General features: G+C 45.0%; 3 protein-coding genes across 8 annotated transcripts; all 3 read left to right on the forward strand.

Annotated features, from left to right (window-relative positions):
* The first annotated feature begins 447 nt into the window (after positions 1 to 447).
* On the forward strand, positions 448 to 6,418 carry RAB29 (RAB29, member RAS oncogene family). 5 transcript variants are annotated; one of them, XM_060091043.1, is made up of 6 exons: positions 448 to 542; positions 953 to 1,078; positions 2,993 to 3,064; positions 3,741 to 3,922; positions 4,197 to 4,318; positions 4,602 to 6,418. In XM_060091043.1, exons 2-6 carry the CDS (start codon positions 955 to 957, stop codon positions 4,711 to 4,713), a joined length of 612 nt encoding a protein of 203 aa, XP_059947026.1. In that variant the 5' UTR covers positions 448 to 542; positions 953 to 954; the 3' UTR covers positions 4,714 to 6,418. The 5 variants fall into 5 exon arrangements, with proteins under 5 accessions (XP_059947026.1, XP_059947028.1, XP_059947025.1 ...); XM_060091042.1 differs by having other exon boundaries at positions 456 to 542; positions 829 to 1,078; XM_060091045.1 differs by lacking the exon at positions 953 to 1,078.
* Positions 6,419 to 16,357: 9,939 nt separating this feature from the next.
* Positions 16,358 to 41,559, forward strand: NUCKS1 (nuclear casein kinase and cyclin dependent kinase substrate 1). Of its 2 annotated transcripts, none has more exons than XM_060091047.1 (7): positions 16,358 to 16,600; positions 31,370 to 31,419; positions 32,958 to 33,063; positions 35,803 to 35,858; positions 39,031 to 39,183; positions 39,956 to 40,102; positions 41,042 to 41,559. In XM_060091047.1, exons 1-7 carry the CDS (start codon positions 16,584 to 16,586, stop codon positions 41,239 to 41,241), a joined length of 729 nt encoding a protein of 242 aa, XP_059947030.1. In that variant the 5' UTR covers positions 16,358 to 16,583; the 3' UTR covers positions 41,242 to 41,559. The 2 variants fall into 2 exon arrangements, with proteins under 2 accessions (XP_059947030.1, XP_059947029.1); XM_060091046.1 differs by having other exon boundaries at positions 16,360 to 16,600; positions 39,953 to 40,102.
* Positions 41,560 to 83,709: 42,150 nt separating this feature from the next.
* SLC45A3 (solute carrier family 45 member 3) lies at positions 83,710 to 89,506 on the forward strand. The gene is made up of 4 exons (XM_060088434.1): positions 83,710 to 83,903; positions 84,671 to 85,456; positions 86,165 to 86,430; positions 88,558 to 89,506. The coding sequence occupies exons 1-4, from the start codon at positions 83,732 to 83,734 to the stop codon at positions 88,993 to 88,995; spliced, it is 1,662 nt and encodes a 553-aa protein (XP_059944417.1). The 5' UTR covers positions 83,710 to 83,731; the 3' UTR covers positions 88,996 to 89,506.
* Positions 89,507 to 116,692: the final 27,186 nt, after the last annotated feature.

Consider the following 116,692-nt stretch of genomic DNA (forward strand, 5'->3'; position numbering starts at 1 on the left):
TTGAATTTGACTGATATTGGGTCTTTTGGGAAAAATATAAGAGCTAGCCTTCATCATGTTCACAAGATCCTGGATATGTCCATCCAACTGAAAGAATAGGAAATAGATTTGGAGCATGAGGGATGAGGCTTGAGCTTTTATTAGTGGAATAATGTATGGCATCTATGGAATAATTTTTAATCTTAGCTCCATAAAAATTTTAAAGATAGTGAGAAATCTATCTGGGGACGGATTTAGGCAGGTGAAATCATGTCGAACAAATCGCTTCTGAAGGATCTCTTCTATTCCAGAATTATTTAAAAATAAGATTCCAAACGGTTGAAAGGATTTGAAACTTTGCGTAGTTTTTTTAAAAAGAAAAATAGTGCATTAACTACACTTCCCAGGAGGCCAGGCGGGAGAGTCTCCTCACTCGCCTACTTCTCTTCACCGCGAGGTAAGCTGGGAAATGTAGTGCTCCAAGCAACGCTGCACGTGACGCACGCGGAGGAAGGCCAGAGGGACTGCGCCGCCTGGTGCGGTACAGGGTCCGGAGAGTCTAGGTGTGAACCTCTTTTTCCCCAGAATTTGGTTTGCGCAGTGCGGGGAGGGCCCCCATCTTCTCCCTGACCGTGAAATGAGCTGGCCCGGGTTCATTTGCCCGCCGGAGCAGCTCCGGGGAAGTCCCGGTCCTCATCTCGTTTCTCGGTAGCCGGGCGGGGAGGGGGAGATGGTGAGAACAGCCGGGGGCTCGCAGCTTGCGCCCTGCGCCCCACCCAGACTGTGGCCGCCCGGGGAGGAAGCGCGTATAGGTTGAGTGCGAAGTTTCCTTTTTTGCTTTCTCGTCAGAGAAGGCCCAACGGGCGGTTCGGCGGGAATGCCAAACTTCAGTTTGAGCGGGGTCCCGAGCCAAAGGGTTTAAAATAAGTTACTCCCCCCACTTCCCGCCGCCGTATAACGTCCATCCCGCTAGCCATGGGCAGCCGCGATCACCTGTTCAAAGTGCTGGTGGTGGGGGACGCCGCAGTGGGCAAGACGTCCTTGGTGCAGCGATATTCCCAGGACAGCTTCAGCAAACACTACAAGTCCACGGTGGGAGGTGAGACGTCGCTGCGGGGGCGGGGTAGACGAGAGACCGGGATCACGGGACTTGAGCCGTGGACTCAAGTGGGGTGGGGAACGGGGGATTTGGTGTCTTTGGGTCCTTCCCCGGGACTGGAAATAGGTGTCTGGGATCCTGAAGGGAGGCATGCTGGTGTTTGATGTGCATGCCTCTCTTGGGTTCCCCCCAATTAAGTTTTCCCAGCCTGAGCTGATTGTCTGGAAAGAGAGCAAAGCTGTGACGATGGGAAATGGGGGCGGGTGGATGAGAAAATGAGCAATTGCTGCGTTTCGCTAGGGAACTCAAGTCTCCTCCTGCAGCCTTCCTAGCGGTCACAGGCACATCTCTGCGATCAGCAGAAGCAGCTGAGACCCTCTGGAGCGCCTGGTTAGGTACCAGCTGGGGATGTTGTCCTACCTCTCACGGGAGTTACAGACAGCTGTTGAAGGAACAGAAAGGTGTTTAACCTGGCCTCATGGAGCCTAGCTTTGTTATGGAAATACCTGCATGGGAGGGCTCCTTGGCCACACAATCAGATGCTTATCAGGGCTGACGAGCTGTGTGTTTTTTGTCCATCGATTGCTTCAATAAAGACTAGGAATTCTTCCTAGTGTAAAATATACCACTTTTCTGACCTATCTTCCCCCCCACACACACCTTTTTCTCTCAGACTGGGGAGATGAAGGAGGCAGGGAAGACCAAGAGTTAATTCATTTCTTTCCAGGTTTGACCTTTGGACTCAACTGTCTTTTCAGAAGTAGAAAAATGCCTTATAATTAGAAGTTTTGATGGGAAGAGCTGGTGAAGAGGGAAAGTAACAAACATTTATTTATCTCCATTAAAAGAACTTTTTTAAGGAAAAAAAATTGCAGTAATGTAAATTTTGAAAATGTGTGCTAGTGTTCATTCTGGAATTTTTTAAAATTAACATGCATTTACATTGCAGTTAAAACACCTTCCTTAGGAACATTCATCAAAATTAAGGGTTTAAAGTTTCAAACAAACAAACAAACAAAAGTTTCAAAGATTGTTTCCTGACCATTCTGCCCCACACTGCTCAATAATATGAGGGTCCCTATTTCATGGAAGTATCCCACTAATTTTTAGCAATTGTTGTAGTTTTCCTTTAGTAGAGAATATAATTGACTGGCTAATTTTTGTTCAGTGTTTACTCTTAATTTCCCCTAGCTTTTATTTCTGTCGTAGACGTGGAGAAATGTATTTCCAAATCTCAGAAATTATCCTGTTGCTGTCCTTATCTAAAACTCTCCCCCACAGCCTTAACTCATGGACTGCTTCCAGCAGATTCCAGCACTGCTCTTAAGCATCATCCATGGAGTATCTTCTTCCTGGTGAATCCTCTGGGACCTTTTCACTTTATCCCATTCCTGCCCAAGATAATTCCTACAGCCTTATGGAGAATGTAGAATTCCCTGAGGGTGTGTTTTTCTCATAATACAATTGGACTAGAAACCAACACTGAAATGTGGAAGATGCAAAAGCCAACCCACTTACCTCATTTCCCTCTTCTACCCCATCATCCCTTCCCTGAGAAAACCCCCTAAATCTCCCAGAAACCGTTTAACCTGAGATTAGGAGTTGTTTTTATAATTACTCCCATCCTCCTATCCCCAGCCTTAGAGACAAGTAGGATCAAATACATTGGTTTGACGAGAGAGTAAAAGCTGGAGATGCCTTCGGAGATGTGGATTACTTGTCCCACACTTAATACATGAGTGTGGGCTCATCTCAGTCCATTGAGGGCTTAAAAATAACCAAACAAATAAATAATGAATGAATGAATGAATGGGATTGGAGTTGTATGTCTCTAGGGTTGTAATTGCATATTTGATATGACTGTGGATTTTTTAAGGTAAATTTAATTCAAGTATATTATACATATATTTTCAGTGGATTTTGCTCTGAAGGTTCTCCGGTGGTCTGACTCAGAGATGGTGCGCCTCCAGCTGTGGGATATTGCAGGTAGGATGGACAAGACTGGACAAGAACAAGGGAGACATTTTGGTTTAACCAACAATCTCTCAGAGAAAAAGTGGGACAGGGAAACCAGAAGTTTTTTCCTGAAGCTGGAATGATTGAACTGCTCTGAGGACATATAAGCTGAATAGATGTAGAGCTTTTGTAGATGTTTTGCCCTGAATAAATGTAGAGCAGTCTCTTTGTGGGTGGAGGGGCTGGCAAAGTAGTGAACTGTCCAGACCTTAGGTAGATGCTCCCACAGCAGGGGGAGGGCGTGCTCTTTGTGGGTTTTCAGCTGACCTTGGTGAGAAACAAGAGAAGACAATAATAATAATAGCTAGTCCTTATTTATTATGTGCCAAGCACTTTTCTGAGCATTTTAGATTCACTGACTCATTAATCCTTACAACTATCCTATGATAAAAAGCTACTGCTTGTTTCCCCACTTTACAGATGCGCAATCTGAAGCACCGAAAGCTTGACTTGTCTAAAGTCACACAGATAGTAAATGACAGAGCAGGGATTTGGAATTGGGTGATCTGGGCGCAGAATCTGGACTCACCCACTACGCATACTTCCCTCTTTCCCACAATGAAGATGGAGAGGGCAGGGTGTCAGGGAGGGTTCCAAGGCTGGCTCTCAGGATCACCTTCTCAAGAACCGTCTCCTTTCTTCCCAGGGCAGGAGCGCTTCACCTCTATGACCCGACTTTACTATCGGGATGCCTCTGCCTGTGTTATTATGTTTGATGTTACCAACGCCACTACCTTCAGCAACAGCCAAAGATGGAAACAGGACCTGGACAGCAAGCTCACACTGCCTAATGGAGAGCCGGTGCCCTGCCTGCTCTTAGCCAACAAGGTATGTGGTCGATCTTGGAAAATGGCCCCTGGCCTCAATCCGTGGTCAGAGAGTAAGCGTGTCTAAAATGCACTCTGATTGTGGGTATCCACTTGCCCTTCTCTACCTCCTTTCAAGAGATGTTGAGACTTTCTTTGGGAAGAATGTTGGCTGTAGATTTCAGATGCTGCTGTTTTAGCCATGGGTGGAACTGTTTTAAATCCACACGTATCTGAGCAATGTTTCTACTCCCAGGAAGTTTATGGTGTTGCCGTTTATTGATTTTCTTTGCCAGTGTGATCTGTCTCCTTGGGCAGTGAGCCGAGACCAGGTTGACCGGTTCAGTAAAGAGAATGGTTTCACAGGTTGGACAGAAACATCAGTCAAGGAGAACAAAAATATTAATGAGGCCATGAGGTGAGTAGCTCATGCTGTTCTAGGGATAGGCACGCAGATTTACCCATCTTCCACTGCAGCCCCTTGGACCTTCTTTCCTTGTTTCTGAGCAAACAAGAACAGACTGAGTCACTGGAATGCCAGCTCCTGAAGGTCAGGGATGCTGTCTTCTCTCCTGAGATAATTGGGGACAAAGGGGCATTTAAACCTCGTGGCTTTACTGAATGCCATCTGGTAACAAGACAGACAATATCTGCCGTTTCTCCATCCAGCTTCTCAGGCTTGTTTTTTATTTGTTTTTTAGAGTCCTCATTGAAAAGATGATGAGCAATTCCAGAGAAGATATGTCTTTGTCCACCCAAGGGAACTACATCAACCTGCAGACCAAGCCCTCTTCCAGCTGGGCCTGCTGCTAGTAGCGTTTGGCTTGTTTTCCCTCCCAGTTCTAGGAGATCCTTCTCTTCCCTTTGGTTGCCCACCGAGCAGTTTTACTAAGTACATTCGAACTGTCTGCTGCTGACTGTCCAGTAAGGAGGGCCATCGTCACTAAGAAGAGACACGTGGGACCCATGGGCGTTTCTGGTGCCTCTCCTGCAAGTTGCCTGTCACTCACTGCTGGCTCACGGGGCCCAGTCAGTGCCTTCTGTCCAAAAAAAGATCATCTCGTCTCTCAATTTGTGATCTGGGATTTTGTGGGAAGGATTAGAAATCAGCATCTGTGTTTTACAGATCATAATTCTCACCTACTTTTGAGCATATGTTTCCATTTGATGTATACTGATATCTCTATCTGATAGGACTTCAGATTGCAAGGAAAATGAGATCAAAGGTCATTTCCCAAATTCCTTGTTGATCATTGCTTTCAGATTCTTTCTGTCTTGGACTCTGAATTTAAACACCTGATTCTGAGATACAGGAGAAGTGAGGCTGGATATCTATGGGTTTAGGGCTACTGGAGGTAAACCAAAAATCACTATTTTTTTAAGCTTCTCAAGTCGTATTAGCTTTCTTTTGTCTTGGTTTTTAAAATAGTTAAGCTTTTAAATGATCTGTCTTTGGTTAGAGCGATTCTTTCCCCCCAAAATTAATTCTCACTTTAAGGTTTTCTAGTGTCTCTCTCCCAGCGGGATGGGGACAGGGTTTGCAGGTTGATGTCTTGCCACGTAATGCTGCAAGTGACATCAGTTGGCCGTGGTACCCTGAACTAGGTCTATTCCTCACAGCTCTGGGAGTCTGAATGGAAGAAGAGGGTCAGGTTAACAGAACAAAATCCTATGGGGCAACTTGCTTAGGAGCACTCTGGGTGGCTAGCAGTTAACAGCCATAGAAAATAAATATTATGTATAGACCTTTGCCTGGGGGTGGAGAGTAGATAGACAGAAAATCATTAGGTAATTTAAGTGCTAAATTGGGTAGAGTTTTTAGTATCAAATCACTTCTAGACAGTTTAATTTGTTAAATTCTCACAGGATGGTGATTTATAACCTGCCCAAAGTTACGAATATTCTTAGCTCAGGCTTAGAGCTCTTTGAGAGACACTTACCTAAATAAGTGTTCTAAGTCAGTGGTTCCCAAATCTGACTAATGAGAACCACCTGGGAAGTTTGTTTAACGATTTTAAAATAAAATGTTTTAAGATTTCTGTTTCCCAACCTCAAACCTACTGAACCAAAATGTCCAGGGATGAAGCTTGGGGATTTGTTGTTGTTTTTCAGAGTTTCCCAGGCAATTCTGATCAGCCCGGTTTGGAAAACCCTTGCTGGAGAACGTGGTAAAGATGCAGAGACCCTGGGCTTCTGTAGGCTCCGTTAATTTTCCAGGTGATTTTGACACACACCAGACTTTGAAAAACACTGTCCTAAGAGAGATCAGAGGCCAAATATCAGAGCCTTCGGTGGTTGGTTTGTTTTAAATGCCAGTTGTTATAAATTTTGCACAGTCTTCTGAGACCTTCAGGTTCTCCTTTGTATTACCCTTTCCGGGTAGGGTTTTTATTACAATGATTCTGAAAATAATAGTGGAATAACAAGTTCTCTGTGAAAATAAAATTGATTTTTATTCACTGGTTTGAACCCCTGAAAAATCACAAATAAATGGGAAATAAGTATTGTATTGATGGTAGTTATTGGCCTTCAGTGTGACTTTGTTATTTTATGCTGATAGAGTATTGTGGAAATGGAGACTTTATTTTTTAAATACCTTCTTTAAAAATGAAGGTAAATGTTATTCTGTTTATCTGTTAATTTACCAGTACTGATTGCCTCATTCCAATTCAGTACTTGATGTAACTTCTCAAATACTGCATTGGTGACCATTTAAAAAACTTGAATATGCTTTCTTTTCCCACTTGCTGACTCAGGATATTTCTGCCTTTTCAAGCATTGCTAGAGGCTGGCCTGCCAGCCCTTCTGGATTTTCTGTCCCAGTTGGTCAACGTTATGGCCCTGAAACTAATTAAAGAAGAAAGTGAAATATTTCTCTTTATGTCCCTATCTATAAATAAAAGGGAAAGCAATTAAGATAAGGAAGAAGAAAATATTTACATGGTTAGAAATGTGATTATACTAAAAATAATTAGATCCTATCATTTGGATGCTACCGCTTGGGTAAAAATTGTTTGGAACATCGATATCATTGTAGCCCTTTCCTAGAGAAATTTACATATTTGAGACAATATACCCCTTCAACCATCCAGCTGGTCTGTGGCCAAAGAGAAAACATAAGCATTCCCTGCAGACTGTTCTAAGAGACCCAAGGAAGGGCTGAGAACAGAGCTGTGGGTTTGTGACTGCCCTGGCTTTCAACTTTGAACAGAATAGCTGAGTGATCAAACAAGCCAGGAAAGGAACCCTAAGTCAAGGAGGGCCCCTCAGCATAAGTGATGGTTTGCTGTTTTGTACTTCTAATGAGCCGGAATTGCTCCAAGATGCTGTTACTTTCCTTTCCTATTGCTAGGGAATATTTGGTTCCTTATTTTTCCCTCTTATCTCCAGATTTAACTGTTTTCTTTAGGTGGTCTGTCTTCTGTCCTCAGGACACTGTCCCATCTAACAGGAGGCTCTTCCTGCCTGTCGTCCTTTTGTAGGCAGTGGCCTGCTTTTGACATGATCTAAGGCCATGGTTAGAAGATGTAAAAATCTCCATAGTAGGTATTCTGTAAAATCTAGTGACTAGATTGCTCAGGGAAATAAAACTCAGTGCCCTTTTCTCCTTCACCCCGCTTGGTTCACTATGTATAAGAAGAGGCCTCAGCTGTGTACATGACTCATTTATTAAAACCAAATAACCCCCAAGTTGGGATGGATAGGAAGCCACTAGAAAATGTGCACTGGGGACTTCCCTGGTGGTACAGTGGTTAAGAATCCGCCTGCCAGTGCAGGGGACACGGGTTCAATCCCTGGTCTGGGAAGATCCCACATGCCGCGGAGCAACTAAGCCCGTACGCCACAACTACTGAGCCTGCGCTCTAGAGCCCACAAGCCACAACTACTGAAGCCCGCACGCCCTAGGGCCTGCATGTCGCAACTACTGAGCCTGTGTGCTGCAACTACTGAAGCTCGCGTGCCTAGAGCCTGTGCTCTGCAACAAGAGAAGCCACTGCAATGAGAATTCCATGCACCACAACGAAGATTAGCCCCCACTCGCCGCAACTAGAGAAAGCCCGCGCACAGCAATGAAGACCCAACGCAGCCAAAAACAATGATAAAAAAAATGCATTGGGGCCTCCCTGGTGGCGCAAGTGGTTGAGAGTCCGCCTGCCGATGCAGGGGATACGGGTTCGTGCCCCGGTCTGGGAGGATCCCATATGCCACGGAGCGGCTGGGCCCGTGAGCCATGGCCGCTGAGCCTGCGCGTCCGGAGCCTGTGCTCCGCAACGGGGGAGGCCACAACAGTGAGAGGCCCGCATAAAGCAAAAAAAAAAAAAAAAAAAAAAAAAAAAAAAAAATGCATTGGAAAGAACTCTACATGTATTTTTGATTCAGCCATAAATACCAGAGACTTGAGAGTATATCTACATATGACCTTTGTTGTTGTTAGAAAACCCTGCCTTCTCTTTGGCTTTCAAGCATAATCTGAATTCTGTTCAGTTTTATCTGCAGAGTTTCAGTATAATACTGGTATTGCTCTGTTTAGGGCTCTCCAGGGAAACAGAACTAATAAGATATATGTATGTGTGTGTGTGTGTGTGTGTGTGTGTGTGTGTGTGTGTAAAGGGATTTATTACAAGAATTTGACTCGTGATTATGGAGGCTGGCAAATCTAAAACTTATGGAGCTGCTGTCCCAGTTAAAGTCCCAAGGCTGGCAGACTGGAAGAGCTGATATTCCAGTTCAAAGGCCACCAGGCAGGAGAATTCTCTCTTACTCAGGACAGGGTCAACCTTTTGTTCTGTTTGGTCTTTCAATGATTGGATGAGGCCCACGTTAGGGAGAGGAAACTACTTTACTACATCTACCAATTTAAGTGTTAATCTCATCCAAAAACACCCTCACAGAAACACCCAGAATAATGTTTGACCAAGTATCTGGGCACCCCATGGCCCAGTTCAATTGATACACAAAATTAACCATTACTTGCACTTAACAGTACTTTACTATGTGATGGTGCTGTTTTGATAACTTTTCTTCACACTCAACTTTAATTTGATTCATACTCCTCTGATTAGGAACTAACTACATATTAATGGGAGTAAAGAAGAGAAAGCAGATAGGAAAGGAAGACGATAAGATAGACATTTTATGATTGATCATGATATGAGAAGGGCAGCCCAGTAGCACTGGATACCAATATCTGACTTGGTATAAACTCTTCCCTCAGCTCTGTGAGTTGTGTATGCTTCTTACACTATCTTGGAAATAAGAAAGCAGATAGTTCTCATTTTATGTTTGAGGGAACAAATATCTCAAAATTTGACTAACTGAAAGGCAGCCGGTTGAATTCGTAATAAAGCCAAGACATAACTGCAAATCTTCAAATTCCCCATCTCCATTCTGTCATTTAGGTTTCTGTGAAGAATTTGACCTGAAAAACCTATTTTAGAAAATAAGCCCAGACATTTAGAGAAACAGAACTGGCCCCTTTTAGGTTTGAAACTCTTAGTTTGTGTTATATAGACTTTGAGACCATGTTCATGTGTGGAATAGAGACGTGTGTAATTAAATTTGGAGCCAGATTAAGCGCAGGTTGAATAGCATGCAGCACAGATATGTCCTGAGATGTTTGACAAGTTCCAGTTACTAAGATATGTCACCCAAGTGCAGTGACTGTCATTTAATTTTGAACATAAGCTTTCTTGTTTGGAAATACAGGGATTAAAATTTTTTTATTCTTTTCCATTGTAGTTTATTACAAGATATTGAGTATAGTTCCCTGTGCTACACAGTAGAACCTTGTTTTTTATTTTTTATATACAAGTACAAGGATTTTAACAGCCATTCCATTTTCGACTATTGTTGCCAGTAGCTGACATCTGAGTGTTTCTGTAAGCCAAATACATATTCTTCTAAGCACTTCACATGGATTATTTTTATTTTCACAATGACCCTATGATTCTACATATATAGACATTTAAGGCACAAAAATTAAAACTGCTCAAGGTTAGACAGATAGGGAGTGGCAAACTGATAGTTTTTTAATATTGCTTCTGTTTTTTTAAAATATAAATGTGTTTATTTTTGGCTGCGTGGGTCTTTGTTGCTGCGTGTGGGCTTTCTCTAGTTGCGGCGAGCAGGGGCTACTCTTCGTTGTGTGCGGGCTTCTCATTGTGGTGGCTTCTCTTGTTGCAGAGCACGGGCTCTAGGCACGCGGGCTTCAGTAGTTGCAGCACACACGCTCAGTTGTTGTGGCACACAGGCCCTAAGGTGCGCGGGCTTCAGTAGTTGTGGCCCGCGGGCCCTAGAGCTCAGGTTCAGTAGTTGTGGCGCACGGGCTTAGTTGCTCCGCGGCACGTGGGATCTTCCCGGACCAGGGCACGAACCCGTGTCCCCTGCATTGGCAGGCGGATTCTTAACCACTGCGCCACCAGGGAAGTCCCTGGCAAACTGATTTTTAACCTTAAGCAGTGTGACTCCAGAAACTCCCTTTACTATAATACACTGCCTACCATTTTGTATGTGTATGTTTTGATGGTGGCATCCTTGAAGTTTTCCCACATAAATATTCAGTAAGATGGGAACAAAGAGTAATTTATTAAATGGATATTCAGGTTTTCAAATACTTTTATGATGAAAAATTTAAATCTACTCATTAAGGAAAATGGAGAAAAGAAAGAAAATCCAAACCACTACAGACCCACAACCCAAACAAAACCTCTATTTACATTTTGATAAATTTGTGTTCAGTCCATTGTTTTTAATGCAGAGATTTTTTTTGTCATGTATTTGTATTTACACTTAAATCATTTCTGATTACATACCTTTTATGTATCCAGTATTGCAGTAGGAGTTGTGGGGGATATAGAGATCTATGCCATAGAACTTCAAAGTAAGAGGGCAAGAAAGGTTTCTTAAAGGGAAGTAGGACAGGAGATGGACACCAGTTGAGAAGGAGGTGGGATAGGATTTCAGGTTGGGAAGAAAGGGGGTTTCGAATTTTTACACAGGTTTTAGAAGTAGCCAGTAGACCAAAGGGCTCATGTTGTAGAGCAGTGGGAAATAAGGTTAGAAAAACTGTGGACAGATAATATAGGTTATTAATTAAGCAATAGTGGCACACCTACCATGTGCCAGGTACTTTATTAGAAGCGCGGGATGAGGCCTGGGGAAGAGCATTCAGACTTTATCATGGGAGCTGTAAGGACGTATTGAAAATTTGAGTATAGGAATGCCATGAGTGCTGTGCTTCAGGAAGGTAGCATTGTCTGTTGTATCTACCACATATTCCAAAAAGAGAAGAGAAGCTGTCGCAGTAGTTTAAGCGTGAACTGGTGACAAGGGACATGGCGAGTGAAAAGTGAATTTGAGAAATGCAATGAAGAAAGAATCAAGAGGTCTCTACACTGAAGACAATGAGGGCTTGGGGTGGAGTCAGTGGCACCAAGGGGTTGAGCTCAGGTGATTAAGAAGAAGGTGCTGCTGGCAGAGGTGCAAGAGTCAGGAAAAGAATGTGGGTAGGGGAGATAATTTGTTTTAGATAAATTGAGCTTGTGGGTATTCAAGTGGAAATGTCTGTTAGGCAGTCAGGATACTCGCTGGAACTCAGAAGCAGAGGGGCTGGCAGTAGTTGGTAGAATGATGCCTATACTGGGCATGGTCGGAATACATCAGTTCTCCTAGGAATGGTTAAGAGAGAGTGGAGAAAGAGCGACAACGCCTTGGACATTCACCGTGGGCAAAGATGACTGTCATCACTTCTCACTGTCACCTTTTCTCCATCTGTATGCTGCGGGCGGTGTTCGTTAACTCTGTTCCCAGGGCTCAGGGATTGTTATGTTCTAGTGGAGGAACAAACCAGCTGTTGGATTGGGGGTTTTTCCTTCAGTGAAGACAGTGTGATCCATGCTGCCTCCCAGAGTGCTTCACAGTGTCCAAACTATTATACCTTCACAAGGGAGCCCTTTTGGTTGTTACTGTTATGCCAATCTTGTGAAGGCTGTGAGGACCAATATAATTATCCCCATTTTACAGGTGAAGGAGCAGAGGCACAGGAGTTTAAACTTTGCTGAAGGTCACCTAGGTAGTAAATCACAGTGCTCAAGGCCAGTAGTTTTCATTACAAGTTCAGTGCTCTTTTTTGTTATACCTTGGGGTCTCCCCTTTCAGTGCTGTTCACTTAAAAGTATTTGTTGGGGGTTTAGATGGATAAGGCTCTGTCTTCTTCAATGTTACAAGGGCAAGTTTTCTATGGATTTTATTGGTGTTGAGCAAAGCAACAAGTGTTAGTCTTCTGGGGTTTCTTCTTCAATTTATACTGGATGTCAAGTTGTACATCCTTTTTATTTCAGTGGTAGAAACCCATCTAAACTTAGCTCTTAACATTCTAAAAGTAGAGAGGAAGATGGAAGTCTGGAGCAGAAGAAATATACACTTGAGAAAATGAATGTAAAAGTTAAAACTGGGGACTTCCCTGGTGGCGCAGCGGTTAAGACTCCGCGCTCCCAACGCAGGGGGCCCGGGTTTGATCCCTCTTCAGGGAACTAGATCCCACATGCATGCCGCAACTAAGAGTTCACATGCCACAACTAAGGAGCCCATGTGACGCAACTGAGGAGCCCGCCTGCCACAACTAACAAGCCCGCCTGCCACAACTAAGACCCAGCACAACCAAATAAATAAATAATTGTTTTAATAAAATGAAAATAAATAACTAAAAGTTAAAATTGACTTTGGCCCAGTTTTTTTCTGGCTGTGACCTGAGGCAAGGGAGCATCCTCTTTAACCACGCACCTATCTCCAAGCAGGTTTTTGGCCTCTGGGGTTACAGAAAGACTAACCAGACACACAGCTCTTCTATCCCACCCTTTCTTGTGAGTGTTGTGATGGGGCAGAGAGTCAGCAGGTTGGAGATAGAAGAGTAAAAAAGAAAAAAAGCCTGGAGAATCTTTAACTTCCTGGCAGAGTCTTCAAAGACAGGTCCCTTTCTGAGCTCCTGTGGTCAGTAGAAGCAGTGTCTATCTTTAGACCTGGTTGGCTGTTTTTCATGAGGCCACAGAACTGGAAATGCCCAGCACAGAGTAAGTGCTCGAAAAGTTTTACGAAGCTCCTGGCAACTATAGTATAGCCTTGAAGGAAGTGGGTCCTTTTTTTTTTATTTTTGTGCGGTACGCGGGCCTCTCACTGTTGTGGCCTCTCTCGTTGCAGAGCACAGGCTCTGGATGCGCAGGCTCAGCGGCCATGGCTCACGGGCCCAGGCGCTCCGTGGCATGTGAGATCCTCCCAGACCAGGGCACGAACCCGCGTCGCCTGCATTGGCAGGCGGGCTCTCAACCACTGCGCCACCAGAGAAGCCCAGAAGTGAGTCTTCGATAGGGATAGGGAAGAGCCATCAGGCCCATCACCCATACGCTGCCAGGTTTTTTTTTGTTTTTATTTATTTATTTGGTTGTGCCAGGTCTTATTTGCAGCAGGCGGGCTCCTTAGTTGCGGCATGCATGTAGGATCTAGCTCCCTGACCAGGGATTGAACCCGGCTCCCTGCACTGGGAGCTCAGAGTCTTAACCACTGCGCCACCAGGGAAGTCCCTGCCACTTCTTACTGTCTTTAACATATGCAGGGGAGAAGGAAAAGGCTACTTCTCAAAATATAACTAAAATCATAGGAGAAATTAAGCATTGGGTTTCAAAGCCCATTAAATCTCATTTCCAGGGAGAAAGAATAACTGTCTTTTCTGTCTCCTGAGCCTGTTTCGTTTTCACAGTTTCTCATAGTTTTATTACATGTATTGTCTCTTCAAGGTTAACCGACATGCATCTAAGATATAACCTGTCATATGATCAGTGTCTTTCTTCAGTTTCCTACACACTGGCTGTGCTTGAGACGTGTCCATTGAAGATTCTCTGGGGATGCACTGGAAGGATCTGACCTTGGAGGTTGCACTCCAGGTTCTCCTGACAGGCAGGGAAACAGTGCCAGGGCTCTTGTAGGCGTAACTCTGTACTTGCCCACTAAAAAGCAAACTAGAAGTTGAAGTCTTACGTTACTTCCTTCCTAAGAGACAGTGTTTGTTGAAATACTGAGCGAATAAACAAGCAAATAGAGGGAAGACGTTAGCCAGAGCTGAGATGAGGAGAGAGATAGGATATGACCCTCACCTTGGAAGAGGAAGAGCCTTCCTTCAGTGGCCATCTATATATAGGCCTTGAAGTAAACTACAATGCCAAGGCCTGGAAGACCTGTTCTGAACTTTCCACCTGCCTGGACATGTAGACTATGGCCAGTTCCTTTCATTACCTAATAAGTAAGTAACAAGAATTCCTCTGCCTCATCTCACGATAACAAATATTGGTATTTGCTAAATAATGGCAATCTGACCTAATAAAAGAGCCTCCAACAAAGTCACTCATGATCACTGCACCACTCCAGCCTCTGCACTGGCATTTTGACAATAATATGGATGACAATACACTTAGTCAAAACAGATTCCAGCACCCATTATGCTCCATCAAAAAAAGCAAAATAAATGTTGACAAGATATGGAGAAACTGGAACACTTGTGCACTGCTGGTGGGAATGTTAAATGGTGCACCTGCTATGGAAAATAGTATGGAGATTCCTCAAAAAATTAAAAATACAATTACTATATGATCTAGCAAATCCACTTCTGGGTATATGCTCCAAAGAATTGAAATCAGGGGCTGGAAGAGAGATTTATACACCACATTCATAGCAGAAATTATTCACAATAGCCAAAATCTGGAAATGACCCAAGTATCCACTGACAGTTGAATGGATAAACCAAATGTGGTATATACATACAATGATATATTATTCAGTCTTTAAAAGGTAGAAAATTTTGATACATACTACAACATGAATGAACTTGGAGGACATTGTGCTGAGTGAAATAAGCCAACCACAAAAGGACAAATACTGTATGATTCCACTTATATGTGGTTCCTTGAGTAGTCAAATTCATGTAGACAGGAAGTAGAATGGTGGGTACCAGGGGCTGGGGAGAGAGGGAATGGGGAATTAGTGTTTAATGAGTATAGAGTTCAGCTGGGGAAGACGAAAAAGTTCTGGAGATGTGAATGTACTTAATGCCACTGAACTACACATGTAAAAATGGTGAATTCTGTGTTATGCATTTCTTTTTTGCTATTCTTTTTTGCTATTCAGGGGCGAAAGGGTGGAGTGACATGGAAGAGGAGATATATAACTTGTTTAATGCTTTACTGGTGGACTGTGCTATTCTCTTCCCTTAGGGAAGCCAGATTTTACAAGGGGAGACTTTCAGGAGGCAATAGTGATGGGTTGGTTTGTTTGTTTATGGAGTGTAGCTTCAGTTGGTTATTAACAGGCTGCCTGTGATAGGGATTGAAGTCTATTTTACAATGGTCAGGTAAACCTTGGCCGTTCCCATAGGGATCCTGAGCTCTGCCTCTGAGAGTTTTATGCATCCAACAAATGTTCATGGATTTAAATGGAATGATCTGAGTTACCCTCAGTTATTTGACTTGAGTCTTGAGGCAGCCCCTCCCCCATCCCCACCCAGGGATGAGGGATTGAATTTAACAAATACTTACATTGCACTTACTGTCTGCCAGAGACTGTCCAAAAGCCTTTTCATATATCAACTCATTTAATACTAATAATCCTATGAATTAAGTACTATTGTTCCCCATTTTACACATGAGAAAACTGAGGCAGGTACAGAGAGGTAAAGCTATACAACTGTTAAGTGGTGGGCCTAAGGTTCAAACTGAAAAACCTTCTGGCCCAGCGCTCATGCTCCTAATCATTAGGCCCCGAAGGTCCATGTCTGGGGCTTTAATGACCCTGAAGTGATCTCAAGGTCCAGAATGGAGAATGGAAATTGGTGGTTAAGTTATTCCTTGACTGTCTGTGACCCTGCCTCCCTGCTCCAGCAGCGGTTGGGCTCCTGAGGTCTAATGCTTAAGCAAGGAGAAGGGGTTTGTGGGTTTAAGGTCAAAATTTTTGAACCTATGGAATTTCCCTCCAATTCAGAAGCAGTCCCTTGCTGACGAATCAGCTGCCTATCCCACGGGTTTTGCTATCAGTGGAGTTTCTAGATGATCAAGGCAGGCGAAATGATACATCATTAAGCTAACATTAAATGACATTAAACTCTTAATAAATCTTTTTTCCTAGTCATCCTAAGACGCAACCCAAGACGAATCTGCAACTCTGGAGTGGAAACCAGGGGGCGGGCCGAGCAGCGACCATTTTTGTTTTGCGGCCGTGCGCTCTCAGAGCACCTTGACTAACAGGACCTCACGGAGGAGGCGGAGCCTATCAGTGAGTGGGGCGGAACCTGGGAGACGTGATGATTCAAACGGACGAATGAGCTCTGCGCATCTGGCAGAAGCCGCCAATGACCGGTCGTGTTGGGGCGGAGCCCACAGGCCCTAGTGGCTTTGGTTGTACGGCGGCTTTGGCGCATTTTCGGCTGGTTTGATTCATCCATTTTGAAGAGACAGGGGAGCGGGGGGCTCGTCTGATTAAGGGGCCCTGAACCTAGGAGCGGCGGAGTTTGAGAAGCCAGCAGCTTGGGGCTCGGCGGCAGCGGCCCCCTCGGCCGAAGTTGGGGGGGGTGGGGCGCCGAGCGCGCGGGGTGGGGGGGGTCCTGGTCTTTGGCTTCTCGACTCGGTCCTGTTTCGACAGCGAACATGTCTCGGCCTGTCAGGTCAGTGCGGAGTCCGAGGCCTGGAACGGGTTGGAGGGGGTTGGGGTGAGTGGTGAAGGAGTGGGGGACAGAAGCCTAGAGTCGGCCCTCTCCTGTGCCACGCGCGGCCTCCTCCCTTTCGGGGCCCGCGCGCGCCCTTGAGCGTGGGGGGCCTTGCTGGCCCGCGGGGCTGCGCGGGGGTAGCGGCCGCGCGCCCATGCGCGCGCTCTTCCCCGCCCCGCGCCGTTGCAGGGCTTTGGGCTGCTTTGCTGCCTCCCCCACTCGCCGCACTGGAGCGGGCGGGGTGTTCCCTGAACCGCCAGCGGTCGGAGGGGGAGGGGTGTGAAGTCAGCGCCCCCACCCAGGCCCCACCTCCTCCGGCCCGGCCCCTTGGAGCCGGCCGCGGGGACCAGCGGACTGGGTCTCGGACCCCACCTTAATTGGGGGGGGGGAGGGCGGAGACGCCGTATTGCCCCTTCCCCCCTCGGCTTGCGTGGGGGTGGGGGGGGACTCAGCCCTTTTTCTCTAGCGGACGGGGGTGTTCCATGCAAAGCAGGAGGGGCAGCTCTGCCGCCGGGCCCCGCCTCCGTCCTCCGGGTCGCTGCAGAGCCCCGCCTCTCGGATCGGGCCGGGCGTGGGCGGGACGCGTTCTTTTTCCCTCCGCAGCAGAGAGAGTTCGGGACTAGGCCCTGGAAAATGACTGCTGTGTCTCCCCCAACTCGGAATTTTGAGCTGGTTAACCCCCGCTCTCCCCGCCTCGAGTTCGTTCTTTGCCTCCGACTAGAAATGTCCTTCCTCGGAAATGTCCCTACTCAGGGAGGTGTGGGTTAACTGCACGACCTAAATCCCGTGTGGTTCTCGTTCCCGCTACCTCTCTCTCCTCTTCCTCGGCGTACACGTCTCGGATGTTTTTGTAATCTTATTTTTACCTCGAATAAGTTTAATAATAAACGGGCTAGATTCGGTTAATCGTTAGACTTTATTCTGAGAATTTCAACAAGTTTGCTGTTCCCCAGCGGACGGTGGAATCGCCCTTGGCCGTCCTCCCGGCTATCGTATGGAATGTGCCATTTATGGAGGGGTGTGGCTTAATCCAATCTGTTGAGGCCTTACGAAGGAAAGCTGTTGCAAATAAATATTACTTTTAATATAATGTCCTTGGCGCTTTCAATGTAAGGAATTGGCTACTTTGCATAGTGGTTTATGGATAAATAGGTTTCGTTTCTAAATGTTTTTAATAGTTGTTGCTTCCCCTTCATTCCAAGTTTTGTGAGGAACGGAAGTATTTTGAGCTAGAGCTCTAAAGGGAGGTTTGGAACTCCGGAAAGGGTTTTGTGCTACACCGTTCTGTCTGCAGACTAGAACAGCAGTCTCCAGCTGGTGGGGGTATGGGGCTGCATGCTCCTACGCTCGGGGTGGGCGTGAGAAGAGTGCTAACTAACTACCTGACAGCTTTTCTGCCTAATTTAAACCCGCATCTCCGATAACTCACCATCGCCACCGGGAAGAGTTTTGCCTACATTTTGGCACGGAGTCTGAATAGATATTTCAAATTATAGTTTGCATACTTTTTTGGCATAATAAATGACCAGTGTATCCCATCAGTTTATGTAGAGTATTTTCTTTAGGATCAGGGGAAATAGACAGTATCATAATAAAGATTTGTTTCATCTGGATTGGATCTTCTGTCTTCTGGGAGTAAATTACTGTGTGGTGAAATTGGACTATTACTTTTCTTTACCTTTTAACTGCAGTTCACTAGGTTTTGATGACTTAATTTTATTATTGTAATTTTACTCATTTGCCTGAGTTTGTACTCCCAAATTTAGATGCTGGAACACGAACAGAACTTTTTTTTTCTTGAAAACTTGCATTTTTAATGTCACCGGGTAGGGGTAAATATATTAAGCACGTTCTAATCAGTTTTTTGAAGGCATTGGGATTTGTGCACAACTTTTTTCTTGCTCAGTCTGTTAAAAGTAATTTTGACTGTATATTTACCCCTAATTGAAGAATGAAGTTAATATATTATGGGCTTTTTTTGGGTCACTTTCAAGTTATTAATTTTAAAGCAACTTGGTTTTTGATTATATATTTTAGTGAAGAAATCTCTTTGTAACTTTTTTGAAAGCCTTTAACATACTCTTGACCAATAATAAAGCAGAAATAATTAAACTTGACTTTGGTGGTTTGTTAAATTTTGCAATAAAAAAGTTCTGCCTTAGGGAAGTGCTTTTGTAATTGAAGAGTCTGTGTACTTGAGGGAATGTAACAAAAAAAAGATAGATGTTGACCCAATATCAGAATGATCAACCTTGTTTAAAAACAAACCAAAAACAAGAAAAACATGTGTTGGAAAATGTGTCCCTGCAGCTTCTTTTGGGATATGTTTCTACCCTTAGGCCTGTATATAATTTTGAGGATTTTCTGCTTTTCATTTTTTACTGTGACTGTTATTTTCATTTTAATATTAACCTAAGCATTTAAGGAAGATTTAGAAATGTACTAATGGCTGCTTGACACCAGTTTCCAAATGGATGGAATGATGAACTGACCGGCTACAGCAGGGTTTTCCATAGACATGTGTGCAACACATATCTAAGTAGTTTTGTTCACACTGTATTGCTGTCACCTTTTACAGTATCTGACTCATATATAAATGAGAGCTGAAATATTTTAGGCCTTGGATTCAAATTTATAGCGTAAAATTGCAGTCTTAGAGCCAGAAAGAAATTTAGGCAAATTCATTTTACGAGTGACTTAATGTGGGGACCTGGACAAGTGAAGTGCCTTGCATCACACACTAGTAGATGCCAAGATTGGGCCTAGAACCTAGATTCTTAATTTACAGCCCTGCTTATCCTCATCCTACCCGCTTTCTACATAACCGCTTGTCTCTTCTACCAGATAAGTGTTGATGTTATTTTAGTGTATGGCACTTTTAACTTTTCAAAATGCTTTCATGACTCTTACCCTTATGAGGTAGGGAAGAAAATGCTGTTACTTTTGAAAGAAAGCTCAGAGATTTACTAACTTGCCCAGCCTAGAAACCAGGTTTTTTGAAATTTACCTTTGTATATTCATTAGAGGTCTTCCTCCCTTATTGAAAATGGTCCAAATCACTCAGATCAGTCTGTTTGCTCCTTTCTTTATAATGTAAGTGTACCTGATGTCTTGTCTTCTTTTGTTTAGTACTTGAGACTGCAAGGAACCTTTAACATTGAAAGTTTAGATGTGAAAGCATAGGCTTTTACAGATTGATATAAAAATTTTTTGGTCATTTTTTATTTATGTTGAGAATCAGCTTCCCCAAGATTCCAGATTGCTTTCTTTTCAAAGAGAATTCGGTTGGAATGTGTCTGGATTTCTAAAAAAAAAAATTGATATTCTCTCTTACCAGAAAATTAGTTTCAAAAAGCCCTCGGTTAAAGGGAAAAACTTGGAAACCTGAAAATTCAAGGTAGCTTGGAATTAATGATACCAAGTGTACACAGGAAGACACTTAAGAGTTTAGTATACTAGTAAATGTAGTTTTAGATGAGCCTGGTTCCTTGTATCTGATCTTATTCTCTATGTCCAGGTCGTGTGTGTGTGTGTGAAAGAAGTGTGCTTTTATTAACCTTTGATCTGTACATTTATTGTTACTTACATGTCACTTTCTTCTAAAAAGACAAACTCTTCTGTAGACTTTACCTTCAAGATATCTCACATAATAACTTGGAAAGCCTGAATAATGGAGGAGTTAATTTTATAACAACACTTAAGTATTCAACATTTCCCAACATATATGTATTTAATCTGAAAATTACAAGAAGACAATGTTGGGAATTCCCTGGCGGGCCAGTGGTTAGGACTCAGCACTTTCACTGCTGGGGCCCAGGGTTCAATCCCTGGTTGGGAAACTAAGATCCAGTGTGCGGCGAGGCCAAAAAATAAATAAAGTGCCAAAAAAAAAAAAAAAAAGACTTTAAAGTTTGATTTTTTTTTTTTTAGAGTAATTACCAAATAAACATTTACTAAGAGTAAGTGCAGAGTCAGGTACTGAGGATTTCACTTTATCTTGTTTTATCCTTATTACAACCCTGTAATAGAGGATTTTTAAAAAAAATTCCCATATAGTAGATGACGAAATAAGCTTAAATAATATGTTACTCAAGGTCACAGAACTGTGAAACAGCCAAGATTTGAACCTAGATTTTCTGAATACAGTGCTGGCATTCTTTCTGTGGTAACACTCTTCCCTTCCTAGTGTTTGGCATGAAGATGGTCAAATGCTATTTTATTTTGTAAATAATGGTGAGTGCATTCTGTATGCACTGGTTTTTAAGCTCTATGTAGAAAATATTTGAGGGGAAATATATGGCCAAAATATTTTAAATAGCAGTTCTTTCAACTTACTCTTCAAAACAATTCTCAGAATAAGTTTTAATTAAAAGCATTTTTTTTTTTTAACTAGGAAGAACTTCTGAGATTAAGTCCAGTTCCTTCAATTTACTACTGATGACTTAAGTCTAGGAGCTAAGGCGTAGAAATAATAGTAAAGCTGGATTTAGACTGCATGAGTCTTACCTATTTAACTCTCCATTAGATTTACATTTATTGTATACATTTGATTCCACGTAGAATGTTTTACAGGTCTACAATCCTTAGTTTGAAACCATTGGGGACTATATGTGTTCAGAAGTTCAAATTTTTTCAAAAATTTAAAAAAGATAACAGGGCGCCTATACTGTATATATAATGTACCATCACCAGTCTGGGGTAGTGCTCCTATAACCAAACACATTAATCTCTGTGGTAAAACCTAGGAGTTTTCACACTAAAAGAAAATCCTAAAAAGCCCCTCTTGTTTGCCCCACATATGTTTACCACCATATAAATTATGAAAAGACTTGGTTGTCAGAACTTTTTGAATTTCTAAATTGTAGATAAGAAGACTAGACCTTTAACAGCACAGTTCCTTTCTCAATCTTCAATTTTAGAAAAAATAAAATTACTCGAAACTCAATAGAGCCATCACTTAATGAGCAACACTTTTTGTGCCAATTGTGCCGGATACTTCTCATGTTTTTCAAAATCTTGAACAACTCTGAGCAAGGTATATATTATCCCTTATTTCATATGTGAGAGGGCTGAGGCTTAAGTAAATTAAGTAACTGATCCAGTTCACCTAACCATTAAAAAGGAAACAGGAATTCAAATAGAAGTTGTGGCCAGTGTGATCTTTCCAGTCAGACAGTGCCACGGGGTGTTAACTCTTTCTCATGGTAGTAGCACATTTGGGGGTTATGGTTCATAGCAGGACTTTGGTGGGGAAGACCAACTTTAAAGTGAGCTGGGGGGGTGGGGGGTGGAGGAAAGGAACATTTTTTCGAAGGAATAAGAATATGTGAAGGGGTTAATTAAAGGAAAAGACACCTGAATGTAGAGGAAAAAGCACTGAAGTAGTGTGAGGCTTGTGTGGGAGGAAACATGAATGTTAGATAAGTGGCATTTAAGTGTATACATAATTCAGGGACATTTCCCCCTGACCAAAATAAGTGAATAGATTCCAAAGCCACCTAAAGGACACCACAGAAAATTAATGGGCTCATTTTACTTATATGTATAGATGCAAGAATGCCAAACAGTATTAGCTAACTGAATCCAGTATGTATTAAAAATACATATGATCAAGTAACATTTGTGCCGGGAATAAAACTTAAAATCTGTCACTGATTTATATTAAAAGACCAAAGGAGAAAAACCATAGCATTTGAAAAGGTTCAGCACCTATTATAAAGCTCATCAGTATATTACAATTAGAAGGAAATTAAGATTAATAAATTGGGATTGATTTTAACTTGACAAAAGTTACCAAGGTAAGTGGTTGAGTTTTAGTGTTTGAAATCATTGCAATACAACTAGTTAATAAGGAGAAAGTAGTTTTGAATAAAGAAAGGGAGATTGATTTTATTTATGTTTTTGGTCTGTTTTCCCCAGAAATATAAAAACAAGGCCACCATTCTGTGTAACTCTGGGACACCATCCACATTATAGTCCATGTGAATAGTGCCCCTCTGGCATTTAGAGACTGCAGTGTTGTGGACAATAAGAGAAAACATTTCATTTAGTATATGACCACTTTGGTCAAAATGGGGCATCCCTTTGTTTTGTTTCAAAAAATACTACTATCTAGGTTCTAGGAAGTGGAACTGATTGTTAGAGAATTGCATTGCCATATTTTAAAATAACTAGTATCTAAATAGACATAGGTCTTTGAAATATTTTTGGTGAAGAGACCACAGGTTGCCAAAGAGTGTTTCAACTGGTTATAGCATATTTTCAGGTGCTTCTTAGGGCCTATCTACTTATTGAACTGTGCACCTGTTCAGTTACCTGCAAAGCAAGGTGATCTTCAGGGAGATTTCATGTGTCAAGATAAAATGGCCCAGAAGATGAATTACTTGAGAAACTAAAACCTAGCTCCACTGAGAAGTAAAAATCCAGCCGGCTATTTATTGGGCTGGGATAACAGACTATCTTCCACAGATATGCTACAACTGGCAAGATTTATAACAATGCTTCTTTGACTACTGCTTTCCTGCTACGAAAAGATTCTCTAAAATCAGACTGTCAGAAACTTTGCTATTTGCAATTATATCAGAGTGAAACATCACACTTTTATCAGGAAAAGCTAACTCCTTTTGACACGGAGAACTATCCTCGATTTACATTTTTAGAGCTTCAAATGAGGGGTTGCTGGGCACAAAATTCACATCTACCTTAACTTCTTTGCCAAGAAATAGGACCCAAGGTCCACTTTACTGTCTAGACCTGATGTAGACCCCTTGTCACACAGTCTGCTGTGCTTTGAGCCTATCAAGACACTGCTTCATTTAAATTTCACCTGAATTGTACCCTTCCCCGAATCCTTTTTAAGTTTTCCTCTGTTTGGTGAGATGCTCCACACTTCTAATGTTCCATCACCTTTATGGTAATGAGTCAGTAAATCTTTGTCAGGCTACAGATTTGTCCCTGGTAGTTAAGACAATTGGAAAAGTCCACTGAGGGTTCCAAGACTCTTGCTGCAGACAGGACTCTACTTGGTAATGTGCTCATCTGAGACCCCTTTAATCTCACCTGCTTGAGGTTTACTCTGTTCCTAATTGCATAGTTTTTGCACTCAACTTCTGTTGGGAAAAATCTAGCCCATTTTATTTACCCAGTGCTTTGTTATACTCATTGAAATTTGTGTGTGACTTTTAAATAAAATAGTATACTATATGGAGAGAATATGGTGGAACTGAATGTATTTTGGGAATAAGGAGTGCCATATAAGAGTTCATGTTTATTCATCTGGACTGAAATATTAGCAAATTGATAAAAAAACATTTGGGAGGGCATTGTGACAACTATTTCAAACATACCTGGCTCATCATTCAGAACTCCTTTATTCCCCTTTAGTGCAGAAATTTACTTTTTCCATTTGAAAAACTTTGAAGAGCTATTTCCTGTAATGTTCTTGATTTTAAATATTTACTTTAAAATTTTTGCTTTCTTGTATCTTGTGACTGTTTTTGAATCCTGTTTAATTGTAAAAAGCAGAATGGTATAAGATACAGTCAAAGCAATATATCTTAGCCAGAAGGAACGTGAAGCTCAAAATAAGCAACTGTGAGAAATTACCCTGAATTGAGTTTAGGTATCCTGGCTTCTATGAACTAATTTTCTTATATCCTGAGAAAACTTGGCGTATGAAGAATCTTGAGGGATAGAAGAATGGAGTGAGGTAAATGTCCTAAGTTTTAAGGACATTTGATATGTAGAAACTTCAGTATTTAGCCTTGAAGAAAAAAGTGGAAACTGTCACACAAATTTTAAGGGCTGCTCTATGCAAGAGGGTTTAGATATAGACCATGGTGATCCCAGGAGCTAGACAAGACAGAATTGGTCAGTGGACTTTAGAGGCAGATTTCACCTCGCTGAGAAGAACTGTTTCATTATCCGGTTTTCTTGGAATTAGTTGCCTTGGGAGATCATGAAAGGTTCTCAGTCATGCCCTTCCAGGGACATTTGTTGATAGGATAACACGTTTTGGGTAAGATTGGGTTAGATTGTCTAAGGTCCAGTAGCTGTAATATACTTGGTGGTGTATCACCCTTCCCTCTGTCCCCCATGGGCCACCAAACTTTGATAGGTGTTATGAGTGCTTAAGTTTAAAAAAAGTGGTTTTCTTAAAACAATGAATTAAAATAGGAAGAGATGTTATACTTCTGTGGCCGTGGATTAATAACAAATCGTTTTTTGTAAAGGTGAAACTAAAAACTACTTTGGAAATCATTTTATTCTATAGCAGTGGCTCAGACTTTTTTGATGAAGTTCCTATAAGAAATACATTTTACATTACAATTTGCTACACACAAGAATACAAATACCTGAAACAAGTTTCAGGAACTTGGCAGTTATTTAGGTGTAATTTTCTCTGATATTTTCTATTTGCTTCTTTTTCTTTTAAAATGCTGGTTATAGGGAATTCCCTGGCAGTCCAGTGGTTAGGGTTCAGTGCCCTCATTGCCAGGGGCCTGGGTTCGATCCATGGTCAGGAAGTAAGATCCCACGCAAGCCGCAGCCAAGAAAATAAAGTGCTGGTTATACATCAGTAAATTGATTTCAGGACCCAATAGTGGGTTGTGACCAATAGACTGAGAAACATTGTTCTAGATGTTTATCACTTAGGTGATTAGTGAAAAGAGCTATGTTAGCTATTTTGGGTTTCTCAAAACTCAGATTTCAAGTGCACTTTAAGTGCCTAATGAGAAAATTGCTGAATTCTAGAAAATTAGCTAGGTGTTTCTTCTCCTTCCCTGCATTGATCAGAACAATAGGACTTCTTTAGGGCAAAAATGGAAGATAGCTTGATTGAGCTAAATAATGTAGTAAATTGTCTAAAAGTCTCTCTGATTTGCCTTGAGAAAATGATTTTGTGTTCTTTAAGTAATACAAAGCTTAGGGTGTCAATAATTAAATGTGGGTTTCTATTTTAAGGTTCTGCTTCCTCACCTGGAACTTAATTGTTTCTCCGTGTTTTGATGTATTCTTTGTTAAAGAGTAGCACTGAATTTTGTGGTTTTAAGTTGTTTTCTTATCTTTAAGGTTCAAAGGGTTAGATGAGATCATCTCAAAAGATGTGGTAGTTTCCATCTCTGAAATACTGTTGATCCTTGATTCTTGAGAATGTTAGTTTTACATACCTCACATTTCAGGAATTGGTCATTTCAGTGATTTGGTCTTGGATGGTTGCTGCTGTAAGAAAGAAAGGGCATTTTGGGGGTAGACTTACCAGTATTTAGTAGAAAGAAGTTGATGATTAAGAGAATGGAAGAAAAAAAATCCTATTGCTTGAGTTATCCACATTTGGTGCCAAAAATGGATTTTTAGTGTTCTTTGTCTAGCTTCCAACTTTACCTTTCATTTTTGCACTTTGATGCAAAAGTAAGGGCTTATCTCAAAGCCCTCTGGTGATCATCCAGGAATTGGTTCATTTGTGACCAAGGTACCTTTAGAATCTAAATATAGCGATTATGTCAACTTAAAGTAAGAGCAGGCACATAATTGAAGTTTTTTTTTAACTTATTTATTTTTGGCTGCATTGGGTCTTCTTCATTGCTGCGTGCGGGCTTTCTGTGAGTGGGGGCTACTCTCCGTTGTGGTGCGTGTGTGGGCTTCTCATTGCGGTGGCTTCTCTTGTTGCAGAGCATGGGCTCTAGGTGCACGGGCTTCCGTAGTTGTGGTGCACAGGCTTAGTTGCTCCGCGGCATGTGGGATCTTCCCGGACCAGGGATCGAACCTGTGTCCCCTGCATTGGCAGGCAGATTCTTATCCACTGCGCCACCAGGGAAGCCCCTTAGTTGAAGTATTTGTGTTCTTATAGTTTCTATTTTAAACATTTGTTTTCCTTACTGGGTTACAGTTCTGTTTTCTAGTGCAAACTTTTAGACTTAGATGGAACTCCAGTTGATCTGAGTGATAGAAATCGATCTAACTTAAATGGTGGACTTAAAATAGCTACTGTTGCTACTTTATCTGGCCTAAATGGCAACTGAAAACTTTATCATAAAGTTGGAATTAATATAAAAATAGGGGGGTATTTTGATATTGCATTTTAATGAAATGAGCAACAAACTCTTAAAGACAATCTTTCTAAATAGCACTAGAACCAATACTCTAAGACATAATGTTTTTATTTTATTTTAATTTTTGAGACAATGGTTTTAAAAGGAGCAGCTTAATCGTGCTGTTCTAATAAATAAGAGTGTTACTTGTGTATTCACATGGGTTCAAGATTGCAGTAATATTCTGGGTGGAACAAGTAAGTGCTTACAAGAAATAATGGCTGCTATTTATTGGATAATTGTGTACCTGGCCCTCGAAACAATCTTGAGAGATAGGTATTGTTATTCCTATTTTACAGGTGAGGGAACTGAAGTTCAGTGAGGGCAAGTAACTGGCAGAGCCAGGATTTCAACCCAATTTAAAAAATCTGTGTTTTTAACTTTTATGCTATATTGAAATTTTGTGTTGTCCTCCCAGTTCCAGTTTTTGATGCTCATTTTACACTGAAGAGTTGGTTTAGCTTTGGCATTTAATTTAAGTAATAAAAATGAGAATGTTTCTTTGTTTTCAGCTAGAGGTAGGACTTCCTATGCCTTTAGACTTAAATATTGCCTTCTTAATTTCAAGTTTGCATAGGAATAAGTTCATCAAAAATATATATCAACCCTGAATAAGGTAAATCTCTAAGTAGTGGAAAACAGTATGTTTTGAATAAGCATCTTTAGAAAGCAGAAAATGAACCAAACTATTATTATAAATCATTATAGTGAGTTTTTGTGAATGACCCTTGTTATCATAGATCTTTTAATTAATTAATTAATTTGTTTATTTATTTTTGGCTGTGTTGGGTCTTCGTTTCTGTGCGAGGGCTTTCTCTAGTTGTGGCAAGCGAGGGCCACTCTTCATCACGGTGCGCAGGCCTCTCACTGTTGCGGCCTCTTGTTGCGGAGCACAAGCTCCAGATGCACAGGCTCAGTAGTTGTGGCTCACGGGCCTAGTTGCTCCGCGGCATGTGGGATTTTCCCAGACCAGGGCTCGAACCCGTATCCCCTGCATTGGCAGGCAGATTCGCAACCACTGTGCCACCAGGGAAGCCCCTTTTATTTAAATTATGTTTTCTTTTCCCCTCTTTAGCATTTATAGATGGATTTTTTTTTGACTAGTTACCCTTAAGACAAGAGTGCTTCTATATTCATATTTTGCTTTACTCAGGTTTTACAGTTTTTGCGAGAAATAACATTTATTATGTAAGATAATTCTGGCCATTTTCACGTAATTGAAAGTTAAAATATTTTGTGTTTCAAGGGAAGCAGTAGTCTTTCAATTTAGTTTTGAAATTTTTTAATTTAATTGCTTATATAATGTCAGTATAGTCTATGTGACATTTTTGTAGTTTTCCTGTGTTGAAAACTAGGATAGAAAAAACATACTAAATAATTGCCTTTTAAATCTTTCCTTTTTTTTTTTTTTTTTTTCTTTTTTTGGCTGCACTGTGCAGCTTGCAGGATCTTAGTTCCCTAACCAAGGATTGAACCAGGCCACCGCAGTGGAAGCGCCGAGTCCTAACAACTGGACCACCAGGGAATTCCCCTTTTAAATCTCTTAGATTTTAAATAACAAGTTATTCAGTTTGGAGAGAACTAAATTTTCTTTTGTCGTTGGCAGTGGGATTAAATGTCTGATAAGTTGAAAACTCCAGTGGTACATGCATCCTCTCTACTGATTCCCTTTCCCACACTAATCCTTTGCAGGTGCCAAGTCCAAGTCCATTCACTCATCAAGCCTTCCTTGAATTTGGTGTTCCAGATGAAGGAGAGACAACCCCTGTCCTTAAGATGTTCAGATATAATAGGGAAGACAGACATTTAGTAGTTTATGTAGTATCAATAAGGGATTAAAGTTGTTGAGAGGTGAGGTTATATCTGATATGAGTGAGGGTGATATGAATAGCATTCTAAGCAAGGGAGCTGCATGACCAAGTGGTAAAAAACAACCTGATTGGTAGAATTAAGCCTCCTGGGGTTGCTTGCTTGTTAAGTGGCAAGAGATGAGATCTTAAAAGTCTTTAAGGAGATTGGATATTATCCTCTAGAGTATTTTCTAAAATTAGGTTTCTAACAGAGCTCTTAAAATTTGATCCTAAGAGCAAAAAGTTCAGAAAACATTTGAGTGCCTACTTTTTACCTTGTTCTGTACCAGGAATGTGGATATAAGACATGATTGTTACTTTCAAGAAGCTTAGATTAGTGAAGAAAACAAATGGTACAGCGGTACATGTTAAGATGTATGGTGTGCAAAAGGATAGTTGACCATTTACAATTGAAAAAGTCATCTTTTTCATTAAACTTTGATAATTTAATTTTATAGAGCAGCTTTTTAGATCTGTCAAGCAACTTAGGTCATCAGTTCCAACAGATGAGGAACTGAGGCCCAGAGAAGTAAGTGATTTGCTTGAAGTCTAGAACCCAGGATTCCTACTAACAGATTCTGTATTTTGTACTATATAATTCCTTTTTGGAGTGTTTCTAGTGATAGACTAAGGAAGTAACTATCATTAGTAAACTGTTAGGAAGTTCTTTATATTGAACCCACACTTAATCTGATCACCAAAGCTAACATGTTTTCCCTTTTGCAGGTTAAAAATCCCAGTTTATTCAATAGTTCTTCATATGATCCTTTGCCATATGGTTACCCTCCTTTATATAGTCTCGTAGGATGTATCTATTGATACCAGAAATTGATACCGGAAATTGTACCAGTATTTTAGCTGCAATTCCACCAGCTAACCTAAAATTATTATGCCCACGATTTCAGAACCTGTACATAATTGTTAGAGATAAAGATTTAAAACTCCCTCTTCTGGATCCTTTTTCCCTGGTTCCATGTCCCATTTGCCTTGATCCTAAGTAATGCAGAAAATGGTCATCTTTGCACTGTGTTCATAATACTGTTTTTCATGGTATCTGTCATTAAAAATCACTATTTCCTGCAACATGATAAGCATTTGATTACTAGCGCCCCCCAAATAGGGTTTTTTTTTAAGAAAAAATATTTTTATTTTATTCTTTTTTTTTAATTGTGGTAAAATAACATATTTACCATTTTAACCATTTTTAAATGTACAGTTCCGTAGCGTTAAATACATTCACATTTTTGGGCACTCAATTTCCAGAACTCTTCCTCTTGCAAAACTGAAACTGTACATACCATTGACTCCCCATCCTCCACTACCCCACCCCTGGCAACCACCATTTTACTTTCTATCTCTATGAATTTGATTAGGTAACTCATGTAAGTGGAACTAATAGCAATATTTTTGAAATTAACTTTTCTAATAGAATGGTATCTTTAATATATAAACTCAGTTTCTTATAACAAAATATAGTTACAACATATTTTATAGTTTTGCATCTTGCCTCGTTGAGGCAGTAAAGTCAGCAGATAATTCATTGTCGGTAGACTAAAGAAAAACAGAATACAAAATTCCTTAAGAGCCTTTCTTTTTTTCTCTCTCTCTCAAATCAAGGATGTGGCTATACCTTCCTCCACATCTAAGCCCCAAACATGTGTTCCGAATTCACCCCACCCTATCACTTTCTGCATATTATATAGAAGTTCTGCCTGCACTTGAATTCCGACTCTCCTGTTCTTGCATTTAAGTGGTGTCTTAATCTATAAAACCAGGAATAGTCCTCGACTTAGGTTTAAGTGTAGTTAGTGGCATGTTTCCCTTATAGTTCTTTCGGTTCACTTGTTCAGTTTCCATTTAGTTACAGTACATCTAAGGCTCTTTTAAGTTCCAGGCTGTTTGGATACTAACATGGAAGCTCTTATATCTCTCTAAGAGGAATTCTAAACTTTTAAGTTTAGAATATGAAGTAGGAAAATGGAAATTAAATTTGTTTGAGATATTAAAGATGCCTTACCTAGTAAGAAGTACTTAAAAATCACTGAGTCAAAAAAAAATCACTGAGTCAAGTAAATACATAAATTTGTATCTTTAATAAATGCTCTTTAGGGAGTTCCATGTAGCCTAGTGGTTAGGATTCCAGGTTTTTCACTGCTGTGGCCCGGGTTCAATCCCTGGTCAGGGAACTAAGATCCTGCAAGCTGCGTGGCATGGCCAAAAAAAAAAAAAAAGCTCTTTAATAAAGAGCATCTTTTGAATGAATCCATTTTTTTCCATCCCTTCCTATGTAAGGCTTAAATTACTGTCACCATAGTGACCATAATTAACTATTATATTTAAAAGTCACTTTGCCATGAAAAAAAACTCAGTAATAACCTTATTTATCAGGTGTACACATGTGTATAGCAGTAAGAATAAAGTAACATTTACAGTTTTGGTTTGTGTGCATATGATATCATCTCTGTATAATGAATATTTATGGTAGTTTGGCTTATTTTGCTGTTTTATGTACTTGTGGGAGGTGGGAGGTTGTTTTGTAGGAAAGGATAGTATTTGGGCTATGCCTCAGATAAGCAATATGAAAATTGTCATTTGAAATACTTTTGGTTTAAGCTATACTTTCCTATAACAAAATGTGACATTTTTTGGCTGAGGTAGGGGCTTGTTGAAAAATAAATTTCAGAGAGCTAGTTCTAATTCTGTTTGTGAAGTAGAAATGTGGGTTCTGATATCTTAGAAAAGTCCTACATTTTTGTGATCTTAATTAGAGTCTCTTCTTTCTACAGAAATAGGAAGGTCGTTGATTATTCACAATTTCAGGAATCTGATGATGCTGGTAAGTTTTGTGATTTCAGTAAGTTGTGAATTCAACTGACTAGTGGAAGAATACCCAGCTTGTGTACATTCTTATTATTCTTTTGAAATAGGTTTCATTTTTTATTTTTAGACTGTTGATAAATTATGTCAATCTGTGTCACTCAAAACAAACGTTGAACTTGCATGGATTTTAACTTTTCCTTAGTAAATCATTGAAAATAAACACTTGAATAATTTTTTTTTCTTATCTGGTTTTGGAGTCCAGAGTTTAAATGTGCGATAATTCTGATGCAGTGTTTATTAGTTTAATATATCTCCTGCTATAATCACGGTAAAACTCATACATTATAATAGGGAGTATGTAAATTTTTTGCATAATAAAGTACGATGAGAGTATTTTGTGAAATACCTTTGACTTGTGAACTAACTCAGAGTGAGTAGTGTATCTTAAATTGTAGCCATAAAAGGTCTTTTTAGAGTATGTCCTTATTCTCATTTTCCAGATGTGTTTACTATTCTTTTTCCTTTATTTTCTTAAAATCTAATTTTACTTTATAAACATAATATTATGTACCTTGGGAAAACCTAGAAAATGCAGCAATGTATAAAGAAGAATAAAAACATAATCCACCCTCCCAGAGGTAATACTAATATTTATTAAATGCTTACTAAATGTTTGCACTTACTCATTTAATCCTTAGATCATTCCTGTTAAAATGGGATTATACTATTTTTATTTCCATTTTACAGATAAGGAAACTGAAGCAGAAATATTATTCAAAGTCCTTTAGCCAGCAGGTGGCCATTTTAACCTTTTTGTCCTTTTTTTCCTTTTAAAAATATAGTTGACATCTTGCTATAGAATTGAGTTCTGTGCCCCTCCCACCCCATCCCTACTTATCTTGCTTGTGTTACTAAAAGTTTATGTTGGTTAATGGTTGTATGGTATTCCATAATTTATAATTATCCAACCATTTAATAATTGCTGAAGCTTCAGACTATTCTAGATACTCATGATTATATATGATGGTGTAGTAAACAGTTTTGGAATAGTCACTTTTTAAGGTTTTATAGGACTTTTTAAATTGGAGGTATTTTCCTCAAGTGCCAGAGTGTGCTATATATAATACTTTAGTTTAAAAGTAATTTACTTGATAACAGTAATTGTGTTAGTATTATAGAATTGTGGGTTCTTTACAGTCTAAAATGCTTGTAATATAACCATATTACTATAATAGTTTACAAATAAATATGAAGATGCGGAAACATGTACAAGTCTTTAACAAATTAAAAGGGTAGAATATAAAGTAAGATATTTGACTGGGTATATTAAAATATACACATGAGGACTAGAGAGTAATATGCAAAAATGGAAACGATTGAGTTAAGGTGGAACTGGAGTAGAAAAGATTTTTTTTTAATAAAAGAAAATTATTTAGGAAATTCTGCCCTCTCACCTTTTAAATAGCATGAGAGAATTATCAGTAAATAGAGTGGTAATTTTGACATGTAAAAATCATAATATAGTTCATTGAATTTGAAAAATACTTTGTTTAGATGAAGATTATGGAAGAGATTCGGGTCCTCCAGCTAAGAAAATTCGATCATCTCCCCGAGAAGCTAAAAATAAGAGGCGATCTGGAAAGAATTCACAGGAAGATAGGTAAGAGGCATAAGTCTGATTCTTCTTACACTGTCACCACTCAGATGAGGATAGTGTCTGGTCTCTAAATTGGTAGAATCTTCAGTTACTTTGGGAAAGTGCTTATTGTTCACTTAATATTGTTTTACATGTTTCATGTTATCTCAGACAGTGCTTCTGAGTCTAGAGGTTAGCCTCTTTAAGGTCATGGAATCCAAGGTGAGCTCCAAGTATGCCAGAATGACTTTGGTGCTACTTCAAACCTCTGAACAAAGGCAGAAAGATTGTTTAAGTATATAATTTGTTGCCCAAGGTTAGTATTGGCATTTTCATTGTAGAAATGGCAAAGAATAAGTGACCTTTCCTATTCAGTCACAAATCATTGGCAGAATCATAACTAAAGCTTATAGAATGTTGCATTGCCTGCCGAGTTTTACTGTCTATAGTCAATTCTACTTTGTTTAAATAATTTAATCATTTGGGCTGTTTCCTTTCCCTTAGTTTTATAAATGAATTCAGATGAGTTGTATTTTTAACTGTAATTGCCTCATGAGACCAGGGTATTGTAGCTTTCATCTCTGCTCTTACAGCTATACACATTCATTCACTCTCGTACTCAGTGTAGCATAACTTTAAGACCTCCTTGGTGGTGGTGGTGGTGATGATGATAGTTACCGTTTATGACTATTATGTGCCAGTATCTATTATATGCTAATTTATATTCATTATCATTTAATTCTCACAAAACCTTTATTAGGGTAAGTAATATTAACTTAGAGGGGTCAGTGATTTATCCAAGGACCAGCAAATAGACCAGTAGGTTTTGAAACCATGTCTGTTGGACTCCAAAGTCCATTTTTTTAACCATTAGGCTATACCACTTCCAAACAATACTATTAAGTATGAGCAGTTCAAAGAAATGAATTAATAGTTCTCACTAGTTCTTCTAAGTTATTTACTTTTGAGCACTAAAACCACTATAATCCCTAGGCAGAAATCTTTCCATTCTGAATTCACAGAACACTAAGTTTGTAAAAATAATACTAATTAATAAATGTACCTAAGTATTTTCTGTTTGCTTGAATTGCTAACATCTAATATTTTCTTCCCTGGAGAATTTCAGAAATGTGGAAAAATTTTGAGGAAAAAGAAGACAAAATTATACTGTAGGGAGACACATTTTCCATAGTTTCAGAATATATCTCTCTAATCCAGTTTTATATAGCAGCCCAACTTAGAACTACCTTACATTATATTTATTTTATTATATTCCTCCTAGGAATGAGCATCTTCATGGCCTGTTGTAATGTCTCATCAATATAACTGATATCCAGCCTAAATTTTTCCTTGTTGCAGTCATCTGGCTTTATTACTCTCTGTGAAGTGTCCAGGAATGGTTGAAATAAATATAGCTTTTGTTGCCATTTGTATTAAGTGCCTTGTACGTTTATTCCCTCAGACCAATATTATGTTGCTTTTTTTGTTGGTCTCTACTTAAAAGTTTAGCTTTTACTTGACTTCACTGTAACGGGGCTCAAGGATTAATGGTCTCTATAAACTCAATAATAAAAGAACTAGAGGAAATGATACCGTTCTTCATCATTGTAATAGACTTGTGAATAATTAAATGCTTACTTTGCATAAAATATTTATATAGAACAGTCACAGGTTTCAGAATTATAGTATATTTGGATCAGATTACTTAGTAAAGAAATGTGTTCGGTTTTTCTTTTTGCTTAGGAATCTTGGGTTCAGTAGGTTGTCATTTGAGTGTGGTCTAAATTACAGGAATACCAAAAGAGATTTACAGGATCTGCTGTTTGAGAAAAGAAAGCTATCAACTTTTATGTGACTCCTTTTTTTTTTTGTCAGAATTTCTCATGGAATCATAAAACTTTAGCGCTGAAGAGTACAGTGATTTGCCTAAGATCATACAACTAAATAATTCATGCCAAAGACAGAACACTAGAACCCAGATTTCCAGTTTAAGATTTGTGAAGATATAAAATGTGCATCTTTGTGACCTAAAAAGTTATTTTATAAAACTTTCCATTGAACTTTGAAGCTCCTTAACTTCTTATTTTACTCTGCAGTGACCTTTAGCTCGCTTTTATTTTCTCCATGATACAAGGCATGCCTATGTGTTGAGGTTTCTGATGTATAGAAATATTGGACTCCTAAATATTTAATATTAGGAGGTAATTAATTAATTGATTTGTTTTCATTTTGTTTTAGATAAATTTTTTAGGCGTATTGTAATTTATATAACTAAACCCCAGTTTCCTTTAGTAATTATAAAGGTGTTTTCTACATCTATATTTGGGGCTATCCATTTACTTGCCTACTTTACCACCATTGATACATTATATAATTTATTTTCAGTATATTCATACTTTGCCTCTGACAACAAAAAAATTTTCTTAGTAAATGTTCTCCTGAACCAGGTCTTATCCATAGGTGAAAAGTTTTTAGCCAGTGTTGAGATACCTTCTTTTTTTCCTTTGGGTCTTCAGAGGGAGCAGTGTTTTCTAAAAGTAGATAAAATTGTTCTTAATCACCAGCATTAAAATTGTTCTTAATCACCAGCATTCCTATGAAGTAGGGAAATAACGCAAGCAGTTCCACTCCTCAGCATCTGTTTGAATATTTTATGTGTAAATGAGGTTTTCTTCAGCGTTCTTCTCCAGTCAGATACCAGAGTTTTATGTTCACTTGGATTTTGATCTAAGATTTTTAATCTTTTCCCCCTTCCGCTTACAGTGAGGACTCAGAAGAAAAAGATGTGAAGACCAAGAAGGATGATTCTCACTCAGCAGGTAGTAAAGAATTTTTAATGTAATAGGTGTAATTCTATTTATATATTTATTTATTGGACATTTTAATAAGTGGTTTATTATAATGCCAGGCTCTGTGGTAAATGCTGCATTACAAACGTGTTTCCACCTTCAAAGAGCTCACAGTGGTTCTCAATCCTGGTGGCTTATTACAGTTTCCTGTGGAGGCAGTTCGTTTTGTTTTTTGTTTTGTTTTGTTTTTTTTGTTTGTAGGTTTTTTTTGTTTGTTTGTTTGTTTGTTTGGGGTTTTTTTGGCCGTACGCGGGCCTCTCACTGTTGTGGCCTCTCCCGTTGCGGAGCACAGGCTCCGGACGCGCAGGCTCAGCGGCCATGGCTCACGGGCCCAGCCGCTCCGCGGCATGTGGGATCCTCCCAGACCGGGGCACGAACCCGTATCCCCTGCATCGGCAGGCGGACTCTCAACCACTGCGCCACCAGGGAGGCCCTTGTTTGTAGGTTTTTAAAAAAAAATTTTGATTTATTTATTTGGCTGCGCCAGGTCTTAGTTGCGTTGCCACGTGCAGGATCTTCATTGCAGCATGCGGGATCTAGTTCCCTGACTAGGGATCGAACCCGGGCCCCCTGCATTGGGAGTGTGGAGTCTTAACCGCTGGACCACACAGGGAAGTCCCTATGAAGGTTTTTTTGGTTTTTCTAATTAATTAATTAATTTGGTTTTGGCTGCATTGGGTCTTCCTTGCTGCATGCAGGCTTTCTCTAGTTGTGGCGAGCGGGGGCAACTCTTCACTACGGTGTGCGGGCTTCTCACTGCGGTGGCTTCTCTTGTTGCGGAGCACAGGCTGTAGGCGCGCAAGCCTCAGTAGTTGTGGCACACGGGCTCAGTAGTTGTGGCGCATGGGCTTAGTTGCTCCGCGGCCTGTGGGATTTTCCCGGACCAGGGCTTGAACCCGTGTCCCCTGCATTGGCAGGCGGATTCTTAACCACTGCGCCACCAGGGAAGTCTGCTATGAAGGTTTTTATAACATACTTATATCCATCCCATCCCAGGGCTTCTCATTCAGTAAGGTCTAGGTGGGATGTTGGGGCTTTGTTTTGTATAAGTATTTACAGATTATTCTCATGCATAGTCAAAATTGAAAACCATTTACATGAACAAATAAAAGATATCAAACTAAATAGAATAATAAGAATCAGGGGGAGTGATGACTCCAGTTGAAAAGCAAACAACAATTAGTTTCAATCTGACTCTTTTTAGCTGGGAAGTAGACCTTTGAAACAGTAGCCACAGAGAAAGTTATTTTGTAAGAATTCTAACTTAAAAGAATTAATGAGGAGCTTCCCTGGTGGCGCAGTGGTTGGGAGTCTGCCTGCCAATGCACGGGACATGGATTCGTGCCCCGCTCCGGGAAGATCCCACATGCCGCGGAGCGGCTGGGCCCGTGAGCCATGGCCGCTGAGCCTGCGCGTCCGGAGCCAGTGCTCCACAACGGGAGAGGCCACAACAGTGAGAGGCCCGCGTACTGCAAAAAAAAAAAGAATTAATGAGGAACTGACTAAATTAAATGTTAAATCCTGATTACTCGTTGGTATTTATTTTTTAAAATGTAACTCTTAAAAGAGTTGAGAGTTTATTCCATCTTGCGCCCAACCATTTTAGTTGTGGTCTATATTCCCCTGCTTTTGCCTTCCTGGATCCCCCTTTAAATGAGACTGCTGGGCTTCTCTGGTGGTGCAGTGGTTGAGAACCTGCCTGCCGATGCAGGGGACATGGGTTCGAGCCCTGGTCTGGGAAGATCCCACATGCCGCGGAGCAACTAGGCCTGTGAGCCACAACTACTGAGCCTGCGCGTCTGGAGTCTCTGCTCCGCAACAAGAGAGGCCACGATAGTGAGAGGCCCGTGCACCGCGATGAAGAGTGGCCCCTGCTTGCCGCAACTGGAGAAAGCCCTCGCACAGAAATGGGGACCCAACACAGCCAAAAATAAATAAGTAAACAAACCAATGAACCGACATGAAAAAAAAAAATGAGACTGCTATTTAGCTAATATGTAGAGAGGGTAGACAGAGTTCCACTGGATTCACTCCACTGAGCTATTTTGCGTTCCGTTTTTTTTCCAAGTCTGCTAATTGTCTGAAAATAAATTATATTAACCTTTTGCGCTATCTAGTGCTGTTGTGATAATGTAACGTACACTTTTATTCATCTGCCTTGTGAATTCTAATTTGAATCTCTTACATTTGTAAGCATTTGAGCACTTCAAGATGAATAACTCTGTACTAGTGTTAAGCTACTGTGAGGTGCGTTTAGTTTTGAGTCTACCAAAGTCAGTTCCGTTCCCTGTGTCTGTTTGTCTTCAGGTGAGGTTTTGGGTAGTGAAAGTGATGACTTGAACACTGACCATGGCAAAGCTTATAAGACTCGAGTGTTTCCAGAAGAGTAACAGCTAAACCTTAACAGAATAAGGGAGCCTCAAAGTCCAGGAGAAGGGCTGTAGGTAGAGACTAATAAAAATATAACTTGGTCTAGAGCCAATAGGCTGGCATCCTGTTGTTTAACCAGATTTATGCACAACCACAACTGTGTGTTGAAAAGAACTTTTAATTAATAAACTATAGTATATGAAAGTAATTTTTTTATAAAATTGTATTGAGATCTAATTGATTTTAATATGTGTTTTAAAGATTTCCCTCAATCTCCTCTAAACTGAAATGGCCACACCTCATTCACTGAAAAGGATAGTAGTTTGGCATTATTTTAGGTTCTGTAAGTTTCGTATCTTAGAATAAAATATCATTGGAAGACAATCTTACCCTGTTCTAGAAAAATATTTTTCTAACTTTAGTTTCTAAAAACTGTGTAGGTAGGTTTGAATGTGATTGCAAATTTCAGGGCAAAGCAATGGTACAAGTTTAAAGTATGTTATAGGAAACATGTGCTCACACCTTAATTCAGCTTTATTATTACTTAGAACTACATGCCTAAGTTATTTCATATGTACTAGTGGGTGCATAGTCTTATTCAAGCTCATTCTTTGAATTTTAGCTCTTTTGTATATTTTGTAGAAATTTTTAGGGATAAAATTTACCCTTTTTGAATGAAATAAAGCTGCAGGTTATATCTCATATCGGCTTTTCTAGTCAGCTGTCAAACCCGTAACTCTTTGATCATTGCATTATAACTTGAATATTGCAGAGGACAGTGAAGATGAAAAAGAAGATCATAAAAATGTGCGCCAGCAACGGCAGGCAGCCTCTAAAGCAGCCTCTAAACAGAGGGAGATGCTCATGGAAGATGTGGGCAGTGAAGAAGAACAAGAAGAAGAGGATGAGGTGCCATTCCAGGAGAGTACGTAAAGCTGCCTTGTTACTTTGGTCATGGTTGTAGTTCGTGACCTCGATTACTTCCACGTTTTTGTGGATGCTCAGTGTTAAAATCAGTCGCTTAAATTAGATACTAGCTATTAAAAGAGATGACTGTTTTGATATCTATGTATATTTTAAAAGGTTCAGAGATTCTCATGATCATTATATCCATCATTTCTACTCAAATACTGAATGAACAATTGTTAGACTAACAGTTACATGGTGGGTGTTGTGATTAAGATTTGTATTTTGGCTTGGTGGAGAAGGGTGTAGACCTCTCCTTGCAAAAAAAGGTGTTAACTACATTTAGATGTTTCACAGGTTACTCAGATTAATTAATTACATGTCTATCTGCTTTGTATGTAGTTTTCTTACTTCATTTGTGTATACTTGGGCCAAACACACCAAATCAGTTCAGTTTCATTTCCCTAGTCTCATCAGGACTATATAGGAGTGATGGAACTACCAAAAGTTACTTGATGGCTTCAGTTTTTATCCAGGTTAAGTCTTATCTTTTCCTGTTTTCAACGTACTCTTCAAACAAGTCAGTCATGTAACCCTCATGGTGCGTGCTAAACCATTTTACAGGTGGGGCCAGTGACAGCTCCAACCAGATTGGTAGTACAGCTGCAAATAGAATCCAAGAGTGTTTGACTTCCAAATCCATTCTCCATTCTTAGCACTCTCTCCCTTTGTTCACTTGGAAGGCTGTATACATTAAGTTGGACGTTGAAATTCTTCTTTCCTCTCAGAAGATTCCGGCAGTGATGAGGATTTCCTAATGGAAGACGATGATGATAGTGACTATGGCAGTTCAAAAAAGAAAAACAAAAAGATGGTTAAGAAGTCCAAACCTGAGAGAAAAGAAAAGAAAATGCCCAAACCCAGGCTAAAGGCCACAGGTGAGCTCTGCAGAAGTCAGATTAAATTACTGCTTTGAAAAATGTGAAGAACCAATAAACCTTCTCTACAGAAGTTCTTCATTAGGGCTTGGCATTGGCCACGTACTTAACAAAAATAAAAGGATCCTGTCTTCTATACCTGGAAGTATCACTTATTTATTAATAAGGACTCCAGCGCCTCTGAAAGTCTGGTGGCTTAGCCGTGTTCTTCAACTACTGCCATATAAAAGTCAAGATTTGGGAATTACCTGTTAGTGTCAGGTACAGTGGTAGAAACACCCCACCAGCATAGTTATTCCTGCCCTTTTTTCCCATTGATATCACAATCCCAGCAGCTAGTAAAGACTTGAAATTGTGAAAATACACACCTACAGTAATACATTTAAGTTCTGTGTTCTGATCCCTACACCATCCTCTCTGCTAGCAGAATAAAATCACACTTGACAGCATAGATTCATTTTCTTTAGGCCCTTGTGGTTTCTACCAGGTATTCTCCTGGTTGAAGCTAGTTTGTGATTAAATCAGAAAGCTGGATTTGCTTTTTTTTATTCTAGCAAATAGAACTTTTACTCATCATGTCTTAGTGTTAGCAATGATGGAACTGTTAAAAGTTATTTGATGGCTTTAGTTCCTATTCAGGTTAAGGTGCATCCCCTCTTCTTCACCCGAGTTTTAAACATAAACAATTTTTAGTTTCACAAGCCACTAAGGATGATGTGCAGTTTCTATAGCATCCTGTTTCTCTATTGTAAGCATTACTGCTAACATAACATTACAGTGTTGGTTAAAAGAGTTTGGAAACCAGTACCCACCTTCATTTTTAGTAAATTAGGGTGTTGTCTTTATAGATTTTTTTCTTACAGATTATTTTCTTTAGTAGCTGACTTTTGTTAAAGATGTTTTCTTCCCTTCCCCAAATTGGTATTTTTCTTCTTTCAGTGACGCCAAGCCCTGTGAAAGGCAAAGGGAAAGTGGGTCGCCCCACAGCTTCAAAGGCATCAAAGGAAAAGACTCCTTCTCCCAAAGAAGAAGACGAGGAACCAGAAAGCCCTCCTGAAAAGAAAACATCTGCAAGCCCTCCACCTGAGAAATCTGGGGATGAAGGATCTGAAGATGAAGCCCAGTCTGGGGAGGATTAAAAGTGATGATGGTTTGGGGAGAGATTTTATTAAAAAAAGAGAAAAAAAAAAGAAAAAAGAAAAAAAGAGGGGAAAAAAAAAGAAAACCTACTTAAGATAGAATATGGTTTTGGCTATGGCTTGACTCATGGGCTTTCAATGCTTTTTTTTTTTTCCTTTTGTTGAAAATAACATTTTCTTCTTTTTCTTTCCTTTTTTTTTTTTTTTTTTTAAGAAAACCATTGTATGTTTAATTTACCTTTTTTGTCTATGGGTCTCTTTATCACGACCCCCTCTTCTCCCTCCCCCTCTTTCCCAATGAAAGCCATGTTAAATTAATCACTGGATTGACTGCTTCATCTTTTTATTTTTAATGGAGGGTATGCCACAGTTGTAAAGCAATAAGATTTGAGGTGAACACTATGGAAATTTTGCTTTTTGCTAAATGGTAGCAAGTTAAACAGTAATCAGAAAACATAGAAGGTTTTAGTTAAAAGTGATTGTTTCTCTACCTGAACTTTTTAAAAAAACCAGTTGTCATCTAATACAAGTTTATATTCTATATACAAAAATATGGATGTCTAGAAAAATCATGACTTTAAACTTCCACTGATGGGGCAGGTAGGAGATAAAGATGAATTACGAATTGTTACTAAAAGTATTCATGTTTTTTTATCCTGGGGCAGCACAGGGAATTGAGGTTACCTGACCTTGTTTGAGGGTGTGGGTTATTTTTTTTTTTTTTAATTGCATCACGTGTTATCTCTAAGAGACTCGGAGCCAGTGATCCTTTATCCTGCTACAGTCTTTAAGGAACTTTAAAAAAAAAAGTAAGGGCCGCCAAAACTTAAATCTTTCTTGATTTTCTATTTCATTCTCTAATGGTTCATGTTTTAAAATATATATATGTATCTATTCTGTTTCTTGGATAAGATTTTACCAAGGATCAAAAGAAGAAACCCTAGAATTTAAATGGGGAGATCTATATATCACAATGGATTTCTTCTCAAACTGACAATGTTTAGGTTTTAAGCAAATAAAGTACCAGTTAATGTGAAACTCAATCACAAAGACTTGACATTTTTGCTTTATGAAAACAGAGAATTGAAATTCTTGTATGCCATAAATGTGCATTCAGATCCCATGAACCATGCTCTGTTTTTATCTGGGGATAGAGTGTTTTCCTTTTCATACCCCTGTCTTCCCATTTCTTCGTAGAAACATGGTATGAAGTCATCTCTTGGATTCCTGCTAGTACATAGGACACTACTGCACAGCCCCACCACTAATGTCTACCAGCCCTGCTCTAGGACATGAGTTCTCCTGGCTCTGTTCTTCACTTACGTTGCATCCTGTGCTTGATGGGAGTATGTTAAATGCTGCTCCAGCACTATTCAGTTAGCAGTTATCTTTTTACTGGTGCCCTTGCTCACTGCTCATGTTGCTTAAAGCAGGAGTTTAAGGGGCTCTGAGGGGCTGGAGAAACCATGCATTCAGGAGGTCTGTGTGTAGTTGATAACAGCCTTGTTACATGCCTTATGAAGGCAGTCACAAGACAGATCTGTAGGTTTGCTCCTCCATATTCTGGTACCATGAGCTAATGGGAACAAGGTTTAGGGGGTCTTAGTGTGCTAATAAGTTGAAAAATTAGTGAAATTTAACCTCTGCCTTTTTATCTAGATTTGCTTCCTCAATATTTACGTACACAGTTTTCTTTTACCTGTTGAGTTACAGCATATTTTTTTCTCATACAACCTGGTTCTTACAGATGTTCATAGAACAAAGGTTATTTAAGGAATATTTTCACTCTGGTTTTTAAGACGGTGTAAGGAATATCCTTACTCTGTGATTTTTTTTTTTTTTTTTTTTAAGAAAGCTCCCAGTGGCAGAGAGTCATTTCACTGTTGCACTATGCGTGTAAAGAATGAATTTGGAGATTTTAGTACTCGGCCAAAAATGTAAAACTTGAACATAAGTAGCAATTGGATTATTGTCTTTCATGAAGGTTAACTTTATAGTTGTGAACTTTGTTATGAGGTGTTAAAGATTATTCTGTTTGCTGTATGGGTTTGTTTAGGTATTTTAACAAGAAGGTTTGTGTTCACGTACTGAAAAAACCTATCAGTGTTTCCACCGTGCACTTCTATTTTTAGGGGTTTATAACTTTGAGTCTTACATTCCTAGTAACATTTGTGCTTTCTTTAGATTATATTTCGTGAAGATTGGGGGCAAGTGTCTTTTAAAACTTTAGCCTTGGTATTTTATGTAACACAGTCTCTGTAATATATTAATCTGCACTAACATCTCTGTGATATATGCACATCCTTTAGGGGTAATCACATCTTCTAGGTTATTTGTGTGCGTTTGGTTGGGCTTTTTGTTTGGGATCCCTTTTTTAAAGATTAATTCACGAGATTGAAAAATGTATTATATATTTCTAATAGACTGGACAAAGGATCTGTGTCCCCAAGAAAGACAGGCTCTGAATGACCTTTGTTTTCTCCACTTTTTGCTAGTGATTTAAAACACTGGTCTTCCCTTCAAATCGTGCATGCCAATAGGACAGTTGTGGTGTCTCAACTGGAAACAGGTGCTCAATAGTCAGGCTTGATAGTGATGTCAGAACAGGTTACAACCGATAAGCCGATAGTGACCGGCCATTGGCACCATCCTTGACTACATGCCCTCTTTCTCTAGTGTGCCTGTGGTGAGGTGGCAGTAGCATTCACTGTCCTGTTTTGCAGCGCTCAGGAAGTGGGACATTCACTTTGAACGTGCTTGTTCGTATTATCTCAGTTCTCTATGTTAGCTCTGTTAGGTTTACCTCTGGACATGGATTTCGGCAGCTATGCTAACTGACACTACGTTCTAGTTCTTAAGATTCTTTTTTTTCAGACCTCCCCAACACGCACACGCACACGCACACGCACACACACACACACACACCACACCCCCCCAGAAATGGGTAGCTTCCATCTTCTTAAATCTACTTGTAGCCTGCTGCTGCTTTTAGCCTTCCCCACCTCAGATTATAATCAATGGAGTGGGCCCAAAGGATACATTTTAATTTCAGTAATGGTATATTTGTCCTGCTTTCTAACACATCTCTCCCTTTCATATCTCCATGCCCTATTGAGTCCATGTAGGAAAATTAATGGGTGTGTCCTCCTTTATGGAGGTAGTGAGTGAAAAATCTTTAAATCTGGAAGAATAGTAGTTGATTTCCCATGTTGGAGCTTTGATTTTTTTTTTTTTTTTTTTTTCTCACAATAACTGGTTTGCTCCAGGTTCAACCCTCAGTTCAATACTTACTCTTGGTACTGGTTCAAATAGCATTTTCTTATAGGTAACTAATCAAGAGTGGAATTTGAGGTTACAATCTAGTAGTTTTTGACATTCTTGTGGATATGATCAACTAAACTGAACTTGACACTTTTTTTAACGTTTTATTTTTTTTTAATCCATAAACATTCAATAACAAGTGGCTTTTAGAGTAGTGGTTGAGGAAAGGGAATACTGCTTTTTTCCCTTTCCCTAGGAGATGCTTTGAGAGTGTTAGAAAGGCAGGAGCAACAGGGAAAGCTTTATTAAAAGTCATGTGGCCATTGTGGCTTTTATGAAGAAAGGGAGTTTTGATTTGAGCAGTTCTTTCTGTGCCTGCATCACCAGGAGCTATGCTGAGGAGAAGAAACTACCACTTCAGGAGTTTGGAAAGGAAGAAACCTGGCCTGTGGTTTTTATGGCATAGAGACAGTTACTTAGAAGGAGTGACACTTTCTGTCACGGGATAGCTCTTGAGGTTGGAGAGTTGTCCTTTGTGCATGGAGCTGGGTTTATTTGAAAAGGGAGTTTATTTGAATATTGGGACATCAAACTACCCATAGCAAAATTTCAATGTGCAACTCATTTTCCCTTTTTGTTGAGATAAGCTTGATAAAGAATGAGTCTTTTTGAATCCCAAATCCCTAAATTTCAAAGCCTAATTCACAAAATTCACAGTGGTGCTGTGTATTAACCACTATTGGGAAAAATCCTGTAAACCTGCCTGTTGCCATGCCAATGGAGTGACTGAACTGGTGACATCTGTTTGAGCATGCTTTGTGGCTGGTGGAATGCCACCATTGTGCATACACTTTGTACATCAGGGGTGAAGGGAGGGTTTTCTAGATTATGGGGGGAGGGTAAAATTGGGATTTTTTTGTTGTTCTTTTTTGGTGGGGTGTAGGGGTATAGTATTCAGCTTATGCCCTAAATAACTTGTATAAAAACCCCTGAAGTATTGTGTGGGTGTGTGTGTGAGTGTGTGTTTGTTACATATCTGGCAGTTAAACCTTTGTCTTCTAGAAATTAGTGAATTCTTTTCTTTTTTTCTTCCAGAATTATTTGTTACAAGATTTGTAAATAAGAGCTCTACTTAGTTTGTTTACCAAGAACATGTTGCAGCAAACCTTATACACCTGATTCCCTCAAGGTTGAAGACTTAAGACTTGCCAGGTTAAGCAGCAGCCAGGTTCTCAGTAATTGTTCACCTTAATTCATCTTTCAGACTTCATTTTGCCAGCTCTAAAATTCCCAGTCTTCCTTAATTGTAGTCCTTAACCTTTTACGTTCTGAGCAGGAAGGGTAAAAGAGAAGAACCTGCTTAAATGTATTTAATTGTCCTTGGGCTGAGACCAGGGCATCCCTTCATACTGCAGTGTTGCTGGGTACATGTGATCAGACATCGAGGGTTGGGCATTCTTGCAATACCTTAACAGTGCTGAAATCTGCAGCATGGTACTAAGGAAGTTAAAGTTTGAATGTAACCACTTTATTTAAAAAAAATTTTTTTTAATTTAAATGAAAAGGGGTTGAAGTGAACATGATTTTGTTGACCATGTTCGTGAATTATAGATGCAACATGCATTGGTAGACTTGTGTGATGGTCTTTTGTGATACTTAATTTTTACATATCCCAGTCTCTGTATGTATCTACATAGACAAAGAAAAAAACAAATTCCTGCTTTCTCTTATTGAAGGGTTTCCAGGACTGCGTGTCTGTTCCTGAGCTCTGTTTTAAGTATGTGTATCCTTTGCTTGTATTTTGTATTAAAAAATAAGAAAACGAACCCTTTATTGTTGAGCATGTTGGCATTGTCCCTTTTATTTTTTTCTCTTTTTGGGACACATGAAGCAAGTTATTCTTTTTCTGTATCTTTTTTTCTTTTGTAAACTTTTTTTTGTTTTGTTTAAAAATGGCTTTATAAAAGGGCTTTTGTAACCCAGATGCGTGCTCTGTGTACTTCTTGTAATACTCTCAAGCAAATACACTGACTTACTATACAGCTGATCACCTTGGTCTGGCAGCTCCCAGTCCAGCCTGACTTTAGGGGGAACCCACTATCTGAATGAAATCTTTAGAAATTAGCAGTGACCATCACTGGTGTTGGGAACAAAAAAAGTATGCCTTGTCTTAATTAGTACTTCAGAGTAAGGAATCAAGAAAGGCAGTATATTCGTTAACTTTTGATTAATCAAGGGAGCACTGGGCTTGTTGCATGAGGATCCCTAGTTAGCGTTGTTTCTCATATTCATGTCCAGGTTATGAAGTCCTATGGAGGGAAAAATTCTTTAAATAATCATATATAATAAAGGATAGTGTTTATACTCGTAAAACAGACATTTGCGTTCATTTTCAAATACCTATAAAAACTACACTATCTTGCAGTTTATAGTTAAGTATTATCTCTTAGATGGAGAATATGGTACAAGATACTGTAGCTATTAGGGATTTTATCCTTTTCAACCTTTCCCCTTGTTCACATTCTTGCCTTGTCATCTGAATATTGTAATTAACATACAAACTCACCTTGGCTTTGAAATTAAGTGCTTTTTGCATGCTGTTACCCTTTAGTGACTAGCTAACTTGGCATTTATTTCTTACATTGTTGTTTGTCCCAGGTCAAAGTTTACTTCAGAAGAACGTTAACCAGCCACTTTTCCTCATAATCTTCAGGTGTTTTATGATTAACATTATCAAATTTCTGTTTCAGTACAATGCTGAAGAAATAGAGTCTGGTTTAAAGGACTTCAAAAACCATCAGGTAGGGCTGCCCTGGTTGGCGCAGTGGTTAAGAATCCGCCTGCCAATGCAGGAGACATGGGTTCAAGCCCTGGTATGGGAAGATCCCACATGCCGTGGAGCAACTAAGCCCATGTACCACAACTACTGAGCCTGCGTTGTAGAGCCCGTGAGCCACAACTACTGAAGCTCGCACGCCTAGAGCCCGTGCTCCGCAACAAGAGAAGCCACCGCAATGAGAGGCCCGTGCACTGCAACGAAGAGTAGCCCCCGCTCGCCGCAACTAGAGAAAGCCCGCGCTCAGCAACAAAGACCGAACTCAGCCAAAAATAAAGTAAAAAATTTTAAAGAGGAAACCATCAGGTAGACAGACTCATAGAGGTTGGGTTTGGTAAAAAACATTTGGAACTCCCTCACTCGACTCCTATCCATGAGCATTACTCTATAGTAACTTAACACTGTAGCTGTACAGCACTTTGCAGTTTATGAAGCTTTTTTATTTACATAGTACCTTATTCAGTTTTCCCAGCAACTGTGACTGCTCAGGAGTTGTTCCTCCAATTCTGTAGAAAATAAACTGGCTCAGGATGTGATTTGACGTGGCTAGTATGTGGTACAAGGCTTGAATCAGGTCGTTCTTTAAATTGTCACAGCTGTTCTAAAACCAGCTCCCATCATCTTATGTAAATGCATCCCTTGGGGCTTCCTACTGATAATAAACTTTTGAACATATTGCTGTTGTTCAGTATCACTAAGTAGCAGTGATACTTGAACCAGTCCAATGAGTTACATCAAAGATTTAATGTGAAAAATGTCTTTTCAATGAGATATGAAAATTTCTCATTAAATACTTAAATTTGCTTGAAAATCCCTGTGGTCCCTGCATACGAAGCTCCAATTTATGTAAAAGCTTTCATTTCTTTTTATTTTTGATTATGTTTTAAGGTAATGGCTATACAGAGGAAAATAGGTCATCTTGACTGCACCGCCCTTATCCTTTGCCAGTAGAGGGCGGTGTTTGCCCTCCATATACTTAGCTACTGGGGACCATTGCTTACCCCATCTCATCTTTAGATACCGACTCCTGGGCTCAGCGACCACAGGTTATCAGGACACTCTACCGCCTGCTTGGGTTAGAGATGTTCTGTGATCAGTGTGCCCACTTAACACCCTAGTGTATGCAGCAGCAATATTTTCTGATTTCAAGTGCAAAAATAGGATCTCAATTCATGCACATCTGTCTGCTTATGTTGTTCCCTTTTAACAGTTGTAAAAGATGAAAGTATATGTTGAGATTTCAAAAATGCATCTGTGGACGAAGTGAGAGAGTGGCACTGACAATATATACACTAGCAAACGTAAAATAGAGAGCTAGTGGGAAGCAGCTGCATAGCACAGGGAGATCAGCTCGGTGTTTTGTGACCACCTACAGGGGTGGGATAGGGAGGGTGGGAGGGAGATGCAAGAGGGTGGGGATATGGGGATGTATGTATACGTATAGCTGATTCACTTTGTTATACAGCAGAAACTAACACAAAATTGTAAATCAATTATACTGCAATAAAGATGTTTAAAAAAAAATGTGTCTGTGAACTCTTGGCCCCGTTTGGAAACAGGTGTTGCCTTTTGAAATTGCCCTCCAGCTCAAAAGCCTCATTTCTTGCACAAGCAGCACTGGTAACATGTTCGTGTACATCAATACTGAGACTTCTTTTCAAGGTAGCATGGTACCTTGTGTTCCTTTATCTTGCTGGCATGCTTCTCTTTCCCTCCTTTATTTTAGTAGAACGGACAGGTACCCATTCGAGATGCTTTGGCTGGGCCACCACGTGGAGAAATCAGCATTGCTCATGGGTGTAACCCCTGTTTCAATATTAAAGTCCTGGACAAATATAGTGAAATAAATGCTGTGTTGATTCTGAGGTCAGAGAATGAGAGTGCAGCCAGAGTTTACATCCTAGTAAAGAAAGTAATTACTTAAAAATATGATAATATAAAATGTTAAAAGTAATAGTTTGCCTTGATTTAGCTCTAAGTTGGCACCCAGAAGTGATTTGTTTAAAAATCTAACTTTGGGGGCTTCCCTGGTGGCACAGTGCTTAAGAATCCACCTGCCAATGCAGGAGACATGGGTTCGAGCCCTGGCCCGGGAAGATCCCACATGCCTTGGAGCAACTAAGCCCGTGCATCACAACTACTGAGCCTGCGCTCTAGAGCCATCGTTACACAACTACTGAGCCCGCGTGCCACAACTACTGAAGCCTGCGTGCCTAGAGCCCATGCTCCGCAGCAAGAGAAGCCACTGCAGTGAGAAGCCCGCGTACCGCAACAAAGAGTAGCCCCTGCTCGCCTCAACTAGAGAAAGCTCGCGTGCAGCAACGAAGACCCAACACAGCCAAAAATAAATAAGTTAATTAACTTAAAAATAAATTTTAAAAATCTATAAGGAATAAGTAGATCAAGGAAGATCACATATATATTATTGTTATTGGTAATGTTTTAGCTATTAAGTTGAATACATATATATAGAGGGATAGGCGTACACACACACACAAACCCTTTTAATAGAATGTGTAAGACCACTTCTTTGGCCAATGTGGAATGTAATGTGCCTAATGGATGACACTTTTTCCACCTTGACTAGGAACAAGAATACATAAGGCTCTCCTGACTACATGAGATTAGGGCGGATGAGTTAGGTAAGGCTCTGAAGGAGGTAGAAAGTCACTGGAACAGGAAAAATGATGGCCTAAATTTTAGGATAACTACCAATTTGGTAACTCTAGATGATTGGTTATGTGATAAAAATTGATTCTCATCAATAAACTCAATGTGTATAGTGATATAATTAATAAAAAGTAGATCGTGAAACAGTTGTCTTTACCCAAAAAGTGTATAGAGGCAGTTACATACACTGGGTCCTCACTTTGTGACTATAAATTTGTTCTCTAATATGACCTAATGGAATAAGGTACTGATCATTTAAAAAATATGGTTTTACATCTAAAGTAGTTAAGAAGAATGAAATAGCAAAGCTCTTTTCGAAGACACTAAATGTCTTTAAGAGTCACAGAGGACTCAGCTAACATTCTGTTTAGATCTTGGAACATAATCTGGGGCTTCAGTAACCTAACTTCATATCTAATGCATGCCACATCTCAGTTACAAACTCCAAGCTCCTCCTGTTTGGTCTTTTCCTCTTGCCTCTGACCTAATACACCACTATCTCTCTTTTCCTTTTTTTATTTTTGTGAATGAACAGTTTCTATGGTGTTAAGTGTTTCTGAGGTAAATATATTGTTTATACATGAACCAGATAGCCCTAGAAGTGATTGGGGAACCAGCTGTCCTGTAGAGAGTCACAGAGTTGGCCCAAGTACAAGATAAATAGCATTTCCTGGTAAACCTGGACCAATGCAGAACTTAGATTCCAAAGCTCCACTGTAGGGCACTGCTGCTGCAACTTCAGGTATGCAGGATATACACGGTGCCTAGTCAAAGAGAGTGCTTGTTGCCCTAGACCTTGCACAATGGGCCACTCTTGGGTTATCACAAAGCAGGTCACTCCTTTTCTCATCTTGCTTTCCCTCATTCTCTTCCCATGCCCTCAAGTGAAGCAATAAGACCTAATATTTGGCTCACAGGCCACTCACTCCGAAGAAGTCACCAACACTGAGCAGTCACTGAGAAGCAGATGCCCCGCTCTGGGAGATCCAAGTCTAAGCGCGGACACACTCCTAATGCCAGACAGTAGAAAACGGAGTTCCTAGTACATCTGTTGCTTCTAGAGTTAACCTCTGAATTAGCCAGCAATTTTCAATAATGAAAATTCTGGTGACTATATTCCGAACCCAAAATTGGGACCTGTGGTATGATGAAGAGTTTTGTCCTACTCCTCATTAGGAAAAAAGTCTAAGATACAGTCTGGATCTCAGAGTATTAGCATTTCTGTGATATTTTTATAGTTTAAGGAACTAAAGCGTGAAATATTTAAAATGGGATTATTCCAGGAAATGCACGTGACCTGTATAAAAAGTGTAACAGGGCTTCCCTGGTGGCGCAGTGGTTGAGAGTCCGCCTGCTGATGCAGGGGACACGGGTTCGTGCCCCGGTCCGGGAAGATCCCACATGCCGCGGAGCGGCTGGGCCCGTGAGCCATGGCCGCTGAGCCTGCGCGCCCGGAGCCTATGCTCCGCAACGGGAGAGGCCACAACAGTGAGAGGCCCGCGTACCGCAAAAAAAAAAAAAAAAAAGTGTAACAGGTGTTAACAGCAGAGTTGAGAATAGCATGTAACACCTACTAAAGCATGAGTTTGTTTTACTGAAGCCCCCCATCGCCTTTCCTCATCTTGAGACCTCCTTTAAGAGAAGCTTTGTGGCTGGTTGTGGATGAAGCAGATCTGTTTAGAGAGTGATCTTGGGCTAGTCACTTACCCACCCAGCCCCCCATCTCTCCACACCCTATGCCTGTTTCTCCTTTTTATAAAATGGGGATAATAAGAGACTGACTTTCCTCTTCTTCAAAGGGACGCTGTGAGCATGAATGAGGCTGTGTGCACGTAACACCTGGAACCTAAGTTGCTGCTGGCTTTGTAGACTAACCGGCCTCAAAAGCAGCAAAGTACCTCTAGGCAAGGTACAGGGCCGGTGAAACCCTTATTCCTGCAGAACTCAAATCTCTTTAGCTTTGTCTCTGAAGTACAAATGAGTTATTTATTAGTGAGAACACTCTTGCAAAAGGGTAAACTTTAACCAGTCCCTCATGTAGGGTGGCTTTAGAGGGGAAGGAAGAGTGACAGTAATTCCCAGGTCACCTACTCTAGTGGAAGGGTTTTTTACTAGTGGAGGTACACAGAACTGATTGGCGTTCAAGTGTTTCTTCAGCTTCTCATAGGAAAAAATATTCCACCCAGTGGTTACAAACTATATTCCTAGTTATGGGACATACATTTCAAATGAGGGAACTGGAAAACTGATTAGAAATACTTATCAAGAACATATTTCTGGTGTATGAAGTCACTATATTTTTGTATCTTTGGTTTTTCAAGTTTAATACCAGAAAGGAAACCACAACACTATCTATAGGAGCCATTAGCAAGGACAGAACCCCGGGGCTCAGCTGAACTGTTTTACTGCTGCAGTGTGATAGCCTGTTTTCTCATGACCCTGGAGCCTCACTAGGATGCTTTCTGTGGAGGGCCCGTATCAGGAGACCCTGATGTTTGTTTCTTTTTCTGTTTCATCTTTATAGATGAAGAGCATCTTGCAACTGAACCCCAGGGATGAGCTGCAAGATGGATGCCTCCCTCTTCCCCCATAAATTCTCTTCAGTCTGTGGGGGAAAAAGACCCAATTTCAACAGATAGGGAAGAGGCCTTTTTTTATTTTTATATTTTATTTTTTTAATGTATTTATTTATTTATTCGGCTGCATTGGGTCTTTGTTGCTGTGCGTGGGCTTTCTCTAGTTGAGGTGAGCAGGGACGGTGCGCGGGCTTCTCACTGAGGTGGCTTCTCTTGTTGCGGAGCACGGGCTCTAGGCGCAAGGACTTCAATAGATGTGGCACGTGGGCTCAGTAGTTTTGGCTCGGGGGCTCTAGAACGCAGGCTCAGTAGTTGTGGTGCACGGGCTTAGTTGTTCCGCGGCATGTAGGATCTTCCCGGACCAGGGATCAAACCCGTGTCTCCTGCATTGGCAGGGGTATTCTTAACCACTGCGCCACCAGGGAAGTCCAGAGACCTTTATAAAAAGTTTGATTTATATAACTTGAGTAACAGTCAGACTGTACAAATACTGAAATTCTGGTCAGCAGCCTGTTATCTTGTAATACTCTCTTCCATCAGATTTTTAAGAACACCATTTGTGCTTCTTGTGTAGATAAGATAACTCCCAGAAGTTGAAAGTCCCCACTTGTCGTGCTATCTTGCCTAAGGAGATAGAACTGGTTATCTGGGCTTTAGTAAAATTTTCACTTTTCTCAACCCAGTTAGCATCTCTGAGCTCTGTTAACGTGCATGACACATGCTTCCTCCTCATTAGGCGTTTTGGATAAGTGTCAGCATTTAAGGTCATGAGAACTAGAATTTTGTTCCCTCTTAAGAGTATGGTATTAAGAAAACTTAGCTGTACACTGGGATAGCTCTCTCTCTCTCTCTCTCTCTCTCACACACACACACACACACACACACACACACACACACACACACACCAGGCTTAGCTTTCACAACATTCTTGTAGAGTCAGAATGCGGGCTGGGGGCAGACAGACAAACCAGGCAGGTTCTCAATAGGAAAGCATCCAATGGTGAAGGGCCAGCATGAAGAATAAGGAGCCCGCCTTCTTGAGCCCCATTTCTCTAATCACCTGACAGACCAAGTCAGTTCTTGCGTGTGTCAATCAGACTTTCAAAAGAGATTTCTTTGTTATGGGATGTTTGTTTCTTTTCCTGTTTTCCACATGAAATTCTTAATTGAGAATACACATATTCATTTTCTTATCAGTGTAATAGACTTAAATGACTAGTAACTCGGACTTCCCTGGTGGTGCAGTGGTTAAGAATCTGCCTGCCAATGCAGGGGACACGGGTTCGAGCTCTGGTCTGGGAAGATGCCACATGCCGCGTTTGAGCCTGAGCTCTAGAGCCCACAGGCCACAACTACTGAGCCCATGTTCCACTACTGAAGCCCACGCGCTTGGAGCCCATGCTCCGCAACAAGAGAAACCACCGCAATGAGAAGGCCGCGCACCACCACGAAGAGTAACCCCTACTCTCCGCAACTAGAGAAAGCCCATGCGCATCAATGAAGACCCAATGCAGCCAAAAATAAATTAATTAATTTTAAAAAAATGTCTTTGACAAATCACAGATATTCATGTTCAAGAACAGAGCAAAAAGAAGACCATATATAGTAACATCCTTTAATAGTCTACATCTCACCCTGGAAAACTCATTTGGGCTGTACATCTTCCAGCCTTAAGTCTTTTTTTTTTTTTTTTTTTTTTTTTTGGGGGGCCGAGCCGCTGCGCTGCATACGGGATCTTAATTCCCGGACCAGGTATCGAACCCACACCCCCTGCAGTCAAAGTGCGGAGTCCTAACCAATCACTGGACCGCCAGGGAAGTCCCAGTATCTCTTGTTTTTAAGTGCTTGTGTGTAAGGAATCATCTTGAATGTTTATCATCCCTTCTATCATTGAATCCTCACAGCAGTCCCATGAGGTCCAGGTAGTATCACTATCCTCAATTTACAGAGGAAGAAACTGAGGTCTAGAGATGGTTAAACAATGTGCTCCAGATCACATCTCCTGAGAAACACAACATTCTGCTACTTTTTTTTTCTGCTACTTTTTTATTGACTAAGGCCAACGTTGATCAATTGCATTAGGCTATTCCCCAGAATACCCAGCCTCTAGCTCAAATATCAGGGAGCAGTGAATTGACCAAAAATAGATGAAAAAGAGTGATATAATGAAGAAAAATAACAATTTTAGACAGAAAGTCAGGGATCCGGGTTTGAGTTCTCATTCTCCACCAACCAGACACTTACTTTCCCGGAGTCTCAGTTTTCTCAGACTGTTAACTATGTCAGTAACACCTACTTCTCAGGATTGTTATGAGGACCATAAGTGAAACTGCCCAGCAAGAGGCCTCATGGTGGTATTTCCCCCCCGGGGCGGGGCTGTGGAGGAGTGTGGGATGAGAAGCTAATAATGCATCTCGAGCACGAGCAAGAAGCAGCCTCAGTTGCCGAGAACGGGAGAGCCCTTCATTCGTGCTGCAGAGGGGCGTTACATTTCTCTGTGTTTTCTCTTGAAGGTGGGATGATGGTGCAGTCCAGGTGAATGAGGGGATGGGAGGAAGGGCTGGGAACCACCCAGCCAACTTGTCTCAAGGCTCCTGGCTGCCTATCCTCTGTGCCTCCCAAGTGCCTTGCTTCAGGCACTGTCTGTTTATTTATACTTGTCCTGTGAAATAGCTGGCAAACAACAGGCTTCTTATGTACATTTCGGTACTTGTGGATGGAGCCAGACAGGGGTCTCTGTTGGAATGCCCTAACATCCAGGAAGGGCACAGGCCAGGCCTGCCTCAGAACAACATTCTCTTGGCTGGTCAGATCTCCTTGGTTAGGCAGTGGGGGTGGTGCATGGTGGAAACATAGAGAAACATCTAATATCCCGGCTCCGACTAGGAAAGAGGACAATAACAATGTGGGCTGGGGAGGAGGGGGGATGGTTGGGAGGGGTGTGAGCTCCCACTCAGCCCTCCCCCTCCGATGCTGCAGTTCCTATAGAGGAGGAGAGCTGGGGTGGGGAGGCCTGGAGTTTCAGCCATACCTCAGTGGACAGGCTACAACTGCCAGCCTAGCGCAGGCCTGTGGGGTCTCAGTCTTGGGGAAGAGCTGGTGGTGAATGGAAAGCGACACAAAACAGGAAGAGGGGAGGTAAAGACCCCAAGGGAGCACCATCCTCTAGGAAGTTGTTTATGGCTGGCAGGCCCTGCGTCTGCCTGCCTCCTGAATCCATCACGGTGTGCTCCTAATTCAACTAGATTTCAAAGGTATTCCATATATTCTAGGACACCTAGTATTTCTTTTTTCGAGTGTGTGTATGCATAAGAGAGAAACAGGCAGAGCCTGAAGTGTTTGTGTGTTCTGGAGGCTGGGAGGCTGGAAGCGGGGGCTTCTCATCCCTCTGGAGCCCCTCCTCTCTTGTCAATGTAGCCAAAGGACGCGTTGACTGCGGGGTCCTCCCATTTCCCCGGGGCTAATTACATGCCTCTTTATGAAAGGAAATAGTTTCTCCAATGAGCTGGGAAACCCAGGTCTCTGGTGCCCCCTCTTCATGGGTATCATGGGAAGGACAAGAAAGGAAGCAGCTGCTTTGCAGTCCTCCCTGCCTTCCCTGGCCTCTCCAGGAGCACCCAGCCCAGCCCGGAGACACGGACTGTCTCCTTCTCCAGGCAGAAGCCCCTGCAACTGCCACTGGGCCTGGCTGTGATGTGACATGGATGCTTTGAGGAAACCCAAGCAAAGGATGTGATTAGGTGGTGGATACAGGCTGTGTGTAGAAAGGACCCTAAGGAAGTTGAATTGTTTATTCACAGCCCCTCAGCTGCTGCCTGGGAGTGAGAGGGAGTGTAGCTGTCCCCACCCCGGCTGTGTACAGCTGCTGGGGAGGCTGCTTCAAGCTTGGCTGGGGGAGAGGGTGCAGGGGAGGGTGGGGAGGGAGGACAACCCAGTGGGGGGGGCAGGGGAGGTTGGCTGAGGTCCCAGGACAGGGCTGCAAGATCTTCCTCTCCCCCAGGCCCTCCTGTCAGCACAGTCCCTGGGAGGTGTTTTTAGAAAATAGCCCCTCGTGGGACTCTCTGTGAGAGGGATGCAGAGGCGCAGTTATGGGAGCAGGAAACAGCTGGGCTGCTGCTTCCCTGGAAAGGTTACTCATGAGGCAGATTCCAGGATGTGAGGGTTACGGGCACCTTTCCTCTTTCCACCACTGGAGAGACAGACAGACAGACGGACAGGCGCAGAGAGACACAGAGAGGAAAGATCCCAAGAGCCACGGTCTCTGCAAGACCTGCAGTGAGATGGAGGAAGCTGCTCAGCTGGGAAAGAGCCGGGCCGTGCCGAGCCTCAGGAGAGGCCATCTCTCCACCTCTTCTCTGTTGCCTTTCTCTCACCGTTTAATCTCAGGGCTACCCCCAAGGTTCCAAGAGCCTCTCCCTCCAATTCTCCTTTTATTTTTATTATTTTATTATTTCATTTATTTATTTTGGGCTGCGTTGGGTCTTCATTGCGGTACATGGGCTTCTCATTGCAGTGGCTTCTCTTGTTGCAGAGCACGGGCTCTAGGCACGTGGGCTTCAGTAGTTGTGGCTCACGGGCTCAGAAGTTGTGGCTCACGGGCTCTAGAGTGCAGGCTCAGTAGCACGAGCTTACTTGCTCCGCAGCATGTGGGATCTTCCTGGACCAGGGCTCAAACCCGTGTCCCCTGCCTTGGCAGGCGGATTCTTAACCACCGCGCCACCAGGGAAGTCCCAATTCTCCTTTTAAAAAATGTCAAAGTTGGACTTCCCTGGTGGTCCAGTGGTTAAGACTCCACGCTTCCATTGCAGGGGCTGTGGGTTCGATCCCTGGTCAGCGATGTTGTGTGAGGAAATTGGGAATGGGGAAATCAGGAAGAGGAGTGAAGATTAACCTGAATTTGTGGCATTTCAAAGACCATTCAGCAATCTCCTCTGTGAAGAAGATCAGCCCACTCATTTATTATGCCTCAACTACATTCAACGCAGAGTGCGATAAAGAGGCAGAGAAAAGACACAGAGGACACGGTAGAGACTGTAAGCCCCTTGAAGGCAGGAGATCTCTCTCTCTCTCCCATATTTGAAATTTTTATTGAGATCATTGAAAATTCACATGCAGTTACAACAATAAGATTCCTTGTACACTTTGCCCAGTTTTCCCCAAAGGTAACATTTTGCAAACCTATAGTATAATATCACAACCAGGATATTGACCCTGATACAATCCACCAAACTTATCTAGATTTTCCATTTTACTTGTGCCTGTGCTTGCGTGTGTGTGTGTGTGTGTGTGTGTGTGTTTAGTTTTATACAATTTTATCAACTGTGTATGTTTGAGCTGTCACATTCCAGATTCTGAAGTTACAACATGACAGGGAACAAGGATCCTTTGTGTCACCCTTTTATAACCCTCCTTCTCCCCCATTCCTGGCAGCCACTATTCTGTGCTCCATTTCTAACGTTTTATTTCAAAAAATGTTATATAAAAGGAATCACGTAGCATGTGTCTTTTTGGTATTTGCTTTTCTCTCAGCATAATTTCCTGAAGACCCATCCAAGTTGTTGTGTGCATCAATAATTCATCCCTTTTTATCCTTTTTATTGGTGAGTAGTAATCCATGGTATGTTGTTACTAGAGTTTATTTAACCATTCACCTTTGGAAGGACATTTGGGTTGTTTCCAGTTTGGGGCTATAACAAATAAGGCTGCTATGGACTTTTGTGACCAGGATTTATGTGAACATCATGTGGTTTTTCTATCCAGTGACAGCATAGAGTGGGCACACAGTGGATCCTCAGTCAATGCTCCTTGGAGACTGAGGACAATCTGCTATAGCACTTCATCCAGCAGAGAGTGAGGAAGGACGGGAGGATTATGGTGCATGAGAGGAGTTACCCTCAGCAACGAACCAAAAATCAAGGCACCGTCTGAAGAAAGAATTGACCAAAAGACACACAGTCATCATTGGCATTAAGCAGTTGGGACAAGGAGGGCAAGGTTCTATATAGAAATAAAAGGCTTCATAAGATTGTGGTGAGGATGAGAACAATTGACAAGCAGCCTATGACAGTGTGAAACGATACACAAGGAAGTCATGGGGATGCTGAGGCAGCTCTAAGAGTGAAGAGAAGAGGGGCTTGGGAAGCAGACCTGATTCATATCCTGCCTGCACCATTTTTTAGCTGTGGTGTTCTGGGCAAGATACTTAAATGTCTCTGAGACTCCACTTCCCAATCAGTAAGATGAAGATAAATATCTTTCTCATAAGAGTAATAGGAGTAAAGAAAAACAGGGTATATAAAGTTCTTGACTCACAGCAGCCCCTGAATAAATGTTCGTTTCCTTCCTCCCTCCACTCCCTAAAGAGAGGTAAGGGGAAATAGATATTGGAGCGGGGTTAATCGGAGAGACCTCAGGAGTCTGGCTTAAAGGAAGCCTGTTGGGGGGCATAAGAGTAACAGGGAGGATCTGAGCAAAGGTAGGGACGTTGGGGCTTCTCTGGTGGCGCAGTGGTTGAGAGTCCGCCTGATGATGCAGGGGACACAGCTTCGTGCCCTGGTCCGGGAAGATCCCACATGCCGTGGAGCGGCTGGGCCCGTGAGCCATGACCGCTGAGCCTGTGCTTCCGGAGCCTGTGCTCCACAATGGGAGAGGCCACAACAGTGAGAGGCCCGCGTACCGCAAAAAAAAAAAAAGGTAGGGATGTTGGACCCAGCAGTGGACTGGGTTAGATGAGGTGCCTCTCTTCAGCATCAGCATTGACTCCAAGTAGAGCAGGACCCGGCATACGCTACTTGGTCCAAGGGATCGCCAGTTTCACTACCACTTGGCTGGATACAGCATGCTGGTTGTTTCCACTTTCAAGGTGAGCTTATCCTTGCTTTATTAAAGGCCTGAGATGAACAGTGGGCATCCCTCTTTGGAACCCGCCAAACCCTTGCAAACTGTCCACTAACCTACCCCTCCCTTCAAATTCCAAACCCCAAGCAGCCAAAGTCCTTGGTGCCTCCAACGCCTTCCAGAAACTGCCTGGCCCCTGCACAGCCCTCCTCCCAGTCTGGCCTTTGATCTGACAAAGATGCTTAACCTTTTGATCCCATCATGGGACTATCCCCAGCCCTAGGCCACCAGAAAGGGAGAAGGAGAGCCCTCCTTTCCTTGTTCCTACTCTTGTTTCTTTTGAACAAAGAAGAGAAAGAGATCACAGGCTCTTGACACCCTGTTCCCTGTTCCCGTCCTGCCTCTGGCGCCGCCCAGGACCAGGCTGGGTCCAGAGGTGCCCCGGGAAGAGCCCCCGGCCTTTGAAACCGGTAGTTGGGGGGCAGGGGGTAACAGACCACGGCCCTTCCAATTGCCTTGGTCTTCTCACTCTGCCAGTTCTCTCTCCCCTGACCCTTTGGGTCTCCTCAAATGTGGGGGTGGTGGGGAGACAGGAGAGGGGAGATGGAGGCAGAGCTCCCCTTGGGTGTGGCCGGTCCCAAGGAGCCCTTCCCACCCCGTTCAGGGCCCTCCAGGCCGCTCCTGTGGTCACAGCCAAAGTCCGGTCCTGTTCCAAACGTCTTCGCACCAACATCACTCTTTTCGCTGGAGTTATTGATACTTCTCCCTGCCAAACTCAGACCTCCCAAAGTGTTCTTTAAAAACATAAATGAGATCACCTCACTCCTCTGCCTGGCTCCTTCTAGAGTCCTGCTGTTGCCCAGGAATGAAATCCACACGGTCTGGTTTCTGCTCACTTACCCAACCCCGTCTCTGCCGCCTTCTCTTCCCCTGGCTCTCTGTCCATTCCTGCACTCATCTGCCTCACAGCCTGGTCCTGCCTCAGGGCCTTTGCATTTGCTCTTCCATTTTCCTAGTCCTTTCCTCTCAGATCTTCCTGGGGTGGGCTCCTCCTTAATTTTCCCGATCTAGCTCATATGTCACCTCCTCAGAGAGTCCTCTCTTCCTTGACCTCCCTCCCCATCTCCTCCCCACAGGCCCTCTAACTCATCATCTTGTTTTACTTCCTTCATAGCCATCTGAAGTTATTTAGCTACGAGTCTGTGTGGTTTTCCTCTGGAATGTATACTGCAAGATGTAAGGACCTAGAGTGTGTCCCCAGCATCTAGAAGGGGCTTAACCAATATTTTGTTGGATGACAGATGGATCCTCTGAGGTTGTAGTTGGACTGAGAGAGGCCCATAGCGTGGGCAGAATGCTGGCTGCAGAGACTAGAAAACCAAGTATAAGTTTGCAGCTCAGCTTTGCCATGTATTACCTGTGCAGCCCCAGACAAGTTGCTTTACCTCTTTGCATTTAATTTTCCTCATCTGTAAAATAGAAATGCTACCACTTGGCTTCACAAGATTGTGGTGAGGATGAGAGAATTATGTGAAAGCACAAAATAGATATGGAATAAGTCCTGGTTTAAAAATAAATCCACATGGTTATCCAAAGACAGTAAAATAGAGCCTAGGTGCTCTTTTCACACTAACCTCTTCACTTCTTTAATCAGCTTTATCATTTTTATTTAAGGAGGCTGGCAGACAGGACAACTCTAATGGGAGGCTAAACGGAAAACTACCACCCGCAGGCCAAGTCCAGGGCACTGCCAGTTTTTGTATGGCCCATGAATGATGAACGGTTTTTGCATTCTTAAGTGGTTAAAAAAAAATCAAAAGAAGACTATTTCCTGACACATGAAAATTGTATGAAAGATTCAAATTTCAGGGTCCATAAATAAAGCTTATCAGAACACAGCCATGCCCACTCGTTTATGTGCTGTCTGTGGCTGTTTTTGTGCTACGAGGGCAGAGTGGAGCTGTGACAGAGGCCACCTGATGGTCCCTAAAATGTTTACTATTTGATCCTTTAAAGAAAATGTATGCGGACCCCTAGCTGATTTTAAAAAGTGAAAGGGCAGGTCTGAGAGGCTGCCTGGAGACAAGGAGAGGGACAGCGTGGCCCCTGGGGGCCGCTCCTCTTTCAGGGCTCTCTGTTGCTCGCTGTGGAAAGCCCTGTCTCAGCCCTGGTCACAGAAGCAGCATCAACTTCCCCGAGTCCAGAGAGGCACTGGGGGCAGCCGCACATCTGTAAGCCTCTGAAGAAGGCCCCCCACGGGGGTGCCCCACGGAGCCCCTTGCCCTGCTGCAGCTCCTCGGACCTCCCTTTGCTTTTCTTCTAGAATCTGGCGAGGGGAGGTTAAGTGGCTTAACTTCTGGGACATCAGCTCTCAAAGACAAAGGTAACCTACCCAGGGGAGGAACCCTAGGCACCCTCTTTCCTCCCAGAAGCTGTTCCACGTCCGCACTGCCGGTCCCTGTAGAGCAGCCTGCAAGAGCTCTGATAGATTCTTCTTAGAAAAAAACAGGAGAGCTAGCTGCTTCGAGGATATGGAAAGTCTGCTCTTAATGACAGGCCTCTCTCTCCAGGGAGCTTATAATCACCTTGGGAGGCTCCCCCTTCTTGGCAGAGACTCAGGGTTGATGGAGCCTCCAGATCAAGGAGGCTGCTGTGTGGCCTTGGGGGCGGGCTGTGGAGGGAAGTGACAAGAGTCAAAATGCAAATGCAAAGGCTCAGGACTCGCAAAAGCTGGGGTGCTGTGGTGAACAGGAAGCCAAGAGCAGGAGGGGTCGGGCTGCCGTCCTAAGGTCAAGGCGGGGGCTCCGTGCAGAGGGTGACACTCGATGCCCTCGTCCCTCTCCTGGTCCTTCCTCCACCATCTCTGGGGGGTCGGGAGGGCGGGGCCAGACCCCACCACTGCCCTGCTCCTTTCAAGGAAGAAAAGGTCCATTTTACCAAAGACTTCTCGGGGAGCAGAGACAGAGCGTGTCTGTCTCCCTGCGCTCCGGTCCCAGCACCCAGCAGCCTGTGCGCCTGTGGCTCACCTTCCTTAGAAGCAATCATGGCCAGAGGGCCAGGGGTCAGGCCAGGCTCCAGCTCGTATGGCTGTGTGGCCCTAGCAAGTCACTTTCTATTTCTCCAAGTTTACGTTTCAGTCCTTTACTTGTCTCCCAAGGTCATCATGAGAACCAAATGACATGCTGCACATGAAACCACTTTGAAAACCATGAAGCCCAGGAAGGAATGTTCAGGGGAACAAGCTGTGGTCTTTGTGCCCACACCACCCAACGGACAGGGCGAGCCTACCGTTACACGAACGGTGAGACAGGGCCTAAACATAACCTAAACAGAACATGCCCTGAGCAGAGTTAGGGGGGCTGGAGGCCTTGATTAGTGAGGGAGGAGGGCCTGTACCAGAGCTGGGAGGCCCCGGAGATGCTATCACAGCCTCACATCACAGTCAGGCCCCTGCTTGTGGTCTGATCTCAGCATCTCTCTGGCTGGGCCCAGCCTTCCTGGGGCAGCCCCGGCAGTTAGGCAGAGACGGCGGTCTGCTTCCCGCCAAGCCTGGTGCAACGGCTTCTCCCGGTCCTTCGCTTCTCTGCTGCTCATCCACTCAGGGCTGGGAGGGTGGAGAACAGGTTGTCGGTGTGTGGATTTCAGGAGACACCCACCTTCCCCTCCTTTATTCTGGGAAGGTGTTGGTAAAATTCTAGAGCCCTCACCCCCTACCCTGTGTGACCACTGGGGAGCTCAGCACCAAGGGTGTGGGCCTTGGGGTCTAGTCCGGTTCTGCCACCCTGTAGCCACATCACCCTTGGTAAGGACACACCCTCTCCAGGGCTGTGTCCTCGTCCTATAAAGTGCAGAATTGACGCCTTCCTGTCCACTGCTCAGAGTACTGAGAAGCACATGGAAGCTGTCTGTGCAGGTGCTTTGAAAACAGGACTCCTAATGGCATGGAATGAGGGATGGGGTAGGTAGGGAAGACTGGCAGGGCGATGGGGACAGGCCACAGCCCTGAGCCTGGGGTGGGAGGCAGGGGACAGTGGTGGGGGGATGGACCAGGGTAGTGATTATTTACTGCTCCGTGACAAACATGAAACTCAGCACTCTCTGATTCTCACACAACTCTATGGGATGGGGACCAACATCCCCATTTATAGGGGGTGACCTAGGCTCAGCAAAGTCATTTGCCCCAAGTTTACCCCTAGTGAGACCAGCAAGCCCAAGTCTAACTCCAGAGTCCATGATCTGTGTACCCCACCAAGCACCTGGTCCTGGTCCACCATAGGTGCCAGGGCTACTGCCAGCCCCTAAAGTGCTTTCATGCAAATTAGGGAAAGGTAGGTGCAGCCATGAGCCTTGCCTAGTTGTGCTCGTGAAGTGTATAGCATGTATCAATACAACTGTACCTTGCAGCCCTGGGAGGGACTTTGAAATTAATTAAAGGAAAGAAAAACCAAACAAAATCCAGGATATAGATTTTGTGGCTTGTTACCCCTCCATTTCCTGGCCTGGGAGCCCAGCAGATGGGCCCCTCCCACCAATTCCTTCTTTCCTCTGGAGCTCCAGAGTCTGGGGGCTGGTAGCCCTGCCCAGACGGCTGAACCAGGCCTGTGCCTCTCTTCCCCACAGGCCTGGGAATGGATTGTGCAAAACTGGCACCATAACCTGAGGCAAGAGGTTAGTTCACAGTCTAGTTATTAATTACGTACTTGCTTATTATCTTGAGCATTGCATCAGGACCGTGGGAATGGCTTTACAGACACTTACATTAGTATCAGCTCCCCTCTCCCCCCAGACACACACACGGGTCCGGGTACAGCAGTAAATCCTGCCAAAAGTCACTCCAGCCTCAGCCTATTGCCCACCACTCCTGGCACATTCAGGCCATCCCTGCCAGAATGGGAAACGCTGCCTAGCCAGCAGGATCCCCAACAGCAGCCCCCAGAGATGGGGCCAGCTGTAGGTCACCTCACCCTGATCCGTGGGCTGTGCATTGCACTGAACTTGGAGAGCTTTGGGGGGATCACTTAAGGAAAGGAGGTTAGAGATTTCACACCTTACCTCAGAAGCCCGGGGAAGTCCCTCCTCCAGTCTGACTCCCATCCCTCTTGCTGCAGTTCTAGTGTTTTTCCTCGTTTGGCCCTCCTTGTCTCTGGTTGAGTAAAGACTGTGAGAGCACCTACCAGTGGGGACAGCAGTCTCCTCCTTTTATTCCTGCCTTGCAGTGGAAAAGTCAGTTACAGGGAGAATGGGAACAAGACCTTGAGGCCTCTTCCCTTGTGCCCTCCTGCCCCTCACATGACCCCTCTATCTTCCCCACTCTGGAGACTGTGGAGTCACAGCTGGCAACTAAATCCCCTTTGAGCTCCTCGGCCTCCTGATCTGGACTCTGTCCACCTGCTGCTGCTGGAACACAGCTGAGTGAGTAAGCGCTGAGCTCTGCCCTCTGCTGCTGGGCAGGGAACCAGGGCTTGGATCCACCCAGATGAGGGGCCTCAGGCCCTCCCTTGCTTCAGCTCTGCCACCGTGGGCAAGTGACTTGACCTCAGTTTCCCCATCCATAAAAGGAGGTGGCACCTGCCCACCTTTTGGTACTTGTAAGAATCAAACCTGCTGATGTCAGTGAAAGTGTTTGTAAATCCTTAAGTGTAGCACAGAAACAAGTAATTATCCCTCACCTTCACCAGCCTACTGGCCTTAGAAACTCAGCTTGGAACTTCCCTGCTTCCCTGGATTTATCCCAGGGATACATGGGATAAATGAACTCCGATCATGTTTGACCTCTGGAACTGGTTTATGGCCTTGACATGTTTGCGCTTGCTGATGTGTCCCACCACTTTCTAGTTCCCAGAGAAGACTGTAACCTCCACGAGGTACCTCATATGTTCTTCCCAACTCCTAAATCGCATTTAGGATTCTGTACATAAGACAGAATGTACAAACATGGGTTGAGATTCTCCTCTAAATACATTATTTATGCAGTAGCCTTGCATTCTTCCCAACTAGCTTCCTGCATAAGAATTAAGACTCTGAGATTAAATGACTTGCTTGAAGGCATAAAGTTACTATACCTTAGCACTGAGCCTGATTCCCAATTGTTATTTAACAAATGTTTGTTGAATGAGAAATGAATGCCTGGATGCGTAGTAAATAGCACTGGATCTGTCTGATTCCCGAGCCCACATTTTTTCCACTGGAGCGTAGAGCTTCTCAGGGACTAGCTGGTGCAAGATCTCCATGGGGGCGTGGAGCTGGCAGAGCTCTGTCACATCTGGCTGTCCCTCCCCATCCTCCAACCAAACCCAGCCCGGTACCTAGCCCCTCAGGCGGTCTGAGCTTCAGAGTAGAATCCCGGGTATTCACAGTGACATAATCACCTCCTTGCTCCAGGCATTTTAGAACCCAGCCCAGTTAACTAAGTGTCTTTCCCACTAGAGACTTATAGGGGAGTTGTCTGCTTCACTCCTGAACCCTTAAGGGGAAGGAGACAGCATTACCTTTTTTCCTCTGCCTCGCTGCCCTGAGCAAGTCCCGTGAAGCGTTCCACCCCCAGTTCCAATCCTTCCTGTTACTTAGGTTTCTAAAACTAAGCCGTCGTGGCTTCAGTTCTAGGCTCCCTGACTGGGAGCTTTCTGCTGATGCCCCGAGAAAATCTAAGAGGCTAAAGGACTCAGTTGAGAGGAAAGTGGGACGGGTTTCATTGGTTCTTAGACCTGGAAAGGGCTATTGTGTTCATCCAGGCTCACGCCTTACCTGGTGCCTGAGAGCCCTGCAAATGTCCCCGCCACGCTTAATCTGTTGAAAGCAGCTTGGGTCCTGCCCCTCTGTGAACTCACCTATGATCTGACTCCCCGTGACTCTCTCCGCTGGTCTAGGCTGGCCCTCTGAAGCCATTCCCTTTTGACAGTGACTTTGCTGTTGCCTGGAAAAGCCAACACCTTTCCATGGAAGAACAGGCTCAGCATTTCCCTTCCTCTGCTCCCCACTCAGCTGGCTTTCTCTGCTTTGGAGGTAATTTTGGTCTCGCCCCCAGTTCCCCATGGGCCTGGGTGGGGCTCGGGGAGGACTCAGAAGGAGGTTTAAATCCAGAGGAAAGTTCTCTTCGTAAAAGAATTTCTGTTTTTGCACAGTCAGAGGGAAGTTTCCTGAAGAAAGTACCCTTGAAGGTGTTTGTTGTTGTTTTAAAAACTTCCCTGCGTGGGGTGTCACTCAGATTGGACTGTTCCCAGCTGCGAGGTGGGGGACCTCATTCGCCAGCAATTTTAAGGCTCCGCCTTCTAGCAGTGATAGTCAGGGGAGAGCACGGAGGACCTCAGGACCTAGAGGCCATGGTCATTCCCAAGCTTGAGGTTTGAGAGGGAAGATGCAGCTGTCCAGTTCTTTCAGTGGTTTCAATATCCTCCTCTCTGTGCCCATGGAGTGCTGGTGATGGTGGAAATATGGTCCAAGTGCGGGGGTAGACCCCCTCCACCCTTCTCAAACTGCTTCATCTTATTTCTTCACTCTCTCAGTTAAGGAGGCCCTGGGGGTGGTTTTCCTTCTCCAGTCCCTGATCTCCCCAACCCCTAACCCTCTGAACAGAAATGAGGTGCGAGAGTCCACACTGGGGAGCAGCCCAGGGGTGATTTCTCATTCCTCTTTCTTCCTCCGTCGTTTTATTTACTTTTTCCTTTAAAAAATAATATTTATTGATTATTTTTTTTCTATTTATGAAAGCAATTTATGATCCACATAGATTTGGAGATAACAGAAAAATTTCCCTAGTGCCCCCTCCCCTCAAAATCATCCGTCCTGTTCATTGAAAACTAGTATTCAACTTTTGGTTATGTCTTTTTAAAATCATTTCTTTTCTATAGATATACACCTAATTTTAAAACTTTTTAGTTTGTAATAATTTTAGATTCACAGAAAAGTTGCAAAGACAATAGAGTTCCCATATACCCTTCAACAAGTTTTCCCTGATGTTAACATCATAGTACAATAATCAAAACTGAGAATTAATACTGGTGGAGTACCACTCACTAAACTGCAGATTTTATTTGGATTCCACCAGTTTTTCCACTTATGTCCCTTTTCTGTCCCAAGATCAAATACAGGATATCACATTGCATTAGTATATAAATAATTTTTTTTTTTTTTTTTTTTTTTTTTTTGCGGTACGCAGGCCTCTCACTGTTTTGGCCTCTCCCATTGTGGAGCACAGGCTCCGGACGTGCAGGCCTAGCGGCCATGGCTCACGGGCCCAGCCGCTCCGCGGCATGTGGGATCTTCCTGGACTGGGGCACGAACCCATGTCCCCTGCATCGGCAGGCGGACTCTCAACCACTGCGTCACCAGGGAAGCCCCTATAACTAATTTTTAAAATGTATATTCCACTATATGCACTATTTTGTACCCAGCTATTTTTGTTGGTAATATACCATAAGCATTTCCCCATTCAGTTAAAATTCTTCTATGTCATTACCATTTTTTTAAAACATCTTTCTTGGAATATAATTGCTTTACAATGGTGTGTCAGTTTCTGCTTTATAACAAAGTGAATCAGCTATACATATACATATATCCCCAAATCTCCACCCTCTTGTGTCTACCTCCCATCCTCCCTATCCCAACTCTCTAGGTGGTCACAAAGCCCCGAGCTGATCCCCCTGTGCTATGCGGCTGCTTCCCACTAGCTATCTATTTTACATTTGGTAGCATATATAAGTCCATGACACTCTCTCACTTCATCCCAGCTTACCCTTCCCCCTCTCCGTATCCTCAAGTCAATTCTCTATGGTCATTACCATTTTTAATGGCAGCATAATGTTCAATTACATGGATTTGCCATAATTTGTTTAGCCAATGGCTTATTATTCCACATTTAAATTGTTTCTAATTTTTCACTATTATAAAGAATGATGAGGGCTTCCCTGGTGGCGCAGTTGTTAAGAATCTGCCTGCCAATGCAGGCGACATGGGTTCGAGCCCTGGTCCGGGAAGATCCCACATGCCGCAGAGCAACTAAGCCCGTGAGCCACAACTACTGAGCCTGCAAGCCACAACTACTGAGCCCATGTGCCACAACTACTGAAGCCCACACGCCTAGAGCCTGTGCTCTGCAACAAGAGAAGCCACCGCAATGAGAAGCCCGCACACCACAATGGAGGGGTGGCCCCCGCTTGCTGCAACTAGAGAAAGCCCGCATGCAGCAACGAAGACCCAGTGCAGCCAAAAATAAATAAATAGATAAATTTATTTTAAAAAAAAAAGAATGATGAGATGAACATCTTGTACATACCTCTGATATACGTATCTCTGGTTATTTTGCCATAAGAGAAATCCCAGAAATGGAATTCCTGTGTCCAGGGGACTGATCCTTCCCCCTTCTAAGTCCACGGTGAGGATTTGGGCCTGTTGATGGCCTTTATGCCTAAAGAGACTGCTGACCCCTCATCCTGAGACAGGCAGGGGAAGAAGCAAAGAACCCTCTCAAAGGGGACCACCACCTTTGGGTGGTAGAGATAGCAAGAAGAGGAGAAACCTCAAGGGAACTCCAAGTTCTTCATGGCTTCTCAGGCTTTTTCCAGGCTACCCAGCCCCAGATGGGTATCTTATCTCGGTAGAAAGAGGACGATGCTTGTTCTGAGCCCAAGGATAATGGGAAGGGGCTATGGGTCGGGGGTGGAGCAGAAGCTGCTAATGCATTTTTGCCAGCATCTTTGGTTTCTCCAATATCCAGCCAGACTATTAGCAGTTCCCCAAGGATGGCCTTCCTCCTCACGTCATCCCCCACTTCCTATAAATGGGAAGTGGCTAGGGAGTAGGGAGTGTGCATGTGCGTGTGTGGTGGGGGAGGGAGCAGGGATGAAGGGAAAGGGACATGGTGGTTTTCCTACAGCTGACTTAGTGGGGAACTGATACCCAGAGAAGCTGTTACTAATCCAGAACGACCCAGCATTGTGGGGAGTAGTTTGGGTGTTAGGACTTTCATTAAGGCTTGGAAGTCACTGGTCAGGATACATGAGGGATTTGCTGCCTCTGCCTTGTTTCTGGGGCCCAGAGACTCTGTGTGTGTGAGTGTGTGTGTGTGTGTCTGTATTAGTAGTAGCAGTAGTGGCAGTAGTAGTAACTGGACTGAGGGATTGCTTCAGTTTCTTTATCTGAAAACGGTACCCATCACTTGAGTTGTCACAAGAACTGAATGAGTTAATACATGAAATGCATTTAGAACAGTGCCTGGCACAATCAGTAAAAGTTAACTATTATTACATGAGGCTACACCAGCAGAAAAAGGGGAGGGAGCATCTTCCCAGCAGAAGCCCCTACAGCACCCTGTGCTGGGTGGGGCCTGGAAAGTACATCCAACTGGCTTGGTAAAGAAGGGTCACCTGCATTAAGGAGGGGTGAGCCAGGAAAGGGGTCGGTGGCCGGCCAGGATGACGCGGGGTGCTCGGACGCAGGCCAACTTGCTTGGGGAGGAGTGAGGAGTTATTAAGGAGGGAAAGGTGGCTGAGCCTTGGCACTTATTCAGGTGGCCAGACCCGCTGGGTGGAGTCCAGTGTCTCACAGTAGGCTGTCTGCACACTCTCCTAAGCCCTCCTCCCCTTTCCTTCTGTGGGAGGGAGGGTTCCTATTCCTCTGAGGTGGGACAACTCCCACCTGCTCCCCCAGTGCTCCTTCCCCAAGCCTGGAAAATACCACCATCCACTCTCTCCTGGCTCAGTAATTTTCCAGCTGACCTGGAATTCCCTCTGACTCCTGCCCCCTTTTCTGGGGCAAAGGAGACACCAGTTCAGGGACCCAGGACTCCACCCAAGTCTCTCTGCTGGTCACAAATGGGTGTGCCAAAGGCTTTGGAAAGCCACTGGGGCACTGGAGGGTCACCTGCTGGGAGGTGGGGGGGGGGTGAGTGCGCCCAGAGACACAATGCTGAGACCGTTTTCAAGTTAAACTTATTCAGTGACCCAGAAGCTAGATTCTTGGTTTTTCTCCCTCTGCTCTCTCCTGCACCCACTCTCTCTTCCCCACAGCCACCAGGGCTCCACTGTTCCCCCCTCCTTCCTAGATTTCCCACTCTTCTCTGCCTCCAGTTGGAGGTGCCCTTAGAGACCCTCTGACCAACTCCTTACCAATGTTCAGAATATGGAAGGGACTTGCCCAACATCACAGCCAGTTGGTGGCAGGACCAGCACTGGAGCTCAGTGCCCCAGTGCCCAGTCCATGGCTAGAGTCAACGAGGTCCTCCCCTTCAAAGCCATCTTCCTCCGATTTTTGTAGCATTCAAGTCAACAATGCACACAAATTGGAGTTCTCTCCACTCTAATAAAACTCCATGGAGGAAGAAAGACACAACTGGGCCTCCCACCCCAAGACCAGCCTGGGGCCCCAGTTATCTTCCACCTGCATTGTTCACTCTTGTCAAGGCATTCTGGAAACAGGTATCTTTTGGGACCTTGCTCAACAGCTGACAAAGGGAACATTTTACTGTCAATGTATCACCTCCTTGCCCCATACACACCCTTAAGGAGAAAAAAAAATTGAAATTTGGCTTTTAACTTCAGGAAGAAGGGCTGAGTTAGCTATCAGGAAGCCCTTTATGCCTCAGAGAACAGCAAACAGTAGGAAGAGTAACTCCGGGAGAATGTGACATCTCCTTTCAAGGCTGGTCCTGGATGGGTGGGGAGCTGCTCGGACCGGGGACAGGGGGATGGCCGGAATAGCGCGTGGGGGTAATGGTCGCAGACTGGCTCAGGGGAGGGGAGGCGCCCCGCGGAGCCAGGCAGCTTTCACCTAAATGTTTTGGTGGCGAGGGGGCGGTGCACTGCCCTAGGTAATGATAGGGCAGTCTGGGAGCCACGCGGAGGCTGCCCGTCGCGGTCGCGGCTACAAAGACAGCTTCGAGACCTCCCGCTTTCTTCCCTTGGGTACCAGCCCCACCCCTCCATACCCCCTCCCAGCACCCCCCAGCTCCCTCCCGCCTCGCCCCGCCCCCTCCTGGCCGCCCCAGCGCGCATGCTCTCTCCCCCCGCGGAGTAACCTGGAGATTTAAAAGCCGCCCGCTGGCGCGCGTGGGGGGAGGCGGGGGGGACGAGCTCGCACGCGCGGGCCCCGGGTGACAGCCGCGCGCCTCGGCCAGGTAGGGGCGCGCCCGCCCTTCTCCGCGGGGAGGGGGTCCCGGCGCGGGAAGGGGAGGGGCGCTGCGCGGCCGAGCTCCGTGGTGTCGCGTGTTTTGCGCCCCGCGGGAGGGGGCCGCGCCGTGGCTGTCCCGGACCCGCGCGCCCAGCCCCGTGAGTCCCAGGGGAGCTGACGGGGCTGCGGGCGCCCGGGCGCGCCCCCTCTTCCTGCACCGGGCGGGCTGCGGGGTGCTCGGGTCTCCGCGGAGGCGGGCTGGGCTGGAGGCTCCGAGTCCCCCGCGTCCCGGGCCGGGCGGTGGGGTGGGCGGGGAGAGGCGCCTCCGCGGAGCCCCGGGCCGGGCAGACGGCGGGCACACCGGCCGCTCGCTCCTGTTGCCGCCTCCCGCGTCAGAGTTTTCTTTGGAAAGTTGCATTTATTTTCTTCCCTTGTCTCGGCTTCACCGGAAAGGGGCAGGATGAGTCACCGTGGCGCGCACAGTCCGGGTCCTGGGAGCCGGGAAAGGGTTCGGCGGTCGGGACGACGCGGGGTGCTCGGGCGCGGGCCAACTTGCTTGGGGAGGAGTGAGGGGTTATTAAAGAGGGAAAGGTGGCTGAGCCCTTTCGGACGTTAGTCTTGGGGCTTGGCTCTGGGCAGAGAGTTGGGCTGGAGTGTGTGCCCCGTCCTGCGCCTCGGTTATCCCTCATGGGAGGAGGAAAAAGAGGGGGCGTCTTTATCCTTGCCTCCTGGGCTCAGGTAGGGATGGTGAGAATCCTGAGATCAGCAAACAGGTGTGATGAGGTGATATCTGGGCATCCACTACAGCTTCTCAGGGCTCTGGGCTTAGGCATGGCAGGCCTGCTGGAGAAGGCCCCAGAGACCCGCTGGGTTGCTCCTGAGTGAGGGTCAGTCCTTCCTATAGTCTCCTGTTCTCCCCAGGCGCTGCAGCCCTGTCAGTTGATCTTGCCCTTGACCTCTGAATCAGTTTCCTCTTCCTGACAGACACTCTTGACCTGCTCAGCTTTCCCCCCCTCCCCAGGGCCACACCTTCCCCTTTCTTTTTTCCCAAGGGGCCAGAGTTGAGGGTAGGGCGGGGTTTGGCATGGTGGGTACCTGCCGAGGACTTGCCCTTCAGCTGTTACACGGACCCGATCCCAGTGGAGCAGGGACTAAGAATAGCCCAGCTGCTGTCTTGCTGCCCTGGAGTCTGCAGCCGGGCACAGCCAGTGGACCGGGGCCTAGAGTGACCCTTGCTGGGCTCCTGAAAGCATTGCTCAGGGTTTGGGGTGAGGCCCTGGGGGCTTCTGGCTGCCTTTCATGATGCACTTAGCACTTCAGAGCGGGACAGCCTTGGTGTTGGACTCACCTGCCCAAGGCCTGGGGAACAGGCTGGCATATGGGGGTGGGGAGGGCAGGGCCAGGAAGTATAGGCTGATGATTTTCTCAGGCTTCCCTATAGAGCAACTTCTAGGGTGTGAATGCAGTTATTTGAGGTCATAGTCCTTTTTGTTGGATGGGTCTCATCCTCTCATTCCTCCCTTATCTCCTCCCCACAAGCTTGTCTGGAGCCGGGACTCTGTTGTTCTAAAAGTGCTCAGAAAAATGGACCTCGAGTCAGCAGCCTGACTCTGAAGGTACAGATACAGTTGTGGGTGAATGTGCAGCTGTGGACATTCAGGCCCCACCTTAGTGGAGATGTGATTGGGGCCGGGTGGGGGGAGTTTTCCTTTGTACTCACGGGGTATATAGTGAACTCACCTGTTCCTCCTGGCTCTGAGGTGTCCCGAAGGAGGAGCTGGACAGCGATCCTTGGTGGCCCAGTGAGGTACCTCCAGGCCACTGGGTGGTGGGAGGATGGCATGGATTCCCCTCTCTCAGCCTGGGTAGGGCTCCGGAGGCAGAGAGGCAGGGATTGTCTCAGGACTCCAAAAGTGAAATTAAGCTCTATCATTTGGACCATTGGAGCCTGATAACAGCATTATAGATAACAACCCAGACTGTCAGGTGTTTATATCCTGGCTGCTCCAAACTGGCTGTGGGACGAAGGGCAAGGTACTTAACCTCTTTTAAGGCTCAGTATCCCTGGCTGCAAAATGGGGATGATAGTAATAATGATAATATCTACTCTGTAGCTTTGTTATTTATTAAATAATAAATTGAACAAATATATATGTAAATATATAATTATATATATCTAAAATGTAAAAAAAACCACTATAGCTTTATTAAACCGTACATATAGAACACTGGACTGTGTGCCTGATAGGTAACAAGTGCTCAGTAAATGTTAGCTGGTATTAACTATATCTACTATATCTACACCTGTGACCCAGTGGACAGCAGCACCCAGCCTGGGCATCTGTTCTTGGGTTCTCCTGTAGACCTTTGTTTCTTTGGGACCAAGGCCTCCTGGACTTCGGGGAGTAGGTATGACTAATTGAGACTGGCCTCTAGCCCTCAGATCGATGGGTTTGAATCCCATTTCCTCTTGCACAAGTTACTTCACCTCTCTGTGCTTCAACTTCCTCCTCTGTAAAATGAGGATAACAGTACCTACCTCACGGTATTGTGGGGATTAAACGAGCTGATAAAAGCTCTGAGCCCAGCAGCTGCAAGTAAAAAGAGCTTGATAAATGTCAGCTGCTGTTATTTGGTAACAATGGAGGCAATCGTTGTGGTTTACACTCAGGAACCAAAGTTTCTTAGCAAGGGAATTATACCATATACAACTATACATAAACTGTGAATGACACATTTGCAGTTGAACTTGTGGTCTGGTGCAAAGAACACACCAGGACTTGATGTCCTGGTCTCTCCCCTGTGTGTGGTTTGTTTTTTAATCAGTCCAGAAACCCCTGCCCTGCCTGTTCCCTCAAGATGGAAGAAAGTGCCATGAAGTGATGGAGGTGAATATATATCCTGAAAGGTTAAGTGCCTTCTCTGCAGAAAAGGTTATTTGTTCTGATTTTTGAAGAAATTGTGTGAGAGGGAGGGAGTGTTCTGCTCTGTCCACCCCACCCCACCCCTCCCAGCCCTTGGGATACTTTGCACTGCTTTCTGGTGTCAAGAAGAAAAACTCAGCCTGGCTTTCTGTGAACAGTCAGTGGCCCTGTTTGTTGGATAGCAAGGGTGGAGGCTGGACCAGTTGGTACCAGGCCCAGTGTCTTGAACGCTGATGCCACTTGACTCCCAGCAAATAGAGCTGGATTGTGGAGCTTTGTCCAGTGTATTAAGTGTCCCTGCTTGGGGGCAGGGGCTGGTGACAGAGCCATCACGGGATGGTCCTGATGTCTGGCCAGAACTTCCTGTTTAGTCCCTTTTTCTGCTACGTGGTCTGTGTTTCCTCCTCCATGGGAAGAAGTCCACAGTTTTGTCACTGACCCTGAACGACTTGTGGGGCTTCTTGCTTCCAATGTTGGAGGCATGCCTACCTCACCTGTTGGCCTTGGTTTCTGTGTCTGTAAAATGTAGATGATAATATTCACCTTGCAAAGTTATGGTGAGGATTAAATGAGATCGCCATATTTAGCAAGGAGCCTTCATAGACCAGGTGCTCAGTACATGTTTGTTCCTTTCCCCTTCTTTGTTCATTCTGGAGATCACTGTCTCTGGGAAGCTGGGATGAGCCAGCAAGAAGGAGGTTGAAGACTAGTCAAGGTTTGGGAGAAAGGGGTCCTTGACAGCTCGAGGTCCAGGCAGCCGTGGAGGAGGTGGAGGACTTGAGCTGGACAGGGTTCAGGTGAAAGGGAGAGGAGGTCCAGGGGAGGTCACTGGAACTGATGACTACTTTGAAAGCAAAAATAGGCCCAGTGCTGATGAATAGCTCCGTCTTGGGCCCATGTCTCATGATTTGGGGTCTGGTATTCTTCCCACCACCGCTGACTGGGGAGGGGCTAAAAGGAGAGGTGGGTGCATATAGAAATCCCAGGCTCCAGCAGCTGTGTTTTGCAGACATCTACGCTTTGCATAGTCCCTACCTACTGGTCTCTCACGGCTCAGCCTCCTCTAGGACGCTCTGGAGGCACTGAATATGTCCCACTGTAAGGACTTGGGTCTCAGCCCCTGCACCACCTCATTGTGCTCTGGCTGCACCTTGGCCCTTCTTCTGAAGGGGCTGAAGTCAGTTGTTTCTGAATCCCCAGCCCCTTCACAGCGGGCTTGCACGCGCCCGGAGCTCAGTAGCGGTGGGTGGGTAGGCTTTAGTCTCTTTGACGTTTCTCTGGGGAAGGTGAGGTTGTAATGCACTGAGGTACACTCTCTTCAAGGGTGGGCAAAGTAGGGCTCTTTAAAAACAACAAAAAACCACATCTTTTTTGGAGGCCCCTCACGCCCTGCTCACCACTGAGTGGACTGTTTTGGAGAACACATCCCTAGGACTGAGTCCGGCCCAGAGCCCTCTGATGATAAATGGGGCTGGTCACAGACCTTAGGATAGCAGCGCTGAGAGAGCCTGGCCTCCTTCCTGTATCCATCACCTTCTAAGGGAGGCCAGGCAGCAGGGAGGGGACAAGGATGTGCATGGCTGGGGAGAGCTGCCTGGTCTGGCTGACTGGCAAAGTTCAAGTTCACTAGGAGGGAGGCTGTTCAGGTTTCACCTTGCAGGGGCTGTAGGGAGCAAGGGGGAGGGAACTTCCCAGGGGCCTGAACGTGCCAAGCTCCCCATTCTCCTCCTGTGTTCCTCTGCCCCCACCCTGGGCCAAGGGATTTCTTGGCACTGCTACCCCCACCTTGTAGGAGAGTGTTTATTGTGGCCCAAGTAGAGAAAGAATTTAGTTACTGATTTCTGCCAGGAACAGAGTCCAGCTCTGGGAGGGAGTAGGGAAGAGGGCAATTCTGCCCCCAGATGTCTTGGTTACTCGGATCAGTTTCAGGTGACCGCTGACCCTTGGCACTCTGTTGTACTGGAGCAATGTGTAGGCAGGTAAAGGATGGGGTAAGCGCAGCTGGGGAGCCCTTCTCCACCTGGTTCTCCTTGGCTCTCATTGGCCCCCACCTCCCCACCAGTGCCATGTGGCCTTGTCAGTGAGCACTTATTGGGCACCTGTCCCTGGTGAGCACCCTGCCTGGGGGCACGGGTGTGAGATCACAAAGCTGCACAGTTGTAAAGAACCTTAGACAGCATCTAGACTAGCTCTCATTTTACGGGTGCGGGAACTGAGTCCCAGAGAGGTAGAGTGGCTTATTCTAGGCTACACAGTTATAAGAGTTGCTGAAACTGGACTACACTGTCCAGGCTCCTCCTTCAGTGCACTTTCTAGATTTTCGAATGGTTTGAATTTTCCATTCAACCCTTTTTACCTGTGCAACTTTGGGTGTGTTAATGAATTTCTGAGACTCCATTTTCATCCTTGTGAAATAGGAATATTAAATAATTTGTAGGATTGTACAAATGGTATGAATTAGAGAAGGTTTGGCAGGTACATGCAGACACCTCCTGGACGGTTAGCAGGTGTCAGCCGCTGTGATTATTTTCCCTGTGGCTGGGAACCACCCTGTCTCCTAACTGGGGTTGTTTATCCCACCCTCCCTTTCCCTATGCAGCCTCCAGCACCAGGCAGGTCTGCTGAGTGACCTCTGCTCACCTGCAGGGGCCAGCACCTGGGGAGGCATTTACATTCTTGGCATTCCTCTTGCCTTTGGGGGCTGAAAGAGGCTGCTAGTGCCCGGGTGGGAGGCACGTGGGTGAGGGGGATGGAAGCTGAGAAGAGAAGCAGTGTTGGTCCCCCTCCGACCTCTGCTGCTCCTGTTGGGAATGAGAAACCCCCTCCCAAGTTTCTCGGCTGAGGAAGCCCAGACAACTGAGGAAGTGGCTGCCAGGAACTTCCACATACTTCCTCCAAACACACTACACGACTGTGAAGTTGGTGGTATTAATCTAAGTTTCCTCGCCTGTCAAATGGGCATACACATTGTACCCGCTTCATCAGGCAGTTGGAAGATTAAAACGCTTGGAAGAGTGCCTAGCATGTAGTAAACCTCAGTGTTAGCTGCTGTTAGTAATTGCAGATGAGGAAACTGAGGCTTAGGGAGGTCAGTTAACAAGGTCACATAGTTACAGTGACCTGGAGATGGCATGCAAACCCATGCCACACCTCGGTCACCCTATAGAATGCACTGGGTTCGGGGATGTCTGGGCTCAGAGGCCTGTGACACCTGGGTTGGAAGAGAGCTCCAGGTTGAAGAATACTGATTGTCTCGGTTTGGAGGGCACTTGGTCAAGGTGACCCCGAGTGACCTTGGGTCTTAGCTGTTTGCAGAAAGGAAGTCTGATTGGGAGGCACAGGTGCCTGGAGTCAGATGTGTGTCTGTTTTGACCATCCTCATGGGGTTGCCACGTGGTTCTGGGGGGTGTGCTTCGCCTAGACTAGCCAAGGTGAGGGTCAGGCCAGCCCCAGAATTCCTGTCGCTGGATTGGAGAGGGGAGGGGAGATCAGAGCAGGCTCCAGGGACTGCCCGCTGTCCTTTCCCCTCCCCTTCCCCCAACCTCCTCCGGCATTTGTTTCCTTTCAGAAGCTGGGCTAGGGCTCTCAGACAGGGCAACAAAAGCAACTTTCCTCCGAGGCACTGCCACCTGTTGGGTTTTCATACATTGAGGGTGAGCGGGGGGGAGGGAGCCGTTGCCCTTTTCCCAGTGTCTGCAGTGTGCCCCCTCTGCGCCCCCAGGGACTGGGATTCTCTTTGCTGCCCAGTGTGGCGGGGCTCAGGAGCTGGAGGGGGTGGGGGCCCCCCCGCAGCAGCTGGAAGGGGAATTGAGCGGGAAGGGGCCGGTGCTGGCAGCCGGGAGGGAGTTTGATGGATTACTCTGCAGGCCGAGAGGTTTCTCCCTAATCCCCCTTTGTGTCCCGGCCTGCAGGCCCCTCACTCTCTCTGACAAGCTGCTAAGCAGAAGGCTTCCAGTCCGAGTGAAGAAAAGGCAGCGCAGCAGGCGGACTCTAAATCCCTGGCCTCTGGGCCCTGGGGAGGCAGGAGCTAGGGAGCAAGTCTGGATGGGGGTGGGGTCTTCTCTCTGCTGATGCTCCAGCCCCTGTTCTTCTGTCTTACAGTTCCCTCGAGGTGGAAAGGTTGCACTCTGAGTGGGGTTCTCAGGTGTCTGTGGGAGCACTGGGAGGCTGTGGATCTGGGCTCTTCGTGGAAATCACTGTTGCCTTCGGTAGGGTAGGGTTGTGGGGAGCAGACCCTTGCTTCTTTGGAAGTACGTGTTTGAGCTCAGAGAATCAAAGACTAAATATGTGTTGGAAGGCATGGAAGCCGTGCTTAGACTAGTCCTGTGTCCCCCTCTCCCTAGCTTCCCAGGCAGAAGTTCCCACAGCGCAGCATCCCTGATGAGGGGGTCTGTCACGGTGGACAGCTCATTGCCTCACAAGGATGTTCATTTCCCGTCTGCTGTCTGGCCAGCGCAGGCTCTTTCTGGGCTGTCCCAAGACTCCTGTGGACCTGCCGTGAGGGCAGAGCTCATTTTGGGAGTGCAGTATGTTGGGTTTTAAGAGGTAAGGCCAAGGGCACTGGTCCTCTAGGACTTCTTCTGTGCCCCCAACCTAGAGGATCTTGGAGAGCACAACTTGGAATGAGATTCTGGGGTCCAGCCCGGTGTGGAGGAACAGGGGTCCCCCCTCCCGTGCAGTCTCACATCCTCTACCTGTGGGCTTCTCCCCACCTGCAGTCCTGGCCTGGGCCAGATGGCCTGGGCTGGGGTGTGCGTTAGGGAGATTGGCCTGGAGTGACCCCACCCCTTTCCCTTTCTGCAGCTGAGTCATTATTCCTCGTGGCTGGCCTACCCCATCCCCAGTTCCCTTCTCTGCAGGGAGGGGCTTCCCAGTGGCCGCGTGAGAAAGAGCACAGTCTTTGTGAGCGTGGAGGGAGGACGCAGGGTCCCCGGCTCGCGGGGTCAGGGTGCGGCCGTTTGATGTGCCTGGCCGGCTGTGGGGACACTGGCCCGCATAAAGAGGCCATAGAATTGCTGCCTGACACTGGCCCGCTGCGGGGCTGCCCCCAGCCCGGCTCCCTCTGACCTCTGTCCTTCAGCAGAGGGAATCTGCTCCCCCAGCTCCACCTCAGCCGCGAGGGGTGGCAGGAGCCCCTTTGAAAGCCCTCAAAGGCCTCTTTATATATCCCTCTGACACTCCCTTCCCAGAGGAGCTACCAGGAGGTGCCTTTCCTCCTGCCTCCTCCACTCTTGAATTTTGGAGAAAGTTCAGGCCAAGTTTGTTCCTGTTGCTCAGTTTCATTTCCCTGTGCTCCCTGCTGGGGCCTAACCTGAGGTAGGGGGGTGGGCAGGGGTGGGGCATTCCAGCCTGGGAGGCTCTGTCCCATCCACTCACCACCTTTGAACCCTTAGTTGAGCTGCCCCCTCTGGGGGTCGGGCTGGAATTTCCTTGGTGCGTGGGGGGATGGGGGTAGGCGCTTAGGTCTTTCCTACCTCTTCCACCTCCCGCTTCCAGGCTGCTTTCAGCCATTTATTCTGTAGGTAAGCATTTCCCAGGCCCCTTCTCATGCTAGGGTGGGTGCTGGAGAGTTGCCGTGGAGCCTACAGCCTGCTCTGGGGGTGCCCTCGAAGTCTCCCGGTATCTGGAGCTGGGTAGGTAAAATGCAGGTTCCCTGAAAGTGCCCACGGCTCTCAGTCTCTCAGGGCTGGAGCTCTGCGCCCCCAAGGGTGAGGGAAGATGGCCTGGGGCAGAGCTCCCTGAAGGTTCCCAGAAGTCTCAGGTTTCCTCCAGCTTTCTTGCTGTCCCGTTATCAGGGGGCCCAGAAAAGGGGGGAGATATTTGGACCTTGAGAGGGACTTGTCCTCCTTAGAAGGCTGCTATTCACAAGGTTAGGCCAGACTCCCCCTTTCATGTACCTCCACTTCCCTCCTCTTCCCGCCCCCTCCCCACCAGGTGAGCCCTCAGGGGCTGGCTCCTCTGGTTGATCTTCTGTTTGCCGGACAGGGCACTCCAGGAGCAGTGGGGCAGGAGGATCTGAGTCAGAAGCATCTCTGAGGCTGGAGGGGAGGTTTGGATCCTGTTTCCCCACCTGTATTCCTGCGGAGGCAGGGGAGCTCCTGAAACAGAGGGACCCAACGGGGATCTGTCACTTTCAAGCTTTGGGAAGAAGTGTGCCCTGGGGCTGTGGATTGGAGTGGGTGTGACAAACTGCTTCCTGTTCCCCTCTGAACCTGGGACCCTGGGGCCTGGGCTTTTCTGTTTGGGTCCCTGGGGCCTGGGCTTTTCTGTTTGGGTCCCTGGGAAGAAGGCTCTGGAGGGGCCGCTGGTGACCTGAGCTTGTGCTGTGGGAGTCCTCTGTAGTTTCTTCCATCTGAGGGCTGGGGTGGGGATGCAGTGGGGGAGGCTGGGGCACTGGGGAAGGTGTAAGGAGGAGAAAGGGGGCACTTTGAAAGGGAGAGTATTCTTACGGGCTTGGACTTTTCTCGGGCACTTCTGGGCTGGGAAGAGTCAAGTCTGGTGGCGAGAGTGCCCAAAAGAGGGAGGACGGGCTCAGCAACCTAAGAGGAGGGGGGTGCGGAGCAGGGCTGGAGCCTGCCCACTTCCTGCCCAACTCCTTTCAAGGAATTCCTTACCTGGCCCAGCCCCTGGTCACTGGGTAAAGCACCTCTGGGGGGTGGAGAGAGGTGCTGGGAGGGGGAAGCAGCTGGGCGGGCGGGGGGGAGGGGGGGAGGCTCTGGGCTGTAGGAGGATTTTGCCTTTCTCCCTCGTGGGCTGTGGAGGTCCTGCTTGGTCCTGGGAGTGGGGAGCTGTATTCAGGGAGGGAGGAAGTCAGGTGGGGTGATTAATGGCTGCTGGAGAGCTGCGATTTATTTAAACCACAGGAAGCAACCAGGGCTTGGGTGCATGTTGTGGGAGAGGCCGCGTCTGATAAAGTCTGTTTGTTCAGGGAGGACCTGGTCCCTTAAAAACCCAGGGCAGGTGAGTCTCCAGGGCCCTCCCAGACTGAGGGTGGGGAGTGGAATGGGCTGGAAGCCTTTTGACCCAGAACCCTTCCCTCCAGGTCGGATAGCGCCACCCGTTGTTCTCTGCAGCCCCCTGCTTTCCTTCTGGGGGTGCCATGGCAATACAGCAAGTGGGGAGAACTTGAGCCGAACACACAGCCACCCAGCTAAGGCTGTTGTCTGGCCCCCCCAACCCACTTTTGGGACCGTGTGGGTCAATGTTTTCTCCCCATGCCACCCCCATAGGAGTCTGTGCCTCTTCCCAAGTGGATGGTCTTGGTCTTAGTGGAACCTGGGGGAGGCGGCTGCCTAGCCTTGTCTGAAGTCCCTTCCTTGGTCTACAAGCTGCAAAGCCCTGGAAGGCAGTTACAGAACGGCCACATCTTACCCAGGATTGATGGCCGTCTGTTTTCTTTGTGGCACTGCTCAGAGAGCACCTACAACATGCTTCGTAACACAGAAGTCCCTGCGGGGCTTAGTGATATTTGAAACGATAAAAGAAGTTGAAGCACCAAGTCATGAGATGCTGAGATTGGAAGAGGGCATGAATGAGGGCCGAGGGTGCTCCAGGAAGGCTCTCGGGTGGGCCCAGGCCCTTGGCAGTAAACCTTGCACGGGAGTAGTGCTCTTCAACAGCATCAATGGGGTTGAGTTGGTGAGGCTCGGGAAGGCACTCCAGACTCTAGCCACAAGTGGCGTGAAGCTCTGTCCACCCGTCTACGCCACCATGGGATGGATGACAGGTTGGGGGACTAGGGCCCACCCTCGATACCTTCTCTGCATAGCTGACTTGATTTCCCCTCTTTTGTGGTCACGTGTAAACAGCAGACTGCAGTGGGTGCCACAGTCAGGAAGCAAGACCTGGAGGGCCACTGCCTGTGGGTGGAGGACCCTGGGTGGGTACTCCCCTGGTGGGATGTCTGTGCACAGGAGGCCTATCAGGAAGGGCTGTGAGGATGTCTCTGCTGAGAGTGGAGCCAGGTGGGGAGAGAGGAAGTCTGCCCCGGGGGTCACTGGCAGCACCTCAGTGGCTGCCAGGTGGTGCGGTTTCATGCCCCTGTGAGGCTGGAACCTGGGACCGGCCCCACTGTCCCCTGACAGTTGAGCAGTGCTTGTGGAAATATGTCCTCCCCATAGACGTTGAGCATGGAGAGAAACTCAAGGTAGAGGTTTTCAGGCCTAGGTTCTTCCAGGGGAGCGCTTTTTAAATGGTTTCAGTGACAGGTTAAAACCCAACCTGACAAACCACAGCCTCTCTTGTCTTCCTTCTTGTCCTCGTCCTTGGGGTGGAGTTATGGTGCAGCATGGCTTGTGGCCAGGTAGTATGGGATAGGAAGTGTGACTCTTTTTTTTTTTTGTGGTACGCGGGCCTCTCACTGTTGTGGCCTCTCCCGTTGCGGAGCACAGGCTCCGGACACGCAGGCTCAGCAGCCAAGGCTCACGGGCCCAGCCGCTACGCGGCATGTGGGATCTTTCCGGACCAGGGCACGAACCCGCGTCCCCTGCCTCGGCAGGCGGACTCTCAACCACTGCGCCACCAGGGAAGCTCAGGAAGTGTGACTCTTAATGAAGGGGAATTGAACAGCCCAGCTTTGGGAAGTAGAGAGAGAAAAGCGAACAAACCAGGCCTGGCAGAGGGTCTCCAGGGGGCACCCTAGTAACAGTGCCTCGGGAACTGGGAATTCAGCTGGTTTGATTTATTGATTTTTTTTTCCTTCAATACTAGGAAACAAGGGCAATTGCAAAGATATTCCAAAACAGAGAGTTACTGACATCTAGTTGGCTCTGGCATGTACTGAGGTTTAAAAATAATATTTACCTTATTAATATGTCAACCTTAGGCTAGTATTAACATGCACTTCCTGATTGGCCAGTAGTGGGTGACACCTGGGTGGCAGGGCCACACCATCAGCCTGGGAGTGAACGAGATTCAGAATTCAGAGCAAATCCTGGAGGTCAGATTCCTGGGAATCTCTGTGTGTGGCTTGTCCCAGCTCTTTTAATATTCTGTGTGTGTGATTGTCCCAGCTCTTTTAATACTCTGTGTGTGTGATTATCCCAGCTCTTTTAGGATCTGAGTGTTGAGATATGTCCCCACCGAGGCACCCCACGATGACAGACAGGCGGTTAGCATGGCTGAGAAACTAGACCTGCACGGAGGGCCCGCAGAAATGGGTTTCTGGCTGAGTCCTACGCGGTCGGTGGCAGCAAGGAGGAGAGGCCTAGGCGTCTGGAGCAAGGCTGAGACGGAGCAGTCCTGGAGTGTGTGAACAGGCCGGAGCCCTACCTGCCTGGCGCATCATGGTCCAGAGGCTGTGGGTGAGCCGCCTGCTGCGGCATCGGAAAGCCCAGCTCCTGCTGGTCAATCTGCTGACCTTCGGCCTGGAGGTGTGCCTGGCTGCAGGTATCACCTACGTGCCACCCCTGCTGTTGGAAGTGGGGGTAGAGGAGAAGTTCATGACCATGGTGCTGGGTGAGTCCCCACATCCTCCTTCCCTCCTGCTCCAGATATATGTCCTCTGGGGAAGTAGGGCGACAGGGCCTTTGCCCAAAGAGCTGCTTGGAAGCAGAGGTGGCTGCCTGCTGTCCCTGAGCCTGGTGGGTCAGCGTGGCTGGGGAGGGGGTGACCCTGGGCTCAGGGGGTCTGAGAGATAGAAAAGGGTACAGGGACGTTCTCTGGTGACCTCTGTATCCCTGGTCCCTACGCCATGCATGGCCCACGGGAGACACTGGAGAAACTGCCCTTTGTAATTCATACCTGTGGTCTCATCTAATTCCTGCAGCAACGCTTTGAGGTTACCCATTTCACAGAGAAGATGATGGAAGCTAATAAGTGGTTAGGTGACTTAGGCCGCTGGACGGCTAGCTTAGCTGCTGATTAGTAGGGTCGGGACCACCCTCAGCCCCCACCGCCAGGCTCTTTCTTGCCGCTAGGGCAGGGGCTGGGCTCCTAACTGCGGACGAATTCTGTAAAAGCCACGGAGGGCAAATGTCATCATCATGTGACTCCCAGGAAGAGGGGGCTCTGTCAGGAGGACAGGCTCTGGGGTCAGACTGCCTGTTGAAACCATGCCTGTGCATGGCGATCACTGGTCAGTTGGGTCAGTAGTGATCCTAGTTGTGAGGAGTAAATTGGGGTCCTGTGAAGTACTCAGCACAGCCCCAGTACACAGTTGGTACCCTCCCCCCTGCCCCTTCTGGGCCCCAGCCTCCAGCTCATGCTACTTGCCCTTCTTGCAGGCATCGGTCCAGTGCTGGGTCTGGTCTCGGTCCCACTCCTAGGCTCAGCCAGCGACCACTGGCGTGGGCGCTATGGTCGCCGGAGGCCCTTCATCTGGGCGCTGTCCCTGGGTGTCCTACTGAGCCTCTTCCTCATCCCGAGGGCCGGCCGCCTGGCGGGGCTGCTGTGCCCGGACACCAGGCCCCTGGAGCTGGCACTGCTAATCCTGGGCGTGGGGCTGCTGGACTTCTGCGGCCAGGTGTGCTTCACTCCGCTGGAGGCCCTCCTCTCTGACCTCTTCCGGGACCCAGACCACTGTCGCCAGGCGTTCTCCGTCTACGCCTTCATGATCAGCCTTGGGGGCTGCCTGGGCTACCTTCTGCCTGCCATCGACTGGGATGCCAGTGCCCTGGCCCCCTACCTGGGCACCCAGGAAGAGTGCCTCTTTGGCCTGCTCACTCTCATCTTCCTCACTTGCGTGGCAGCCACACTGTTTGTGGCTGAGGAGGCAGCGCTGGGCCCAGCCGAGCCAGTGGAAGGGCTGTCGGTCCCCTCTGTACCACCCCACTGCTGCCCGTGCCACGCCCGCCTGGCTTTCTGGAACCTGCGCACCCTCTTTCCCCGGCTGCACCAGCTCTGTTGCCGCATGCCTCGCACCCTACGCCGACTCTTCGTGGCCGAGCTGTGCAGTTGGATGGCATTCATGACCTTCACACTGTTTTACACAGACTTTGTGGGCGAGGGGCTGTACCAGGGTGTTCCCAGGGCTGAGCCAGGCACCGAGGCCCGGAGACACTATGATGAAGGTAAGGCCTTGACAGCCCGGGGCCCTGTCGTGGGAGCTGCCCTCCTGTGGATGTTCGCGTGCAGGGAGATGCCCACAGCCTGTACCTGGGCTGGAGGCGACGCATCTGGGCCCCGATTTCCCCATCAGGAAAATGGGCCAGTGTGCAGGCTGCGTGTGCAGCTGCTCAAGGAGCACAGTGGCTTTGCTGCAGTCTCAGCAGAGCCTTGGGCTGATCGGAGAGTTTGATCAGTCATTGCCCCAACTTGATGGAGGAAGAGGCTGAGCTTATCTAAGGTCCAGAAGCTGGGCCTCGGGTTCGCCTGGCCTGAACTTCAGTGTGCCCTCTGCTCCCCTACTGACTTTCCAAATCGCCTTGCCAGCCCCTTCCAGCTCAGGCGTCTGGAATTCTGTCTTGGAGCCCCCAGCAGAAATGTCTTTGTGTTCCCTCTACCCCTCCTGACAAGCTGCGCACAGCCAACCCTTAGAACATCTTCCTTTGCCCTTAGCCAGTGGCTTTGGCCCCATGCCCTGAGGTCAGTGGAAGAACCTACACTCCCGTTGCTATGGGTAGGGCAGGGGATGCTGGGGAGCACGTCTGGAAAATAGCAGGTCTTGGGCAGCAGGTGCCTGTGGCTCCTAATTCTGAGCACCTCTCCCCCCGCCCATGGTATTGGGTCCTTTTTCCCCCACCCCCTGTCTGATGGCTTCTTCCCCCGCCCCACTCCAGGGGTCCGGATGGGCAGCCTGGGGCTGTTCCTGCAGTGTGCCATCTCCCTGCTCTTCTCTCTGGTCATGGACCGGCTGGTGCAGCGATTCGGCACCCGGGCAGTCTATCTGGCCAGCGTGGTGGCTTTCCCTGTGGCTGCCGGTGCCACGTGCCTGTCCCACAGCGTGGTGGTGGTGACCGCTTCAGCTGCCCTCACTGGGTTCACCTTCTCTGCCCTGCAGATCCTGCCGTACACGCTAGCATCCCTCTACCACCGGGAGAAGCAGGTACTCGCCCTGGCCGCTGAGTGGAGTGGGGTGGACGGGCAGCTGACTAGCCCAGGACCGGTGTCTGGCAAGAGAAGCTGGAGAAGGAATTCTTTGATGGGAGAGGAAGCCTGTTGTAGCCCCAGGGCCAGAGACTTGGGCTGCGGAAGGAGGGTGTAGATTAGATTCTGGGAATGACTTCCTGGTGTCAGGACTATAAAGCACTTAAAGTGGATGATTGCAGGAAATGTGAAATCCTTCTCTGGAAATCCTGAAGAGTCAGGCTAGCAGAAGCCCTCAGTCAGGGCTGTGTTGTTCTGTGCAGAGGCAGGGGGCTGGATCAGATGACCTCTGGGGCACCCGGCTTCAGCAGCCAGTGAGGGAAAGGTCTGGTGTGGGCCACGCCTCTCCTTATTCAGCGGAGGACCTTGTGAGTGACCCAAACCTTGCTTTGGTCTCGGAGATGGGGAAAGCTCCTTACCGCCCCTTTCCCTCTTTCGGTTTGTCTTCCTTTTCTGTTTAATTCTCTCTTTTCTTTCCTGCCTCACTCCTTTGCCTCGTCCCCTCCCCCCGCCCCCATGGCGGATCTCTGAGCCTGATGCGCCTGACACCGCTCGCCTGGGCACTGTGTAAGTTGGGGGGCCTCCTTCCTGCTCAGCCCCACACTAACCAGCCCCTCCAGGGGCCCCCTTCTCTGGGAAGCCTCCTGACCAGGCTGTGTGGTCACGTTTGTTGTCTCCACTGGCCTCACTGAGCTACAGCCCTGGGTGCAGAGCTCTGCCCAGAGGGCAAGAAGTTGGGGGCGTCCCAAGGAAAAAGAGATGCAGCCTGGCTTCATAGGGCTTCTAGACTGTAGGAAAGACATCGTCTTCCCCTTGTAGGCCATGGGTGGGGTAGCTGGGAGGCTGGTGAAGTGAATAGGTAGCTGCAGGGGTGGGGGTGGAGGTGGGGCTTTGGGTTGGGGGAAGCTGGTCCCCGAGGCCCCTGTCAGCGCATTGATAATCTTCATCATCCTCCACGCTTTCCCGCCCTGGTTGGGGGCTTGGGCTGGTGTCCAGAAGCCAGGCTTGGGCATGTGCCAGGGAATGTGCTGAGCTGGTCTTCCCTTCAGGCTGAGAACACGTCTGTCCCCAGGGGCCTCTCCACGCTCCAGCCGCACTGATCTTTTGTGGGGTGTCAGGCAGGAGGTGAGGTCCCAGGCATGGTTGGCCCCGCACCCCATCTATGTCTGCTTTGTCCACTTCTGGCTGCACCATGAGCCTTGGGATTCCCTGGTGTCAGGCTTGAGCTCTGCCGTGGCTCCCAGTGCTAATGCAGCTGACCCTGAGAGCTCTGTGTTAGGCGCTAGTGGGCCTGGGGAAAGTGGTCAGATGAGTTCTGGCCTCGTCCTTAGATAGGAGGGAGGCACTGGGACATTGCGGGCAGGGCAGGGACAGGTCACACTGATCCAAGGCAGACAGTGAGAAGGAACGAGAAGGCTTCGGCCTCAGCACAGCTGGACCATGGGAGTCGGGAAGAGGGCGATTCTTTCTGTTCCTTGCTTCTTCCAGGCTGAGTCTGAGGACCCTCCCTGCCCCAGGCTGGGGCCGCAGACGTCACAGTAGGGCAGCAACTCTAGCCTGGGCCTGGGACCCACAGTGGGAAGGGAGCGTCTCTCTGTGGAGGTTGACAAGGGTGTCCCAGTGGTGAGGTGGTAGGGGCAGAAGGAGGAGGGTTAGGAGCGTCTGTGTGGGGCTTTGGGGCCTGGGGCCCCCACCTTTGGACTTTGTTCCTCTGCTCTGACATGTCTCTCTGCCCACCTGTCTTCATTCTTCTGTGTCTTTCCTTTACCTTGGGGTTCTGTTCTCTTCCTAACCTGCAGTACTGAGTTTGTGTGTCACTTACTGATTCTAGGAGGGGCTAGAGGAGACCTAGACGTCTGGTTTCAGATGTCCCCTCCTGCCCCCCCTGCCCCCCTTCTGAGGAGAATCCTCACTAGACCCAGACCAAGCAGGGTCTGCTCAGTTTTCTGACCTGCTGCCCGATTTTCATTAAGGCCTAGTGCCTGGTTTCTTCTAGCCCCTGGGATAAAGGCCAGGGCCTGTTCTCCTAGTTGGGGGATCCCATGCTTGGGTACATACCTGTCCTTGTGTGTTCCCCTCCCCCCAGGTTTTCCTGCCCAAATACCGCGGAGATGATGGAGGTGGTGCCAGTGAGGACAGCCTGATGACCAGCTTCTCGCCGGGCCCTAAGGCCGGATCTCCCTTCCCCAATGGACACGCGGGTGCTGGAGGCAGCGGCCTGCTCCCTCCTCCACCTGCACTCTGTGGGGCCTCTGCCTGCGATGTCTCCATGCGTGCAGTGGTGGGCGAGCCACCCGAGGCCAGGGTTGTTCCGGGCCGGGGCATCTGCCTGGACCTTGCCGTCCTGGACAGTGCCTTCCTGCTGTCCCAGGTGGCCCCGTCTCTGTTTATGGGCTCCATTGTTCAGCTCAGCCAGTCTGTCACTGCCTATATGGTGTCGGCTGCAGGTCTGGGTCTGGTTGCCATTTACTTTGTCACACAGGTGGTATTTGACAAGAGCGACTTGGCCAAATACTCTGTGTAGAGTACTTCCAGCCCACTGAGGGAGGACCTGCCTCACTGGGTCCCAGCTCTCCCTATTCCAGTCTCCCGTTGGCCCGGTAGGGCTGGGGGCTGGCCTTCCAGTTTCTATTGCTGCCAAAGTGGTGTGGCTCTCTGCTGCCTCCCTGTGGCAGTGAGGTACATAGCTGCACAAGTAGGGGACTGGGGCTTCTTCCCTCCCACCTCTCCTCAGTCTTTGGGGCTGGCTGACTGGAAGCTCTCCAGAAGGCTTCAGTCTGGACTTCCACAAGGAAAGAAGGGCAGGGCATTTAATTAACTCTGTGCACTGGAATGCAGGCCTCTGCCGGGGGATCACCCAGGCTCAGGGTTAACAGCTAGTGTCCTGGTTGAGAAATACCCAGAGAAGGGATTTGGGGAGCTGGGTAAACTCAGCCACCTGGTCTCCTACAACCAAGGCCTCTTATCCCATAGGTTCTCCCAGTGTCGCTCTTGCATGGGAGTTTGTAATGTGAAACGCTCCTCTACCGGATTTGAAAGTATGAAAGTTATTGGGGGTCGCGGTCCCGAGGGGAGAAGGGAAGCTGCCTAGCCCCACAGCGCCACCTCTCTCCTGTTCCCCGCCCCCCCTGCATTTTATTAGGACTTGGCTTGTTGGCCCCTGTGTTGCCATCACAGGGACACGGGTTTTTAAATAATTAACTTATTTATTTAAGTAGAAGGGGAATCAAGGTGTTTAGGGGTTGGGTAGGATGAGGTCCCTAATGACTAGGTCCCCTGAGACGATTGGTTATTGGGCTGAGAATTGTCAGAATCTCCTTCTCCTGGAGTGATTGGTCTGGCCCCAGAACTGCCTAACCCTGAGCCTGGAAGCTCTGCTTACCCCAACTGATATCCCAAATCCTGTTACCCAAGGCGGGGAGGGCTGGGGAAAGGTGAAGGGTGGGGCTTCAGGTCTCAGCAGCCTCCGTAGCCTCCCCTCCCCTCTTGACTCTGCCGTCCCCCCCAGCTCCCCTCTGCTCCCTCTAGGACTGGGCTGATGAAGGAGCTGCCCAACCCCACCTTTCCCCACTGGCTCCACAGCCCTCTCCTTGGGGCTGTTTTGGGACCAGAAGCACAGAGTGTGGCTCCTTGAGCCTTTATCCGTCTCAGCCCCCAGGGCATATCTGTGCTTGGGGAATCTAGCACAGAAACTCAGGAGCACCCCCAGCCTGGGCTAAGGAGGTCTTATCTCCAGCGGCTTTAAGTGCCGTTTGCAATAATGTTATGTCTTATTTATTTAGTGGAATAAATATTTTATACTGTATGTGAGCAATCAGAGTATAATGTTTATGGTGATGAAATTAAAGCCTTCTTACATGTTTAATTGGTCTTTGTGTCTTTTCTGAGCGGAAAAGACCAAATCTCAAATTACCCGCAGCTTCCTTCTCATCAGGACCGTTTTGGCAGCTTCAGTTCCCAGCACCACCAGCAGGTGGAGCCATAGACCAACACTTTTTTGTCCTTTGGCGATTGGGTGTGGCTGTGCTTCCCCAGAATTGGGGAGTCCCTTTGAGGGTGAGGGAGAGGGCGGGAGAGTAAGAAGTATAGAGAGTGGGGGCATTTTCCTTCTCAGATGGCTCGCGGTGTGGCCAAGGAGATGGAACAAGCACGCATTATCAACCACAGCAATAGGAAGCCCCTGGCATGTATGGGTGAGGATTCGACACCACTGTGCCTGGGTTCCCACCCTTTCCCACCTCCTTCACCCTTCCTGCCAGGCTCAGATCAAGTTCAGTCTTCTCAGCCTTGCCACTTCCTCACCCCTCCAAACTTAACCGGCCTTCCTGTCCCTTAAATTCAAGTGGTCAGTATAGTTAACACCCTAGCTTTATTTTTTAAATGTTCTATGTTTTATTTAACTTTCTATTAGTTTTCAAACATACACAGGAAATGAGCCTGGTGATAATGAACCCAACATCAACATTTATTAACATTCTGCCATTTTTATTTCATCTATTTTCCCTCCCCCCCACCCAGGGTATTTTTAAAGCATATAGCAGATACAATTTTACTTCACCTGAAAATACTTCAGAATGTATCTTTAAGAAATAGGACTTTTAAACAACCTGATCACAATACCATGAATATATTCAACAAACAGTAATTCCTTATCATCAATTACCCAGCCCATGTACATTTTTCCCCAACTGCCTTGAAAATGTCTTTTTACAGCTGGTTTGTTCAAATCAAGATCGAAGAAAAATAACTATTAATTTGCATTTAGTGGTTATGCCTCTTAGGTTTCTCTTAATCTCTAACAGTTTCCCTCTTTTTTTTTTAAATGCCATTCATTGGTGAAGAAACAGCCATTTTTCCTACAAAAATGTCTACATTCTATGTTTGGCTGACTGTATCCTCAGTGTTATTTAAAATGTTCCTTCTTCCCCCCTTTCCCCCCATAATCTGGTAATAAGATCTAGAGGCTTGGTTAGATTCAGATTTGATTGTCCCATCAGAGGGACACAGGCCTTTAAATGTTTAACTTAACACCTCTGTACACTCCTACATAATTCTGAAGAAATTTCAGGTATCATATTCCATTCCTAAATATTTCAGGATGTATTTCAAAAAGATAAGCACTTATTTAAAAAAAAAAACAGTCACTTTGCTATTATCAGACCAAAAAAAAATTCCTTAGTATAATCAAATATCCAGTCAGTGTTCACATTTCCCTGTCTCATAAATTTTTTTGTATAATTTTTGTTCAAACTGAAACCTAAATAAGTTCCTTATGTTGCAGTTGGTTGACGTGTCTCTTAAATCTCTTGTAATTCACAGGTACCTCCTCAATTTTAATTTTTTTCCTTGCAATTCATTTGTTAAGGGAACTAGATTGTCCTATAGATCATCTGGATTTTGCTGATTGCATCCCTGTGGTGATATTTCACATGTTTTTTTTTTTTTTTTTCTTTTTGCGGTATGTGGGCCTCTCACTGTTGTGGCCTCTCCCGTTGCGGAGCACAGGCTCCGGACGCGCAGGCCCAGCGGCCATGGCTCACGGGCCCAGCCGCTCCGCGGCATATGGGATCCTCCCAGACCGGGGTACGAACCCGTATCCCCTGCATCGGCAGGCGGACTCTCAACCACTTGCGCCACCAGGGAGGCCCCACATGTTTTTATTGCCCTTCTATTTTCTGTAATTGCTCTTCTATTTTGGTAATTATAGTCAGAGACCAGATCAGATTTGTTTTTTTTGTTTTTGCAAGAATACTTAATAGGTTTGTGTACCTCCATAGAAGGGAATATGTATTGTCTGCTTGTCTTCCTTTTTTGATGTTAGTAACATTGATATCTTAGACCCATTTTTTCATAGGCATTGGAAAATTATGATATTCTTTTATTTCCTAAAGAAATGCTGGACTCCTTCCTTATATTTACCAGTTTTCAAAATTATGAATTGGTTAACTCCTAGTGATGACAGAGGTTTTTCCCTTTAATGTCATTATGTATTCATGTGTTTAAACATATGTGATATGTTTCAATCCTTTGCATTTGCTATTCATGTTCAAATTGTTCCCATCTTTGGCCAGTGGGAGCCTCTTCAAGTTGATTTCTTTGAGTCCTTTTGACAAACTTCTAAATGGTCTTTGAATGCTGCTTTGCTTTCTGGCATGACTAGATGCCCTGGCTCATCTTGTATATTTCTTGCCATAGACCTGGAATGAGCTATTTTCTCTAAGGGTCTCTGATTGCTTTTTATGGAAAAAGGTTTTTTCCCACGGAGACCATAATATCGGCATTGGGAGTACTTGTTACTAGGTTGATCATTGGTTTTAGGTCTTTTCAGTGGACAAAGCTAGGAAAAACATTTTTTAATGTAAATACGTGGTGAGTTTCTGCTGATATTTCCAATTCAAATTCAGGATTATAGATTATATATGTTTATATATCTACATACATATGTATTTTACTTCTCTATCTAATTTCTACCACACTGAAACAGAGCTGAAGGCCTGGCCCAAGGCTTTCAGCATGTATGTGTGTATGTGTGAGAAGAAGCAAAAAGAACCACCAGTCAGGCATTAATGTCAGCCTGTCTGTGCCACCAGAACGTAGAACCTGGCCCAGAAGGCATGTTCATTCTTTCTCCTGATCCAAGGGAGAAAGAATGAACACTTGGGCAAACTGTTTCAGAATACACAAAAGGAGACTGGGAATCATTAGGGAACAGGAAACTTGGGCTCAGAGAGGTTTTTCTTTTCTTTCTTTTTTTTAAAATTGAAACATAGTTGACATACAATATTATGTTAGTTTCAATGTACTACATAATGCTTTGATATTTGCATACATTATGCAGCGATCACCACAATAAGTCTAGTGACCATCTGTCCCCATACAAAGCTATTACAATATTATTGACCATATTCCTTATGCTGTATATTACATACTCATGACTTATTTATTATATAATTGGAGGATTGTACCTCTTAATCCCCTTCATCTATTTCGCTGCCCCCTGGCCCCCTTTCCCTTCTTGGAACCATCCATCGTTCCCTGTGTCTGTGAGTCTGGTTTTGTTTTGTTTTTTAGATTCCACGTATAAGTGAGATCATGCACTGTTTGTCTTTCCCTGTCTGATATTTCACTTAGCATAATACCCTCTAGAGCCATCCATGTTGTCACAAATGGCAAGATTTCTTTTTTTTATGGCTGAGTAATATTCCAGTGGGGTGCGTGTGTGTGCATGCGTGTGTGTGAGTGCATGCACATATGTACATGTATACCATATCTTCTTTCTTTGTGTGTGTGTGGAGCTGTACTGCATGGCTTGTAGGATTTTAGTTCCCTGACCAGGGATCAAACCCGGGCCCTTGGCAGTGAAAGCGTGGAGTCCTAACCACTGGACTGCCAGGGAATTCCCACCACATCTTCTTTATCCATTCCTCTATTGATGGACACTTAGGTTGCTTCCATATCTTGGCTACTATAAATAATGCTGCAATGCACCTTGGAGTGCATATATCTTTTAATTCAAGTGTTTTTGTCATCTTCAGGTAAATATCAAGACGTGAAATTGCTGGATCATATGACAGTTCTATTTTTAATTTTTTGAGGAACCTCCATACTGTTTTCCATAGTGGGTGCACCAATTTACATCCCCAACAATATACTAGGATTCCCTTTTCACCACATCCTTACCAACACTTGTTGTTTGTTATCTTTTTAATAATAGCCATTCTGACTGGTGTGAGGTGATATCTCACTGTGTGTGTGGTTTTTTTTTTAATTAAATACTTTAAAAAATTTTTGGCTGCATTGGGTCTTCATTGCTGCACGCGGTCTTTCTCTAGTTGCGGCGAGCAGGGGCTACTCTTTGTTGTGGTGCACGGGCGTCTCGTTGCAGTGGCTTCTCTTGTTGTGGAGGACGGGCTCTAGAGCGCAGGCTCAGTAGTTGTGGCGCACAGGCTTAGTTGCTCCGCGGCATGTGGGATCTTCCCGGACCAGGGCTCGAACCCGTGTCCCCTGCATTGGCAGGCAGATTCTTAACCACTGCGCCACCAGGGAAACCCAGTATGGTCATTTTAACAATGTTAATTCTTCCAATCCTGATCACAGTGTATCTTTTCATCTGTTTGTTGTCTTCAGTTTCTTTTGTCATAGTTTTCCAAGTACAAGTCGTTTACCTCTGTGGTTAGGTTTGTTCCTACGTATTTCACTCACTTTGATGCAGTTAACTTCAGAGGGCCTTTTCTAGCACAAGTTTTCAGTATTGGGGACCAGCTAAGCCAGCTCACAGGCTGTGAGGCCTTATGTTGGTAGCGCCTCAGTTTTTGGGTTTTTTTTTTTAATATATTGAGGTATAGTTGATTTACAATGGTAGTTCCTCAGTTTTAAACTACATTCTTCACAGAAACACCAACTTGCTAAGAAGTACAGAAGGGGAGGAAAGAAGCAGGAAGAAAGGGGACTCTGGAAAGGAGGAGGAAACTTCAAGTAAGCTCAAAGACATCACAAATAACATTTACTGAGTCCTTTTCATGTGGGGTCTCAGACGAGTGCAACCTGGCCAGTGCCCTTAAGGAAAATTTAATTTAGGTGGAAAGGAATAAGCATGGATGAATCAAATGTTCATAGATGTATCAGGTGGGATGTACGTGGAAAATTCAGAACATGAACCAAAGATACTAACAGAGTTTAGAGAAGGGAAAATGATTTTTTTGTGGTGGAGAGAGGAAGGCTCTCTGGCCTCATCATGCTGGATCCTGCCCATCTCCCAGAGGGAGATGGAGCCCTGGGTCCTGGCTTGTGGTTTGAACCCAGGAATTGGAAAAAGGGGGGTTGGAGTGGGGTTAGATGGGCAGTGCTCCATCTTTTGTACATTCATGGGTCTTCCTTTCTGGCCTGGGTGCCTCTCCCTGCAGAGCCAGTTACAGTGAGAAAGGAGAGCAGTAAGAGTAGGGGTGGAAACATCCCATGGGCGGGCAGCTTGGATCTCGGGTTACTTCTTGTGCAGCTGGGGAAAAAGCCCTCGGTTTCCAGGATCAGATTTGATTACAGCAGCCTGGCAGTTTTGTCACTGTTGGCTGGAGGGCTGTTCAGAGTAGGAACTTTCTGACATCCAACACTGTCACTAGATCTCCACACACGTTAGGAGGTAGCTTGCTGTGCCCTGGTGACCAGGTCACTTGACCTCAGTCTGCCCCTTCCTAACATTTGACCTTCAACAAGTCATTCTAGGACTTCCCTGGTGGCTCAGTGGTTAAGAATCCGCCTGCCAATGCAGGGGACAAGGGTTCAAGCCCTGGTCTTGGAAGATCCCACATGCCACGGAGGAACGAAGCCCGTGCGCCACAACTACTGAGCCTGTGCTCTAGAGCCCATGTGCCACAACTACTGAAGCCCACGTGCCTAGAGCCCGTGCTCCGCAACAAAAGAAGCCACCGCAATGAGAAGCCCGCGCACCGCAACGAAGAGTAGCCCCCACTCGCCGCAAATAGAAAAAGCACGCACGCAGCAAGGAAGACCCAACACAGCCCAAAATAAATTAATTTTAAAAACCCAAAAAACAAACAAACAAAAAAAACAAGTCATTCTACTATGCGTAAAATGAGGGGGTTAATGGACCATCTCTACAGACACAGCTCTAGACTTCCATGCTCCACAGTTCCCTGCCCTGTGTTCCCCTCCCCAGGATACTGTTTAGCACTTTATAGTCCCCAGTTAATGGTCTCCCCTTCCCTTCTTCCATCAAATAATACTTGTCTATCTTCCTATATGCTGGACTCTATGTGTGCCCTGGGGCTGTGGTACTGAAGACTCAATCACCGGCAGCTCAGATGGGGCTGTGAGGAAGCAGACTGGGAGCAGCCTCCTGCCCGCTGAGGGGCCTCCATCCTGGAGAGGAAGCGAGCTCCAGGGAAGCAAGGCGTGGGTCCGCCAGTGAGCAGCCGCCCGTCCCCTGAGACGACCTCACCATCTGGCACGATTTCTCCCAGTGACGTGGAGAGAGCAGGTAGGCAGGGGACCCTGTTATCCTTCTTTCACCAGTGACAAAACTGAGGCTTGCTAAGATGATGTGACTTGTCCAAGGGCACACTGACTCAGGGCTGTTTTTGTTCTACCATCACCAATTTTAAATGGTGGAGGTGAGGGGTAAGTAGGAAGCCTCTGCGTTATCTTTGCAGCTCTTCTGTAAATCTAATATTCTTCCAAAATAAAAAGGTTCTTTTGTCTTTCGACCCATCTCACCACCTTCTGAAATATAACAACAAAATCAATTAGTCAACCATTACTGTTCACTGAACCCCTGATAGGTATAAGGCTCCATGGTACGTATAACCAGGGGGGTAATGAATATGTATCAAACGTGGTCCTTGCTCTCTGTGAGTTCTCAGGTTTCCCCATAGAAAAATAAGACATGTTCAAATGAAAAGTTATTTCTAATGGTACAAGGCAGTTTGATAAGTGCCAACAATACATAGGAGTACAAGGGAGATGGGGAGAGAAACCACTGCTAGGAGGATGTTTTTTTTAATAGGGACAAAGTTTATTTCCTTCTACAAAACAAGTTCAGTGTTTTTGACTTAATGAATACTTTTTAAATACATGAGCACTTTAATCGATAGTACATTCATTTTCTCAGGCTTCCTGCATTAGTCATAAAGAAAACCACCAAGTCATATTGATTCTACATCCTAAATATCTCTCACACTGATTGCCTCACTGCTAACCTCACTGCCACCGTCATGTTGTCCCTCTCCTGGGCCAATTCATTAACCATAGCCATCTCCCTTTATCTGGTCTAACCTCCACTCACACTGACTCCCGCTGCCATTAGGTCCATGCTTGTACTGCAGCCTGAGTTAATTTCCCATGCACTGAGCTGACAGCCCTATGCTTGGGTGCAGGGGAACCTCAGGAGACTCACCTGAACATGGCTCCTTCACATGTGGCTCCATCCACCTCTTTATCCCCTTCATTGCCACCTCCCCATTCCCCCAAACCCTGCTTCAGCCATAGTGAGTTCCTTCCCACTGCTCAACCAAACTTTGCTCTTATGAGCCTCAGTGCCTTTGCCATTGCTGCACTCTCTTCGTGGAAAGCCCTCTGCCTCTTCTGTGCCTATGGGAATCGTGGTTATTCTCTAACCCTCAGGTTAAAAATCCCCTTCTCTTGTTCCCTGAAGTTAATCACTTCCTTCTCTGTCTTCCCATAACATACTGCTACTGTGCAACTCATGTATGTTGGACAAAAACTTGGCTTATCCACAGGATGGGGGAAAATATTTGCAAACGAAGCAACTGACAAGGGATTAATCTCCAAAATATACAAACAGCTCAGTAACAGAAAAACAACCCAATCAAAAAATGACTGGGACCAGAGGACAGACAGCAGAAGCAAGAAGAACTACAATCCTGCAGCCTGTGGAACAAAAACCACATTCACAGAAAGATAGACAAGATGAAAAGGCAGAGGGCTAGGTACCAGATGAAGGAACAAGATAAAACCCCAGAAAAACAACTAAATGAAGTGCAGATAGGCAACCTTCCAGAAAAAGAATTCAGAATAATGATACTGAAGATGATCCAGGACCTCCAAAAAAGAATGGAGGCAAAGATCGAGAAGATGCAAGAAATGTTTAACGAAGACCTAGAAGAATTAAAGAACAAACAAACAGAGATGAACAATACAATAACTGAAATGAAAACTACACTAGAAGGAATCAATAGCAGAATAACTGAGGCAGAAGAATGGATAAGTGACCTGGAAGACAGAATGGTGGAATTCACTGCTGCAGAACAGAATAAAGAAAAAAGAATGAAAAGAAATGAAGACAGCCTAAGAGACCTCTGGAACAACATTAAATGCAACAACATTCACATTATAGGGGTCCCAGAAGGAGAAGAGAGAGAGAAAGGACCCGAGAAAATATTTGAAGAGATTATAGTTGAAAACTTCCCTAACCTGGAAAAGGAAATAGCCACCCAAGTCCAGGAAGTGCAGAGAGTCCCATACAGGATACACCCAAGGAGAAACATGCCAAGACACATAGTAATCAAACTGGCAAAAATTAAAGACAAAGAAAAATTATTGAAAGCAGCAAGGGAAAAATGACAAAAAACATACAAGGGAACTCCCATAAGGTTAACAGCTGATTTCTCAGCAGAAACTCTACAAGCCAGAAGGGAGTGGCATGATATCCTTAAAGTGATGAAAGGGAAGAACCTACAACCAAGATTACTCTACCTGGCAAAGATCTCATTCAGATTTGATGGAGAAATCAAAAGCTTTACAGACAAGCAAAAGCTAAGAGAATTCAGCACCACCAAACCCACTCTACAACAAATGCTAAAGGAACTTCTCTAAGTGGGAAACACAAGAGAAGAAAAGGACCTACAAAAACAAACCCCAAACAATTAAGAAGATGGTAATAGGAACATACATATCGATAATTACCTTAAGCATGAATGGATTAAATGCTCCAACCAAAAGACACAGGCTCACTGAATGGATACAAAAACAAGACCCGTATATATGCTGTCTACAAGAGACCCACTTCAGACCTAGGGACACATACAGACTGAAAGTGAGGGGATGGAAAAAGATATTCCATGTAAATGGAAATCAAAAGAAAGCTGGAGTAGCAATACTCACACTAGATAAAATAGACTTTAAAATAAAGAATGTTACAAGAGACAAGGAAGGACACTACATAATGATCAAGGGATCAATCCAAGAAGAAGATATGACAACTATAAATATATATGCACCCAACATAGGAGCACCTCAATACATAAGACAACTGCTAACAGCTCTGAAAGAGGAAATCAACAGTAACACAGTAATAGTGAGGGACTTTAACACCTCACTTACAGCAATGGACAGATCATCCAAACAGAAAATTAATAAGGAAACACAAGCCTTAAATGACACAATAGACCAGATAGATTTAATTGGTATTTATAGGACATTCCATCCAAAAACAGCAGAGTACACTTTCTTCTCAAGTGCACATGGAACATTCTCCAGGATAGATCACATCTTGGGTCACAAATCAAGCCTCAGTAAATTTAAGAAAGTTGAAATCATATCAAGCATATTTTCTGACCACAACACTATGAGATTAGAAATCAATTACAGGGAAAAAAAACATAAAAAACACAAACACGTGGAGGCTAAACAATACGTTACTAGATAACCAAGAGCTCACTGAAGAAATCAAAGAGGAAATCAAAAAATACCTAGAGACAAATGACAACGAAAACACGATGATCCAAAACCTATGGGATGCAGCAAAAGCAGTTCTAAGAGGGAAGTTTGTAGCAACACAAGCCTACCTCAAGAAACAAGAAAAGTCTCAAATAAACAATCTAACCTTACACCTAAAGGGACTAGGGAAAGAAGAACAAACAAAACCCAAAGTTAGCAGAAATCATAAAGATCAGAGCAGAAATAACTGAAATAGAAACAAAGAAAACAATAGCAAAGATCAATAAAACTAAAAGCTGGTTCTTTGAGAAGATAAACAAAATTGATAAACCATTAACCAGACTCATCAAGAAAAAGAGGGAGAGGACTCAAATCAATAAAATTAGAAATGAAAAAGGAGAAGTTAGAACAGACACCGCAGAAATACAAAGCATCCTAAGAGACTACTACAAGCAACTCTATGCCAATAAAATGGACAACCTAGAAGAAATGGACAAATTCTTAGAAAGGTATAACCTTCCAAGACTGAACCAGGAAGAAATAGAAAATATGAACAGACCAATCACAAGTAATGAAATTGAAACTGTGATTAAAAATCTTCCAACAAACACAAGTCCAGGACCAGATGGCTTCACAGGTGAATTCTATCTAACATTTAGAGAAGAGCTAACATCCATCCTTCTCAAACTCCTCCAAAAAATTGCAGAGGAAGGAATACTCCCAAACTCATTCTATGAGGCCACCATCACCCTGATACCAAAACCAGACAAAGATACTACAAAAAAAGAAAATTATAGACCAATATCACTGATGAATATAGACGCAAAAATCCTCCACAAAATACTAGCAAACAGAATCCAACAACACATTAAAAGGATCATATACCATGATCAAGTGGGATTTATCCCAGGGATGCAAGCATTCTTCAATATACGCAAATCAATCAATGTGATACAGCATATTAACAAATGGAAGAATAAAAACAATATGATCATCTCAATAGATGCAGAAAAAGCTTTTGACAAAATTCAACACTGATTTATGATAAAAACTCTCCAGAAAGTGGGCATAGAGGGACCCTACCTCAACATAATAAAGGCTGTATATGACAAACCCACAGCAAACATCATTCTCAATGGTGAAAACCTGAAAGCATTTCCTCTAAGATCAGGAACAAGACAAGGATGTCCACTCTCACCACTGTTATTCAACATAGTTTTGGAAGTCCTAGCCTTGGCAATCAGAGAAGAAAAAGAAATAAAAGGAATACAAATTGGAAAAGAAGAAGTAAAACTGTCACTGTTTGCAGATGACATGATACTATACGTAGAGAATCCTAAAGATGCCACCAGAAAACTACTAAGCTAATCAATGAATTTGGTAAAGTTGCAGGATACAAAATTAATGCACAGAAATCTCTTGCATTCCTATATACTAATGATGAAAAATCTGAAAGAGAAATTAGGGAAACACTCCCATTTACCACTGCAACAAAAAGAATAAAATACCTAGGAATAAGCCTACCTAGGGAGACAAAAGACCTGTATGCAGAAAACTATAAGACACTGATGAAAGAAATTAAAGATGATACCAGCAGATGGAGAGATATACCATGTTCTTGGATTGGAAGAATCAATATTGTGATAATGACTATACTACCCAAAGCAATCTACAGATTCAATTCAATCCCTATCAAATTACCAATGGCATTTTTTACGGAACTAGAACAAAAAAATCTTAAAATTTGTATGGAGACACAAAAGACCCCGAATAGCCAAAGCAGTCTTGAGGGGAAAAAATGGAGCTGGAGGGATCAGACTCCCTGACTTCAGACTATATTACAAAGCTACAGTAATCAAGACAATATGGTACTGGCACAAAAACAGAAATATAGATCAATGGAACAGGATAGAAAGCCCAGAGATAAACCCACGCACCTATGGTCAACTAATGTATGACAAAGGAGGCAAGGATATACAATGGAGAAAAGACAGTCTCTTCAGTAAGTGGTGCTGGGAAAACTGGACAGCTACATGTAAAAGAATGAAATTAGAACACTCCCTAACAGCATACACAAAAATAAACTCAAAATGGATTCGAGACCTAAATTTAAGACTGGACACTCTAAAACTCTTAGAGGAAAACATAGGAAGAACACTCTTTGACATAAATCACAGCAAGATCTTTTTTGATCCACCTCCTAGAGTAATGGAAATAAAAATAAACAAGTGGGACCTAATGAAATTTAAAAGCTTTTGCAAAGCAAAGGAAAGTACAAACAAGACGAAAAGACAACCCTCAGAATGGGGGAAAATATTTGCAAGCAAATCAGCGAACAAAGGATTAATCACCAAAATATATAAACAGCTCATGCAGCTCAATGTTAAAAAAATAAACAACCCAATCCAAAAATGGGCAGAAGACCTAAATGGACATTTCTCCAAAGAAGACATACAGATGGCCAAGAAACACATGAAAAGCTGCTCAACATCACTAATTATTAGAGAAATGCAGATCAAAACTACAATGAGGTATCACCTCACACCAGTTAGAATGGGCATCATCAGAAAATCTACAAACAACAAATGCTGGAGAGGGTGTGGAGAAAAGGGAACCCTCTTGCACTGTTGGTGGGAATGTAAATTGATACAGCCACTATGGAGAACAGTATGGAGGTTCCTTAAAAAACTAAAAATAGAATTACCATATGACCCAGCAATCCCACTACTGGACATATACCCAGAGAAAACCGTAATTCAAAAAGACACATGCACCTCAATGTTCATTGCAGCACTATTTACAATAGCCAGGTCATGGAAGCAACCTAAATGCCCATTGACAGACAAATGGATAAAGAAGATGTGGTACATATATACAATGGAATATTACTCAGCCATAAAATGGAACGAAATTGGGTCATTTGTAGAGACGTGGATGAATCTAGAGACTGTCATACAGAGTGAAGTAAGTCAGAAAGAGAAAAACAAATATCGTATATTAACGCATATATGTGGAACCTAGAAAAATGGTACAGATGAACTGGTTTGCAGGGCAGAAATTGAGACAGATGTAGAGAACAAACGCATGGACACCAAGGGGGAAAAGCCATGGAGGGGTGGGGCTGGTGGTGTGCTGAATTGGGCGACTGGGATTGACATGTATACACTGATGTGTATAAAATTGATGACTAATAAGAACCCGCTGTATAAAAACATAAATAAAATAAAATTCAAAAATCCAAAAAAAAAACGACTGGAAGATCTTAGTAGACATTCCTCCAAGGAAGACATACATTGACCTCCAAAGAAGGCCGAAAAGCACGTGAAAGATGCTCAACATCACTAATTATTAGAGAAATGCAAATCAAAACTGTAATGAGGTATCACCTCACACCAGTCAGAATGGCCATCATCAAAAAATCAACAAATAATAAATGCTGGAGAGGGTGTGGAGAAAAGGGAACCCTTCTACACTGTTGCTGGGAATGTAAATTGGTACAGCCACCGTGGAGAATAGTATGGAGGTTCCTTAAAAAAACTAAAAATAGAGCTATCATGTGATCTAGCAATCCCACTCCTGGGCATGTATACCTGGAGAAAACCATAATTTGAAAAGATTCATGCACCCCAATGTTCAATGCAGCACTCTTTACAATAACCAGGACATTGAAGCAACCTAAATGTCCATTGACAGAGGAATGGATAAAGAAGATGTGGTACATATATACAATGGAAAATTACTCAGCCATAAAAAAGAACGAAATAATTCCATTTGCAGCAACATGGATGGACCTAGAGATTGTCATATTGAGTGAAGTAAGTCAGAGAGAGAAGGACAAATATTGTATGATATCACTTATATGTGGAATCTAAAAAAATAGTACAAATAAACCTATTTACAAAACAGAAATAGAGTCACAGATGTAGAAAAAAATCTTATGGTTACAAGCGGGGGAAGGGGGAAGGGATAAATTGGGAGATTGGGACTGACATATACACACTACTATATATAAAATAGATAACAAATAAGGACCTACTGTATAGCACAGGGAACTCTACTCAATACTCTGTAATGACCTATGTGGGAAAAGAATCTAAAAAAGGGTGGATATATGTATATGTATAACTGATTCACTTTGCTGTACAGCAGAAACTAACACAACGCTGTAAATCAACTATATTCCAATAAAAATTAAAAAAAGAAACTTGGCTTATTCATCTAAAAATTCATTTCACAAACAATTTTTAAGTAGCTACCATGTGCCAGAGTTGTGGCAGGGTGAAAAGATAGGAACAGTCCCTGCCTTCTTGGAGGTCCCCAACCAGTGAGGAGTTTGGAGATACACAGAAGCAATTACAGAATGTGTGACAATGCTATGACAAGGGGCACAGGGCTAGGGGAGTGCATAGAGGGGCCCTCGCCCGGTCTGGGATAAGGCTTGGTGGTAGCAGGTCAGAGAGGGCTTCCCAGGAGAAGCAATGGTAAATGAGATGGGCCCAAGCAGGCCTTTGTAATCTGTTCCCCCAGCAAGTTTTTCCAGGGCTAAAGCTGCAGCTTATTCATTGTTGTGTTGCCCCATATCTAGGTCTGTAGCTACACATAGTATTCAACGGGTCCTCAGTAAATTTGCTTGCTTGATGCAATGAATTGTTGAGCAAACAAAATCGATGGGCAAATGAAAGTCATCTTACTTTTAAGCAAGTGGACAACCTCAGTTTAACACCCTTGCTTCAGATATCGGGTGGTTCGTCTGAAGAGGAAGGCTGTGTTTTGCCTTTGCATTTTGCGTGGTTTATTGTAGTACTTCTTTTTGACCTTTAGATTCAGTTTAGTAATACTGTGTGAGTGGTTTCACATTTTTTTGGAGAGAGTTTGTGACTTTTGTTTCAGTATGTTATAGAAGGAAGTAGTTAATTTAATTTATTAATGTCTGTGAATTTTATGGATAATATTTTCCTTAAAATGCTTGTAAAATTTTCTTAACATAGAAAAAGAAAAATGAAAGTTGTAAAGTAGGAGTGGAAAGAAATTGTAGGGGTGGTGGGCAAGCGGTAGAGGGAAGGGGTGGAGTTAAATACCAAGGATGACCTTGCCTTTATGTCTGGGATTTCAAAGCCATTTCCCATCCAATGTCTCTCTTGTTCACAACCAGGGCCAGGCCTTTCGAGTGACCGTACTCTACTTCTATGAGTGTGATGGTTAATTTTATGAGTCAACTTGCTGGCCACAGGGTGCCCAGATATTTGGTCAAACATCATTATGGGTGTATTTGTGAAGGTGTCTGGGGATGAGATTAACACAAATTGGTAGGTGGAGTAAAGCAAACGTGGGTGGGCCTCGTCCAGTCAGTAGAAGGCCTGCATAGAACAAAAAGGCTGACCTTCCTCTGAGTTAAATGGAGTTCCTTCGTCCTGACTGCCCTCAAATTGGGACATCAACTTTTTTTCCTGCCTTTGGACTCAAACTGAAACATCAGCTCTTCCTGGGACTTGAGCCTGCTGGCCTTCAGATTGGAGCTACACCACCGTTCTCCTGGTTCTCAGGCCTTCAGACTTGGACTGGAACTGCACCACTGGCTCTCCTGGGTCTCCAGCTTGCCAACTAACTCTGCAGATCTTAGGACTTGTCAGTCTCCATAATTGTGTGAGCCAATTTTTTATAATGAATCTTTCTCTGTATATAAATCCTACTGGTTCTGTTTCTCTGGAGAACTGTGACTAACAGAATGAGGTCTTACTAACACCAGGTAAATCATCAACTCACAGATGCCAGAGCTGGGCATCAAACACTTCCCTCAGTTTATGGATGATGAAACTGCAGCCCAAGAAGGAAGGGTCTTCCCGTGGCATACTTCACCTACCATGTTCACTACTTAGCTGATGCTCAGAATCTCCTTAACTGGAAATCATATTTACAAAGAATACTTAAAATGCAAATATCTCTGGGAGAATAATATACTGATATGAATTCATAAAAGAATATAAATGACTTGATGAAATGTTTTCTGAAGAGCAATTTTTGGTGGGGGAAGGCAAGAGCACAAGGTGAAAAGATAGACATAGTTCCAACCCTCTTAGAAAGGGGGTCCTTGATGAATGAGAGTTTCAGAGATGGACAGAAGCAAGCCATGCACTATGGGCATAGTTTGGTTTTTAAAAGTGAAAGGAGGAGGCATTTGGGACAGTGAGAGGTGAGGTCCAGGAAGGGCAGGGCAGGCCCACAGACTTCACCTCCTTATGACCTTGAGAGCTGGTCCAGACCACTGTCGTCTATGTTGTGCTGGGAAGCTGAGACTTCACACATCTGAGGGCATGAGTGGCTGGAGCTGGCCCAATCCTTAATTTCAGTGAGCTTGCAAGAAACTTCTGGAAATACAGACTTCTAGCAGTAATGCTTGCCTTTTTAAAAAAATAACATTTTGGGGCTTCCCTAGTGGCGCAGTGGTTGGGAGTCTGCCTGCCAGTGCAGGGGACATGGGTTCAAGCCCTGGTCCAGGAAGATTCCACATGCCGCGGAGCAACTAAGCCTGTGTGCCACAACTACTGAGCCTGCGCTCTAGAGCCCACGAGCCACAACTACTGAGTCTGCATGCCACAACTACTGAGCCTTGGAGCCACAACTACTGAGCCCGTGCACCACAAATGCTGAAGCCTGTGCATCTTGAGCCCGTGCTCCACAACAGAAGAGGCTGCCGTGGTGGGAGGCCCATGTGCCGCAGTGAGGAGTGGCCCCAGCTCACTGCAGCTAGAGAAAGCCCGAGCAGCAGCGAAGACCCAACACAGCCAAAAATAAATTAATTAAATAAATAAATTTAAAAAAAATAACATTTTGTGTGCATGCGTCTGACTTCCTGGCTACATTAGAATGTGTCGTGGGTAGAGTGGGCAGAGGCTGTTTGGAGTCATGAGGTGACCAGAAGCCTATTTTCAAACCTTATGTGTAACTTTTCTGCTTTTTGCTTATATAAAGCTTCTGATTGAGTTTTCTCTTTGGGTCAACAGCTTGGAAAAGAAAGCTGTGTTATGCCAATCTGGCCAGTATCATAATTGTCCTTCCTGTTTAGAGCAAGGGCAGCAGGCAAGATGGTGAGGATACTTGAAATCCCATTACATGATGAAGGTGAAGGAAATGGGGATGTGTTTAGTTTGGGGAAGAGACTCCTCAGGGGACTTGAGAGCAGTCTTCAGCTATTTAAAGAGCTGTTCTGTGGAGGAAGGAATGGAGTTGTTCTGTGTTCTCCTGAGGCCAGGGGGCTGGAGGAAGGTTACAGGAATACAGATTTTGATAGTCAAGAGTAAATGGGCTGCTTCAGGAGGAAGGGAGCTCCCTGCACTGGAGGCACTGGAGCATGGGCTGGACGAGTGCTTGGTGCAGGGTAAGCATTAAGGGTTGGTTGGTCTACATTATCTTTAAGCACTTTCTAACCCTGAGATTCTGATATGAAGCTATGGATGATGGTCAGTTGTCATGGATAGAGGAGTCTGAAGAAGTTTGTTATGAGCATTCATCCAACCAAACATATTGGTCTGTTGTGTATGAAGCACTCTATTCAGCATGAGAAACTAAAGTCCCCGTCCCAAGGGCACAAATGGCTGTAATACAAAGCGGAATGTTGTATAGGCCATAAAGAGGTACACACTTCTCTTTCTCTTCTGTTAGATATCTGAATCTGGATGAGCAGGCAGAGTTAGGCTAGCACCTAGGAGATTGTTTGAAGATGGCTAAGGAGAACGTGTCAGCAGAAGGGAGATGGCCAGGTGGAGGCTGAAAGGTGTTGGGGGTGATCAGTCCCATGCTGTTCAGAAGGGGCTCCCTTGCCAGTACCCTGTTGTGCAGCTGGCATATCTAGTTACCATGTGCTATGGTCTGAATGTTGGTGTCCTCCCAAAATTTGTATATTAGAATCCTAATCCCCAAAGATGATGGTATTAGGAGGTGGGGGCTTTGGGATGTGCTTAAGTCATGAGGGTGGGGCCTTTGTGAGTGGGATTAGTGCTCTTACAAAAGAAAGTTCACAGAGCTCCCTCGCCCCTTCCACCTTGTGAGGACACAAAGAGGTGTTGGTTCTGACCCAGGAAGCAGGCTCTCACCAGAATGCAACCATGCTGGTGCCTTGATCTTGGGCTTCCCAGCCTTCAGAATTGTGAGAAAGAAATTTCTGTTGTTTATAAGCCACGTGGTCTGTGGCATTTTGTTATAGCAGCCTGAACGGACTAAGACATCATGGAACATTTGACTCATTTAGCCCACTCCCTCTGCCCAGACACCATGCTCACCAATTAGCATGATGGTCATGATTTGGCTTTTCGTGTTAATTTCTCTACATGAAAGGTGTATGACAGAAGGACCCCGTCGCAGCACTTATCTCAGTGTTCTAATCATTTGCTGGTCCATCTGTTACCTAGACTGAGGTTCCTTATGGCTCTCTCTCTTAGCTCAGGGCCTGGTACTTAGCAGGAATTCATGAAATTTTTGTTAAGTGATGAAGGCTGGAGGGAACAATCACATCTAATTGGGGTGGAAGTGGGCAGTGGTCAGGAGAAATAGAGAACATTTGAGAGCTGGGCCTTCCTTGAAGTGCGAGTTCCTCATTCAGTACTTACTAAAGTCCCTATTATGTACCAGGCACTAGGCTAGGAGACACTGGGTATATAGAGATGATTGACACAGTACTTGCTTTAAAGGAATTCCATGAGATGGAGGAGACATTCCAGGCTGAAGGGACTACATACACAAAGTCCTGGAAGTGCCTGATGTGTCTGAGGGGCTTTAGTGTGTGAGGCTAGAGATTAGGCTGAAAAAGGGCTAGACTGTAAAGGGTCACTAATCGAAATAGGAAACACTGAAGGATGATATGGCCTTTAAACCTTGCTCTTCACAGGCCTGTCAGGCCAGAGTTTGGACTTTATCCTGGAAGCAGCAGAGAAATCAATCACTGGACACTCTAAAATGGATGAGTGACATAATTGAATGTGGGTTTCAGTAAATTTCCTTGTGGTAATATGGAGGATGGGCTGGAATGCCCGGATACTAGGAGAGGAGTTAGAAGGCTACTGCAATAGTCCTAGCAAGAGATGGTGAGAGCCTTTGGGACATGCATGAGGAGGGGACAGATGTGAGATATTCCAAAGATTAGATACAATAGACCACAGTGACCAGTTATGGAGGGTGAGGAAGAAGGAATCATTAGAGATGACTGAAATGTCTGGGTAATGCTTTCAACTGAAATTGGGGAGGAGGATTTGGGGAGGTGTGGCAGGTGCTGGTAATGAATTCAAGTTGTACATTCTGAGATGGAGGGCAGGTCATGAGGACATCAGGTGAAAAAATCCTGTAGGAAATTGGAAACATGGATCCAGCGTTCAGGGCAGAAGTAAGGGTCAGAGATAAATTTTAGGGGTCATTAGCATTTGGGTGGTGAACAAAGTGTTGGAGAGAATGAGGTCCCTGTGGGGAGTGTGTTTAGACACAATAGCCCAAAGACAGGCAAGGATACAGCCCACTCTTCAGAGCTGGTGGAACAGAAGCCCCCAAAGAGACAAAAACTGGCCAGAGAGACAGAAGTAGAATCATGGAAGCCAAGAGAGAACTGTGTTTCAGGGAAGGTGCCAGGAAGAGACATCTAAGCCTGCTTTGGAAGTCAGGGGATGTTTACCTAAGGAGGTGATGTCTGAATTAGTCTTTTTTTTTTTTAATTAATTAATTAATTAATTTATGGCTGTGTTGGGTCTTCGTTTCTGTGGGAGGGCTTCCTCTAGTTGCGGCGAGTGGGGGCCGCTCTTCATCGCGGTGCGCAGGCCTCTCACTATCGCGGCCTCTCTTGTTGCGGAGCACAGGCTCCAGACACGCAGGCTCAGTAGCTGTGGCTCACGGGCCCAGTTGCTCCGCGGCATGTGGGATCCTCCCAGACCAGGGCTCGAACCCGTGTTCCCTGCATTAGCAGGCAGATTCTCAACCACTGTACCACCAGGGAAGCCCTGAATTAGTCTTAAAGATGGAGAACAGGATGACGCCTGGAAAGGGGAGGGCAGATCTGGCAATTAGGATGCCTGTGGCCTCCACTAGGGAAGAGTCAATGGTGGGGCCAATAGACATATTCAGTGGACTGAAGAGTGAGTGCAAGGTGAGAAAGCATAGGTGGCAAATATAAACCATTATTTTTTGAAGCTTGATACTAAAGGGAAGGAAAGAGAGGAAAAAATAGGCTGAGAGTTGAAGGGGGAAGTTTCCTTAGGATGGGTGGCTTGAACCCCAGTGCACTTCTCTGCGTCAGGTACGTTCATGCCCTTCGTCTAGATGATCTAGTCATTCCGTGAGTATATTGAGCAGCTCTAAGGGTAGGGACTGTGTTGGGTGCTGGGCTGCAATGGGGAACAAGACCTCTCAAGGACCCGGTCCAAAGGGTTAAAGAGACAAATAAGAAATTTCAGGTTGGTGTGGTGAATGCCACAGACAGGGTCAGTATGGGACACGATGGGAGACACTGGAGGTCACAAATCCAGCCTGGGGTTTGGTGGGGCTCCCTGGAGCAGGTGACATCTGAGCTGAGACCTAAAGTAGAAGATAGCCAGGTGGGGCAGGGCAGGGCAGGGCAGGGGAAAAGGCATTCCAAGCAGAATGTTCTTCCTGCAAATCCCATCCCCAATTTTCTGTAAATCCTAGACACCCTGGATGCCCATGGAGAACATGAGGAGCCTCCTGCCATTTTTACCCCTATTTAACATGCTTTCCTGTGTCACAGTGGTTTTTACCCCCTCATCTGTGTGTCTCCTGAAACATCTAGTGCAGTGTTCAGAACATGGCTAATGCTTAAAAAAATTTTTTACATGAAATCTTCTCAAGCCCAAGGACCACTATCGTGGCTAATACATTTTCAAGGGGCCCCTGGCAAGGTTAATAAATAGAGGTATAAAGGGAAAGGAAAAGTAGACATAGGAAGAAGAATAAGGCTGAGAGAGAAGGCTGGGGTGGGAGATGGGGAGAAAGCAAAGAAACGAAGATCAAGTGTACATAGGGTGGAGAGGGATACAATTCCAAACAAAATCTAACCAGAACTCTCTGCTCCACGGAACCTTGCCTTTGGATTCTTTTCTGTCACAGACAGAACCCCCTATTCTTCCTCCACTTTAGGGCTCTCCCACTGGAATCTGACTTCTAGACATATTTGATCAGTTATATGCAACACAGCTGCATTTTCTCAGGAATGGGGAGAAGCTGAGAGAAAGAGGGGAGGAAAAGAAGCCCTCCAGACCCAACAATTTTCCCACTTCACAGGGTAAGCCCAGACAGAATTCAAATTTCCTTCCCTTGAGAGAGGGAAGCTGGTGGCTGTGTCACACTTCTAAATTGGGTACACAATTCACAAGCTAAGTTCTGTAGCACAGCAAAACTAATTTTGTTTTGCAGCTGGATAAAGTAAGGAAGAAAAAAGCTGGCATTACAGATTTTTGAATTGGCACCATGTCTTTCAACCTCCACCTTTCAGGAAATGTTCCTTAATGCAGTGGGAGGTGGTAATTTCACTCCCTCTCCCAATCCCTCCTCACCCCCAAGAAACCCTGTTTAGATCTGCACTTACCCCTTGATTTGTCCGCCTGACTTTGCTTTTCCCATCATCTCTGGATCCTTTGCTGAATTCTTTGTCTATGTCAATAGGATCAACATAGATAATGTGAAAACTCTAAAAACAATGGAAGTCATAGATAGTAACGATGGTCTCTGAGGGTGTCAGTGTCACTGGTCCAAGACTGAAAGTTCCTAGGAAAAAGAACAAAGCCTGTTTGAGTTTCCTCTACAGTAAACAGCTTAGTATTATGCTGAATAATAGTATTGGTGGTTTCTGAATTAATTGTAATTGAAAAAAATTTTTCCAGCCATTTATCACAATATATACAAGAGAGGAAACAAAACTTCTAATTTAAAATTCAGAGCAATATGTATCCTACTAGGAGTTGGATAAGCCACGTAGAATCATACAGTCACACACAAGGAGGATTTCATGAGCTTTTGTCAATTAAGTTATATCTTTTCTAAAGGGCAGTTAGGAATAAAGTTCCCTCCTTTTTCTCTAGAACATACTCCATATCAATTTTCATAAGCCTAGAGAAAAGCACATTTATCAAAGACCAATAAAATTATTATTTTTTAAATTAAATTTAATTTATTATTATTTATTTATTTGGCTGTGTCAGGTCTTAGTTGCGGCACACGGGATCTTTTGTTGTGGCACGCGGGCTCTTCGTTGCGGGGCACAGTCTTCTCTCTTTTTGTTGCATGAGGGCTCCAGAGTGCACAGGCTCAGTAGTTGCTGCATGCGGGCTCTCTAGTTGTGGCGTGCGACACGAGCTTAGTTGTCCCACGGCATGTGGGATCTTAGTTCCCTGACCAGGGATTGAACCCGCGTCCCCTGTATTGGAAGGCAGATTCTTAACCACTGGACCACCAGGGAAGTCCCCCCAAACCAATAAAATTATTTTAGGTTGAAAATATTAGTGGAGGAGAAAAGAAGTAGCCCGGGTGTAGATCTTAAAGATGAAAATTATATGAAGGTGTGTTTGTGACAGGTCATTAAATGTATTAGATAGTTGCTATGCCCCAGGCACGTAACTGCAATAACTCATGTCTCATCATGTTTCCCTCTCTGGGAAAACAATGTGTTGTGTGAAGATTACAGCTGGGGCTGAAAGATGTTGCTATGAGCTTTCCTCATAGTCTAGAGGCCACGAGTACCTCGTTCAAGGACCTTTTCAGGGATTTTTCTCTGGACCTTGAATATTCTCTGATTATTGGGGATGAAACGTATTTGCCCAGAATAACAGTCTTGGTGAAAAGACATTTCTAACCATCATTTCACTGTTTGTCTTTGGTGAATTTTAGGCCCTTGATAGGTAGTGCGGCTTAGCAAATGCTGCCAAATTCTATAGACAACTAGCGTGTATTTTATTTTCAAATAACTTTTCCTCTATCAAGATCTCAATTCTCACAAATATAGTAACTATAGGATCATTAAACAAGAGTTCAGGCATAGTTTGATCAACCATCTTTTTCTTTTACTCTATGCACCACAGACTAGAAGCAAAAGGTATGACTTTCTTTTATCTTCAAAGATGTTGAAAGTGAGGCCCAGGAAAGATAAGGATATTATTTCCTTAGGATTTCCTCAAGAGGATTTCCTCAGGAGGATCAAGCTTTGGGAGACTGAAAGGCTAGAACCCAGAGATCCCTGATTTTTCTTCTTTCATTTCAGACATGGTGAATTTTGTCTCACATCAATCTCTAGGGGGTGTTGGTGCTCCTTTTGACTGAAAGGTTATCTCTTCTTTATTTCCTGTGCTGCGAGACATGCCTGAAAGACACACCAGGCAACTGAATGGCTCCATGCTTGCTCAGTGAGTCAGAGTCCATGAAATATTTCTTTAGGAAAAAGGGATACAATCATCCCTCAGTATCTGTGGAGGGCTGGTTCCAGGACCCCCGAGGATACCAAAATCTGAGGATGCTCAAGTCCCATATATAAAGTGGAGTAGTATTTGAATATAAAGCACATCCTCCCATATACTTTAAATCATCTCTAGATTACTTGTAATACTAATGTAATGTAAACTCTTTGTAAATAGTTGGCATGCAGCAAATTCAAGTTTTGCTTTCTGGAACCATCTGGAATTTTTTTCAGAAGGCTAGTTGAATCCGTGAATGTGGAACCCCTGGATACAGAGGACTGACTGTGCTAACTTGGTGTAATAGAAGAGAGGGAAGGGGAAGTTGCCTTAAGAAGAAATGATCATAACTTATTGTTATTGTTTCTTAGAAATGTAATTAAATTGGGGGAACTGGGGTGGCAGGGCTGGGATAACTGTAAAGGTTAAAACTTACAATCTAGGGCAGATCAGGCAGAAAACATGTGTTTAAACACTGAAAAAATCTGCAAATTATATGTGAGATAGCCCTGAGTAGCTAAGGCTAAGCATGAGAATCCATCTATCTGGTGGGAAAATGACAAACAAGATAACAAAAAAGCACAATCTTTTTGGTTGACCAATATAACCACCATGGAGTTTGCAAAAACAGAACCATCTGTTGTGTAGGGAACCATGGAGAGAGATTCTGTATTTATAGAATCCTGAGTGGGAAAAACAGGCACATTAATAAACTTTTTTTTCAATTCGCTAATCTGAAATCCACTTTTCTTCTGGTTTCTCTGCTGTCAACATATACCGTGTTTAAAAACAAACAAACAAAAACCCAATTTAAAAGCAGACAGACTTGCTATGACTAAGTTAAGAACTCCTAAAGTAGGCTCTTTTCCAAAAATACATAGCAATTGACAATACCGGCAGCTCAGTCTTCGGGGTTATGATACAACTACAGACCCTGAGGCTGAATCAGATGTTTACTGCTAGTTTGGGCACAGCAGGGTAGTTTGCAGAGGAACTCTACAACCCTTAACTGTTCCTGGTATGGGGCTTTAAAATGAAATCTTCCCATAAACAAATGTTTCCAATGCGTGTACCTTGAGCAGCCTACCTTAATAATTCTTATTTTTTCCTCTTGATTTCTCTTTTTAAATTAATTAATTAATTTTTGGGCTGTGTTGGGTCTTCGTTGCTGTGTGCAAGCCTTCTCTAGTTGCAGCGAGCGAGGGCTACTCTTTGCTGTGGTGTGTAGGCTTCTCATTGCGGTGGCTTCTCTTTGTTGCGGAGCACGGGCTCTAGGCACGCGGGCTCAGTAGTTGTGGCGCATGGGCTTAGTTGCTCCGCGGCACGTGGGATCTTCCCGGACCAGGTCTCGAACTCGTGTCCCTTGCAGGCGGATTCTTAACCACTGCGCCACCAGGGAAGTCCCCCTCTTGGTTTCTAAAATGGAAGGTTTTCAAGGAAAAAACTGTAGTGGGTGCCAAGAGCACTATTGCTTTTCAGATGTTGCATGTTCCCTTTTTTTTTTTTTGCTGTACGCGGGCCTCTCACTGTCGTGGCCTCCCCCATTGCGGAGCACAGGCTCCGGACGCGCAGGCTCAGCGGCCATGGCTCACGGGCCCAGCCGCTCCGCGGAATGTGGGATCCTCCCAGACCGGGGCACGAACCCGTATCCCCTGCATCGGCAGGCGGACTCTCAACCACTTGCGCCACCAGGGAGGCCCGCATGTTCCTTTTAAAACACCTATTTCTTAGTTGCCTCCTTAGCGCAGTAGGCAGCATGTCAGTCTCATAAAACACATATTTCTTAATGAAAATATGTTGTAAAATTATTTTCGAAAAGCTAACATCTTTAGCTGGCATTGCTTTTCCACGAATACCTCTATGTGTTATAATTACTCTGTATTATGATGGAGGAGGTTGGAAATTAAAGCGATGATTCTCTTCCAAAAGCCTTCAAAGGGATGATAGGATCACATTTCTTTCTTTTTTTTTTTTTTGTCCATTTTATTAAATTATTTTTCTAGGAATTTTCCCTTCAACTAAGTTTTCATATGTGTCTTCATAAAATTATTCATAGTATTTTGTTATCATGTTTAAATATCTATAGGATGGATGGTGATGTCTCCTTTTTCATTTATGATATCCGTTCTTTTTTTAGATTAATTATTATTATTTTTTTTTTGGCGGTACGTGGGCCTCTCACTGCTGTGACCTCTCCTGTTGTGGAGCACAGGCTCTGGACGCGCAGGCTCAGCGGCCATGGCTCACGGGCCCAGCCGGTCCGCGGCATGTGGGATCTTTCCGGACCGGGGCTTGAACCCGTGTCCCCTGTATCGTTAGGCAGACTCGCAACCACTGCGCCACCAGGGAAGCCCTAAATTAATTTTTATTGGAGTATAGTTGATTTAAATATTGTGTTAGTTTCTGCTGTACAGCAAAGTGAATCAGTTATACATAAACATATATCCACTCTTTTTTATTCTTTTCCCATATAGGTCATTACAGAGTATTGAGTAGAGCTCCCTGGGATGATCCCATTTCACTCAGTGAGTTCAATTAATTTTGCCATGGGGAACTCCCTGGGGGTCCAGTGGTTAGGACTCGCTCTTTCACTGCTGTGGCCAGTGTTCAATCCCTGGTCGGGGAACTAAGATCCTGAAAGCTACTTAGCGCGGCCAAACAAAAAAAAAAAATTTTTTTTTTTTAAAACCATGAATTCAACTGTGGGGACGAGGAGGAGGCAAAAATAAATGACATCACCACTTATTGGGTGTTTACTATGTGCCAGGTAATGCACTAAGCACATTACAGCCTTTATCACATTTTATCTTCCCAGCAATGCTGCACATTATTATCTTCATTTTACATGAGGGGACTGAGGTTCGGAGTGGTGAAGCAACTCGTTGCAGGACACACAGCTGGTAAGACACTGGCCTGTCCTTGGTTTCCTGTTAAATGGGATACACAGTATATTTCTTGGAGGTTTTGTTCAGCATAAGGTTTTACATTCTGCTGCTAAATTGTTCAAGTAGTTTCTTGTACCAGGTGTGACCTGGTTCCTTAAAAATTGTTATTTAATGAGAACCTATGCGCTAGACACTCTGCGAGGTGATTATGCACCTTATCTCCTTTAATCATTACAGCTCTAAGAGATTGGGTTCTCTCCATTTTACCTATATTCAAACTGTTGTGGGAGGTAAAGAAAGTTGCTTAAGACTGACGAGTTAGTGAGAGGCAGAGCCACGGATGGATTCCAAGTCTCCGACTCCAACGCCAGAACGAGCTTTCCCCAGGACACCAGTGTTTCCATTTGTCAGTCCTGGCACTAGAGAACCACAGTGCTGATTTAATGTTTATCAAGTGTTCATAGTGCCCTGGGATCTGGCACTTCGATGAGAAAGCTGTGGCAATACCGACCTCTGTCCACCCAGCCAAGAAGGCAGGACGGGAGGCCTGGAGGGTGAAGCCCTCACATTTAAGTTTCGCAACAACATAAGTGGTCCCCTGGAGGCTGCTTGGCGAGCGCCACCTCCTCCCTCGGGCGGGGGAGACACGGTGGGGCCCCAGGCCCCTCCGACGTCCCGAGCCATGTGGCAGCTTTGTCGCGCGGTTTCG

Source organism: Mesoplodon densirostris, chromosome 2 (genome assembly GCF_025265405.1).
Source record: "Mesoplodon densirostris isolate mMesDen1 chromosome 2, mMesDen1 primary haplotype, whole genome shotgun sequence".
Taxonomy (NCBI): Eukaryota; Metazoa; Chordata; class Mammalia; order Artiodactyla; family Ziphiidae; genus Mesoplodon; species Mesoplodon densirostris.

Bases quoted from the DNA above. Each gene is read 5' to 3' on its own strand.
- RAB29 (XM_060091043.1), top strand. From the start codon at position 955: ATGGGCAGCCGCGATCACCTGTTCAAAGTGCTGGTGGTGGGGGACGCC. The intron at 3,065-3,740 runs GTAGGATGGACA...CTTTCTTCCCAG, and splicing joins CCAGCTGTGGGATATTGCAG to GGCAGGAGCGCTTCACCTCT. The intron at 4,319-4,601 runs GTGAGTAGCTCA...TTTGTTTTTTAG, and splicing joins AATATTAATGAGGCCATGAG to AGTCCTCATTGAAAAGATGA.
- NUCKS1 (XM_060091046.1), top strand. The intron at 33,064-35,802 runs GTAAGAGGCATA...TTCCGCTTACAG, and splicing joins AAGAATTCACAGGAAGATAG to TGAGGACTCAGAAGAAAAAG. The intron at 40,103-41,041 runs GTGAGCTCTGCA...TTCTTCTTTCAG, and splicing joins ACCCAGGCTAAAGGCCACAG to TGACGCCAAGCCCTGTGAAA.
- SLC45A3 (XM_060088434.1), top strand. From the start codon at position 83,732: ATGGTCCAGAGGCTGTGGGTGAGCCGCCTGCTGCGGCATCGGAAAGCC. The intron at 83,904-84,670 runs GTGAGTCCCCAC...CCCTTCTTGCAG, and splicing joins GTTCATGACCATGGTGCTGG to GCATCGGTCCAGTGCTGGGT. The intron at 85,457-86,164 runs GTAAGGCCTTGA...GCCCCACTCCAG, and splicing joins CCGGAGACACTATGATGAAG to GGGTCCGGATGGGCAGCCTG.